This window comes from Pinus tabuliformis, chromosome 3_2 (genome assembly GCF_031772625.1).
Source record: "Pinus tabuliformis cultivar Carrire ecotype Pingquan chromosome 3_2, CPIR1, whole genome shotgun sequence".
In the NCBI taxonomy this organism is placed as follows: Eukaryota; Viridiplantae; Streptophyta; class Pinopsida; order Pinales; family Pinaceae; genus Pinus; species Pinus tabuliformis.
In genome coordinates this window covers 899110685-899254863 of record NC_142302.1, presented here as the reverse complement: position 1 = coordinate 899254863, position 144179 = coordinate 899110685, and the positions used below count along the sequence as shown (strand labels likewise).

At 38.9% G+C, this 144179-nt stretch overlaps 1 protein-coding gene across 1 annotated transcript; it reads left to right on the top strand.

The window, feature by feature from the left end:
• The first annotated feature begins 29350 nt into the window (after positions 1 to 29350).
• Positions 29351 to 141502, top strand: LOC149183518 (P-loop containing nucleoside triphosphate hydrolases superfamily protein). The gene is made up of 11 exons (XM_089417164.1): positions 29351 to 29513; positions 44218 to 44312; positions 73603 to 73832; positions 74102 to 74210; positions 74532 to 74613; positions 115373 to 115458; positions 115654 to 115757; positions 115859 to 115989; positions 116152 to 116245; positions 140948 to 141003; positions 141179 to 141502. The coding sequence occupies exons 3-11, from the start codon at positions 73788 to 73790 to the stop codon at positions 141279 to 141281; spliced, it is 810 nt and encodes a 269-aa protein (XP_089273290.1). The 5' UTR covers positions 29351 to 29513; positions 44218 to 44312; positions 73603 to 73787; the 3' UTR covers positions 141282 to 141502.
• Positions 141503 to 144179: the final 2677 nt, after the last annotated feature.

The window sequence follows — 144179 nt, the reverse complement described above, 5'->3', positions numbered from 1 at the left end:
AGTGGAGATAGCATCAACATTGGCATTCCAAGTTTTAAACAATCCCCTTTAAATCCAAGGAACAAAAACATAGTCTTTTAGAATAGGAGAGAGAACTTCCACTAGTTGAACCTCTACACATAATTTCCTAAAGGATGATTATTTTATCTTTGTATAGAGAGAACAAATTCCTTAGGGCTAGCAACTTGGGATGCCCCTGACCCCTCTAACATTTAAGGATAGGATCAACATCTAAGGCATGAAATTCAAGAACTTCCTTGCATTAAGGGCTCCTACAATTTTCAAATGCTCGCCTTGTCTCACTTATATGGACACTTTGGGCTTGGTTAAGGAAATATGGGGTTTCTACCCACCCCAAAAACATGGCATGTGTCAAGAGTTATGTCTCCTTCCACAACTCCTTTCTCCTCTGAGATTTCATCTTTACATGGTTTTAACTTATAGATAAACTTGACCTTCTAGGTAAAGGTCTTTGGTTTCCCCTTGGTAGACTTTTGCTTAGGTTTGAAGCACCCTACCAAAACCTCTAGGGTGAATCTAAAATGGGAGAAGGAATAGGGACATCACCAAGAAGGGGGGAGCCTTAGAAGGAAGAGGGAACTTTGGGTCTGAATCTAACCAACCTTTCACTCCTAACATAGGCTTAAAAATATACATTTTAGATTCATATTAAATATAATACCTTTCAATTTGTCTACTTTAAGTGGTGGGGGATTCACTTCTTGAAGTAGTGAGGGGATCTTGTTGCTAACAATGGTATAGAGATGAGTTGTAATGGGATCCAAAGCTTAAGGATATATGCCTAATGTTAGAATTAATGGATCTTCCATCATCACCATTAAATCTCAACCCGATGAATAGAAAGAAAGATGTTAAGAAGAAAAATCTCATGGCCACTGATTTTAGCAACTATGTGGAAAGAAATTCAGACATGGATGAGAATATTTTCTATACATCGGTGTAGAAGGGGGTGAATCTAAGTAGCCTTCAACAACAAGAAGAGAATGAAATGACTAGACTCTTCCATGTAAAGACGAAGGTCAATAAGACAAAAATTGATGCTCTATTTGACTCAAGAAGGAAAATCTCGTAGCTGGAGATTTGGTCAAGAAACTGGGACTAGAGACTAATGACCATCGTAGCCCATATCCATTAGGATAGGTATACAAGGAGGAAAGGATAAATGTAACCAAATAGTGTAGAATCAAATTTGCTATCAATGTTGACTTTATTGATGAAGTAGAATTGGATGTAGTTCCACAAGATGTATGTGGTGTTATGTCTGGGAGTCCCTATATGCACATGCAAGATATGATATTCATGCGGAGATACAACTATTACCACCTCATTAAGGAAGAAATATCCTTCATCATCAATGCACACAAGGGTAAGTCAAATATTTCACTAGTAAGTCCCAACCATGTCAAAAGGTTGATCAATTGTAACAAGAAATATGTTTTGACATTTTAAAGAGAAAATCAATATGTAGAAAAGTCCATGAGAGTTATGTCATCCCTAGAGGGGTGCACAAGGGAATAGAAACAACAACTAGAAGAGCTTATACAAGAATACAAGGATGTCTTCTAAGAAATTAAAGGGCTACAACCCTAGAGGGAAGTGGAGCATAAGATCAAATTGTTGTCTGACTCTTTGTTGCCAAAGATTAGGATGTATATGCAAATGGGGTGAAGAAGCATTTGCAGTAACTACTCAAACAAGGTGGAATTTGACCAAGTACCTTACCATGTGGCTCACCCATCATGATTATGCCAAAGAAGGATGACGCTTAGAAAATGTGTATTGATTACGACGTGTTAAAAAAAAATTACAGTCAAGAATAGGTACCCCTGCCCAGGACAGATGAACTATTAAATCGGTGGAAACAACCCAAATACTTTACCAAGATGGATTTAAAATCAGGATATCACTAGGTTTGAGTCAAAGAAGAAGATACCTCGAAGACTGCTTTAAAAACTAGGCAAGGTTTGTATGAGTGGCTAGTCATGTCATTTGTCATATGCAATGTACTATCTATGGTTATGAGGTTAATGAATAATATATTATGCCTTTTTATAGATTGAATTATTATTGTTTATTTGGATGATATATTGGTACATAGAGCTACCTGGGAAGAACACCTCTCACATTTGATGCAGGTGCCGAAGACATTAAAGAAGCACCAGCTGTTAGAAAATCTCAAGAAGTGTGATTTTTCACAACAATCTTTGGTGTACATGGGATATATGATAGGTGGAGGAGAGTTGAAAATAGATCATGCTAATATGGAGGGCATCATGAAGTGGTTGATGCCTACTACTATTTCTAAGGTTGGGAGTTTTGTTGGTGCAACACAATGCCTGAGGAAACTCATTTTCAACAATAACAACATCGCTCCATGCCATAACAATGAGTGGTAAGAGTTTCCAGTGAGGAAAGGGTTAGCAAAGGGCCTTTGAGGAGTTAAAGAAGAAGATTAATCAAACATTGGTTTTAGCATTATCAAACTTGCAACAACCCTTCGAAGTGGAGACATATATGAGGAATGATCCACGTGGATGTTGGTGGCCACCCACCTATCCCATCTGGACCCCCACAATTGTCTCTTTCAGTTTTTCAGTTTCCGTAATTGTAGCACAATTTACTATTTTTAGCAGTTTTTCGGGTCCTGAACTTCTGGAGCCGTTTTGAGGCCCTGAACGACGTTTTTTGGGAAATTTGGGAGCAACAGGTCCACGGACCAATGTTGCTCTTCCCAAAGTTATAGTTCTTGGATAAATCTTTCTAATGAGCTGTTGTATGCGTCAAACGAAGATCGAGTGCCAAAGTTACAACCCCGGGAAATTGATGTACCAATTTACCCAAACAGGGCCCACAATTTTTCGTTTCATCTTCTAGGGTTAGTTTTTGGGATGTTAAGGGTTTTCCATTATTTCTCAACAATAAATAGGCCTTCGAGCCTCATTGTAACACAGTTTAGAGGCATGTAGCCGCCACATCTCTTCTTAGAGATAAGCTACCATCGCCCTAGCTGGTCTATTTCCTAGGAGCAGTACTACCCTGTCAAAAGCTATGAGGAAAAATACGTCAAATGGACCACACTGCAGTAGGGAAGGGACTAAGATGTGCTGAAGTTCACAAACATTTTTCATACCCTTTATACACAGTTGGGTATCAAGGACTCTGAGCTACATTTGGTACTCAAATACCACGGCTGCCTACGCAAATACATCCAGGAAGAGATGGAGTTCCTGAACATCTCCTCGCTCAGCACAGCTTACCGATACGCTATTAAAATCGAGCAAAAGTTCAAACAAAATAAGCGAGACTTTGGATCTGCAAATCCGAAGACCAAAGGACAAAGCCAAGGCGGGATGACCCAAGACAACCCGTCGAAGCTGCAAGAAAAGAACAACACCCCGAAGTCGAAGAAGGACACATGAAAGTGGTGTGAGTTCCACAAGAGTCTCATTCATAACACAAGTGAGTGTCGGACCAAGCAGTCGCTAGTGGCCGAGTTGAAGGCTTCAGAATCAGATGCATGTTCTGACCCTGAGTCAGAACCTGACAAGGGGAATGGCAAAGGGAAGCAGATCATTGATGCAGAGCCTAGCGCTACTATTGCCACCACAAAGATCCAGAAGAATGAGCCCGAAGACCCAGAGGAGGGGGAGCGTCTTTTCCACTCACAGATGTGGGTGAAGGGTTCGCCGCTGCAATTCATTGTCAATAGTGGAACCCAAAAGAACCTCATTTTAGCAGAGCCCGTGAAGCGGTTGGGCCTACCGACTACACCACACTCGCAGTCATACAGTATCGGGTGGCTTCATGAAAGACAAGATCTCAAAGTTCCCCAACAGTTTTGCCTTCCCTATAGCATCAAGCCCTTCACAGACGAGATATTGTGTGATGTTACACCTCTATATGTTTGTGATGTATTATTAGGCCAACCATACTTGTGAAGGCGACATGCTGTGTATGAGTCAAGGCCTCGCGCTGTCAATATTTCTTTGGATAATTCATTATACAAGATACCGAAGGTAGCCCCACCTACCACCGCCTCTTTGATTGCTGCTAAGAAAGGCATCAAGCTCAACTCACAGACTAGGAAATTTATTTTCTGTCTGGTTCGCTCCCAAAGTAAGGGGAGGATCGTTGCTACATCCACGACCCCCACGAAGGGTTCCTCCACGCAGCGGCAACAATAAAGGGATACGGTCATGGCAGGACACAGGAACAACTTCTCCTCACCCACAGGGGTACCACACAAGTTTCAGATGGGCAACAAAGTCTGGTTGCATCTGTAGAAATAACGCCTCACAAGAGCCCATCAGAAGCTCAGACCACGCCGACATGGTCCTTACACCATTACCAAGGTTGTGGGAAACAATTCTTTGGAGCACAACATTCCTTCATCCCTTCGCCTGCACAAAGTGTTCAATGTGTACTGCCCTCGACCATGCTTCCCACCATTACTGGACACATTAGAGATTGCAGAACAGTTCACCAAGGACCAAGTTTAGCAGATGGAGGAACTCAACGCAATGGGGACCATTGCTTCCTAAGGGGGGAGGAATGATCCATGTGGATGTTGGTGGCCACCCACCTATCCCATCTGGACCCCCACAACTGTCTCTTTCAATTTTTCAGTTTCCGTAATTGTAGCACAATTTACTATTTTTTGCAGTTTTTCGAGTCTAGAACTTCCGGAGTCATTTTGAGGCCCTAAACGACGTTTTTTGGGAAATTTGGGAGCAACATGTGTCTATGGACCAATGTTGCTCTTCCCAAAGTTATAGTTCTCGAATAGATCTTTCTAACGAGCTATTGTATGCGTCAAATGAAGATCGGGTGCCAAAGTTACGACCCCAGGAAATTGATGTAGCAATTTACCCGAACAAGGCCCACAATTTGGCATTTCATCTTCTAGGGTTAGGTTTTGGGATGTTAAGGGTTTTCCATTGTTTCTCAACAATAAATAGGCCTTTGAGCCTCATTGTAACACAATTCAGAGGCATGTAGCTGCCACATATCTTCTTAGAGATAAGCTACCATCACCCTAGCTGGTCTATTTCCATTTCTGTTTGTAAGCATATTTCAGTATTTTACATTAATGAAATGAAGTATTATTTCCGCTGCATCTTTGTGTATATGGTTATCTCTGTATTTTGTTGCGTTCCTGTTTAAATCTAGATCACTTTGAGGAGTTAAAGAAGAAGATTAATCAAACATTGGTTTTAGTATTATCAAACTTGCTACAACCCTTCGAAGTCGAGACATATATGAGTGGGTATGTTATGGAATGATATTGATGCAGGAAGGAAGACCCGTATTCTACCATTCTAAGGTATTTCATGCAGTGGCTTTCAACTACCCTACCTACGTCAAGGAGCTCTATGCCCTAGTGCAAGCTGTGAAAAAGTAGAAACACTATCTGATGGGAAAGGAGATATTAATCCACACAGATCAACAACCACTATTATACCTACAAGCCTATAGTAAGCTACAACAGAACAAGCATTAAAAGTGGATGGGGTTTACATAGTTGTTTTGTTTAGTGATCAAATACAAGAAGGGAAACACAAACAAGTTGGTTGAACTCTTATGCACATGGAACCTTTCACCCTTGATGGATATAGAGAGGCACACATAGAGGATAAGGAATTCAAGAAGGTGTTTCAATAGTTGCAAAGCCAAAGTCATTTGCATGATAGTGATAGCACAATTAACTACCATCTCTATAATGGGTTACTCTGTGGGTTAGATACATTGTTTGTTCCTAAAGATGAGCGACTATAGTTGATTAGAGAGGCTCACAACTCTAAGGTTGCATGGTATTTTGGTGTATGGATGATAGTGGCCAACATGTAGAGGTATGTGTATTTCTAGGATGCAAGAAGAGGTATCTAGGTTCATAAGAGGATGCATGATTGGTTATACTAGCAAGCCTAGGAACATGAAACATGGTTCGTACCATCTCTTACATATGACCACTCATCCTTGGGAAATAATTTCCATTGATTTTTTGAGAGGTATACCAACAACCAAGAAAGGATAAGAATACCTATTCATGGCAGTTGACAGGTTCAACTAGATGTGTCTTTCAATGCCATATAAAAAGACCATTAGTAGGCAAGAAGCAACGAACTTATTCTTTGTACAAGTTTGGGTGCACTTTAAATACCAAGGAGCATCATTTCATATAGGGACATAAGATTTCTAGATGCATTTTGGACTAGATTATGGGAGATGGACACAAAGTTAGAGAGGTCTACAACATTCCATCCATAGATGGATGAACAAATAAAAGTAGTCAAAAGGACTTTGGTGCAATTTTTTAGGGGATGCAATCAAAATCATCCAAAGACGTGGGATGAAAATTTGGTATATGTACAACACTCTTATAACAAATCAATCTGTTAGAGTCGGTATTTTCATCCCTTCGTCAGAGATCAAATCCTCTTATTGCATTTCATATTAGGTGTCCCGCCCAGTCATTTACATTCCATTAGGTGCATTGATCATCTGACGGTAGTGGCATTCCTACAGTTTACCTCATGTTATCTACCTGCTGGCTCGTGTTTGTTCATTTAAAAAAAAAAGCATCTGCAGTCTTCTTTTTATCTTAAGATTGCAAAGATTGTCTTTAGGGTTTCATTGTCAATTAGGTTTAGGGTTTCATTAGGGTTTCGTCAAAAAATGTTTCAAAGTGTCCAATAATTACCAGCAGGCCATGAGGAGGTTTCAATATCAATAAATTTCATCGTCAAAGTGTTCGAAAATGTGTTTTTCCTTAAAAAAAGAGTATTTTTCTTTTATTGTACAAAAAATCATGAAATTTTGTTTTCTTCATCGTATATCACTCCATCTGTAATCCTCGTTTCTTTCCTTAGCCCCAGAAGCTCCAACACCTGCAAAACAAGCAAAGCACGAATCATTTAGTCATCACAAAACTCAAATGAAGTGAAAAAGTCGAAAAAAATAGAGTTTGAAATAAAGTCATTTGTAAAACATTATGAAAGTGGGTTTGGCAAAATTAAATTTGAAAAGCTCCATGTATAAATCATTTCTCCAAATGTTTGAAGTTCATTTGCACTCCAAGAGGAAAGAGAAGCAAGGCAAAGCGATTGTGGTGAGTAAGAGGGAAGTTTGGGTGAAAATTGTTGCAAGTTACCAGCGTGGCGCACTGGGCAGGAGGCGCAACGCACTCACCACGCGCGGCGCATTGGGCCTCATTTTACAGTGTAAAAAATCACGGGCACGACACATTGGGCTGGATGCGCGGCGCACACAGCCAAAGAGCCCGAAAACTTCCAGAATTCGCTCAAATCGCCAAAAACACATGAATTTGTCTTGTGACAAGTAGGTAGAGCCTCCATTATTGTTTTTTATCCAAGTTTGGTGCTTATATCATGGTGGTTGATGAATGGTAATTGTTTAAAGAAATCAAACCCTACCATTTGAAATTCCTCAAAGAAAGTTGTTGCCTAGGGTTTTGATTGACTGTTTTGCCACCAAGTTCACTCCCTTACCCCTTTTTTTCATTGATTCCCTTATTCCCTAAGTTCCCCTACCCCCTAAATTCACTAATCCCCTATCCCAAATTCCCTTTTCCAAACTCCCAAATGTAAATCCCCAAACCCTAATCCTATACAAAAACTCCCAAAACATCCCATATTTCCCTAACTAAAATCTATCCCAACAATCCCCAAACCCTAATCCTATACAAAAACTCCCAAAACATCCCATATTTCCCTAACTAAAATCTATCCCAACAATCCCCAAACCCTAATCCTATACAAAAACTCCCAAAACATCCCATATTTCCCTAACTAAAATCTATCCCAACAGTCCCTAAATTCCCCACTATTTTTCCCTCCCCTTACAGTCCCTCATTTCACTGTTTTCCCTTGGTGGCAAAGGTCAAACACATCATCAAAGGCAGTTCAAGACAGTTTGACATATCAACACCTATTTCTCCAAGACAGTTTACCTACCAGCAGACATGGCATCTGATCCTTCATATGATTATGAAGAGGAGACCCAAAGTGACTCACCCACAGAGGGACATGCACCCAGGAGGCCTCATAGAGGTGGCAAACATATCAGAGAAGAACCAACCACTCTTGTTGAGTTACAGACCTGCCCTCTTGCCATCTTTTGTTTCCAGCATCAGTCATGTTATGAATTTTGTGAGAATGTTGCTAATATTCAGTTTCATCATGAGTTGGCTCGCTTATTTGTGTTGCATTTACATGGTGATCAAGCCACTCTAGCTGGTGTCACTTTCACATTAACACCAGAATCCATTTCATTAGCAACCGGCATACCTAACATTGGAGAGCCATGGAACAAGAGGCAGAAAATTGACCGGCAGCATTATGAACCGTACATCAAGCCCAACTTTTTGAGGCAGCTCAAGATAGTGTTTCCTTTTCGATACCTCAAGGATGAATATGCTCCTTTAATGAAATTGATCATGAAGTATTTCAGCTGTGAGGGCTGGTTCTCTCGTTTATATGCTTATCACATCAGGCTGTTGATGCATTTTACCTGGGTACGGATGGTGAACATACCTTACTTCATGTGCCAAAACATAGAGAAGATGACCACCCTTGTGCAACATAAGACTCCTCAGCAGCAGTTCAACAATGTTTATCATTTTGCTCTCGTCAAAATTGTGGTCGTTCATCAGCTTGGTTTACAGGGCATCACTTGGGATGACTTCATCTCCCGTGAGTTTTTCAGAGTTCAACAGGGACCTTCAGAGGCTTTATATGAGACAGGTGGTCCTTCTTATCAACATGAGGGCCATGAGACCGCTAATGTGCCGGTGTTCATCACCTATCAGAGAGGCACTAGACGGTTGTTTGTAGCAGCAAAGCGAGTGTTATCTCCACTCGGGGTGGAAGGGGCCTCTCTTCCATCATTAGCACAGTAGGTTCACGATCGAGGCAAGAGGCCACTATAGGAGGAAGGACCATCAGGTGAGCGGGAGACTGATTTCATCCTCATTGAGGGTGATCATACCGATATGGGCCCAAAAGCACAAATCTTAGAGAAATCATTAAGGAGCAGCAGGTAGACATTGATGCCTTGTCTACCAACTTGGATAGAGCCCAATGGACTATACAATACCTGGAACAGAGGAATAAGCAGCTTGAGGACCAACAGGTGATTATGGAGTTGCAAAACATTCGGGAGAATCGCCAAGCTGCCCAAAGGAGGAGGGTGGAATTCACTTCATTGGAGCAAGAGATCAATGCCGATAGGGAGTCATGGCTTGAAAGAGTCAATGTCCACTTGGAGAGGAAGCTGGAGAAGGCCATCAATGAAAAGAATATGCTTAGAAACCTGTCATATCATTACTTGTCCCGGAACTTGGTGTGCCAAGCGAGAATCAGGAGTTTGAAAGCAAAGTTGAAGAGAGCATCAAGGAGACAAAAAGAGGATGAAGGACTTCAAATCTTGGCTGAGGCTTCCTTGGTCCAACATCATCCTTGATAGAGAAGACTCAGCCCAAATTTCAAGAAATTTGGGGCAATTTTTGCATTTTGGAAATTTTTGGCACAAAAAACAGGTTTTGCTGCCCTATGTGCTGCGCCACGTGGCACTCGCTTTTGCTAGAGGCCTCCAAATCACAAAAACTCAACATTTTTAGATTTGACATGCAAAATTACACTTTCCTACCTATGGCCAAGAAATTTGGGCAAGTTTTGATCCCTCAAAAAGGTAAAAAACACTCAAAAAATGACCTCACTGCCCCTATTTTGACACACGGGAAGCAGTGTTGGGAGAATAGACTTTTGGAGGGGAAAATGGAGGCAAAATTGAAAAATTCCACTTGGGTTGGAAAGTAGACAGGCAGACCCTTCCAGCAAGCACACCTGGAGCTCATTTAGACATCTGAAAGGCCTCCAAAAGTGGGTCCAAACAGGCACGACGCATAGAGAATCAGGTGCAGTGCATAGAGGAAAAATTGCCAATTTGACCAAGTTTTGCTCTGTTTTTTGCCCAGTTTTGCCTAGTTTGACTTTTTCACTTTCCTAATGGAAAATTTATGGTGTAATTTGATGAAAATTGATGGATCATGATGTGAATATGTTAGATTTTCACTTGTATAGGTATATTCATCAGTTTAAAGGTTGTTTGAAACTGAATGAATCAGTTCCCTTGTTTTTAGAGGCATGTTGTTATGTTGCCTAGTTTCTAGTTCTCAGTTTAGAATCAGTTGGATTAGCTCCTAAAAATGTGAGCTTGACCCCTAGAGGCAAGGATGAGCTATTTTTGTCTATATTATGTTGCTTTTCAGTCATTAGCATGGTTGGACTCTTGAGAAAGTATTGAGCTTCATTGTACACTCAGATTTTCATTTTGGCTAAGGAATTGAGACCAGGATTTGCAGCACTCTTTGGGATTCATGTGGCAATTTGTCTTGGTACAGTTCTTCTCTTTGTAAATTGTGAATTTGCTTATGTGATTGCATGCCATTATCTATCTTATTTCTTCTGAACTAAACAAACAAGAGTGTAAGTAGAATTCATTGAAAGTGCAGTGTTCTACTTGAAGTTTGCTTTAGTTATTTGATGTTTTGAGCTATTTGGGGAGGATCCATGATTGCTCTTGCCCTCTTCAACACCTCACCTGTCTATTCCTTCCATCTCACTAAAATTTCAATGCCAAAACGATTGCCTACCTTGCCCCATTGAGATCTCTGCAGAACTGAGCCTCAATCCCCACACCCAAAATCTATCTTTCCACCTGAGCCAAAAAATCATCTTTTTATTCAATCAAACTTTCCCACACATATACCTAGCCTAAGATCAGTATTTCTATCAGTCATCTCAAGCCCTCATCGATCATAATTTGCTAAGATTGACCCGGAGAGAGCCCTCTCCTGACCTGGTAGGGCTAGCTACCAGGCTGAGCGTGGTTTGATGTTGGCCCTGGATCCTACCTTTTTAGCTTGAGGTAAATCTAGGCACTAACATAGTGGCGACCATACTGGGGAATAGTTTATTTGTTTGTTGGTAGTCTTCGTTTTATAAACTACAGACAGAGCCTGAAGATTATCCAGGTAGCCTTCGAAACATTTTTGCTTTGCATTAGCGCGAGTAGATAAACGCTACTTCAGTCAATCTCCGGTCTAGTCTTATAAACGGAGTATCTAACTTGCAAATCACCCCAGTACATCTGACAATTCTAAGCTTTTGGATGATAAGTTTAGGATTTGATAGGTTGAACAAGTTGTTAATGTGCATTTGATTTCTTGGAAATAATAGCACACTAGCTTCTAGAAGACATACCAGAGCAAATCCGGATCCTGATCTCCCTCCTGTTTACGAAAATCCTAATGTCCAATCTACAGAGACAATTCTTAGACTACTGGGAAGTGAAGAAAAATCCCCTTCAGATTCTTTCTGAGTATGAGCACATCAAGCAGAATGCTGGTGAGTCAATTCAATATTACTGTATTAGATTCAATTCAGTTTACAATGCAATCCCTGATCATATAAAGCCACCCATGGGGCTAGCATTGGTTAAGTTCCCGGACGGTTTTGATATTGATATGGCTTATCAATTAAGAGAGAGAGATCCGACTACTTTGGAAGACATGTAGAAGATTGTCGTCAGCGTTGAAGCAAATCTGCTTGCCGAGAGAGCTAGAGCAAGAGCTAAAAAGAAAGTCACAATAAAAGAAGAGTCTTCCTTGTCAGATCAAGTGCTTCAAAAGGTGGAGCAGATGCTTGATAGGATGAAACTTGACAAGTCTGAACCACAAGTTAGAAATCCTAACTTCCGTGGCCAGTAGCAGCCCCAATATAGGATCAAACAAAGAGAGCAGCGAGCCCAAGATCAAGCAGTGCAGCAGCAAGTGCAGACACCTCTACAACAGAATGTTGTACTTGGTCCGGAATCAAAAGAGGAGGAGAGTGTGATTGGAGAAGAAAACCATTTATTTACGCCCGATGACATGCCAATTTACATCACTGAAGATGAGGAGTACTCTGAGAATCCAGTTGAACGAGGGGATGAAAATTTTATTTTGGCAAATGAGACAGTTCTTGAGGAAGAGTCCGATGATTACCAAAGAGGATACATGAATGCTTTGTCAGCTTATCAGCGACAATATTCACTTCGAAATAGAAATGTGCCTATAAATCCAATTCATAAAAGGAAGGAGGCAGCAACGTCAAAGAATGATCCTCCTAATGTGCAGAAAAAGGCAAAAGAGACCGTTGATCCTAGCACCAGCAAAACGACATCAGCAAGTTAAAGACCAAATCAGCCAAATGTGTCAAAGGAGAAAACAGAAAGGAAGGATGTTCCAACAAAAGAGGTAGAAAAAGTTTCAGTTTTTAATTTAGAAAATGAAATTGCTAAGTTGAAAATATCCATTCCTTTAACCGAGTTGATGAAGAACAACAATTATAAAAGTCAGGTGCCTTAAATTTTGAGCTTAGTTCCATCATCCGACATGGTAAATGTGGAGGATGACAGTCCCGAGCTGATATTTGGGCCAACATTGGAAGGTCAGTCCCAAGATAGTGATGTCGCTCCTTTCTATATCAGTCTCAAGGTGCATGACTTTGTTTTACATAATGCTATGTTTGATTCCGAAGCTTCTCATAATCTCATGCTGAAAGCCATCATGGAGAAATTGGGATTGGATATCACTAGGAAATACCATGACCTTTACTCTTTCGGTTCCGGTAGAGTAAGGTGCATTGGGCTTATCAAAGATTTGGTGGTCAGTTTGGATCATATTCCGGCTAAAAATGTTTTGGTGGATGTGGTGGTGGCAGATATACCTCCTAGATTTGGCATGCTTCTTTCCAGATCTTGGGGAGCAAAGATTAAAGGGACCATGCAACTTGATTTCTCCTATGCTACAATTCTCGTGTTTGGTCTGATGAGGAAACTATACCGAGAATAGAAAATGAAGTACATGATCACTAGCAAGGAGAAACCAGTAAGTCATCCAATCAACTATGTACATACTGATCTAGAGTCATTTGTTTTGTATTCAGATAGTTTTAATGATGAAAATAGCCAAATAGTGGAAGTAGAAGACATTCCCAGGATTACTGAAAATTTCAGAGAAGTTTTGAAGCAAGAAAGGCAAATACTTGATGCCACCGTTGAACAATCAACAGTTCAATAACAGCAACATATTGATGGACAACAAGGAAAAGGAAAAGAATTTCAGCATTTGGAAGAGGATGAAACAGGCCTATGGAGCATGGACTTTGATGGCACGGTAGGAAGGGAAGGTGTTGGAATTGGTATTTGGATATGCAGCCCGATTTTTGCCCCAAACAAAGTGCCAACAATGTAAGGGTTTGCTCTTATAAACTAGCTTTTGATTGTTCAAACAATGAGGTTGAATATGAAGCTTTGATTGTTGGTTTAAAAGTTCTTAGAAAATTGAATGCTAAAAGGATTTCAATGTATGGCGACTCCTAGTTAGTTATCAAGCAGGTGAAAGGTGAATACCAAGCTAAGCATCCTCGAATGCGGGCCTACCGCAATGCGGTGTTGGATATCTTGAAGGTATTTTCTAATTATACTATAACTTGTGTGCCCCGTGCTCAGAATGTCATTGCAGATTCACTTGCAACAGCAGCAAGCAATTTGAAAATTCCAATGAATTCAAACAAAAAAATGAGATTCATGTGAAGCATCGCTCAGCTGTCCCCGACAATCAAAGGTATTGGCAAGTGTTCCAAGATGATGATGAGATCGATGAATTTCTGCAAAATAAAGGTAAATTCAAAGACATTTCTATTGATATGGAGTATGATGATGGTGATGAGAATATGGAAGTTAATCAGATGGAAGTTTTGCAGCTCAAAGATAACATCATTCCTAAAGGTCTAATACCTTTAGAGGAGCTCTTCGATCAGGACGATGTGGCTAAAAAACCGACCTTGCTGCCAACTGAAAAAGGAGTTGAGGACGTGAACATTGGATCAGCTGAAAATCCCAAGATGGTGAAATTATCAAAAGCATTGCCCCCACAGGTAAAAGCAAAGTATATCAGTTTGTTATCATCTTTTACTGATGTATTTGCTTGGGATTATTCAGATTTGAAGGCATGTGACACAAGCATAATTCAGCATGTGATCCTGATTAAACCAAATCAAAAGCCTTTTCGCCAAAAGCTAAGAAGAATAAATCCAAAGTTGTTGCCCTCAATCGAGAAGGAAGTGAACAAGTTGTAAAGCTGGTATCATAGTCCCCATAAGATTTTTAGATTGGATTTCAAACTTGGTGCCCGTCCGCAAGAAAACAAGTGAGATCTAGTTATGCATTGATTTTAAAAATCTGAACAAAGTTTCCTTGAAAGACAACTATCCATTGCCCAAGATGGATCACATACTTCAGTGAGTAGTTGGAGCATCTCGGATGTCACTACTCGATGGTTATTCGGGTTATAACCAAATTCTGGTCCATGAGGATGATTGTGACAAAACAACGTTCACCACTCCATGGGGAACTTTTCATTATGCAAAGATGTCGTTTGGATTGAAAAATGTTGGTGCAACCTTTCAGCGGGCGATGGATATAGCATTTTCCAATGAAAAAGATGTTTTTCTAGTTGTTTATCTTGATGACTTAACAATTTTCTCTAATACAAATGAAGAGCACCTCTATCATTTGAAGATTGTTTTTTAGCGGTGTAGGAAGTATGGCATCTCGCTCAATCCAAAGAAAAGATTGTTTGGCATGGATGAAGGCAAGCTTCTCGGGCATATTATCTCAAACGAGGGCATCCGCATCGATCTAACTCGGGTGGAGGCCATTCAAAAGATTGACTTCCCATGAAGTAAGAAAGAAATTCAATCCTTCAATGGTAAGATCAGTTTCTTACGTCGTTTTGTGCCCAATCTTGTAGAACACTTAAGAGAAATCACAAACATGCTGAAAAAGGATAGTGCAGTAAGGTGGACTGAGGAAGCAATTAAGTCTTTTAATTTGGTGAAATTAGCTCTTTCTTCAACTCCGGTTTTGATCAGCCTGGGCTATACTCGGGATTTTATTTTGGTTTCTTTTGCCTCAGATCATACTATGGCAACGGTCTTGATGCAGAAAAGAGACCAGCTCGAGAAACCAATTGCATTCTTCAGCAGAACCATAAGGGATGCGGCATTGAAGTATAATATTATTGAAAAACAGGCCCTTGCAATTGTAAAAGCATTGAAAGATTTTCGGGTTTATATTTTGCATTCTCACATCCTTGCTTTTGTTCCTAATGCTGCTGTCAAAGATGTCCTAGTGCAAACAGATCCGAATGGAAGAAGAGGCAAATGGATTGCTGCCTTGCTGGAATATGATGTGGAAATCAAACCGACGAAGCTCATTAAAGGACAGGGGCTGGCTAAACTCATGGCTGAGTCAAATCTGCACGCCTTGGACATTAATCTAATTGCTGCTATGTCTGAGGAAGATGAAGAAAATCTGCCCACTCAGGTATCAGAAATTTTCCTCCTTTCTCCTTGGTATTCGGACATTGTTTATGTACTCCAAAATCTGTCAGCACCTCCTGGAATGGCTAAGAATAAAAGTAGGACACTGAAATTGAAGGCTGCAAAATTTTGTATCATGAATGGTGCACTTTATTGGAAAGATCCCGGTGGTGTCCTGCTGAATTGTTTAGTAGAAGAAGAGGCGAAACAAGTTATGGAAGATTTTCACAAAGGAGATTGCGGAGGCCATCTTTTCTGGAAGACAACAACCAATAAAATCTTGAGAGTGGGGTATTACTGGCCAAATCTATTTGTTGATGTGTACAAAACAGTGCCCAACTGTCACGAATGTCAAATTTTTCAAGGTAAGCGGAAGTTGCAGCCTTTACCACTCAAGCCCATTGAAGTAAGCGCTCCATTTCAGCAGTGGGGTTTGGATTTTATTGGTGAGATTCATCCTTCTTCTTCAGCAAAACATAAATGGATCCTCACAGTGACGGATTATTTCACCAAATGGATTGAGGCAATTCCTACAAGGCAGGCCACCGATTCGGTAATTATCTCATTTCTTGAAAACAACATTTTGTCTCGTTTTAGATGTCCAAATAAGTTGATCCCTGACAATGTAGCAGCCTTTAAATCGAAAAGAATGATTGACTTTTGTCATAAGTATCAAATCACTTTGGGGCATTCGACTGCCTATTACCCACAAGGCAATGGTTTGGCGGAATCCTCGAACAAATCTCTTGTCAACATCATCAAAAAGCTATTAGAAACTAACAAGAAGAGTTGGCACAAAAAGCTGGTCAAATTGGGCAGACAGGGTAAGTCAAAACAAATCTATCAACATGTCTCCTTTTGAGCTTGTGTATGGTGTGGACACAATGTTCCCGACCTCTTTGGCTGTCTCGGTGGTTAAACTATTGCAAGAAGCTGGCAGCGAGGATGATAGTTTGCAGCGGAGGATCAATCAAATGATACATTTGCAGCAAACTAGAGAGGAGGTATTTCAAAACACTTCCAAGCTGCAAGAAAGAATTAAGAGGATATATGACCGGAAAGCAAAGGCGGACAGGTTTGAAATCGGAGACATAGTATTGAAATGGGATGCAAGGAATGAAGAGAAGGGTAAGCACGACAAATTTGAAAATCTTTGGAAAGGACCATACAAGATTGCTGCACATTGGGGCCAGAATGCTTTCCTTTTGCAAGAGCTGAATGGCGAAGACTATCCTGGCGGGCTGGTCAATGGTCGACTCCTCAAACGGTATATTGTGTGAACTATTTTCTGTTGTCCTATTCATCATTGTATATACTGGTTTGTTTAAATTCCATTGCAAGAGTGTGCTATTTTCATTCTTCAGTTTGGGGCCCGAGGTGAAGGCTATAAAGCTGAGGATTGATTTCAGTTTTGATTTGATTTGTTAGAGTCAAGTCTTTCAGTCAATTTCAATCTTGAAAATGAGTCAATTTGAGTCACTTTCAGTCCTGAAATTGAGTCTTTAAGTCAAGAGTTCAGTTTTGTTTTGTCGAAATTATTGACTCCATAGCCTAATAGACGAAGGCACTGCCTACTTTCCCAGAGACCTGTAGTTCTTGGCACCTCCAAGGAGCTACCATCCCCATTGGAGCCAATGTTAGAGTCAGTATTTTCATCTCTCCGTCAGAGATCAAATACTCTTGTTGCATTTCATATTAGGGGTCCCGCCCAGTCATTTGCATTCCATTAGGTGCATGGATCATCTAACGGTAGTGGCATTCCTACAGTTTACCTCATGTTATCTACCTGCTGGCTCATGTTTGTTCATTTAAAAAAAAAAAAAAAGCATCTACAGTCTTCTTTTTATCTTAAGATTGTAAAGGTTGTCTTTAGGGTTTCATTGTCAATTAGGTCTAGGGTTTCATTAGGGTTTCGTCAAAAAATGTTTCAAAGTGTCCAATAATTACCAGCAGGCCATGAGGAGGTTTCAATATCAATAAATTTCATCATCAAAGTGTTCAAAAATGTGTTTTTAACAGAGTATTTTGCTTTTATTGTACAAAAAATCATGAAATTTTGTTTTCTTCATTGTATATCACTCCATCTGTAATCCTGGTTTCTTTCCTTAGCCCCAGAAGCTCCAACACCTGCAAAACAAGCAAAGCTCAGGTCATTTAGTCATCACAAAACTCAAATGAAGTGAAAAAGTCCAAAAAAAACAGAGTTTGAAATAAAGTCATTTGTAAAACATTATGAAAGTGGGTTTGGCAAAATTAAATTTGAAAAGCTCCATGTATAAATCATTTCTCCAAATGTTTGAAGTTCATTTGCACTCCAAGAGCAAAGAGAAGCAAGGCAAAGTGATTGTGGTGAGTAAGAGGGAAGTTTGGGTGAAAATCGTTGCAAGTTACCGGCGCGGCGCACTGGGCAGGAGGTGCAGCGCACTCACCAGGCGCGGCACATTGGGCCTCATTTTACAGTGTAAAAAAGCACGGGCGCGTCGCATACACTGGGCGCGGTGCATTGGGCCTCATTTTACAGTGTAAAAAAGCACGGGCGCGGCGCATACACTGGGCGCGGCGCATTGGGCTGGATGTGCGGCGCACATAGCCAGAGAGCCCGAAAACTTCCAGAATTCGCTCAAATCGCCAAAAACACATGAATTTGTCTTGTGACAAGTAGGTAGAGCCTCCATTATTATTTTTTATCCAAGTTTGGTGCTTATATCATGGTGGTTGATGAATGGTAGTTGTTTAAAGAAATCAAACCCTACCATTTGAAATTCCTCAAAGAAAGTTGTCGCCTAGGGTTTTGATTGACTGTTTTTCCACCAAGTTCAGTCCCTTACCCCCTTTTTTCATTGATTCCCTTATTCCCTAAGTTCCCCTACCCCCTAAATTCACTAATCCCCTGTCCCAAATTCCCTTTTCCAAACTCCCAAATGTAAATCCCCAAACCCTAATCCTATACAAAAACTCCCAAAACATCCCATATTTCCCTAACTAAAATCTATCCCAACAGTCCCTAAATTCCCCACTATTTTTCCCTCCCCTTACAGTCCCTCATTTCACTGTTTTCTCTTGGTGGAAAAGGTCAAACACATCATCAAAGGCAGTTCAAGACAGTTTGACATATCAACACCTATTTCTCCAAGATAGTTTACCTACCAGTAGACATGCCATTTGATCCTTCATATGATTATGAAGAGCATACCCAAAGCAACTCACCCATAGACGGACATGCACCCAGGAGGCCTCATATAGGTGGCAAACATATCAGAGAAGAACCAACCACTCTTGCTGAGTTACAGACCTGCCCTCTTGCCATCTTTTGTTTTCAGCATTAGTCATGTTATGAATTTTTTGAGAAGGTTGCTAATATTCAGTTTCATCATGAGTTGGCTCGCTTATTTGTGTTGCATTTACATGGTGATCAAGCCACTCTAGCTGGTGTCACTTTCACATTAACACCAGAATCCATTTCATTAGCAACCGACATACCTAACATTGGAGAGCCATGGAACAAGAGGCAGAAAATTGACCGGTAGCATTATGAACCGTACATCAAGCCCGACTTTTTGAGGCAGCTCAAGAGAGTGTTTCCTTTTCGGTACCTCAAGGATGAATATGCTCCTTTAATGAAATTGATCATGAAGTATTTCAGTTGTGAGGGTCGGTTCTCCCGTTTGTATGCTTATCACATCAGGCTGCTGATGCATTTTACCCGGGTATGGATGATGAACATCCCTTACTTCATGTGCCAAAACATAGAGAAGATGACCACCCTTGTGCAACACAAGACTCCTCAACAGCAGTTCAATAGTATTTATCATTTTGCTCTCATCAAAATTGTGGTCTTTCATAAGCTTGGTTTACAGGGCATCACTTGAGATAACTTCATCTCCCGTGAGTTTTTCAGAGCTCAACAGGGACCTTCAGAGGCTTTATATGAGAGAGGTGGACCTTCTTATCAGCATGAGGGCCATGAGACTGCTAATGTGTAGGTGTCCATCACCTATCAGAGGGGCACTAGATGGCTGTTTGCAGCAGCAAAGCGAGTGTTATCTCCACCTGGGTTGGAAGGGGCCTCGCTTCCATCATTAGCACAACAGGTTCAGGACCCAGGCAAGAGGCCACTACATGAGGAAGGACCATAAGGTGAGCGGGAGACTGATTTCATCCTCATTGAGGGTGATGATACCGATATGGGCCTGCAAAGCACAAATCTTAGAGAAATCATTAAGGAGCAACAGGCGGACATTGATGCCTTGTCTACCAACTTGTATATAGCCCAATGGACTATACAGTACCTGGAATAGAGGAATAAGCAGCTTGAGGTCCAGTAGGTGATTATGGAGTTGCAAAACATTCGGGAGAATCGCCAAGTTGCCCAAAGGAGGAGGGTGGAATTCACTTCATTGGAGCAAGAGATCAATGTCGATAGGGAGTCATGGCTTGAAAGAGTCAATTTCCACTTGGAGAGGAAGATGGAGAAGGCCATCAATGAAAAGAATATGCTTAGAAACCTGTCATATCATTACTTGTCCCGGAACTTGGTGTGCCAAGCAAGAACCAGGAGTTTGAAAGCAAAGTTGAAGAGAGCATCAAGGAGACAAAAAGAGGATGAAGGACTTCAGATCTTGGATGAGGCTTCCTTGGCCCAACATCATCCTTGATAGAGAAGTCTCAGCCCAAATTTCAAGAAATTTGGGGCAATTTTTGCATTTTGGAAATTTTTGGCACAAAAAACAGGGTTTTCTGCCCTATGCACCGCGCCACGTGGCGCTCGCTTTTGCTAGAGGCCTCCAAATCACAAAAACTCAACATTTTTGGATTTTGCATGCAAAATTACACTTGCCTACCTATGTCCAAGAAATTTGGGCAAGTGTTGAGCCCTCAAAAAGGTCAAAAACACTCAAAAAATGACCTCTCTGTCCCTATTTTGACACACAGGAAGTAGTGTTGGGAGAATGGACTTTTGGAGGGGCAAATGGAGGCCAAATTGAAACATTCCACTTGATTTGGAAAGTAGATAGGCAGACCTTTCTATCAAACACACCTGGAGCGCATTTGGACATCGGGAAGGCCTCCAAAAGTGGGTCCAAACAGGCGCAATGCATAGAGAATCATTCGCGGCGCATAGAGGAAAAATTGCCAATTTGACCAAGTTTTGCTATGTTTTTCCCCAGTTTTGCCTAGTTTGACTTTTTCACTTTCCTAATGGCAAATTTATGATGTAATTTGATGAACATTGATGGATCATGATGTAAATATGTTAGATTTTCACTTGTATAGATAGATTCATCATTTTAAAGGTTGTTTGAAACTGAATGAATCAGTTCCCTTGTTTCTAGAGGCATGTTGTTATGTTGCCTAGTTTATAGTTCCCAGTTCATAATCAATTGGATCAGCTCCTAAACATGTGATCTCGACCCCTAGAGGCAAGGATGAGCTATGTTTGTCTATATTATGTTGTTTTTCAGTCATTAGCATGGTTAGACTCTTGAGAAAGTATTGAGCTTCATTGTACACTCATATTTTCATTTTGGCTAAGGAATTGAGACCAGGATTTGCAAAACTCTCTGGGATTCATGTGGAAATTTGTCTTGGTACAGTGCTTCTCTTTGTAAATTGTGAATTTGCTTATGTGATTGCATGCCATTATCTATCTTATTTCTTCTGAACTAAACAAACAAGAGTGTAAGTAGAATTCATTAAAAGTGCAGTGCTCTACTTGAATTTTGCTTTATTTATTTGATGTTTTCAGCTATTTGGGGAGGATCCATGATTACTCTTGCCCTCTTCAACACCTCACCTGTCCATTCCTTCCATCTCACTAAAATTTCAGTGCCAAAATGATTGCCTACCTTGCCCCATTGAGATCTCTGCAGAACTGAGCCTCAATCCCCGCACCCAAAATCTATCTTCCACCTGAGCCAACAAATCACCTTTTTATTCAATCAAACTTTTCCACACATATACCTAGCCTAAGATCAGTATTTCTATCAGTCATCTCAAGCCCTCATCGATCATAATTTGCTGAGATTGTCTCGAAGAGAGCCCTCTCCTGACCTGGTAGGGCTAGCTACTAGGCGGAGCGTGGTTTGATGTTGGCCCTGGATCCTACCTTTTTAGCCTGAGGTAAATCTAGGCACTAACACAATCCACACTTCTATTGGCAAGCCCCCATTTAAAACTTGTTTTGGATATTTGTCACCTTAACCTTTGGATATTTCATATGGGAAAAAAGGAGTTACGATGAAGGATATTATAAGGGATGCCTTGAGGGTAAAAAATGGTTCAGAAGATAAGGAAAATCCATCTACATGTACAAAAGACACTTTAAAAGTCACAAGAAAAATACAAGGCTAGGCATGATTAACACAAAACAAAGAAGTCATTCAAGGCAAGAGATAGAGTATGGTAATAGGGTCCTAGTAAGAAAATCAAGGCTTTGCAATGGTCCATTTCAGATATTGGAGAAGGTGGAAGATAATGCCTATAGACTCAATTTACCTCCATACATGTGCATTTACTTAGTGGTGAATGTAGAGAATATGAAACTTTATGAGCCTTCCATACTATATCAGGAAAAGGAATGGGTCCTACATTTTGTAGAGGATTTGGCACCAGATGCTCAGACAAAGTTAATAAAGGACACAATTTTATAAAAGAGGCACAAAACTACAAGATATGGGTATAGCACGACCTTTAGCAATTTGGGTTGAAAGGACAATTTTCAGCCAAGGCTAAATGATACACCTGAGAGAAGGTGGAGAAAATATTCATCACCTCATTCAATAAAAACATTTTAAAACCAAAAGCCTCCCAAAATGGGGAGGTATGATCTAGATTGGATCATTATATTATTTGTAATCCATCTTGATGCTTTCATAGTGGAAAAAAGTGTAGGAATTGTCTTAAGGGATCACTTTTACCAGGGGTCCCAGTTTGGCAAATTTGGTCTAAAACCTTTTGGAAGTAGTTTGAGGCATCAAATGATGTTTTTTGGGAGTAACACTTTGTTGCTTAAGTAGTGCACTCCAAGAATTATTATACACATATGTACCTTTTCAGTGACATAAGAATTGCCTCAATCAGAGTCTACATGCAAAAGTTATGCCATATGGAAGTTGAGCTTCCTGATTTGACCACTATGATTTGAGAGGATGCCATGTTAGCCTTCATTACTCATGGAAAATGGGCTAGCCATGTGATCATGATGAAGAAGACTCTAGAAGAGTACACATTGTAGCTCTAGTTAATAGTTAAAGGAGTCAAACTTAACCACTATTAAGCTATCGAGTTATGTTAAACTGAGCCATTAGGAGGAAAAGGGGTTCCATTCTATTTGAGTGCATTTTGTTCCAAAAATGAGCAGAGTAGCTAAGAGTGGATAGGAGAGAGAAAATAGAGATGGTTCATGTATTGTAGTAGCCCATGGGCCATAGTTCTCGGTTCTTTGTAGCCGCATCCATTTCCATTTAGAGAAAGAGAGAGCAAAGTAACTTCAACGTCCAACTGAGTTTTCTTCTGAAAGGGTTTTCTAAGTCATTTCTCGTGTTATTGTGGTTTACGAGTGATTATTCTATTTGTTCTCTATTCTTTGCATAATTATAATTTCGTGCATGTGCAATAAAAACTATTAACAAATCCAAAAATCTAGGGAGAAATTATATCTCATGGTGTAAATTTCGATTTTTCTATTATATTTTAGTAGATTTGTTGTGACAAATTATCTAGTGGAATATCCATGACAGTTTATGGATAAAAAATGGACCCAACAAGTTAACCAAAAGATCATAATCACACTCTTCTTCCAAATCTTTCTTCTTACCCTCTTTGAACACGATTTCGTAATTCCATAAACCCTTATTTAGTTTTGGAGATGGAGCTAGGGTTGGGGATATCCTCTCCAAAGTTTATTAGGTCCAAGTCTTCATCCATCCTTTACCTATTCTCTTGCTTAACCAACCTATGTGTGTGTGTGTCATAACTTCTTCCTACATATATATTTTGTAACTTCCTCCTAACATTGTTCCGTAATTCAAATGCTCTTATTTAATTTTGAAGATGGAGTTAAGACTGAGAATATCCTCCCCAAAGTCCATTACGTCCAAGTCCACATTGATCCTTTACCTATTTCTTTGCCCAACCATCCTTCGAAAAATATCTTAATTTCTCATTCATAATAAGAAAATAAGGCTACATTTTGTAGAGGCTACATGGCCATTTCATGAGATACAAGAAGACATTCCTCTCAACAATTGATGAGATGCCATAAGAATAGTGATACAAGCACCAACTAATTTTGGGACAAAAAATAAGAAGGAGAGTTTGACAAAAAACTAAGAATGTAAGGAATGTTCGATATCATCTTTCTTCTTGTTGACCTCAACCCACCTTGTTGAAGTTGGTTTCACATGGAGTAACTAGAAGTCTCATTCTTCTCCCAAAACCAAGGACCCTCCTCAAACACTTTATGATAATAATATTATAAAACATAACATCCAAAAACCTGTGAAACCTATAGACACCTCACAATTATTTGTCCAAGTCAAGTGGATCACCTTGTACAAAGCCAAAGAACAAGGGCAATAACCATTAAATTTTCATATGGCTACTTTTGATTTAAATATTGAGTGGATTCTTGTGACCTTTGGCACTAAGACCTCCACTACCAACATTTCTTATGATTTCTTCATGGCATATAAACTATGTAATACCCTAGGTTTTGATCTATAATTTAGTAACATCTATTTGCACATGATCAAAGGCTATAAAACTTAACTATGTAAATGGTTTCAAATATTATTAAAAAAATACATCACCATCTATAAACATACAAAGACAAGAGTTAGGGTGAAATTATACCACGAGAGGAGGGTAGGTAGAGACATTGAACCTTTTTATTCATATTTTGTCACAACCATAGTCGAAAAAGTTGAGAAAAAGGTGGTTATGTGAGCTTCTTGGGGAATCCATGTGTCATTTGGAGAGCATGCATATTTAACCTTGACATTTTAGTGGTTTTGAGGGTTCCTCATTTATTAGTCTCACTCATTATTTTAGGGGGTTCCTCCTTCATTAGTCTCACTCACTATTTTAGGGGTTCCTCCTTCATTAGTCTCACTCATTATTGGTGTTCTTACTTTCGAGCAACAAAGAACAATTATATTACTGAGAGCCTTTTTTGGTGGTCATGTGAGTTAATACTTGTTATTATAGCATGCGAAGATGATTGAGTACATGTATGCATTGCCATTGTTGGTGAATCTATCCATGGTTGAGAGTCTTTGGAGCTTTTAGCATTGATATTTCCTGATGAGTAGCACTGGAGCCCTAGAGGGAAATAGATTAGCTTAAGGATTGCATTACAATGAAAGGGATTCCTTTCCTTGGGTTGTGCAAGTTGAAGGGAAAAGAGAGTTGGAAGTTGAGATTATCATGATAATAGTTGAGTAACCTTGGTAGTTTTAACTGTTGTAGATTTGTGTGAGTAGAGAGAGGTTGTCAGTTATAGAGTTGGCCTAGGCACCCATCCCTCAACTCAAAGGTGAACTATTTTAAAGATTGAATATGAAATCGAGCCTATGGTTGGGTCGAACATCTGATGTCTATAGTCAGTGGATGAATCTTTATGAAGTTAAATGATTTCTATGTTCATCGTATTTATATTTTTTATTGTGTTCTTTAATGGTCATATATCTTTTATATGTTGTGTATGATAAATATTATTTGCACTACATATTTAATTACATTTCTTGGCATTTGCATGAGCTTGTGTATGTCATTCTTGTTTTCTTGATTTTCTTGCAAAATAAAGAATTGCTTCAGAAGTTTGAATTTTGTCGAGCAACAAATTTTTGAGTGCCTATGCATGGGTATGTTGTAGTTATGTGATAGGGGGTAACATGACACACTAGGCATGAAAGGTTATCAATGCAGATGGAGTAGGTGGATTATTTCAAACTACATCATTAAAATAAGGTTTAGAGGATGCTGACACACCTTTGTTTGCCACGCTTCCATGCATGAGTGAAACTATAAAGATAGTTAAATCCTTGCATATGTTATAGTAAGGTAAACAATTCCAATCCACTAATTATTTACCTTCAAATAAAATCCACTATTATTTTCCCATAATTTGCATCATGTGTTATGGATTTAGCTTTATATCAAACATAATATCTCTAGAATGCACCCACATCATCAGAGTTTCCCTAAGAGTGATTTGATCATGATTTTTAAGTATGTTTGGTGGGTTGGTATTTCTTCAAACACTTTCCATACACTCAAGTCATCATATACTTGACACATAACATCATGTAAGCACAAAGGCTTGATCGTAATATGCATGAGAATTACATTAAACACTTTGTGAGCAATCCTTTCAACAAACACTTGTTGTACAAGCTTCACTACCATGGATTTTTCAATAACCCAACTAGAACAATCTAATGCTTCAAATAACAGAGCCATAGACATAAGGTGGACCAAGACAAAAGTTCTAATCACCTTATGATCTTTGGTGTTTGATCTCCCTAACTTCTTCATAATGATTTGTATTGCCTTTGTACTATTACCCCCTAAAGGTGTAAGTTGTCATTTTTTAAAAGGGCCAAGAAAAGAGAAAAGCACGAGAAAAAGATAAAAATAGGGCCTAGAGTTTTAGCATTAAATACCAAGATTACAATTCAACATTGCAATTCAAGGAAAATGCAATGTCCAAGCCCACCAAACTATCACCAACCTGTGATATCTGCTTAGGACATATACAAGTCATAGGTGACTCCAAACCACCTTTAACGTTATGAGCTTGACTAGGATGCTAAAACTTTTATATGAACAACAAACCCATTGTTTAGGGTTTTGAGCTTGACCTAACCAATTGGTTCTTCATTGTCATCGAGGCAACGAAAAAATAAACAACCAAACCCATTCCTCTCCTTGTTGTTAGACTGATTTTGTTTCACACCCTCAACATGAAATCTATATCTTCAATTGATTTATGCTGCAAGGGAAGTGATTGCTACATTGGTATCCATAGCCTTTGTTCCCAATTTTAAAAAGTTATAAATCATGTTAATTAATCTATCTCTCTCTCTCTCTCACACACACACACCATGATATATGTATGTATGCATAATTTAGCTAATCATTTGAACCATCCACTTAAGGCATGTTGTTGATGAAGAAGTTCCAAATGTGGTCAAGTCCCTTGGGGTTATCAATGACTAAGGGTTAACTGAATTAATTAAGCCATCCACCCAAAGAAAATGTGATGGGATCCTTACTCTTTTATAGAACGTTTGGATGGAGGGTGGCTCAATTGTTAACCACCATAATGGTTGGTAACCTCAAGGGACTTGACCAAATAATATAACACTTGGTGGAGGGTAAACTCAAAAGGAATATAGTTATATTTGAAACTTGTGATTAATGGCTTCTCCATCAACAACATGCCTTGGGTGGATGGTTTGATTACTTAGCTATATTGGTTGAATCATCTGCTAAAGATATGTTATCAATGAGGAGACCGTAGTTCATTGGTTCAAATATGATAGATTTCCTTAGGGTTATCAATTTCCAACATGGTTGGCAGTGGAGCTACTCTCCATTAAGATATTTTAGGGAAATGTTGGGGGTGGGGCGGGGGGGGGGGGGGGGGGGGTGTGTGTGGCACAGGGGATCCTATAATGCTTTCCTTCAAAATAAATAAGTATATTTTGAAGAAAACGACACACACAAAAGTTTGACTAATGGCTGAAAATGAATGTTGACTTGAAACGAGTTTGCACTCACCTCATTAATAAACCAACTCTGAATTAAGGTATTTTTCATACCACACTTGTTGAGGTTATAAGTACCTTCAACTCACTATGACTAGTAAAATTGCTTTCAATAATATATAGGCTTTTCCTATATACATAGTTCCATGTAATTCATGCATATAAAACCCTTAGAAGCTTCACTATTGTTTATAGGCCGTAATGAAGGTAAAAAATTAGCATAGATTATATAACACCCTATCCAATCTAAATGGGTAAGGTTTTCTCTCTCTCGGGTCACAGTAAGGGCACAAAGATCAATAAATTAGTCTGATTTTACTACATTGGTGGTGACAACACTATTATGACACATGACTTTCATGTTTGTGTCCATACTACATCAAGAGGTCACAATCGGTCGACCACCATGTAAGTTGTGGACGAAGTCCATTATGATTTGAATTTGGGTCATCTTCACAACAATTACAATCACTTCACCACAACCCATGGTTTGCATGACATTTGGTTGGGTCCTACCTATTAGCAAGGGCCAATGTGTTGGTTTGGTGTTCTCATTTGCATGTTTGTGATTAATATAACAACATGTCAAACCAATAACAACAACAACCTAGTCCAATCTAAGATGAACATTGAAGGAGATGGTGATAATCTTCTTCGATTTGTGGTCCAATTGAGCTATTTCCATTTAAAAAAATGTATATGTATATACACATATACACTAGGGCTAAGGTAATGGGTAGTGAGGATAAATATCATTGAATGCACCCTTGTAGTTGCAAGTATTGTCGCCGCATCGTATCGTTGTCTTGCTAGGTGATGGTGTGCTTGTTACAAGCCTAGAAAATCCTTAACTATTTTTCTACTTCTCTTGTCTAACTTCGTGTTGAAGTTGCTTGCCAAGTCCTTGTGAGTGGCTCAACAATGGATCAAACCACTAGACTACACCTAACCAGGGAACTAAGAACACTTAACTAACCAATTTGTTTACACCAAGTCACAACAACAATCATTGACCTAATTTACCATCCTAATAATTCATTGTTCCATTAACAAAACATAACATGTAGCCATATATCTCTTTCATTACTCATTCACCAATACTGACTTAGCCATGCATCACACCATGCATCATAAACCACAACATCACAAAATATAACCATTTATAGTGCAAAACTTGTTTCATTATAGGAGAATAACTAACTTGAAAAATTAATAGTGAAGTCCATAAAACAATGACAATAACTAAAGTGTTGAGCTTTGTTAAAGGTGATGAACCTCAAGGTTTATTTACAACAATTAAGAAACAACCTTTTCACTAACCAAATTGTCTTCCACGAGATGGTCTATTATGTAATCCTGTAACTTGCACTAGCATTTACACCAATAAACTCAATTTGTCTCACAAGAGTAATCAAAATTGTCACACCCAAAACCCATTCTTAAGTCCGAATCAATTAACCAATCTTATGAAAAATGTGTCAAACAATTCAACAAATCGTTCAACCTCTAGTCATCTTCAAAATGAACTATACAATCTTGTTTTAATGCCAAACTTGCTTGTTCATTCATTTTTCCTTAAAACAAGTTAACACCTATTTTCATTAAAATCTAATTAACTCGATTCCTCTTTAGCTCATTGAGTGATCTTGGTCCATTTTTGAGTAAACCATTTCCTTATGCCAAAACTCATTTCAAAATAACTACAAATTAGAAGTTATCTAATTTCCATCTCCAAAAAATGTAACACCCTTCTTAATAAGCTATGTCATTTATCATATCTATTAATAACCTATATCATTTATCATATCTAACAAGGTTCTTGCACCATGGGGATAACTCCATCGTCAATCTCCTTGATAATGAGGAATTATGTCCCATAGTTCTTGCACCATGGAAATAGCTCCATCATCAATCTCCTTGATAACGAAGAATTATGTCCCATAAGATTCTCGATTCAAACCTCATTAAAAAAAACTGTTCATTACAGATTAGTAAAAAAACATGGCAAGAATAAAAACGTCTCAAAGCCCATGAACAACCAACTTGTGCCAACAAATACACACAAAATTCGTGAGTGTGGTCACACGAGGACCACTTTTGAATACCTCTCATTAATCATTTGTGCCTCAAGGATTAAAAACCACAACGACACTTGTTAGTTCCTGCGCATCCGTTCAGGCCCATTCCATGCTCATCTAACCAGGCCGCACAATCACTCGGGCTGTAATTCTGCTTCGCTCAATTGGACTCTCCAAGTTTCTGTTAACTTTCCAAGGTACTCATCTCTCTTTTTTCTTCTATAGGATTACACTGCTTCTGTGCATTTAAAGGCAGTAGTATATTTTTCTAAAATTTTCATCTGAAATAACTGCCCGGGAAAAACCGAATCCATTTATCACGATGGTTTGAAAGCAAATGCAACATCTTTAATATTATTACACGACGTTCTTCGACTTATTGCTAGAATGGTAAAGATGTTATTGGCTTTGAAAACCACTGTCGGTTCAGCCACTGCTGCGCTTTGTAAACTGTGAGGAGGAAGGCGCGCCCCTGTTCAGAGCCCCGTGGAGCTGTTGCTGACTTGGAGGGCTGCGCGCTGGAGAATCTGCCTCTGCGTGCCAGAGCCGTGGTCGACCTGCGTGGTGATCGTGCGTGGACTGGCGAGGAACCTGCCTCCGTCGTTGCTGGAAACCCTGTGCTGTTTTTATCTGAGAAAAAAGGAAGAGCCCTGAATCCGCTGCCACCGCTTATCAGAGAGAGAAGCTGCCAAGTGAAAAGCTGAATGAGGTATGGAGCGTCCCACCGCTGGTTGAAAGAATCACGCTGCCACTGTTGAAAGAACCACGCTGCGTGCCAGTTTGATTAGCAGAAAGCCTGTCTGAGTCAGCTGAAGCCCAGAGCGTCCAAAACAAAAGAACCGCTGGTTTCAAGAAAGTCGGGAAATTTTTTCTTTTGTTTTGTTTTGTTGTTGAAGGGTTTCTCTGGTTAAGGAAAAGGGGAAATTTTTCGATTCTGGAATAGTAACAGAAAATTTGAACAAAGTTTTTTGAAGGGGATCAGATTCAATTTTTTTTTTTTTTTTTTTAAACAAGCTCAAATTTTTTAAGGTTTAAAATTGTAGAAAGGAGTTTCTTTATTAAAAAAAAGGGCTCAGATTTTTTGAAGAGGAAACCAGAAATTGAAGAAACCTCTATAACAGGGTGGACAAACAATTCCTAGATGGTCAATCAAGCCTTTATTCCTTTCATGAATAGGCGTGTTTAGAAGTGCGATAATGGCATGCCCTTGGGTTTTTGGGTAAATTGAGGACAGCTTCACCAATGGAGGGTTCAAGTCTAGGTTTTTGCAATGAAAATCCTGTTATTTGCATTTCTCTTTGTAAGCAATCAATGCTCTGCAGCAACTTTTTGCACATCTAACTCTTGGTTAGAGATATTTGTTACATGAGCTAGATTACATAAAGATGAAACCCTAAATAGGGTAGAGCCACACTACTGAGCACAAACAAGGGATGAGCACAAACAAGGGATTACACACATTAATGCATTATTATATGATGAAAATACTTCAGACAATTACAGTGGGATTCACCTCTCTTAGATAGAGTTTGAGAGGTGATACTTGCCCAAAATCCTAAAAGCTAATAATGATTGAACAACTTATTGTTTAACGCAAGTCTCTACAATGACTTTATTACACATGTAAGCTTTATATTCTATCACTCTCTCAAGGCTTACAATGCTAAAAAACTCACTGAAAGCAAACACATCCTGACTACAAACACATTACTTAAAAACTAAAAACAATCTAATTAAACATTCTCCAGATGCTTCTTTGAACTAGTAAGACCTTCAATTTTCTCCCTAATTTCTTAGCTATTGTCCAAGTTTGTAGCATCATTGGATATTATTTTCACAGGATATGTCTTGTAATTCTCGTAAAGTTATGATATTGAACTTCTAAATCTTGCATCTCCCCTGAGTGATGGAGCAACAATCCCCACATGCATGTCTCATAATCCCAATGAAATATGGTTTTTTCAATCCCAGCCATCTCAACGTATTGAGCAACTATCTATCCTCCTCTACATCACTCCATTTCTTCAAAGTGCGGGCTGCTTAAAATGCAAAACTCTATTCTTCTTTAGTGAAGATACTACCATTGTCAATTTCCAGTGGATGTTTAGCGATGGCTACATCTCCTTTGATAACTACAAAGGCATGAGTTGTGTGACCTATCATCATAGATCTCTGATTAAAGTCGTCTTCAACGTTGGAACTTGCATCGATACTATTTGCAATATGATAATCTTTCCCTTTTCCATTAATCAAATTATTAGTTTTTATACCCTTAAACTCCAGCCAATAACTGATAGGCTTTTTCTCCAACAATATATTTTTCTAAAACTTCATAAATCTCTCCTTTCTTAGCTTGAAGCATAGCACATGATATCTTTATTATTGTTTGAAACAACTAGAAATCAGATCACTTTTGAAAATCAAATGAAACAATTGGAAAATTTCACCATATTATGTGTACATGCTTCGTCTCTTTGGATTTAGAGCTGAGTTTTGTTTGATGCCACAACCATTGATTCAACAATTGCTATACTTCCATTGGCTTGTGCAGAAGCTTAATTGTTATCCACAATGGTGAAATAGTAAGACCATGAGCATGTACATAATGTATAACAAGTGGAACACCCTTGATCAGATTTCTCTGAGAGATGAATTAAAGACCCACAACCAAAGAGATCCTTTTTCTATTTGATAAGACTGCGGTAGCTAAACATTTTGTTGTAGCATTTCAAACAATATGCTTGGTCAATATTTTGTGGCGGTGACTTATTTTGTGGTACTGACTCAAATAACACAGTCGCTTAGCGTTTCCTATATAGCAGTTGGCTTCCTTGGGAAGTGAATATTGACCCTATCAATCAATGGTTAAATGATGACCTCTTAAGCTTGAAACAATGGTTGTTTTCTTTCACGTGGGCTCTTCTACATGATGGTGTGGAGCTAAGGGCGCACTCTTGCGATTGGCATCTCCTTTAGATTGAACATTTGCTACAAATCTGTGGGCATGAGGTAGGTCGAGATGAGTGTGTGGGCTTTAGAGAATCAGTGGTTCCATTAACCTTCTTGCCGTGATAACATATTACATGAGCTAGGTTATGTAATGATGAAATCCTAGATAGGGTTGTGCCACATTTGAGCATTATTTTATTACAAAAATATTTTAGATGATTACAATAGTATTTACCTCTCTTGTATAGAGTTCAATATGTGATATTTGTCCAAAACCATACCATAAAAGCTATTAATCACTGAAAAACCTATATTTTAGCTTAAGTCATTGTGATGACTTTGTTGCACATGTAACTCGTATATTCTAACAAAATTTTGAACCAAAACCTCTATACTTACTTTTTCTCCGAAAAAAAGCAAAAATATGAACTTTAATTGAGATTGTTTGACTCCGCATTGGTTTTCTTGTTAACTCAACCTTGTTGGTTCACACCACAGGGCAATCAAGCTTTGATAATTTGGTGTTAGTGTCAAGTGATGCAAACTTGTTGAGTCTTGGGTCAAGTTTTATGTTCTCAATTCCACTATTTTTGAATGCATGATTAATCGCTCATAGGTTTGCAAAAAAAATAATTTGGTTATTTGGGTATAGCAATTTAAAATAACTTTTAACTTCAGGAGAAACATGGAAGGGTAGATCATGATCTTTCATATATTTCATTAGATCCACTGAAATTGGACAAATGTAGTCATCATAATAGTAGGAAAGTTGATCTTCCTTGATGGGTACCCAGACAAATCAAAATTTTCAAAACGTAGGAAAGTTGATCTTCCTTGATGGTTACCTAGACAAATCAAAATTTTCAAAACCAATCCTTTTGTGCTTTAAAGTTTTCATTTGTAGCATGCCTCGTAGTGTGTTCGAGAGATATATGATCTGCTTAGAAATATCACCTATTTCTTTTCGTTTTCCTTTAATGACTTTTTTCATCGCCCTTTAATCCATTATCAATTGTAAAATGGTTCCAAGTTGCAATTTATCTATTAGCCTACGCCAATGTTAGTGATTTCGCCTCCTGTTTGCGAAATTGCTATCAGAAAGAAAAAAAAGAAAAAAGAAAAAAGAGAAAATTCTTTTAACTTCCACAAGGCTAAAGATAGCCTATGGGATAGATTGCTTCCTTATAATGTCCCTATCCCCTTCGGCCCAAAGGGGCTATTTTGTTAGTCTAGAAGTTTCCCTAAGCTAGAGTGGGAAATTAAAAGGGCTTAAATTTAGAAAAAAGGGTGACATGGGTCCCTAGTGATAAAAAGGGGATAAAAGTCAATTTAAAATTATAAAGTAGTACCCACTCAAGTGAATTTTATAAAGTGAGAGGGAAAAAAGGAAGAAAATAGGGTGACATGGATCCTTAGTGATAAAAAGGGGTAAAAGTCACTTTAAAATTATAAAGTAAGACCCACTTAAATGGTTTTTATAAAGTGAGAGGGAAAAAAAAGAAAATAATAATAAAATAAATGGCCAAAATATAACAGAAGAGGGAAAAAAAGGAAAATAATAATAAAATAAATGGCCAAAAATGAAAATTAAGTTATAAAAGAAGGAAACGAGGGCTTTCCTCATTCATTCTAAGTGATTTTCATTTTTGAAGAAGAAACTCTTAGAGAGTTTGGAATCCTTTGAGGCTAGGGTTTGGAGAAAACCCTCATTGGGAAACTAGTTACGGTGGTGAGAAGCCCACCCTAGTTGGATTGGAGCGGGATCATCCAGGTTCAGCCATTGGGTGCATTGCTGTGGAAGAAAAAATGACATAGATGCAGATTTGTGAGACTTTGGAACTCACTGAGGTACTAATCTCTTGAATTTTCCATAAATAATTGTGCCATGAGATAAATTTGTAATTGCAGATCTGAAGAGTGAAGTTCCAGAGATATTGGGGTGCACTTCTCCTTCTATTGGTGTCTGAAATTCCCTTCGGTGAAATAAGGGTCGAATTGCATTGTGGAAAGGGCTATTGGAGGCTAAATTGAGGGTGTATAGTCCACAACAATTGCTGAACGAAAGCCTGAGAAGAATAATTAAGTGTGTGCAGATTCTCCTTTATTAGAATAATGCTATTTACTGTTTAATGCTCATTCTTAGAATAATTAAGTGTGTGCAGATTCTCCTTTATTAGAATAATGCTATTTAGTGTTTAATGCTCATTCTTATTAATTGTTTCTATTTTTATCTTTTTTAGCAGTTTTTTAGAAGAAAATGGTTCTTTCTATTTCCTAATAGAAACTTGATGTTTCTATTTCTGTAAATATCTCTGTATTATTTATTGAGCTTCATTTGCTCATGTAAATCAATTCAATTCATTCATTGATTATGGTATCGGAGCTTAGGTATTTTTCGGGCGTCACAATCTGCCATCACCATTTGCTTTTGTTGTAGCCCGTTGATCTGTTTGTAGACACCGAACAACTCTTTTGTTTTTTTGTGGATTGGGTCTGGATGCTGTACGTCAACGCGTTTTGGTGTAATCTGCGTAATTACGACTAGCGAGTTGCTCTGTAATCTGTGTAATTACGACTTCCTTTGTGTTTAAAAGTTCTGGTTTCGACTATTAGACTGACGTGGCTGCATCTCGTCGGCCATTGCTGCGTGCTTGGGTTTCTTAAGCACATTCGAAAACATCACGTCGCTGTTCTCTACATAATAATTCCTTATCCAGCCGGGAGTCAACGTCGTAGAAGAAATCTTCCCCTTTTTTTTCGGCAGTTCAGGCACGGGGGATCCATGTTTTTTTTTAGCGAGGAAATAAGTGGCGCAGGTGTTGAGAGGTCAAGCACTCGAGCCACTGAGAGGAAATATTAATATTGTTTGTTGCTGGTTTGATTAAGATCGAGATGCAGAGGGTAAACTCGGAATTTTTTTCCCGGGACGATTTTCTGAATCCCGCGGTATTTGTTATGGGTAGTATTCGAGCTAACTGAGGCTGACGATCAACGACGAAATCGCCAGCAAAGTTGTCGCCTACAAATCGCAGAACGCAGGCATCTATTATGTGTGAATTTATCAGTCCAAATATGATTTCCAGGGGACTCATTCGGCTCTGTTAACCACCTCGCAAATGGGTATTCGATGTCCTTGCCTCGTCATTTATTTGTGAACGATCAATGTCCGCCAGCCAAGAGCCAGGTGCCATTGTTAACATTCGGCTGAGTGCGTTTGCAGGTGTTTTAGGTGGGCCGTATTACTTTGACCGGGTGCAATCCGAAATTTCTCCAGGCACAGTGACAAATTTGTGGGAAAATCGTGTGTCGCTAGGCATGAAAGCGAATGTGTGAAAGAGACTGTTGTGTGGTGGAGTTTTTTTTACGGCAGACACAATCAGGTTTGAGTATCTTCGTTTGTTGTGGGTACTCACTTTTGGTAAAATATCGTGCTCTATATATATATATATTTTGAAACCGCTTTCAGCACGATTTTTGGTTCTTTTTTATATTAAACTAGTACCGGTCAGATTTTGTCCGGATTAGTCGGCATTTGCATTGAAATCTGTGCCGGATCCCTTTGGTGTTTTATGTGTCTTGGAAAACGTGCAGATGGCCTCGCTAACCAATTTGATGTTGGAAGGCAGTCAACGCTTTAATGGCACAAATTATAACCTCTGGAAACAGAGAATGTTGACCATTTTTAAATATAGGCATCTTGACCAGCTTGTTTTGAACAAAGAGCTCCGTCCTGGTACAGCTGGTACCGATCAAGATAAGTTTGATGATCGAAATCGAGAGGCTATTATGCTTCTCAAACTTTCTGTGATTGATGATCAGTTACTGCAGATTCCTTCCGGCAAGACAGCTGCCGAAATCTGGCAACATTTGAAGGAATTGCACAAGACATCCGACAAGAGCAGAGCTTTCTTTCTCAAGAATCAGTTGTTCTCCATCATGATGGACGAACATATGTCTTTACAGGAACATCTTAACAAGATTAAAGACATTCGAGATCAGCTCGAAGCCATTGGTTGGACCATGGAGGAAGAAGATATGGTAGTCATCACTCTGAAAAGTCTACCAAAATCTTATGAGCACTTCATAGAAACACTCAACATTACCTCCACTAATGTTGATCTGAAGTTTCCGAAGTTATGCACCAAACTCATGCAGCAGGATCGTTGGAAACAACAGTTTGGTAGTGGTGCCTCATCAGCCTCCTCAGAAAATGCTTTTGCTGCCAAATATCAGTCCTCTCAGTCCTTTCAGCAGAAAGGTTCTTCTCAGTTTTTTGATCCTGCTAGGAAGAAAAATGTGCAGTGTAATTACTATCACAAATTCGGCCACATGAAGAAAGATTGTCGACAGAGGATTGCTTCTGAACAGAAGAAACAGGGAGGGCCCCATCAAACAGTGAATGTTGCAGAACATTCCAAGTAGACAGAATCTACCTTTTATGCCTTTATGGCTAAAAGGTCTTCAGATCATGTCCCGTCTTCGGCCTGGTACATTGACTCTGGTGCATCACGTCGTTTCTCTCACAAGCGTGACTGGTTTATTGACTTCTCACCTTTCAGTGATTCAGTAGTATTTGACGGAGGTGAAGAGTACACAGTGGTTGGCAAAGGTACAATTTAGATCCAGTTTGGTGGGCGCACACTCATCTTCCTAAATGTGTACTATGTTCTTGGTATGGAAATTAATCTGTTAACCAGATTATGAGGAAATCTCCTTAGCTTGATGTAGTGTTCAGTGCGCACAAGTGCTCCATTATCGACAGGGACACTAGTCTTATGGTTGCTGTTGGCGTAGAGGATCATGGTCTATACAGGCTTCTTGACACTAGAGATTCTCCAGAAGTCAGGCTTCTTGACACTAGAGATTCTCCAGAAGTAGCTCTAGCAGCTTGTGTTTCTCCCATCAGCACTCTATGGCATCAGCAATATGGGCAACTAAACTTGCAGTATCTCTCTCAACTCTCTCGGGAGGGACTTGTGTTAGGGTTACCTGATATTCAGACTTAGCAGTTGGGAGTATGCGATGCTTGTCAAGCTGGCAAGCAACATCGGTCTTCATTCAAGGATGGAGAATCTTGGCGCGCATCTAAGGTACTCCAGTTAATTCATGCTGATATTTGTGGTCCTATGCATACATCTTCTATTACTGGTTGCAAATATTTTTTGCTTATTGTAGATGATTTCAGTAGAAAGATGTGGGTGTATTTTCTAAAAAATAAATTTGATGTATTTAGTATCTTTCAGAAGTTTAAATCCTTAGTTGAAAAAGAGTCTCGCTGTAATATCATAACTCTTAGGACAGATAACCAGGGGGGGGGGGATTTTGTTCTTCTGCTTTCTCCAACTTCTGTGATACTCATGGCATCAAACGTCAGTTAACTACACCCTACACTCCTCAGCAGAACAGTGTTGTCGAACGCCGCAACCATACAGTTGTTGAAATGACTTGTTCCATGTTACAACACTGGAACATTCCGAACAAATTTTGGGCTGAAGCAGTATTTACTGCTGTCTATCTTCTTAACTGGTCACCTACTCATGCTGTTAAGGGGAAGACTCTCGAAGAGGTTTGGTCTGACCGTAAGCCTAAGATCAATCACCTCAAAGTATTTGTCTTAGTTGCATATGTTTGGATTCTAGTTGCTAAGCGCTCTAAGTTGGATTCCAAAAGCCAGAAACTCATGATGACAGGGTACAGTGATCATCAAAAGGCCTATAGATTGATAGATATAGTCACTGGTCGTCTTAGCTTCAGTCGTGATGTAATATTTGATGAAGACAAAGGATTCTTTCAGTCTCCTCCTTCTTCGCAGTGTTCTGAGGATTAGCCTCGCAGTGTTCTTCTTCTAGTAGGTCCACCTGATGGGAGGGATGATGCAACATTAGTATTTGATGATGCACTACCTAAGCTTCCTCCAGAAAATAACCCCCTCTTGTTGCTTCTATTGTTCCTGAGCCTTCTCCATTTCCTCCTGATATTGGTTCCTTTACTCTCTGACCTAAATGGTGGGCTAAAACCATTGGTGATCTTCGGGATAATGAGCTCCTTGAAGGTAGAACTTCTAGACATAAGAGCAAACAACAATCTATAGTAAATTTTGCTCTTATGGCTTACCTGCACAGTATTTTTGAGCCTCAAACCTATTCAGAGGCTAAGGGTACACTTGAGTGGGAACAGGGTATGGAAGCTGAATTCCAGAGTCTTCAGAAGAATCACACTTGGACCCTTTCTGATCTTCTTGTAGGAAAAAAGCACATTAGCTACAAACGGGTGTATAAAGTGAAATACAAAGCAGATGGAACTCTAGACAAGTATAAAGCTCGCCTTGTTGCTCGAGGGTTCTCACAGAAGGAAGGCATTGACTATGAGGACCTTTGCTCCTACAGCCAAGATGAGTACCATACTGCTTGTCCTTGCCTTAACAGCTCAGTTCAATTAGAAAGTCAATCAGATGGATGTAAAGAGTGCTTTTCTGAATGGTGACTTATAGGAAGAAGTCTACATGACGCAGCCTCTAGGATTCAAGGTTGCCGGTCAAGAACAGAAAGTCTATAGATTAGTCAAAGCACTCTATGGTCTGAAACAAGCTCCTCGGGCTTGGTACATGAAAATTGACCAGTACCTCACAGATCATGGTTTTCAGTGGAGTCCATCTGATGCAAACCTGTATATCAAGCATACTGGTGATGATATTCTGTTTGTGGTTGTCTATGTGGATGACCTTATCATTACTAGCAATTCAACACATTTGATCCATGGGATCAAATAGGATTTGTGCAACACTTTTGATATGACAGATTTAGGACTTCTTCATTACTGTTTGGGGGTTGAAGTCTTGCAGATTGAGAACAACATCTTTCTCTCTCAGTGCAAGTATGCTAGAAATCTTGTGGACAGATTCAGAATGCAGGATTGCAAACTTGCCACGACTCCTATGGAACCAGGGCTCAAACTTTCAGCTCAGTCATCCTCACCTCTTGTGGATGAAACTTTATTTAGGCAATTAGTGGGAAGCCTCATCTACCTTACTGCCACTAGACCTGACATCAGTTTTGCAGTGAGCTACATTTTTCGCTTCATGTTAGCTCCTAAGGTTGATCATTGGATAGCAGCAAAGTGTGTGCTGCGTTATGTGCGTGGCACTCTTGATTATGGACTTCTGTACACTCGAAGTTCCGATCCTATACTTAGTGGTTACACAGATTCTGACTGGGCTGGTTTGGTTGATGACCATAAATCTACAGTTGGGTATGTGTTTAATCTAGGATCTGGTGCTGTCACCTGGACCAGTGAGGAGCAGCTGGCAGTGGCTCTCTCCTCAACAGAAGCAGAGTTTCGAGGAGCAGTTAAGGCATCTTGTTAGGCAGTGTGGCTTCGACGTATGCTTGCGGATATGCATGTTTTCCAGACAGGCCCTACTCCCTTGTTCTGTGATAATCAGGGAGTGCTCAAACTTGCCAAGAATCCAGTCTTTCATGAACGAACAAAGCATGTAGAAACCCATTGTCACTACATTCGCCAGCTTGTTGAAGACGGATCCGTTCAGTTGCGATATGTTCCCACAATAGAGCAGCCTGCCGACATCTTCACTAAGCCTCTTGGTCCTGATAAGTTTGTAAAATTTAGCGGGTCTATTGGTGTTGTAAATAGATCGAGCATTAAGGGAGGGTATTAGAATAATGCTATTTAGTGTTTAATGCTCATTCTTATTAGCAGTTTCTATTTTTATCTTTTTAGCAGTTTCTTAGAAGAAACTGCTTGTTTCTATTTCCTAATAGAAACTTGATGTTTCTATTTCTGTAAATATCTCTGTATTACTTATTGGGCTTCATTTGCTCATGGAAATCAATTCAATTCATTCATTGATTATCCTTGGCTTAGAGGGTGCAATTCTCTAAGAAATATCCAGGATTCATTGCAGAGGTTTAACAAAGGTAAAATCCCATTAGTAATGGCACACGCGTTCATTAAAGGACGCACATTCTCTTGGATGTATTGACTGCTGTTTCTAAGAAGAAATTGGGGGTCGAGTTTACCCTCTAAGAGAGGCGTATTAGTCAAGTTTTAGAGGGCGAATCTCTGTGTGTTATTTGCTGAGTGCTTACTTGGTTAATACCTCTTATATGGGTCGAGTTGTTATGGCAGGAAGGGGGCACTTACAGGCTGTAGCTGTCCCTAATTAATAATAACCAGTTAGAGGGGTCCCCTTAGCACAAAAAGAGGAGCACTTTGAAGAAGCAACAGGGGGTCACCAACTGGTATCATTCATATTCCATGAGCTGAGGGTTAGAGCAGGTTTTAGAGGGTCGTGGCAGTCTGAAATAGAGTGAAATCAGCCTATACTCCTCGCTGTTTACAAACAGAACTAAGGTACCTGTTGTGGGAGGTTCATACTTGTGTTTTAGAGCTGGAAAGTGGCAGAGAATAGAGGAACACGACTTTAGTTTAAGTTTGGGTGTGATTTGGACCATCAACAGTCATCTACAGCCACCCATATTTCCAGATTCATACAAACAAAAAGAGGACAGCTTGTAATACACTGGATTATAACAAAGACTTGGCCATTTTCTTTGCGCAAATCTTTGTTGTGTGATGTATTATTGTTGGCTTTTATTTATCATGTATTTGCAATGCCATTACATGTCAAAAACACCACAAATATAAGTTGAAGCCCACAAACAAACAAAAACCAGCAGACAGTCATTCTTTGACAAAATCCCCAAACCAACAATTTTGCAAAAACAATGAGAAGTTGCCAAACCTTGGAGGGATAAGGGATTGGTACACTATATAATATATATTCACGGAGAGCTTAACACCTTGAGTATTAATGCTTCCCTTTGTTCTCTTTAACTGTTTGTACATCAATTGTACCTTTTCTTTTTCCATGTAACCAAGCATCTCAACCTCCAACCTATTGGTAAGGATAGGATATTCTTCAGGGCTCAAGGCCATTCAACATTACAGCAATATACTCTATATGAGCTCAACATGTCACTCGTGGCAAACTTGGGTGGGGAGTATAACAGTCATTGCTCCCAATAATTGACATACATCAATGGTTCTTGTATAAAGGTTAATTACAAAAAACGTGTCCTTTCAAATGAGCTGCTTGGATGTCAAGAAGCTTGCTTGTTTAGAGAAAATTTGAGAACTTTTATAAACAATGCACACGGGAGTTGCTAGCAACATGAGGGAGATTTTTTAGCTTAAATGAGAACCGTTATTGTTATTGTGGCAAAGAAAGAGGGATAATCTTTGTAGTGGAAACGTTCAAGTATAAAAAGAGAATGCCATGATGATAGTAGACACCGAGCAAATTTGTCGTCACTAAGAACACCTATGTCTTCAGGAAAAAAGTGTTAGATAATCACTTATTGCCCCTTCATTTAGTGCCTTGGATGTCTGGTTTGCATGAGTTGAGCATGTTGGTACCATTGTGATCAATAGGTAAGAAGGGAAGATTTTGTAAAGAAATGTTTTAGTTTTCATTAAAAAAGATCATGTTCCAAAGCATATAATTTTATTGATTTAAAGCCGTTTTCTTAAAATTACATGTAGGCTGATTCATAGGCTTTATTAAAGGGTTTTTTAATAAAGCCCAAAAGGTTACACCTTTTTCAGTGAAAAAATTGAATATTTTATTTTACAAAGTGAGGTTCTTGTCAAGTTTTGCCAAGTCATCGATTTAACTCTTAATTTGGGGTTTGTTGAATTGTTATTGAGTTTGAGAAGAGTGAATTTAGTGTTACTTTATTGTCTAATGATCAAGCATACATTTTTCTGTAAATAGGCCATGAGTTGAATCCCAAGGGGTGAGTGCCAGTAGGTGCCTGGTTCGAATACTAGGGTGAGTGCCAGTTGAGGAGTTTACTAGGGTGCATCCATAAATGTGAGGAAACATCCCTTTGGATTCTTTCAAGGTTTTCCTTGGAAATATATATGCCAGAAGTTAAATAGAGAACTTCATGCTATTGCCTATGTTCACTTGTACAAGTCATTTCAGTGAAGTCTTTGAAATGAGGATTTTCATCTATCCATTTAACCACTAGAAAATTTTCAAACCATAAAACAAAAACCAATAGAATGTGATTATATTTTTCTGCTGAATAAGATTAATCATTGTTTAATTTGGGGTTTTGGACCATCCTTGCAAAAGTTTTGGACTTTGTTAAGCTAACTAACAGACCTAGTTTGTAACACTGGTGCTTATATGGTACACAAGTGTGCTTGGTTGTTGGTGAGTCATGCTAGTTCTCATACAACTTGTTTTGGTCTGTACATTGAAAGGTGCTGATGAGATAAGTTTGTGGGGGTTGCTTCCTCTTGATTTGGGAGTTTGGATTTTGTATTGGCGATGTCTCATTGGCTTTGGTAGATGTTCAAGACATCTATGCTTTCGTCCACAGAAATTTGGCATAGGCTGTTGTTTGATATTTGGATTTTGGGGCTTTATATTTGCTTCCAACTGAACAATTTTCCAATTTGTGTTAATGTTTTCTTTAACCATTTCCTCAAGTAGTTTTTAGATTCAGCTTCAAATCTTGGATGATCTTAAATGCCTAATGCAATTTTTACAGTTTAGCCCCAAATCATCTTTAATAGCATCCTTGCATTCTCTGACTGCCTTTCTGGCAACATCCAACCTTGACTTGACATCTCCTAACATCACATGACTCTCCACCATCAACTTTTCCATGATGTGTGTGGATTCTCCCTATACTGAGGTTTGGCTTCCATTGATTGCATAGATCTCATACTTGGTCAGCTCAATGAAGGTGTGATAGAAGCTTTCAGGAGATAAGGTGCATTGCTTATTGGCTGTTACAATAAATGTTGGACCTTGTGAGTATGTAGGGTGGTGACAAGATCTTGACTTGAAAGCTTCCTTGATCTTGTTACGTATGTTGCATTAATACTTCAAGGGACATTAATCTGTTGATTATTTCAATGGCTGCCACCATTCCTAAGGTTTATAGAATTAGGCAGAATGGGTGGCGATGAGATACCATAGATTAAGATGAGTTGGATAGAAGGTGGACCAACTTGCTGTCCCATGCCATGGTCTTCCTAATGACCATATCAACATTTACAATTTTAAGCTTCTTCTTGTTGATGGCTTTGCTGGCCATCCGGTGGACAATTTAGTTGGCTGTGTTTTGGTATCATTATAGATAATATTGAAATATTAATCATAGCTGTTTCTTGTTCGTCAAAATTCAACTATATAGATTTCACAGACTTGATGCAATTCCTTTGGACAATTTAGTTGGCTGTGTTTTGGTATCATTATAGATAATATTGAAATATTAATCATAGCTGTTGATTGTTCGTCAAAATTCAACTATATAGATTTCACAGACTTTGGCAATTCCTTTTTTTTTTTGCTGCTTTTAACAAGAGTTTTAGTTTCAGTTACCTCATAGTTTTACATTTCAAGGAATTGTCTGTGTATCAATAAATATTAAATTCATAAAATGTGATCCTATTTTTTACCCTATCCAGAGAGTTTATGTTAGATTGACATGTTCTGAATTTCAAAGTTTTCATCATAACATTGTATTAGAAAGAGGTTTTTATATGATTTTTTAGTCAAGCTTTCAAGGATTGGTATGTACTGATAACACAAAATTCTTATGTTTGTATTTATTTTATATAGTTGTTGATATGTCTGTTCTTTCTCGACCTTTTTCAAGTTTAAATGAATTGCATTTAAAACTTTTAAAATAAAATTATTCTGTATTCATAAGCAAGATTTGAACTTTCACTTAATTGACTTGTATGTCTTCCATTCATGGTGTTGTCCTATAAGTTTTGTGTGCAATGGACATGCCATGCCTGGTGTTAAATGCTTTTGTTTTTATTTTGTACGATTGACGTGTTTGAAAATTGAATTACTTCCCAAAATTAGCATTGCAAGGCTAAATTTTTCCTTCTTCTTTTGGCTGGCAGGTCCACATAATTGAAAAGTTCAGTGAGGATGATTTTGCACAAAGCTATACTTAATAGTTTTAAATGAAAAGTCACTTGGGTGACAATGGGGAAAGGTCAGTTAGAACTTAGAAGTACTTATGAAAGTTTGAAATGGAGAAAAGATCTTATCATTTTGTCTTCTGTTTTGGATTTGTTTCACCATGCAAGCTTTAGTTAGAACTTGCAGATCAGGGAAAGTATAATGTCTTCCAAGGAAACTGTAGATGCTCATCACAACATACTTGTATTGTACTATTTAGCCAAAGTAATTGTCATGTTTGATAAAGTAGACATTTAACTATGGTAATGCTATGTAACTTTGTAGATTAAATAAGAACTTTCTTAAGTTGCTGTCATTTAATATTCATTAAGTCGTACTTAATACTTTGGTTTAGGGGAATATGAAACAAATAGTAACTCATTGAGGCTTGATTCTTATGTATTTTGGAATATACGTCAAATTCAAATGCCTGTCTCTCAATTATTGGTTAAAGATTCATGGAGGACAATTCAAAAGTCATGGTGAAGAAGCTGAAATGAGGCAGAATTCCAAGGAGAAAATTTGAAGTTCTAGTAGAGATGTTGAGATAAATGCACATCGAATTCTCGGAGAGTTTAATATAGAATTTAAGGTATTGAAGCATGAACTGAGGAAGCTAGCAGGTGCAATTTCTGCAACAAAATCTATTCTTACATCTCAAGGGCAATGGAATTTGGGTACACATGCCTTGGTAGAAGATTTTGAACAACAACAGATATTGGGTGCACATCTAGAAGTATAAATTTTTAGAGTGGTAGAATCTTTTCACACATCTTGAGGTCAGAGTCTAGGCGAGGAAACAAATTCTCAACACCAATATATGGGTGTCTATGTTGAGACAACAAATTATCCACAATAGAATCTGGGAATTCACATCGAGGTATCAAATTTTAAAGCCACAAAATCTAGGCATGATTTTTGAGGTGTGAATAATTGAGTTGTTATGAATTCGTTAACATATGTGTGAGTCTTGAGGCAACAAAAATTTGCACAAATTTTGCTACAGGCATGAACAAAAATTCTGCTACAGACATGAGCCCTGAAATTGGTTTTCAATAATTAATTTTAATTTACAACAAAAACTTCACAAAAACTTGTACTTTTTGTGTTCAATTTGTTTGTCACCTAGAAATCTTAGCACAAAATTCAAGATGTTGAATGACAAATTTTGTAGAAGTTATTAGGGCAAGTATGAATACAATGTGGGAGTGCAATTGCAATTCTTAGAGAATGTTGAAAATAGCTTAATGAAAGAAAGAAACCTACAGTGGTAGAGAATTTTGAGCAATGAAATTTGAACATCTCGTGGGAGGATATTTTGAGCGATAGAATTTGGCCATGTGTCTTGAGGTAGAAGATTTTGAGCAACAAAACTTGGGCATTTGTCATGAAGTAGCAGATTCAACATTATAGAATATATGCACATCTCAAGGAAACAAATTCTCCATGATAGAATTTGTGTGTGCATCTTGAGGCAACAAATTGTCAACAAAATATGGACATGATTAAGAGGTGTCAAATTAACAACATAACTGGTATGATTTTTCTAGTCATGCTTTATTAACAAACATGTTGACAAATCTATGGAAATTGAGGCAATGAAATCTTGTACAAATCCCAAATATGAGCTGCAGAAGAATTCAATGAGTACAATTTTTCTTTCTATTGGTGAGAATCTTCAGATTGGGTTGATACCAGGTATATATTCTAACACACCCCCCTCCTAAGCCACCACATGACAAGTTAGAAGGAGGTGGTTACTATGCTGACCCAGTGTTTTAAAAAACAGCCTGTTTAACCGGTAACCGGTCAAACCGGCTTAAAAACCCAGTTTACCTCCTCATGTCACCTTTTTTTTGCCCTAACTGGTCAAACCGGCCGGTTTATTGCTAGGGCAACTATATAACCCCCACAAAATGCATTTTTGTGAGTTTTGTAGCTGGTTTAAGGGAAATTTGGGGTTGTTTTCCTCCAAAAATAGTCCCTCCAAGAAAAACATGCCTACCCTCTCATTTTCTTGACACATCTCAACCTTAACAATGTTGGCAATTAATGGTAACTTTAAATTCTTAAAGTAGAAGGATGAAAATTAAAAGAAATGCCACTTTTACTTAAATTTTTAACATTACCATGAAATGACTCAGGATGTTTGAGAGTGGTTTCAACCTCGTTGGATTTCATATGCAGAAACTAGAATTTTAGATTTCACTCAAAATTCAGCAGACTTAATGGTTTTCAGGATTTCATGGTTTGGGGGTTTGCAATGTTTCCATTTGATTCTATCATGCGTGAGGGTATGAGATTGGCATTTGATCAAGAGCATGAATCCTTTTAAGAACCTTGATCGTGGTGGCATTGATTGTTGAACTTTGTTGATGTTGGTGGTACTGATTGTTGAACTCCTCTACCATGGCCTTGGTAAAAATAATATAAATAATAATAGACATGAACAATGATTAGTTAACTAATAATTAGTAGTGAAGAGGCATGTCTCTACTGACATGACCGTTCGTGAAAGGGTACTTGCTTGGCTATACATACATGACCCTCACTTTCAATTGTAACATCATTCTCATTCATATATTTGTATCTCAATGGAGATCTACATATTCTAAGTCTTCTGGAGTATTTGACGTAAGGTACGAACTTTGTTCGTTCCAAAGACTCAAAAGTTTGTTCTATTACGTATGCAGTTTTTAGTAATACGTGTGCAATTAATGATTGACTGTTTATATCCGAGGAAAAAAATGATTGATTGTTTATATCATAACCTGTTATTTGTGTTGGTCTAAAAACCTCAAATCAGACCTGTGGCTTTGTTGCATTGTTCTAGATTAATTTGGAACTTGAAAAAGGGATATTTTGGAGTAGGGTTAAAGTAGATTTGAAGGACTTATTTCTTTGAGGCCACCTGTAGCAGACTTAAGTTGATTTGGAGGCAGTCACTTTTGGAGACTTTGAAAGCAGTTCTTTTAGCAGACCTTGACCTGATTTGAAAACAGATATTGAACTAATTCTTGATGAGGCTCGAAAGTAATCTAGTAAAAGTAGACCTTGAAGTATTTTTGTAACTGATGTTGACATCATTCTTGGAGTTGATCATTGAAGTCATTCTTGAAGCTATGTAGAAATATTTTTGGAGCATCCTGAGAAGAGTTATTTGGAACAACCCTTGAAGACCCTTTAAGCAGCCCTATTGAAGACTTTTGGAGGAAGTTTTTGAAGCATTCTTAAAGCCTTTTGAAGCAGATCTGGAACAAAGCATGGAGAGTAGTTTGAGCAGATCTTGAAGGCTTTGTAAGCAACATTTGAAGCAATCATTGAAGAAGCTTTGAGCAGATTCTTGATCAGATTTTGAAGAGTGAAGAAATGTCTTTTTGAACCAGACCTTGAAGAAGTGAAGAAATGTTTTTGGGTAGATCTTTGACTTGATCTTGAAGAGTGAAGAAGTGTCCTTGCAACTATTAAAAAGATCTTAGAACACATTTGAGATACCTTAAAGAAAAAACTTTGAAAGGCTGGAGCGTGATAGAGGATTGGAATCCTTATACAAGGTTGGAGACTTGTGAGAGACCAGGGTGGGCACTGGATTATAGTTGAGGATTGGAGTCCTCATACAAGGTTGGAGCCTTGTGAGAGACTAGGTCAGAGCTTGGATTGATATTTGAGGATTGGAGTTCTTACTCAAGGTTGGAGCCTTGAAGAAGTTAGATTTTTGTTGTACAGGTTGAAGCCTAATTGTTTGTAAGAGGATTGGAATCCTCACTATTTTGTATTAATATTTTTTTTCTTCTTATTCTACATTTTGTGTTCTAGTTTAACTAGTGATCTTAACTGGCATAATATAACAATTGTAAAGACATACTGATTCACCCCCCCCTTCCAGTATTTCCAACATTGGCTAAGTCTTTTATAGATTAGGAAAATCACCTCTGAACCCCACTTCACGGACTGAACAACAATTTAATCAATTTTTTAATGATGGGAAAAACCCTCCCTAAACTTTTAACATCTTGCTATAAAAGCAACCAATCTAAAATTTGCATTTTTCTCAAACAATATGTCGTAATATAGAGTGCCTTGGATATATTGAAGCATATGGTTTGCTGCATTCCGATGTAACATGTGTTTGGGTTGGTATTGTTAAATGTATTATGTTCTACGCGTGCTGCCTATAATACAAAACATCTATAGAGAGTTCTATTGTCCTTTGTGGGGTTTTGTCTATAGAGAGTTCCATCATCTACCTTTGATTCAATCACATTGGATACCAAACTTACCTCCATTGGAGTTGCACATGGGTTTCAATCAATGTTGCACGACTCATACTTGGAAAATACTTGGCTAGCATATCACTCGTTGGTTCGGTTAAAACTCGGGAGAGACTTGACAAATAGCAAAAAACTAAAAAATATCTCATTTTTTGCATGAACGATAAATTAATTGCATTTCCAACAGATATAAGTTATGGCCTGGACAGGGGCTTGTTGCAGCTCTTTGTGGCCATAATGTTGGCAATATTGTCATTGATGGCAAATGAGCAACAAGCAAAGGAGCAACAAGCACAAGGAGCAACAAGCAAAGGATCAACTTGCACAAGGAGCAACACAAGAGCAGTAGCAAGGGAATTGTGATATGCTTGGATAATGTTGCAGAAATTGCTATATTGAAGAATTTGTTGTGATGTGAAATTGTTGATTAAATTGAATTGTTGTGATGCAAAGGCATTTACTGATGATGATGTAGATTGTATATGTTTGGTTAGAGAAGAATTAGGTGGAGAGCATACAGGCAAAGAATCATGTTTAGAGCCACGTTCATCTGAGTTCACCATACTGAAAATCAGAACTCCAACCCGCACAATCATTCGAAGAATGAGGAGACATAAATCATTAGAATCGGCAAGAGGAATCGAAAAAATTGGCTCCACAAGCTCTTGTTATTTAAGATCTCCTTTTGTAAACAACCTTTAATTTATCCTTGTGCCTTCTTTATAAAACAAAGAGAGTAGAAGCTAATGAGCATTTTTTTGACCTGGTTGAACGCATTTTTGTTCAATGGGGAGCTCTGAATGCGTTGATAATATTCAGATTATGCATTACAAATATTGAACCTGTCTACAGAAGCAACAGATACTTTGGAAACGTTATAATATTGGCAATAATGATGCATTGGTGGTTGGGTTAATTCAATGGCAGTAGGCGTTACACAGTTCGAATAAGTGACAAGCGTTATGTTGTGGAAACTTTGGCATGTACTATTAAATATTGGCAGGTCGACAAGAGGATACAATGGCAGAATATGGGCATTACATTTACAATCATGTGATTTTCATATTGGTAACGGTCCTTTGAATACCAATGTGGCAACATTCATTCATTTCATATTACGATATCTTTATGCAACATATTACGGGAATGTTAAATTCATGAAATAAAAACATTGGGAGATCATTAACAGACGTTATATGCCAGCGAGGATATGCCAACAAACCTTAAATTCCTGCAAAGAGATGCTAGAGGCTTGCCCAGAAAATGATGATAGACATTGAGCGTTGAAATTAGGGTTCTATGCCCTAATTTCATATTCATGCAGAAATGGCAGTGGTGGCAGCGTTAAACAATGATAATGGATTATGTTCATGCAGAGAGGTTATGCCGTTGAAAGAGAAGCTGGCCTACTGCTGCTCAACATCATAATTGGACGCGAATTATTGGGCTTGACTGATAATTGAATTGGACACCAACTGTGTCTTCCTTTTATGTCAAAGTTGGTAGGGTTTTGATCAACGTTCATTTTTTTTCTTTTACTGTTGCTATGACAATTGGACCGGTCAAGTTGGATATAGGGCTCTTGTCACACCAACCTACTAGTCATAAATTAAACACTCTCCATGTCACCATGAAAAAAATGTCAAATGTTCCTTACATCTACCCATGGGAGTATGTAAATCATCATGGCATATGTTGAAAAAACAGTGCAAATCCACATTCACAAATTCATGCCACAATATCATTTCATCAACATCCGATTTGAAGTCATAATTTGGCAGTCAAAACAGAATATAGTTGTACGTTCAACCGACGAACAAAGTTTGTGAAGGTTGATGTGGAGGGTATATATACTTGTAGGCGAATTCAAAGCAATCTTTACAGCGAAAAGGAAATGTTATCATTTGGCGACAATATTGATACATAAATGAATATGTTGGCATATCAAATTCCGCATGGCTTCCATACAAACCTCCTAGTTCTCACGCCTGTTGTTTACAAAGCAAAGTGTGTAAATTATGGGATCTATCATCACAATAAGCACATCAAATTGTGATCTTAGAGATTTAGATAGTGGTTACCGACTCTTTATCCATCGATATAGAAATCGTGCTGAATGGAAGCCCGAATCCGTTAATGAAAAGAGGTGGAGGAGGCTGGTTTAAGTTCACAGGATGAGAGTTCATTTTCTCATAAGATTCTTTACAAATGGAAGTCGAACTATTTTGTAAATGATAAAGAATGTTATATAGCAAAACTGGGTGTATTTGTCTTTTTTTTCTTACAATTTTGGGACAGGTGAACCGAAATTGTTGTTGAAAATAGCAACAAGAAATGCTAAATATAGAAGTGCTAAAAATAGCATGCTATAAATAGCATTTCGGGATACATTCCAATTTTAGTTAGTCCCTGAACTAAAATTGAGAGTTAAAATTTGAATTTGATCTTAGCAGTTGTTTGAAAAATAATTAATTAATTCATCTTGAGTTAATTAGTTGGAGAGAATCAAACATGAAGTCTATGTGAAGACATGCAACAATTATCCCTTTGATTGAGGAAGTTATCCCTTAATTAAGGAGATCAGGATGAGTTGTACTTTGAGTTGTAATTAGTTAGCTCAATTAACTGAGTTAAGTCTAGTTAGATTAGTTCCAACAGTTTGTGGAACTGATTGTGAGTTCAGTTAATTAATGCATGCATGCATGTAACTAGTGTATTTTAGATAACTGAATATTCTCTCATAAATAACTCATGCATGTTAGTTCAGTCAGAGACCCAATTGAGATCAGAGGATGGGACAGTGTACTATCAGTTGTAGGAATATTCCCTTGAAGATATCTCTTGCATGCAGAAAGAATTCATTCTTTGAGGATTGCGCAGTTATTTCTGAGTTTGGTGAGTTGTGTGAGAGGTGAATTCACACAGGTGGCAGCCAGAGGACCCAGGAGAAACTGTGCAAGGAAATAGGAGGCTTGGAGGATTGAAGGAAGGCATATGTTGTGTCTATTCAATCTATGAGCAACATTGAGGGATTGTACTGAGAGCTGGATAGCTTGAGAGCTAAAGCTTTGTGTAATCCTGATATATTTCCACTTGTATGATAATACAGATAACGGGTTTTTTAGCTGAGGCTTTCCCTAGAGTATTCTTCTGTGTTCATGTGTGATTGTTTCTTCTTCATCTGTTATATGTGTTCTATTTGATCTTGCTCAAAATCGATTAAGCTTCCGCAAGTTTGTTTGTAGAAGTAGATCAAGTATTTTGCTTTAGTATATTGCATTATCAAGTGATGTACAGTGAGAATTTCTACATGGTATCGGATCAAAGGTGATCAAAGCGGAGAACAGTATACAAAGAAGGGAGAAGTTCGAAGTTCTTGTTTAAATTAATCAAATTCTTATCACATCTCAAATTTCACCAATAGCGTTCAACGGTTTGAGACTCGAGTATGCCCTGGATGGCAGCTCGAATTATATAGCCTAGAAGGATTGCATGGAAGCGGTATTAGAGGACAACGGTTTGAAGGACTTCATTGATCAAGAAGTCCCCAAGCCAGCAGCTGCTAATGCCCAAGAATTGGCGGAATGGAAGAAATGTGTGGCTAGAGCGAGGAGGATTCTTCTAGAGGGAGTTTGAGACCACATTGTCTTGAGTCTCCATGGGAAGGAGACATCGTTTTCAATGTGAAAAACATTGAAGGATCTATATCAGAACAACAACGATTAGAGGACGCTGGCGCTGAAAGACAAGCTTCGGAAAATCAAGTGTGAAAAGGGCGACACGATCTCTACATATCTGAACAAGCTCACCACTTGCAGGGATGAGCTTGGAAGTGTAGGAATCACGACAGTCGATGATGACATGGTGAGTCTTACTCTTCTCGGTCTTCTTAAGAGCTAGCATAGCTACCAAGACTCAGTAAATGGAAGAGAGAAATTGCCAGATTGGGAACCACTGTGGTCGGATCTAATGCAGGAGGAGATAAGGAGAAGCACCAGGGATGGATCTTCATCAAAGCATGATGATGAAGCAAATGTAGCCTTAGTGAGTAAGGCGAGGAAAGGGAAAGGGAAGGCTTCCCATTCCAAATCGAGTTCTTTCCATGGTGGGAAGAAGATTGACAAATCGAAAGTGTGATGCTTTCATTGTCATGAGGTGGGCCATTATGCTACGAATTGTCCACAAAACAAATGCAAGAAGGGATCCTCAAAAGGATCAGAGGGTGAGACACTGGCCTCACAGTTCGAATTGGATTTCACCCTCATCGCATGCATGGTTTCATCGATGGTGGGTTGTGTTTGGTACCTGGACAGTGGAGCCTCATTCCACATGATTGGCGACAAGAGTTTATTCAGTACCTTGGAGGAGAAGGACCTCTAGATGCACATAGAGATGGGCGATGATGGAAAGTACCGTGTTTCAGGTGAAGGCACGGTTGTGTTTCAGAGGGATCATGGAGCTCCTCTCACCCTGACTGATGTAAATTATGTGCCTAGACTGAAGAAGAATTTGGTCTCTGTTGCTATGTTGGAAGACAAAGGCCATGATGTAGTCTTTAGTAAAGGAAAGGCATTCTTGAGGCACATCGGCACTAGACAGACCAAGAGGAATGGGATTTGAGTAAAGACTCTCTACAAGCTGGAGGTAGATGATTGTGTTGCATTGAGTTCCAAAGCATAGTTGGTGCAAAGCCAAGATATTGGCGAGCTATGGCATAGAAGATTGGGCCACTTGCACCATGGGGTCTTGAAGATCATGCAACATATTTCTACTGGACTTCCCAAGGGTAAACTGGAGCAAGTGGATACATGCAAAGGTTGTACCTTGGGTAAGTATGCAAAATCTTCCTTTCAGGATCGAGACAGTCGAGCTAGAGCAATCCTGAAGCGAGTTCATATAGATGTGTGTGGACCATTCTCGATAGCCTCCACCGCTAAACAAAGGTACTATGTTATTTTTATTGATGATTTTTTTCGTAGATATTGGATCTACTTCATGCAGAAGAAGGATCAAACCTTCTCAAGGTTTTGTGAGTTCAAAGCCTTGGTTGAGAAAGAATCTGGAAAGAAAATAAGGGCCTTGCGAAGCGACAATGGTGGAGAGTATGTCTCTCAACAGTTTAAGGACTTCTGTGCAGCAGAAGGAATTAAATGGGAGTTGACGACACCCCATAACCCATAGCAGAATGGGGTGGCTGAAAGGAAGAACATAACGATTGTGGGAGTAGCTCGAGTGATGCTGCATGACCAAGGCCTACCACTTCATTTGTGGGTTGAGGCATGCAATACAACAATATACTTGCAGAATAGAAGCCCGCATCGTATACTGGGGATGAAGACACCAGTGGAGGCCTTCTCTGGGAAGAGACCAGATGTGAGTCACTTCAGGATCTTTGGATCATCGGTTTATTGCCATGTGACCAAAGATGCCCGGAAGAAGCTAGAGCCAACAACTGAGTTGGGGATACTTGTGGGGTACACTGATACACCCCACAACTATCAGGTGTTCTTGCCTACCAGTCAGAGGACAGTGGTACACAGAGATCTGAAGTTCGATGAGCAGAAAGCCATGCGAGTATCCCTTGAGAGGGAGCTCAAGTTACATGCAGAGGAGAAACTTTTAGTTCCTAAGGAGGAGGAGCCTCAAACTGATGCAGAGTAGCCGCATGCAGAGGATCCAGGAGTGGAGACATCCACTCATGCAGAGTCTTCTAGAGATGGGCGGAAACGCTCAAGGGAAGCTGACAGATTGATGATGGATGCAAGAGAGAATGTGGGACAACTATCTTTTTAGCGCAGACAGAGGAGGTCACCCGAGCGGTACATTGGTTACATGGCCCTGGTTGGGGAGTGTATAGAGACCGAACCATCTTCCTTCGAGGAAGCAGTGCAACAGCCAATCTGGGTTGATGCTATGGTGGAGGAGTATGACTCCATAGTTCGGAACAGTGTTTGGGATGTTGTTCCAAGACCGGAGGACAAGTCAGTGGTGAGTTCCCGATGGCTTTACAAGGTAAAGCAAGCAACTGATGGGAGTGTGGAGAAACATAAGGCAAGGTTTGTTGCCCGTGGTTTCTCACAGGTCGAGGGGATCGACTATGATGAGACTTTTGCTCCTGTAGCAAGGTACTCATCTATCAGATCGATGTTGGCACTATCAGCACAGATGGGTTGGAAGATCCATCAGATGGATGTGAAGACTGCGTTCCTCAATGGAAAGATTGAGGAAGAGGTGTACATAGAGCAACTGGAAGGATTTGAGACCTTCGATCGTGAGTCGCATGTGTGTCGACTCAAGAGAGCTTTGTACGGGCTGAAGCAAGCACCTCGTGCTTGGTACACCAGGATTGACAACTATTTCACCGAGTTGGGCTTCACAAAGAGTGAAGCAGATGCGAACCTTTACCACATCATGGTAGAAGGTAAGCCATTGATCATTGTTCTTTATGTTGATGATTTGATATTGACAAGTGATGATCAGTTGATCAAGTCTTGCAAGGAGGACCTTGCAAGAGAGTTTGAGATGAAAGACATAGGTCTTATGCATTACTTTCTAGGCATGGAACTGTGGCATAAGGATGGGGAAGTGTTTGTCTCAAGGCAAGTGTGCCAATGAGATACTCAAGAGATTCCACATGGAGAAGTGCAAGCCCATGTAGACTCCTCTAGCAGGTAACTGGAGGAAGGAGGATGCTACTTCAGGTGAGGTAGTAGCTGCTATTGTTTATCAGTAGCTTGTGGGTTCATTGATGTATTTAGTGAACACACGACCAGATTTGTGCTTTGCGGTGAACTAGCTGAGTCAAGCTATGGTTCAGCCTACCAAGCTGTTTTGGAAGGCAACGAAGCATGTGCTGAGATACCTCAGAAGTACATCTTAGTATGGATTATGGTACAAACGGACAAAGGGAGTGAAGCTTCACGGCTCACAGATGCAGATTGGGCAGGGAGTCCATCAGATCGGAAGAGCACTTTAGTAGGAATTTTCAACCTTGGTTCAACTGCAGTTTCTTGGTACGGCAGGAAACAGAGGTCAGTTGCACTTAGCTCAGTAGAGGCTGAATACATGCCTACAAGCCAGGCAACATGTGAGGCCATTTGAATGCGGAAAATTCTAGTTGGATTGTTTGATCAGAGGATGGATCCAACTGTGATCTATTGCGATAATCAGAGTTGTATCAAACTCTCTGAGAATCCAGTATTTCATGACAGGTCCAAGCACATCGGTATCCGCTATCATCATCTTCGAGAGTGTGTGGTGAAGAGGATCATGTTATTGTTGCATGTTTTGACCGAGAAGTAGGATGCAGATATTTTGACTAAGGCATTGTCAAAATGCAAATTCGAGTTCCACAGAGACAGGATTGGGGTGATAGATAATCCCTTTCTTGTTGAGAGGGAGTGTTGAAAATAACAAGAAGAAATGATAAATATAGAAGTGCTAAAAATAACATTGCTATAAATAGTATTTTAGGATACATTCCAATTTTAGTTAGTCCCTGAACTAATATTGAGAATTAAAATTCGAATTTGATCTTAGCAGCTGTTTGAAAAATAATTAATTAATTCATCTTGAGTTAATTAGTTGGAGAAAATCAAATATGAAGTTTATGTGAAGACATGCAACAGTTATCCCTTTGATTGAGGAAATTATCCCTTAATTAAGGAGATCAAGATGAGTTGTAATTAGTTAGCTCAGTTAACTGAGTTAAGTCCAGTTAGATTAGTTCCAACAGTTTGTGGAACTGATTGTGGGTTCAGTTAGTTAATGCATGCATGCATGTAACTAGTGTACTTCATATAACTGAATATTCTATCATAAATAACTGATGCATGTCAGTTCAATCAGAGACCCAGTTGAGATCAGAGGATGGGACAATGTACTATCAGTTTTTGGAATATTCCCTTGAGGATATCTCTTGCATGCAGAAGGAATTCATTCCTTGAGGATTGCGCAGTTATTTCTGAGTTTGGTGAGTTGTGTGAGAGGTGAATTCACACAAGTGGGAGCCAGAGGACCCAGGAGAAACTGCACAAGGAAATAGGAGGCTTGGAGGATTGAAGGAAGGCATATGTTGTGTCTATTCAGTCTATGAGTAGCATTGAGGGATTGTACTGAGGGCTGGATAGCTTGAGAGTTAAAGCTTTGTGTAATCTTGAGATATTTCCACTTGTATGATAATACAGATAGCGGGGTTTTTAGTTGAGGCTTTCCCCAGAGTATTCTTCTGTGTTCATGTGTGATTGTTTCTTCTTCATCTGTTATATGTGTTCTATTTGATCTTGCTCAAAATCGATTAAGCTTCTGCAAGTTTCTCCCTTTATGGGTTTCCACATATATCTGGTGTCAATGTGTGCTGTTATTACGTGTTCATGTGATGGTTTGGTTTGCTTATTACTTGCTGATCACACATATTCAATATGTTGGTTATTATTTGTTATGCTGCTCATGTAATGTTTTAATTAATGAGTTTTAAGAAAAGAATATTAATATCCATGAGTATACTAAACTGATTTATCCCCCTCTCAGTTTATTCAAGTTTTCATCACATAAGACAGACACATAGAGGCTTGTAATAGCCACAATGTGGCTACTACACAAATTTAAACAAAATAAAAAAAATAAAAATAAAAATTTAATTTAAAATTTTAATATATCGCTATTTAAAATGGCCTCAAGGGGCGTGTTGTAGGCCTCTGTGGCCCTGGGACAAGCCCACTGAGGCCTGTAACAACCACAATGTGGCTACTGTGGCTATTACAGGCCTTTGTGGGTCTGTCTCAAGGCCGCAGAGGCTTGTAACAGGCCCTGTGAGGCCATTTTAAATAGTGAGTGATATATTGAAATTTTAATTTATTATTATTTTCTTAAAATTTGTTATTTAACCTATTACAAGCTCCCTCATGGCTGTCTCAGGGCCGCAAAAGGCTTTTGCGGCTCTGAGACAGGCTTGCGAGAATTGTAACAAGCCAAATCGAAATAATAGATTAAAAAAATAAAAATAAAAATTTGATTTAACGAATGGAAATTGAAATCTAATTTAATTTAAATTTAAATTTCTAGTTTAATGCATAAATTTTTTATTTTTTTTTTGTTTCTATTTTAATTTGTAATTTCAGCGCTCGCGGGCCTGTCTTAGGGCCGTAGAAGGACGATCTGGAAGAGTGAGGTAGGCATCAAATCTGTTCATCTTGAATTTTTCTTTAATTTAAAAAAAAATTTATTTGGTGTCACTGCAGTCGGGTTGTTACAAGCCCTCGTTGGCTTGTCTCAGGGTTGCAGAATGCTTCAGCTGCGATAAGACAGGGTTGCCAAGGCCTATAACAGCCCGAGTGCAGCGGCTCGAAATAACAAATATTTTTTTTTAAGAAAAGTTCAAGATGAATGGATTCGATTCCCCTACCTCGCTCTATCGGATCGTTGCTGGATGCTGAGTAGAGTGAAGTGAAGTCCTTGTTGGATTGTCGCTGCAAGATGGTGACTCCGCAGAAAGTAGAGGCCCTGTTTAACAAAAAGAGGGTGAGACATTGAGAAATTGATGGTGGGAATGGGGAGTTTGATTGAGTTGCGCTGAGTTCTATGAGTTCTACAACTTACGAGTATGAGGGGTTGAGTATGGCTGAGTGGCTCATTTGGTAGCTGACTTGGCCATACTCGGCCCACTAGGTGAGTAATCGCCGAGTTGTGCTATATTGGTTTCAATAGTTCATTTTGAGCTTCTTCGATAGCTCTTTGCATATTTTCCCCATGAAATAAAGTTGTTGTTTTGATCTTGTTACACCTTGATCCCATGACAATGGTGTAGCAAATCCAGATCAATCATATCATAAGCCTTGCTAGGACTTGCTTTTTTTGATACAAATGGATATTTTAAAGAAATCAAAATGTCCAAGTATTTAATCATTAAATCTCTAAAGAAATAGATTAGGTTATGAGCTTGTTTTCTAGCTCATAACATTGGAAGAATTCTGTTCTTCAATGCCTTAAAAGTTTGTGAAGACCTTTGAAAGTTTGTTTTTTTGGGGTTTTTTCTTTTTTCTTTATGCAGGGATATGGGGAGTGCTATCTTTTTGATTGGCAACAAAGATTGGACATAATCTTGAAATTGTCTAAGGTAGAGAGAATTTGATGAGTTGAAGGGGAGTCAAATTATGGCCTCTGTAAAGAAGTAATGGGCTAAAACTTGAAATAGGCTGAGGCAAAGGGATATGTGGAGCTTTTGGGCACACAAAGGTGTAAGGTAGGATAAGGTAAGATACCTTTATTAATGTCCAACGAATGAATATAAACAAGTCAATGGGACTAAGGATACAATCAGTACGAGTACAATGTGGGAGTGCAAACACAACTCTTAGAAAATGCCAAAGCTAAATCTAGGATTAAATGAAGTAAACAAGGATATAATAATAGGACAACCTCATAAATGTAAAGTTCCCTTTTCGAGAACATGAGAGAAGTAACAATTAATATAGTTATTTAATGTCATCTTAAAGGTGATAATGAGTAATTAAATTAAAAAGGGGATTATAAGTGACTTTTGATTTAATTAAGAAATAAAACTTATAAAAAACACTTTATTATTAAAGGTGAAACATGGTATTTTGCGCATAGTATTTGGAGGAAATTTTTTATAAAAAGGAAGATGAGAATTCATTTGGGGCATGAATGAGTATGGATATTTGGTTAATAGTCTCAAGAGCTCTTGTGGCTTAAGGTGGGAGGGAGAAACCCTCATTGTATTTCTCAGTTTCAGTGTTGAAATACACACCCTAGCTGGTGGTGGTTGGTTTTGGTGTTGAAAGACACACCCTAGTTGGTGGTGGTTGGTTTTGGTGTTGAAAGACACACCCTAGCTAATGATTGTGTTGCAGGTTGTTATTTATGCTTTGGAGGGTCAAATTATTGTATCTTAGAAGGTTTGAGTAGGAGCACTGAGTTGCTGGATATTAGATTGCAAAAGTCCAAGAACTAGAAACCTAGTATATCTTCTAGGCTTTTGATGTAATACTTTTTAGGATATTATTATTAAATAAAATAAAATTGGGTTTCTTTCATATTGTTTGCAATTTTTGTGGATTTGTGTTGCACTTTATCAATATTTATGACAAATAATTATTCTCTAATAATTTCTGGGAATTTTTAACAAAATGATAGAAATGAATATTACAATAAACGTGTATAACAGTATCATGTAGAAGGCTAAGTGAATAAGTCCAGGGTTGGAGGTCAATGATGTGAAGAATGCACGAGTTTGATAGTCGATGGTGAGGGTGGTGGCAGTGGCATTGGCTTGCTATCAGAGTCCTTTGGATTCGAGGGGTTTGATTGCATGATCCTGGGGGGATGAAGGAGCGAGGGATACTCCTAACATTCGAGGCCAAAGGAAAGAAGCTCTAGATAAGTTTTTGGCTACTCCGCTGGGGATTAGGAGGAACTCATGTGGGGCGAGGGTTGTTTGGGAACTGTGTTGTACTAAATCCTTTGATTCTTTGGGTGCGATTGAACTGATGTGCTGTTCGACACCTCCAGAACAGTCTTGAGGGGTATAGATTGGCCTCCCAAAGAGGGGGGGGGGTTGAGGGGAGACTCGAGGTGTCATTGCTCTACTATTTGAAATACCCAAGAACTCAGCTCGTCATTTGTTCCTTCAATCAACCAAATCATCCTAAAAGTATGATGTGATCATACGAATAGTTCCCAAGTGTTATATCGAGTCTTTTGTAAAAGTATGTTTGGGAATAATTTAAGCACATTTGGCTAAATTATTTTATTACAAAAGCACTTGGTCTATACTAGCTCATATTGTGTTGGAAAATTGGGTAAATTATTAAGGATCTATGTCTAAAGGTGTTTTCCCTTTCAAGGGTTGAATTAATTGGAATATCTTGATGTAAAAATATTTTGGTGCATGGTCCCTCTTATTTAGACAGACTGGCTAAAATATTTAAGGGTGGAAAGAATTATTAATCCCCTCTAGTGTCAATTAATTAATTTTCTGGCTAAATTAAATTAAAATCCTAAGCCAAAAAATTAATTAATTTGAGTAAAAAGATAATTATTTTTAATTTTGGTTTTCTGTAAAAAAAGACAAAAAATTAGCTAAAAAATTAAAATTGATGAAAATAAAATTCTCTCCAAGTGGAAAAACAAATTTTGGAGAAAGGAGTCATTTCCAAGGAAGAATTAAATATACAAAAATCCAATTTCAAGGCAAAAAAATCACAAAAGATTCTTTGGGACTATTATTTTTCAAGAAAATTATATTTTATGGCTCCACTTAGTTGAAGAAAATTCGTGGGTCCAAAAGAAGTGCAATTTCCAAGGCCTTTTATCAAGGGAAAAATCAAATTTTTAACAAAAATAGAGTTTATGGACCAAGGTGATTTAAGTCAAAAATGATTTTGAGAAAAAATAGTCAAAATAATATTTTTTGGAGTAGGAGAAAAGGGAGATATTATGGATATCGAATTTCTTCATCAAGATCAAGGGTCGAGATTTATTTTTGGCATGGATCAAGCACCAAGTAGCTGTTATTATCTAGGATAAAGTAAAAAATGTGCAACTTCTTGGACCTAGCCATTTTCCACTTTGAGAGGGGGGGGATTTAGATCTCTCTATTTTCTATATAAGGAAGCTATTTGCTCCTCATTTGACACTGAAATTTTGTAAAGAAGCTCTGAGTCAAGCTTTGCTGGTTGTAATACTTTTTTGATCAATAAAGCAAAAAGTCTTTGGGGTTTACTCGTTAATGGTGTTACTTCTCAGTTTTCTTATGGTAATGTTTTCTGGATCATGTGCTTAATATTCTACTAAATAAATTTTATAAATTATTATTTCTTTAGCCATTTGTTGGATCAACTATTTACATAGGTATCTTGTATTTTGATGGGTTTTAGAGAAACATTTTAATTTGATTTATCTAGGAGGTATCATTAGATTTTGAAAGTTATTTTGTCAGCTATGCCTCTATTGATCTAATAATTTGATTTCAAGTGTGTAGAAACTTTAGGTATTCATATCTTGGGCGTGATGGGAAGTCTTCGGTTAGACCAACCCACTCTCAAATCAAGAAAATTCAAGACCCCATTTGCAGGGATTTGACTATTGCTTACCATAAAAAATTTATTTTCATCATCTATTTGAATTTATTTGTGGATTAAAGAAAAGATCTGCTTATAAGAGCTTCAATTGTTATATGTTTGTAAATTAATTTTGTAATTAATTTTTATCTTACCCTTGTACATTTATTTTTTCTTTTTGTTTTTGGTATATAGTACTTGCGGTTTGTTTAATTTTTGTAGATACGAAGGGGAAATCTTTTCAAGAGGGTTTTAGCCCTCACCTGACCTAGACAACTAGGGTTTGGACCTGGTATTTCATCTTCTGAAGGTCGTCTCACAAATCAGCCAAGGCCGTAGGGGTTTAAGGCCTGATTTAGCATCTCAAGATGATTTTGTTCTTCAAGTCTTTTGGTTGTTAAAGCTCATTCTTGTTGTGAGACTCCTTGAAGAAGAGCTCTCTCTTTGTGTCTGTCTAAAAGGCTCTTACATCTTGTAATTTTCATGGATAAAAATTAATTTTTTTCTCTTGGGGAGCTTGGGCCTTAGATCCTTTGGCATCCTACAACTCCTTATTTAAAAAGGAGAACTAACACACCAATTTATTTCTACCTACTAACTTGCATTTGCATTGTAACTTTATTTGTGTTGCATAGTTTAATCTTTTTGTTGCATTTCATCATTTTGAAAATCACTATTAACAATCTCTGTCTTTTATTTATTTGTGTTGATATCATTAAGTTTCACTTGCTCCTATTCTCTATATCTCATAAGTGAAGAACACTTTAATAAACGTTATAACTAAATATTTTTGATATTGTTATCATTGTTTCATTAAGAGATCCTAAGTTTGCTTCATTGACTTGTTATTGGAAATTTTGTAGCCTTGTGATCTAAGTTGGTATCTCAATAAAGTTTTGTTATAAGTGATTTACATCTTTACATTAAAGTATATTGTTATTGTCTCATCTCTTTGAAGCTATCTAACTTGGTCATCAATTTGCATTTGCATCCTAGTTTAGATTGCATCCTTAAAATTTACCTCCAAGCCTAAGCTTGGTTGAAAGAAAATTAGGACCACCTTTCTTTTATAGCTTGCGAAGGATAGACCCTCTTTAGTGGTTAACACGGTGACCTTGCAGTCGTCAAAGCCATAGTCTTTGCAGTGCGGGAGGCAACAGGTGGTTAGATCTCAAGTCACAAAGGGAGGGATTGTTAACCAATCCATAGCTTGCTTTCCCTTGCTTTCCCTCCACAACTTATACTAGAGACTAGCATCAAAACAACTAGGAGGAAGGATTCATCTAGATTAGGCATCTTAATTAAAATAAACCAAGATTTTGCATTTTACATTAGCTTAGATCTGGGATTCATTCCTTGTTGATCATTGGTGATTGGAATTATGGGCTAAATATATAATTTGCAAGTTTATTGTATCTGGAGATATCATCTTTTCTTGCATTTGTCTTTCTTGAAGGTTCACTGCTCATATATTTAATTATCTTGGTCTTTAAATTTCTGTGCTAATTCTTCTTGCAACATTATTGTTATTATAACCTTGATTATATATTTCTTGCAAGTTTTTAAATTTCCATTGAGCATTGTAAGGGCATAGGCTCGCTACATTTATATTTCATATTTGCCCTATTGATCCCAATTGCATTTATCTTAATATACATTGCTCATAAACTCTCACACTTGATTTAATTAATAATCAAGTTACACTAATAATAATTTCCTTGCCCTTAATCTCCTAGACTTGTTGTTCCAACAAGTTTTCCTTCATTGTCATCCCTAGGGAATATCCCCTTGACTTAACTAGGAGAGAGTCTAAACAGAGTGAATAGGGATTTAGAGTGACAACCCCTGTTCTGAGCATTGTGCCTTAGGTGACAACAATATCCAAACGTTTCCCTGATGAAGAGGGCTAGGCATCTTTGGTTTGGATACTAGAAGAAGGTAGAGAGGGATACTCTAGACCCCTCATATAGGCAATGATATTGTCCTCTAATCTCATAGTATATGGGGCATCGAAAAATGAGGTGCATCTCAGTCTTCGACTCCTGTAGGTGGCACAATTGGCAAACCCTATCACATCATGGTATATGGTGATCTGTCTCTACCCAAAGTCGATGGGACCCAACTCGAAGTTGACCTAGTGGGATCCAAAGTGAATGCATCTAGTGCCTGCGAGTATAAGGGGGAAGACGATGAAGCCACCTTGCGTGTCCAAAAAATGCTCTGGGTAGAAGAACATCTTTGAGCCAAGGCTTATTGAGGGGGCTGTCCAAGTGACCTGAATGTTTAATCTATAGATATCCTCTCTAATGCCTTGATTCAATATTTGTCAAGTCACTAAGAGATGTGTTGGTCCGTCAGTGGAGAAACTAAACGGAGGAAGGTGCTCTAGGGAGATGGTCATTAACTGAAGGAGTCGAGATGCCCCTATAAACCATCCACGAGCATGAGTTGAGGTACTATCTGAAGTGACAGACCTTCAAAGAACAAAGTGCAAGAGAGGGGTATCTCTCTCTCTCTCTCTGTAGCAGAGTCTCTGTAAGCCTTGAATCTATGGAGGAAATAGACCAAACGAAAAAGGACCTCAGGGCGAAATGGGTGGACCTCGATCTCTGCCTGAATAATGGGCTGTTGAACTGTGCATTTGCAGCGGATGGTACGCTGGAGAAGCAAGGTTTGGACTCTCTCCATCATGGTCCAATTTGATTGTAGTAAATGGGGTCCCCAAATCTCGAAACCATAGAGGACCGTGGGTTTGATAATGGCCTCCATGAGGTGGAGCTTGGACAAGATGTCCTGGAACTATGCTTGGAAGCATTATTACTTGATGAGGGCTAGGGAGTCGTAGTCTTAACTGAGCTGAGGCTGGAGTGCTTGCCGCATACCAAATTTGAGCCTTGTGAACTATTCCCCCAAGTAGATGTAAGATGTGGTGATCTCAATCTTTGTCTTGCGATAGTAGAAGTATAGGTCTGCAATAGAGTTTTTTGATGCATCGAAGATCAATGGTTTTACCTAAGTTGAGCTTTAACTGTTGAAGGTCATAGAAATTGGCAAATGCGTCAAAATTGTCTCTCTAATCCCTCAAGAGTAGAGGCCAACATGACCAAGTCATTAGCGAAAAGGAGCGAGGAGATCAAAACATGGTGCTGTAGGCAGCCGTCACCATCCTGTATGTACTTATGGAGGAAAGACTTGAGCTCATCAATATAAATCTCAAAGAGAGTTGGAGAGAGGGTACACCCTTGCTTCACCCCAATGGTACTCCGAATGAAGTCTGAAAGACCATGGGCCATCTTGAGACGCCCCAACACTAACTCAAGATGGAGGGAGGTGTTTTTTCATGCTCTGTGACAAAAGGCTAAAACTATATGGAGCTGGTAGGCAGTATGAGCTATGTGGAGTTGGGAAGTGGTGCAAGGACTGTGGAGTGGGTGACTTAGGCAGGGAGGCAACGAAAGAGAGGTCTTCTCTCCACACTTTGGTCTTCGCAGTCTGCACTTTGGATAAGCATTAATGTGGAGTGGGTACATAATAGCTTTGGGACTGTGATGCTATAGCTCTGCCTTCAACATTACCACACGATCCTTGAAAGTTGAGGCCACCCTTGATTGGAATAGCATAGATGACGCTAATAGGATGACATGTGGGCAACTCTTTGAATTATAGGGTACAAGGTATTAGCCTTGAAAATGCTTGTTCCTCTTCTAGGTCATGTTGCCCACATATAAATGGGGACAAACAATCATAGAAAGAACTGTGAGTTTGTATTTATTTTGAAAGTGTCCTCTTTTCCCAAAATTAAAATTAATTTTTTGGAATTATTCTTTACTGTTGAAGTTCTGTATTAAAACACGAATTTTGACCGAGTGCAGAATTGTTGGAACACTTGACAAGACTGCAATAGCAAGGTTGTCATAGCGTTATACTATTATAGTAGTGAATTCATATCTATTTTATTTGTTTAACCATCACTTTAACCTATTTAATAGTATTTTATATATCCTATATTATGTTGGAAGGCTATATGAGTCTACCTATAGCAAAGGGAGTCGATTCACAGAAAAATAAAGACTTACTATAAGTTCTATGTTAAAACATAATTTTTGACTGAGTGAAGAATTATTTGTACCTATGTTGCACGGATTAGCGAACCCGGGGGTGGGGTTCTCGAACCTGTCCTGGGTTCTCTTCCCCAAGAACCGGGTGTTGGAACAGGTACCTCTCAAAAGAACACAATACTTCCCATAAGAACTTGATACTTAGTATCTTTGGGCTGGGTTCTTTTGCATAAATGGGTTCACCAAACCCCCAGAATGGGGGCATGAACCCCAAAAATGGGTGCGTGAGGGGTTCTTGACGAATTTTTTCCTTTTTCCAGAAATCCTTTTCTTCTCACATTCCACGTAATGGCTTGTTGCTAGGTTGAATAAGTTCATGGTAGTTCAAAATTCCAGTGTCAAACAAATGATAGAGAAATGATTTGGGTATCGGATATCCATATGCTATATCAGATGGAACATAATCTCCTCTTGCCCAAGAGTAGCTTACAAATAACTTAATTAGTTTAATGCATCTTTAATTAACCAGTTCACCATAATGACATTTTTACAGTTCAAGTTGGATTTTAAAGATTAACACGGTAATGCAGGTAGATTGTTGTATCGTACTTTTATCTGAATATGGTAGAATCATATTGGAAGGGCATGTTATTTTCAGTGCAAACCCTATTCTCAACCTTCATAGTTTACTGGGATATAGTTAGTAGGTCCACTAAATATATAAGCTAAAGTGTTGGTCATGAAAGGATTGGTAGAAGGATGGCATTATTCTATTTGAAAACATTCTCTGAAGGACTGATAATAATGAATTTCCTGGAGGTCATCTTCATCTATAGGTATTCTTTGATTAATAGGAATCAAATAATATTTTCTAGCATTATTATGTCATCCCCGTTGTTAACTTTATTATAGACCTTAACAACATTGTGTTTAAACATAATAACAAAGTGTATGTGTATTTTAAAAGGATTTTAGTCTGCCAACAAGTGTCATAGATGAGTATCAGATTGTTAGGTTTCAAGTTTCAACTTAAACAATTGTTAACATGCATATTGTTAGGTTTCAACTTAAACAAATGTTAACATGTAAGTTGGAAGATTTCCTACGTACCCTGTTTCAAAAAGTGACGCCCCTGCCCCTGCACCCTTCCCCGAATCCACGTTGCTTGGCAACATAGATTTGTACACTTGACAAAACTACAACAACAGGGTTGTCATTGAGTTATAGTAGCAAATTCATATATGTTTAGTTTGTTAAAACTTTTTAAAAATAGTTTGTCTATCCCATGTTATGTTGGAAGGTGATTCAATATATAATGGTAAAATTTTTGCTACCTGGAAACAGAGAAAGCTTGCAGTTTTTGCATGCATTTTGTTTAGAGAAAACTATCATGGGAAAGGAATTGCAAAGTACCACAAATGAAAATGCTAAAGCTAAGTTTGATTCTAGATCTAGAGGTTGTGATGTTAATCATGCTCTCTAGGATCAACGACATGGTGTCTAAAGTGCATAATGATGATGCTTTCAAGATTTGGAGGCATTTGAAAAACATGCTAGAGACACTAGATATAAAGATAGAGTTATTTTCTTTAAAAAAATGTTGATTCTAGTAAAGATGTGGGAATATTAGTCTTCTCAAGTCCTCTTATTGAAAATAATAGATATTAGAGATTATTTGAAAGCCATAGATAAAAAAGTTGAAGAAAAGGACATTTGAGTCTTCTCAAGTCCTCTTATTGAAAATAATAGATATTAGAGATTATTTGAAAGGCATAGATAGAAAAGTTGAAGAAAAGGACATGGCAATAATTACATTAAAAGGCATATAAACTTTGTATGAAAATTCTATTGAAACCTTGAATATAACCTTCTAGAGATGTTGATTTGACATTTGAGCAATTAAGTAATAAACTTTTACAAAAGGATATGTAGAAGCAGTGTTTTTTAAATTCGCCAAGTGGACTCGGATTCGGCGGAGCCATACCCCTGGCTGGTTCGGCTCGACCGAAAAATGGTCTGGTGGCCGGTTTGTTACCGAACTGGCCAAGAAGGTCACTGACTCGGCCGGTTTGGTAACAAACTGACTGGCTCGATTGAGTCCATATTAAATTGGTCAAACTGGTTAAAGACACCCAACGACTTTTTTTGGAGGGAATTCAGACCCCAAACAAAATTATATTTTGGTTTTAGGTTTTCTTGAAGTGCAACTACCTCTCCCAAGCTTATAAAAGCTACCCAACCCCCTCACATTTCCTCACAACTATCTCATTGCATTTGTGTGAGAATTTGTGAGGAGTTTGTGAAGAGTTGTGGAGTTTGCTTGTTTTTTTTTGTTGCAAATTTGGAAATTGAAAAGAGTAATTTTCGTAAAAGAAATGAACATTGAAGCATTGTTTTTTGTTTTTGTTTTCATTTTCAGATTTTTTTTACTTTCATTTCCAAGTCCAAATATCAAAAAATGGCTCCTAGAATGAAAGATGCTGCTTGGGCATATGCTGATATGATTGATAATCAAATGCATTGCAAATTTTGTCAAAGAAAAATGAGGGATGGTGGAGGGGGCATTCATATGTTGAAACAACACTTGGATGGTGTTAGAGGCCAAATTACTCCATGTGAAGCACCATCTGAACAAATTGGGGAGATTAGGAAAGAGTTGCTAGATAAGTTCGAGATGTTAGAGGAAGAAAAAGTTAGGCAAAAAGAAATAGAGGCTAAAATTGGGAGGAAGAGGAGTATAAAACATGTGATGGCTGCCAACCCCAATTTTGATTATGAGGGCTCTTCATCTATCCCTTGCACTGATGCATCCAATCCCTTTCACTATGTTCCTCCCTTTGAAAAATAAGGTTGATATCAAAAGTTATTTCACAGCCTCCTCTCCCTTTGATAATGCACATGGTCCTCAAGCTAATAGAGATCAAATGTGGCCCACTTTAGATGACCATTGGAAGAAAGAATTGAGAGAGACTGCCTGTGGTTACATAGCTAGATGGTGGTATGATGCTGATATCCCCTTCTATGCTTATCGTTCACCATATTATGAACCTATGTTTGATGCCATGTTTGTTGCTGGAAAGGGCTTCAAAGGCCCTACTATGCATGAGTTAAGGGATCTCTTTTGCAAAAAGAAGTTTCGTCGATTGATGAATATTTGAAAGATTTCAAAAGATCATGGGCAAAAACAGGTTGTACCATTATGTCAGATGGATGGACTCATCAAAGGAATCGTACCATCATAAACTTTCTTATCTTTTGCCCACAGGGAACCATGTTTCTAAAATCAGTTGATGCATTTGATAGGGTGAAAGATGCACACTTGTTTTAGCTTTTGGATGAGGTTGTTGAAGAGGTGGGGGTGGCTAATGTTGTTCAAGTCATCACAAATAATGCCTCTAACTATGTTCTTGCTACTAAAATGTTAGAGGAAAAACACAAAACCATCTTTTGGACCCCATGTGCTGCACATTGTATAGACCTCATGCTTGAGGATATTGGCAAAATAGATTGGGTCAAGAACATTGTAGAGCATGCCAAAAGCATAACAAAATATATCTACAACCACTCATGGATTTTGAGCTTGATGAGGAAACACACATGGGGCAGGGATATTATTAGGCCTGCCATCACTAGATTTGCAACTCATTTTTTGACATTACAATCAATGTTTTCCCAACATAGAAACTTGCAAAGGGTGTTTTCCAATGATGAAGGGAATGAATGTCAATGGTCTCGCAAACAGGATGGACAAGATGTGAGAAAGAAAGTTAATGAAGAAATATTTTGGAAAAGGGTAGCAGAGATTGTGAAGGTTGTTGAGCCACTGGTTAAGGTGTTGCGGTTGGTGGATGGGGAAATACTGTCTATGGGCTTCATTTATGAGGCAATGGATCAAACAAATGAGCAAATAAAGGCAATATACAAGGATAGAGTGGTTAAGTATGGGCCCATTTGGGAAATCATTTATCAAAGATGGAACAATCAACTCCATTGCCTTATACATGCAGCTTGGTTCTTTCTGAACCCAATGTATCATTATAAAGCTCTGGGAGTAGAATCTATGACTGGGGAGGTTAGAGATGGATTGATTGACTGCATTGATTGCATGGTCCCTAAGGAGAGTGATCAACTGGAGATATACCAATAGATCACTTGTTTCAGCAGAGCCATAGGTACCTTTGGCAAGAACCTAGCAAGGATTGCAAGGGAAGTAGATAAGCCTGGTAAACAAACAATTTCAATTTTCAAATTCTTATTTTGTTAAATCGTTTATAATTTGAAAGTTGGATATAATTTGTTGAGCTAACACATTACACAACTATGTTTTTTGCAGCACAATGGTGGGAGACATTTGGTAGCCATTGTCCTCAATTGCAGAAGTTTGCAATCCGTATTTTGAGTCAAACTTGCAGTGCTATTGGATGTGAGCGCAATTGTTCTGTCTTTGAGAGGATTCACACGAAGAAGAGAAACCGTTTGGAACAAAAACGGTTAAATGTTCTAACCTATGTCCTATACAACCTCTGGCTAAGACACAACCAATTGCTGAACAAAAGACCTGATACAAATCCCATTATGTTGGAAGATATTGATCCAATATCAGATTGGGTAGTGGAGAGTCATCCAACAGAGTGTAATTCTGATGAGGATATTAGTATTGATTTGGATTTACAGGCGGAGGCATTAGTTGAACATAATGTTCAGTTGAATGTAGATCCACTTGTATCAGGCCCAACCCCAAGTCCTCCAGATGCAGGCACTTCCTCTACTCAGCCACGACGGAAGCGCATATCTCGTCTATCTCAACGTGCAGCTGTTGTGCTTGCTAGTGCTACTACTTCTACAATTGCGGTTGGAGATGGTGATGAGGAGGAGGAAGAGCCATGGGTTTCAGAGTTTGAGCCAGATGATGTTGGCTTCTCTAGTAGTAGCTAGTAGTATTGGTAACTAGTGACGTTTTACAATTTACTTTTGTTGTAGAGGCCATTTAGAGCCTCCTTGGTTATGTGTTTTTGTTTTGATCTCTATGTCATTTATGTATTGGATAGTGCACTAGGTGCCATTTTGATATAATGGATATATTCATGAGCCTACTTTGATCATATGTTGTCTTCTCTATATATTCTAATGCTTTGTGTTTGGAAACATTAATGAAAATCTTTAAAATTATGTTTTTTCATAAAAAAATAAATATTTAATGTATTTTTTACAATGATCCGAGTCGATACCGAGTCGGAGTCGGAGTCAGAGTCGACCCTCGGTCGGTTCTGAACCCGAGTCGGAGTTTTAAAACATTCTGTAGAAGTAGTTCATTAGCAACAATGTGAATGAAGAATTTGAATTCACCTTAAAAGCACGATTCAAGGGAAAAGGCAAGCATGAAGATGGCAGCAAGAGTTTTGATTCATATACTGGAAAGCCTAGGAAAAGTATTAAGTGCTTTTATTGGGCAAGCTAGGACATAAGGCCTATTATAGAAGTAAATAAAGGCCTTTTAAAGATTAGTGTGAGAATAAACAAGATAATGTAGTTGAATGCAAAGAGGAAGACTAATTTAATGTATTTGTGAATGGCAATTAGGGAGTCATTGGGGATAAAACAAATTGGTAGATTGATTCACAATGTCATAACTTTTTTCTACCTAGAAAGCTTGGTATATTGATTTTGTTGACACATCCAACTTTATCTTGTTGTCTTGTGTGGTGAAGAAGAATACAGAGTTGAAGGTAGAGAGAGTGCAAATTTAGTTGATAGGTGAGATGTTACTAATTAGGGATGTCTGCTAGTATATCCTTGGTTTGCAGAAAAAACTACTTTCCATTAGTTGGATTATGAGGCATAGGCTATAGCCCACATTAGATGTTCTTTTTAGTAAAAGTAGATGGTTTATTATTGACAAGAAGAGCAAAAATATGATTTCCATGGGTGTGGAAGAATAGGGTTTGTTTTGACTAGTGGATGGTGAAGAGAAGTTGATGGCTATAGGAGAGAATCTGCAGAATGCTTTGACTAGTGGATTGCGAAGAGGAGTTGATGGCTACTAGAGAGAACTTGGAGAAACGAGAAGGTAAGCAATGGATTCAATATGTGTTATTTGTTAAATTCCATGAAGAAAGGAAAACACCTATCAAGGGTGAAGCTGAAGCATTAAAGAAGGTGCTTCCTTATGGAAGCAAAATAAAAACTTTAATATGTTGAACTGCGAATGTGGAGGGGGTGAGTCAATCTGTGTATGAGTTTGGTGCTAGTTTGTATGTCAATGATGGATGTGTTGACTATTCAACCAATGTTGCCTCTCATCTGTTTGGTGAGTCAATGGTTAGACAAAAGGAGGGTGACTCAAGTTGTACTTAGTTAACCTTGTGAAATGTAGTTCACCTTAGTGGGCTATTGAAGATCTTAATTTTTAGTGGGTCACAAGTGTCTTGCTTGTTGAAATTTGTTTTGGAACAGGCAGTTTTATGTGATATGACCATTATTGGAGGGTGTCAGATAAATTTGTCTTCCTTACGACTTAGGCATACATTAGACATATAATTAATTCGTAGTATCTTTAGATTGAAGTGTTGTAATAATGAGTTAATTATTTTAGGCATTAAAAGATTAGATATTTGGGAGTTATGTAACTACTGCTTTCTCCTCTACTATGTAAAGGGATTTTGCATCACTCAAGGGTTAATATGTAATCAATATATTGTTTCTTATTGTTATGTGTATTCCTGTTTATGCGTGTGTAAAAATTGACACCCTCAAGATGCGAACCAATGATTATTACAAGCACTTCCCTTTGGCTAAGCGATGACAGTGTATGGTTCTAACGAATTCATCCCAGGCTTGCACCTGGCTGTGATCACTTATTCATTTTTTTGAGGGAATTGAACCTGGGTAGTCATCTGGATAAGCCACCAATTTCGTGGTTGAACCTTTACTCACCATACATGTCTAATATTTAGAATTTTGATATACAACAATATAATGTTACAAAGTGTTGATTCTGTAAATAAACATTAAATATCCTAAATATATATAAGATAAGATAAGATAATAGATAAAAATAATTTTATTAATGTCCAGCTGTCAGCAAATGACCATTAAAGTAGGTCAATGGGACTAGTGGGTACAATGATTTCAAGACAAAGTGGGAGCACTAAAACAACTCGTATAAACAGCAAAATGAAGAAAGTAAGGTACATATATAATCTAAACTCTGAGAAACGTAGCTCTGAAAAGTTAAAACAGAAACCTGATGAGGGAGAAAGATGTACAAAATGGATGGATCCAGAATTTGGAATGCAAATAAAATTACAGGGATATCATGATCCACTGGATCTCTCTCTCCTGACATCTGAGGCCATATGGAGAAAGCTCAAGAGAGAGGGCTGTGTGGAGGAGGAGCAGGACTGTGTACTGTGCTGGTGCCCATAGCTGGTGTCTCATCACTGGATCCTGGATGATCTTGTGTGATTGCTGGTATGGAATGTGGGCTGGCCATGCCGCTGAGGTCTCTGGGAAATAGCGATGGTCCTCCATGTCTGCACTGATCTGGAGTTGGAATCTGGTCTGCTATTAGTATGTTTCTTGGTTCCCCTAGCAGATGGGAACCTGAAAAAAGCTATCCTTTGACGTGATCTACAGCTTTTATCATGTTATGTATGCCTGAAAAAGTCTACTGCCTTTCTCATTACTAAGGAAATTCTTTGTCAACACAATATTTATTACCTTTTTGGCCAGATTGCTTTGCTTATGTGTTCTTGAAAGGCTTGTTTTATAAGCTGCCAAGGCATATTTTATTGATTTTGCTTTAGCAAACTGCATATATATTTCCTTTGTGCCTTTCAATGAAATTTAGGTTTGTGACGTGTTGTATTGTTGTGTATGTTCTTGGTTTGCCGCTAATATATGTCTTTATGTTGCAGATTCATACTGGCATCTGTGGGGTCTCAGTAAATATGAAGCGTTCTAGTATTTTTAGTATATTGTTGGCTGGTCTTGTGTGGTTTGCAGTTTATGGTGCAGTGGCCATTCTTTGTCCAGTTCCTTTCTTCCTTGGTACTTTTTCTTTTGGTCTCTGAAACTGAGAAGAATTTGTAACATCATAACAATGGGCTATGCACAACTTGTCATTGGGCCTGCGGGCAGTGGTAAGGTAAGGTGCTTCTTGTATGTTTACTCTCGTATGTTGATATTTGCTTTTATCAGCATTAAAATTCTTGTCTGGAATTATTTTACCTGTTATTAGCTATGCTTGTATATGTAGCTTGAATAGATACTTCTATTAGTAGTTATAGAGTGGTAAGGAAATAAAAAGCATACCATCTTCAATCCAACCAACTGCAATCAAATTCCTGTGGGTGTCATCCTTCATTTTTTACTTTCTAAAATCTTTCCTTTTATTTCTCCTGTACATGTGATTAGTCGACCTACTGCTACAACTTGCAACAACACTGTGAGAGTGTTGGTCGTTCCGTTCATATTGTGAACCTTGATCCAGCTGCAGAGAATTTTAAGTATTCGGTAGCTATCGGTAAGAACAATGATTTTGCAACAAGCTTCCATCTAAATTCATTACATTTACTGGTTGAAATTGTGGGTTTGAATTTTAGTAATAGCAAGAGGTGCATTAGTTGAATGCTTACTGAAATGGTGAATATTCTGTATATTTATTACCATGGAATCTAATATGGTTATCCACATATATTTTATTTTTTATTAGATACTAGATTTTTTCAGTCATATTTACAAGCAGAGTGGAACTTGCAACATAATATAATTTCAGACTGACATGTACAATGCTTGGAGTTAATATTTTGGTTGTGTTACTGAAACTGTGGTTTTGTTGCTGCAGATATTAGGGAACTTATTTCTTTGGAAGATGTCATGGAGGAGCTGAATCTGGGTCCAAATGGAGGACTGATATATTGTATGGAGTATCCTTCAAATCTCTTCAATACATTTTTTCTTGGTCTGTTTATCTATTTCAATAATGTATTACCATTTAGTTGCCTATAATCTGCAGAAACTGAAGCACCAAAAATTTATCACTGTTAGCATGGTATGTCAATTTTACATATGTTGCAGCAAAAGGGATTGAGCACAAGGGTGATCTCAAATATAGAGTGATATGAGAGATACTTACAACGGGATTGCAGATGGTTTAAAATTTATAGATGGTATGATGCAGGAAAATCCCGCTATACCCACAGTATGCATCTAAAAATGCATAATCTCATTCGTCCCAGGAATTACAATGACCTTCTTGGTCAAACCTTCATAAGCTAAAGTTAATGCCCCTTCATTTAACTAAATGCGGAAACATTTCATTAGACTTTCTATAGTCTAAACCTTCATCTATCTCTCTATCGACGCTTTATTTCTATTATAATGGTTACATAATAGAAATATTCCACAACACACGTAAACCAACCCTTTTTGCCTTTTATGGTAACCTTGGTTAATCCTTTCACGAAACCTTATAACTCAATAGATTATGCCTTCGGAACTCTTGACTTGCGATATGCGACTGCCTTCCCCACCGTTGATTTCATTCATCAGATCAAAGGCTATTGTAATATTGCATCAAACCATCCTGTGCCTCCATCGCCTCTAGCATGCGATATGCGATCACAACCGGACTTCAAATAAAATGAAACCGCGCCTATAACCTCTTTGGGTCCACCTATTTCAATTTCTTTTCGTTTCAATATCCACCGTCGATCTCACCCTCGATCCAACGGCTGTACTTCTTTCCGATCAACAGACTTGCCCGATGCTTTATAACCGTTAATCAAGATCTGCTTGATCCGACGGTCTACAATGATATCGGGTGGATAACTTATGCGACGTTTATCTGCTTTATGGACTCGATGGGAATTATAAACCCTCAATTTATAAAAGTTTGGGTCTGCCCTTGCACTTAACATTCGATCTCTTTACAGCCCGATATCCGTTGGATGATGAAGCCTTTGAATCCTACGATCTGCGGCCCTTCAACTACCACACGGGTTATCAACCTCTCAACCCCCGTAGTTGACTATGACTTAAGTGTTGATTTCTATGATCGACGTCTTAGATCAATTGGGGGACTTCAACCACGATCAAGGGAATTTGTCCTCTTCTACCCCTGCAGCTCTTTACTTCGGTTTTACACCGTTTCTTCAATGTCCTTTGTGGACTCGACCTTCTTCAGGGTTCTGGTCTTTCATTGTTCTGCCACAACTCTCTCCTTAACTTGACTTCACTCGCTCCTTTATGCTTCTCCGCCTTCTCCGCCTTCACTGTAACACTAAAGGTTTCCTTCTGTATTGTCCATGTGTACAAAACCGTAACACAAGTTCTATGGTTCTCTCCTCGAACTTCTCGCTGACTAAAAATTCTACCCAACACTCCTTTTGCTGGAATTGTTATCTTTAAGACAACTCTACCCACAATCGCAACTATGGAGCTGCCTCAACAACTTCTACCCAACCGCAACTGGAAGTTGTTCTGTTACTCTTCTCTATATTTCGCCTCCCTTTTGGTTCTGTACCTGCAACCTATGTTACACTGAATTACTCTAGCCACGCAAAGATTATAATTCAGTTACACAGTACACATTACACAAACTTTGAATCGAGTTGTTTGTATTAATAAACAAGTATTTACACAAGTGCCTCTCTCTCTGGCCTGATTTTCTGATCGATGGCCTTTCTTCTCCTGCCCGTAGGCTTACAATCCGACTCTTGACTCACTAGCTTCTCTCTAGCTCCTTCCCTAGCTACTGACTAACTATGCCTTTTAGGCTTACTTTTATACAAAAAGGTTCTGTTGAACTAATTCTAGTTCAGATCCTTAATCTGTTGAACTAATTCCTAAATATCCTCTAAGTCCACTTTTGACTCCTACTTATCCCTAAGAATCCAATCATTAGACCAATTAGCGTTACAATTGATTTCTAACTCTATCATCATCATTAATCACTCATGTTCTCCTACATTCGATAGCATTTACAATTATCCTCACAATATCTAATTAATTCCTATTCTAATCACTCAAAATATTAATGATTACATACATAGGAATCCAACTTCCTTGAAAACACAAGACCCCTAAGTTAACTAGACTATGATGAAATTGTTGAGCTGAATGCTCCTGCATCAGACTCCCAAGGTTAAAATAATCATGATCTCCTGATCATGTGCTTTTGTCCTTTGTCTCCCTGGATCCCATACTTTGTTCTGTAGTTTGCCTTTGGTTGTTGATGTTGTTTGTTGTTGTCCTCCAAGTTTCCACACTTTATGTTGCTTTGCCCCATTAGTTATGCTTTCACAGTCTGATGCTGTCTTTCTCTTTCTGTTGCTCCTTGGTCTTTTTATCGCTGTTTTCTTCTAAGGCACCGTCATAATCAATTTTATTATTCTTTCAATCTCTATGTCCAATTTATCCTTTGATTGATAATTACTTTGCCAATTGTTGTTGTACTCTGTCCACTCATTTTCAAACTGCTGTTTACTGTCTTCTCTTTGAAGTTGTTGGATCCTTACTATCGCCCTTTCATCCTTATCCTCTTGTTGCTGTCCAAACAACCTCTGTTCCATATCTGTAAATTTACCTTCAAAAAGTAAATTGTCCTCCAATTTCTTTTGTACTTGATTCTCTTCAAATACATCACTAAGTTGTTCATCAGTTCCAACATATTTTCCTTCTTTTTCCTTGACAGCCCTCAGTAATTGTCCTTCACTTTCTTGACTGATTTTAACAATCAATTTAACTTCTTCAAGCATAATATCTTCATGCTTTTCTTTTTCCTCATCAGCATGTCTGTCCTGGCAACTTCCAGACTTCTTTAGTTCTAAAACTGACTCTTCAATTTGAAACATGTTTGTCTCATTTTTAACAAATCCTGTAATCATAAAACGATTATCAGAATTAAAAATATAAGGCCTCATTACCTTTTCCTTCTCTGGAAACACATCAGTATGTTGCTCTGATTTCTCCTCCTCTATCAGCACATCAATATGTTGATTTGAATTCTCAAAAGAATTCATGAGACTGTCAGCTAGTCTCTCCTCCATACCATCTTCTTCAATGTTATCTCTATGCTCTGGTTCACAATAATGAATTCCTCCTTCTGTAATGTCGATTTGTTGAACCTTTGTTATCTCTGTTATGACTATCAAGTCATCTTCTTCTCCCTCTCTATGAGTTTCTCTCTCATTTACTATGAGTTGCATTAAAGCCTCTGCAACAGCAAGTCCTCCCTGCTGCCACTTACCTCACCAAGCTTTCCTTTGTACTTGGTCTTTTGGCAAGCACTTGGTTCTCTATTCTTTGGAACCTCTTTTGAGCACTTCTCTCTGCTCCTTCTAGGCTTCAACTCATCTGCACAACTGTCCTCTTGTACTTCAATCACAAATGAAATGCTAGGTTCTGACCACCTCTTCTTTCACTTATAAAGTCTTACCAACTTTCTTCATCCCTTAGCAATTCTACCGACATCCTTTGTGGAGTTACCTTTGGGAGCTGCAACAATACCTTTGCGTTAACAAGTCTCCTTCTTGTTACATATGCCTCACTAAGCTTCTCTCCTTTGAGCTCAGTCTTTTAGCATTTCTCTGGTTCTTTCCTCTGGAACCAATTGAGCACTCCTTGCTCTAGGTTGCTGCAATCTCCTCACCTTCCTTTGTTGTCACCTGCATATCAATGTTATTTAAACCAAGATCATTCCCAAGCTTTCAAAAGCTTGCTTCTCAGCTTCTTTCTGAGAACACTCTTATCCTCTCTATCCACACTTGAATTGGATTCTTCAGGTTCACTGTCACTGCATGGCTTCACAAGCAGTGTCCATCCATTCTTAACATTTGAGTGAACCTCCACAAACATCACTGTGTTTTTTTTATGCTTCTGCAATCTTTTCTTAAGAATATCACTTACTTTCATCTTATCTAATGCCTTCTACTTATCAGATTCAAATAACCTAATCTCCTCTTTCTTTTGCAATCACACTTGTATTCTGCACAATTCTGCTTTAATCAAAAAGAGCTTTAATTAGCTCTGATACCACTCTGACATAGGAAAATCCCACTATACCCATAGTATGCATGTAAAAATGCATAATCTCATTCGTCTCAGGGATTACAATGACATTCTTGGTCAAACCTTCATAAGCTAAGGTTAATGCCCCTTCATTTAACTAAATGCATAAACATTTCATTAGACTTTCTATAGTCTAAACCTTCATCTATCTCTTTATCGGGGCTTTATTTCTATTATAATGGTTACATAATAGAAATATTCCAGAACACATGTAAACCAACACTTTTTGCCTTTTATGGTAACCTTGGTTAATCCTTTCACGAAACCTTATAACTCAATAGAGTATGCCTTCGAAACTCTTGACTTGCGATATGCGACTGCCTTCCCCACTGTTGGTTTCATTCACCAAATCAACAGCTGTCGCAATATCGCATCAAACCATCCTGTGCTTCCATTGCCTCTAGCATGCGATATGTGATCACAACCGAACTTCAAATAAAATGAAACCACGCCTATAACCTCTTCGGGTCTGCCTTTTTCAATTTCTTTTCGTTTCAATATCCACCGTCGATCTCACCCTCGATTCGACGGCTGTACTTCTTTCCGATCAACAGACTTGCCTAACGCTTTATAACCGTTGATCAAGATCTGCTTGATCTGACGGTCCACAATGATATCGGGCGGATAACTTACGCGACGTTTATCCGCTTTACGGACCCGATGGGAATTATAAACCCTCAATTTATAAAAGTTCGGGTCCGCCCTTGCAGTTAACGTTCGATCTCTTTACGGCCCGATATCCGTTGGATGACGAGGCCTTTAAATCCTACGATCTGCGACCCTTCAACTAGCACGCGGGTTATCAACCTCTCAACCCCCGTAGTTGACTATGACGTAAGTGTTGACTTCTACGATCGACGACTGAGATCAATTGCGGGACTTCAACCACGATCAAGGGAATTTGTCCTCTTCTACCCCCGCAACTCTTTACTTTGGTTTTATGCCGTTTCTTCAATGTCCTCTGTGGACTCGGCCTTCTTCAGGGTTTTGGTCTTTCGTTGTTCCGCCACAACTCTCTCCTTAACTTGACTCCACTCGTGCCTTCACTATAACACTAAAGGTTTCCTTCTGTAATGTCCATGTGTAGAAAACCGTATCGCAAGTTCTATGGTTCTCTCCTCGAACCTCTTGTTGACTAACAATTCTACCCAACACTCCTTTTGCTGGAATTGTTATCTCAAAGACAACTCTACCCACAATCGCAACTGTGGAGCTGCCTCAGCAACTTCTGCCCAACTGCAACTGGAAGTTGTTCTGTTACTCTTCTCTGTATTTTGCCTCCCTTCTGGCTTTGTACCTGTAACCTATGTTACACTGAATTACTCTAGCCACACACAAATTATAATTCAGTTACACAATACACATTACACAAACTCTGAATCGAGTTGTCTGTATTAATAAACAAGTATTTACACAAGTGTCTCTCTCTCTGGCCTGATTTTCTGATCAATGGCCTTTCTTTTCCTACCCGTAGGCTTACAATCCGACTCTTGACTCACTAGCTTCTCTCTAGCTCCTTCTCTAACTACTGACTAACTATGCCTTTTAGGCTTATATTTATACAAAAAGGCTCTGTTGAACTAATTCTAGTTCAGATCCTTAATCTGCTGAACTAATTCCTAAATATCCTCTAAGTCCACTTTTGATTCCTATTTATCCCTAAGAATCATCTCTAGCTTCTCGAATCATGAGACCAATAAGAGTTACAATTGATTTCTAACTCTCTCATCATCATTAATCACTCATGTTCTCTTACATTCGAGATGATTTACAATTATTCTCACAATATCTAATTAATTCCTATTCTAATCACTCAAAACATTAATGATTACATACATAGGAATCCAACTTCCTTGAAAACACAAGACCCCTAAGTTAACTAGACTATGATGAAATTGTTGAGCTGAATGCTCCTGCATCATGGTATATACCTAATATCTCCTTCTAGGGTTAATATGGTATTATATAAAAGCTTTATTGCAATAAGATACGCAACGCTGATGAGGTCAGCAATAGAACGTCAAGATTGACTTATTGCCATCCTTGTCCCCAAAAGGTTTTAGTATATTTTACTATCATGATCATTTACAATCTATACCTATCGATAATTAGGTTTAAATAGACACTTTCGAAGGATGGGTTCAAGAATTTCAGTTATTTTTTGGTCAGTCATCCATCCCAGTCGAGTTAACTCTTGTTACAACTGTCAAATACTATTGCATCCTCAATCGAGCATATATTATAAATATTATTAGGTGCGATACTTGATAACTCAAAAATTAATTGTCTTCTATTTGTTTTATGTGCATGGCGAAGCCCTCAAACCAGTCATACCCTCAAAGAGTGTACATGCGTGCAGCTAAAACCCTCCATCCACGCTCATGAGCTTGCGTGCTTGCGGTTGCAATCGAAAAATGCGTGTGTCATCCTTGCGGTTGGAAACCAAAATCCTAGGTCTCACGTTCGAGCTTCAGACCCTGTAATTTCGGACTTGTATGAACCAATCTCTGCGAACCACCTTAGATGTGTGAGGGAAATCAAAGAAAGAAGAATGATCATGATGATGTCCAAATGAGGGCCACATGACTTGTATTTATAGCCATGCGAGGGGTGTTCAATTTATCTTTTGGGTTGAGGTGTCTTTTTGTGCACATGTGGGCTTCAATTAAAAAATACGCTTTCCCTTGTCCAAATCAAGAGCTTCAAAAGTCAAAATTGGTTCTCTCAAAAAGAGGAATCTAGTCCCATGATTGGAATTTGTCATTGAGCTGCCAAATTAACACTCCCTCTTAGCTAGGGAGAAATTCCAATTGTATCATGTAATCATCACAAGTATCCTGTCATCAAATCATATCCTATCTCAATTATCTCGTCATCAAATGTCGTCATGGCTTGTCTCGGCTCATCTTTGCTTATCCCTGCTTATCTCTTGCTTGTCTCTACTCAGATGCTGAACACTCAAGTCTAAAAGAAGAAGAATTTGACATCGGAGGTGAGCTTAAGCTACCACCCTCAATTCACATCAACATGGAAGAACTTATCTCAATTCAGAACGACATCAGGGAGCACATCTCAACCTGAAACCACATCAGGGGACTCAATCTCAACCCGGAATCCAATGACTATGAGGAAGGTCCTATGAGACACACACCCCAAGTCATATCATAGGGGAGCAAACATCTTCCACCCTATATTGAGCAATAAGAGTCATCGCATAGGGGAGCAAACATCTTCCACCCTATATCGAGCAATAGGAGTCATCACATAGGGGAGAAAACATTTTCCACCCTATGTTAATCAATATCTCATCCATCCTATTGCCCATTGATCTTCCTAACAATGACCCTCAAGAGTCATGTGGTAGAAAACCTGCATCATAATCGACTTGGGTGAGATATTTGACTTACCAAAGGCAAGGATCACACACCTCCAAGCTCTCTCCCAATTCGTTGGCTAGACGAGGAGTGACAATCCCAACAAGCCCGACTTGTAGGTATGATGCCAATTGGGGCATACTTTGCATAAACCAAGATAGGGGAGCAACCTTGTGGGTAACAGATAGGGGTGATACACTATTGTTTAGAGATCCCTCAACCCCAAGAGCCCTCCATCCAAATTCCACACCTTGGGAACTCAGACAGGGGGGAAGAGTTGGCTTAGTGTCCTCGATTTGCCTTGCTTTTTGTAGATCAGAAACATATCAACATGCTCATATCCGTTACTTGCTTACTAAAAAGGTCAATCAAAATGCCTCATACATTACCGAAAGCTATAGTCTTTTGTTTTCCTATTCATGCAGGACATCAAATCAAATATTATATTAGAACAAATGTATATCACAAAAGGATACCTTATTCATCCTCCCTCTCAGGAAGGTAGCAACCACAAGCCTAAGCTTGTCAAGTAAAGCAAGATTGTCTCAATATATGAAAATATCTCAGTCCCAGCTATATACGGGATTCTCTACCATCGGATCCTACTCTTTATTATCGCAATTTGTGGCATCCAAAACCTGTTCAAAATAGTTTTCCAAAGAGTTTCTTCAACTGGCCTCACAACTAGCCATGCTAGCAACATCATACTCAACCTCGACTATGCTTAAAGCTACAGACTTCTCATCCAAAATATCATGGAAAATCTCATACTAAAGCAACAACCAGATGTGCTTATCTCATCAATAACGATCCCAAACAACGTCAATACATCCATGCCGTGGGCTAATTTTAGGGGCTAATATTTGCAGGTGGGCTAATGTTCCATGATTTTTCCACAAAATATTCGCTAATTTCCATTTTTTATTAAAATGATTCGCCCAAATTTTATAATATAAAATTATTTTACCTTAAATACTGCTAACATTATATAGAGACTATATATAAAATCACTATAAATTTGAATAATTTTACAAATATATCAATAAACATTTTGTAGTTTGCATATCAGGGACTAGTGAGATTCACCAATGTTCTTTAACTTCAAGATAATTTTCCATCCTTGAAATTTTCTGTGCCAGTCAGATATCATTAGGAAAAATATCTCAGACCAAAAATTGATCGTCCCATGCAAATATCTCGAAAAGTGCTTGCTGGCAATCCAGTGTGTATGAAACGACTTAGTCATGAGTTGACTTAGGTTGTTCTCTGCAAAACATATATGTAGATGGATGTGACAAGGAACATCAATGCTTCAGTCAACTGTCGTTTGCCAAGTCAGGTCTAGCAATATCTCTGCATAAATTCTTGAAATTAAATTCCATTGAGGTGTCCAAGGATTTACATTGCCACTTACCAAAATTTCTTTAGTAGCTTCACGATATATTTCCCTTTTCCAAACTTCATCATGCCAAGTTCCTCATTTCAAAGTTCAGAGGCCATCTCCCTCGAGAATAGATCGTCAACATATAAAACCAAAAATCAAAGGCATACCTTTGGCCACTTTGAAGTAGAGGTTTGGATCGACACATCATTTGGGCTTTATTAGGTAACTATCAATGAGGGCATATGAGGCTTGGGGAGCTTGCTTCATACAATGCTTTTTGCAAACATAATACTTGACCAAACCAATTTGCTTAACCTTAAACAAATCAATACTGTGCAATCAAATCAACAAAGTCTACTTATCAAACCAAGAAACAAATATCAAAGCTATGAAAGTCTTTGCCAATATCACTTACAAACTCTTAGGACCAAGTGCCAGGAGGAGCTCATAACCAAATACTAGGTTACAACCTTATCTATTCTCATATCAAGGACCTTTTGTTTACCAAGCAATATTCAACCAAATTTTATCGAGCCATCCTCATGATCATAATAAAAATCATTTCTCTCACTAGATGCAAATGCATACACCAAGGATAAGCCATATATGTTTCATCCATTCATTGTGAGATCATTGCATATTGAATTAACCAGTATTTATACCTCAAATGCCAAAGGTGCCAATACAAAATCAATTCTAAATGTTGAGAGTCATTTACCCACCAAGTCAAAAAAGTCATAGCATCGTCATATCAAGGCGAATTTCCATTATCACTGTGAATTCAATTGATCCATAGGCTAAAACATCTTTATCAATTATTATGCATCATGTCAAAAATTCAATATTGCTCATCTATATTAAACCAATAAGTCAAATCTTATCAAACCCTCGCAACTGTTATCAAATACTGACATATACTAACTTCAATGATTGAGTCAAAATTGTCGAAGAAAGTGTAACTAGGTTCGGTCTTCATAAATATAAGTTTGACTTTTGTATTTATTCAAGAAAAGAGAAATTATTTTATGATATTTGTCAATGAATTTCTTGCTCATTGAATTGGTCAATCACATGTTTAAGTGCTTCTAGGAAGTCAAGAGTCGATGTATTTATGTAAGACCCTTTGAGGGCATGTTACATTGTATAAAATAGTATAAAGGTCAAAGGAATACCTCCAAGACAGGTACAAGTCCTCTCCATGCAGCAACGTCCTCCTCAAGAAGCAAAACAAAGAAAATAACGAAGAAATAGTCAAGTTGGCCTAAAGACAGAATGTCAGCCTAATGTCGGCCTAGAGGAGGGACAATCCTTTATATATAGAGGTTGTCCACTCCCTCATAAAAGAAATAACGCAAGATCTGAAATCAGTGAAAAGATAAGAAGGTGAAGCAAGTCTAAAGGGTCTCCAAAAGTGCAACGAAGGAAGGAGGAAACTCAGCGAAGGTAGGTGACTGTTTCTAGGGCTAGAAACAGTCACACGTGCGAAGAGGAGGGCAAATTGCGGATATAACAACAGTAACATTTCAGTGCAAGATTCATTGGTGTTTGGGCTAGATATTAGGCCTACAAGGCCTCCCAAGACAAGTGAGGAAGTCTCTCTCTCTAGCGAAGGTGAAAGGACCCTAATTCACTAAGTGTACCCTTCACATGTGGGAAAACTAGGGCAACAGAACAACAGTACAGTCATACACCCATATCTCAAGAAGGATCTCATTTGGTCAAAGAAGAAGTCTACTTGAGCAAAGGATAGAAGAGGAACATCTCATCTAGAAGGGTCACTCAAGGAAGGACTATCTCTAGACTAGAAACAAAGAGGGAGGACGAAGTGCTGGGGAGCAAAGTGCCGGGAGGAGGAAGTCTATGTGCCGAGGAACCAAGTGCAGAAAAAAGGAAGGACTTGACTTTTGCTTGGAGGACATCCTAGTCAAGGGTCTAGGGTTTTCCTCTCAAGAGAAGAGAGGTTTTGGCCCTGGCAGAGAGCCAACATTTGTGTTCTTGTCTTTATGTTTTGGTAGCAGTTTGATGAAACACACACACTAATAATAAGAAGAAGATCAAGCTAAGATAATTGTAAAAGTACCTCACAAATTGTTATCAAGTCAAGAAGAATCACACTACACCTAATTGCCCTAGATTCTTCAACATGGTATCAGAGCTAAGGTGACACATCAAGGAAAGGGCAACTCAAGGACACTCATCAAGGAAAGTCATTTACAAGGTTGAAGCATCAAGCCAAATATACTCAAGGAAAACAAGGCCTATCACCTATCATTCACCAAGGAAGACTACATAGCAAGAAGAAGAGATTTTTATCTACTTTTCCTTCCTCTTTACATCACCATGATTGCCACATGAACCTCTACATGGTGATGATTGAGCCGAAGTAAAAGGTAACTATGTAGAAGTAGATGCAAGTGGAATTGAACATGAAGTCCCTACAGTTGTAGTTGGAGTCCTAGTCAGGGGGACCATGGTAGTGGATGGGGTGGCATCTCAACATGATGATGATCATCAATAACAATATTCTCCAATTTTTCCAAACCAATACTCCAACCTCCAAGTTATTCTCCTCTAGATTTTTGTCCCAAGTCTTATATGTTTCCATCTTTTACTCGTAATGGGACAACACTCACGACTTGTAATGCACATGAACCAAAATCTGACTAGTTTACATTCAACCTGCTTCGTTTGGCACTGTAGATGAAACTATGGGTGCTCCAACACGTCTATGTGGAAGAAGTGTTCACCACCTATGAAAGCACCTATGTTGCCAAATGTTGTAGTTGCAGGACAACACCACCATGCATGTTCCACCTTCTGAGAGAAGTTAGATTCCCTTGATTTCTAATTGCATGGTTGGTCCCAAAGGCACCATTGCTACTGATGTAGTGATTCAGTTGTCTCTGTATAGTATTTCACTGCTTATTAGGGAACAATTAGTCCAATACTTGCATATAACCAACTTGAACCTATGAACCTTGGTGTGGTTTTGTTTGCCCCCACTACTACGTACTGGTGCTAAAAGATATGATATATGATAGGATTTTGGTGTAAGCATGTGTCCTAATGCATGTAGTGAAATATTTAGTTTTTTCCCATAGTTTTTCCATCTCTATACGATTATGATTATATAAGTTCACTTCTTTATGTTGAACAATGTCCTTAATCTGCCATAGCAAGGTGTCCGTTGCTCACACACCTCTATAATGACCAGCCAATATGAATTTGCAAATCAAATCATGCTATAAGTTGGCTTGGAGAATTGCAAAACATACGTAACCAATGACCAAAAATAGTTGCCAAGAATAGACTCCATTGCATTAGAACCATCTCTACCACTTAACTCATCCCAATCATCACTCATCACCACGGCACCCAAAGATTGTCTCACCCTCAATAGGAGCTTAAATGTGAGGTAATAGCCACCAAATCTAGTCCTTGTAATCTTAAGTATAGCTGCAACGTAGAGTGATTGCCATAAAAGTAATTGACCCTTGTATGTTTGGTGAACAATTTGATGAGCTCCTTCCCTTTCTTGTACAAGTCATCAATCCATCCACAATCTTTATGCTTGACAATATCATGCATCAAAGGTTTAATTTGTACACAAACACCTAGATCAAAAGAGGATGAATCCATTCAATGTTTTTTTTTTCCTCTGTATAATTTTCTTTATGGTTTTTTTGTCCCTTAAAATTTCCTATTGATCTTTTCTTTTACCATACAATTTCCTGCATGATATGTGATTCCTTCAATCACATTAGAAGGTCCAACATCATTAATCTATTTAATAGGAGATTTGGAGTGTTTTGAGCAGATGAGGTGAATGATGAAGAGCCGTGTTTTACAATAAAGTTTAAACACTGTACCACTAGAAAAAACACTAAGAATCTATCAAATATTGGTTACTAACATTTGTCCAAATGTTGTTTACTAACATTTGTCCAAATGTTAGATGCAATGGATTCCCCATGGTCCACCCATTCATCTAAAAACTATGTTAAATATTTTTGAATGTCTACCCTTTCCTTTTCTAGTAACACTGTTTGGATTTCTCATACTTGGGGGGCCCTTGTATCCTTTGGGGGCTTTGTTGGTGGCCTAAACCATATCATGCCAATAAGGGGAGCATAGAAAATTGAATGGTATGCCACAAGCATAGTGAAATTGCACCAATTTTGCATCCACCTCATCCCTACCACCAATATCAAGGAAATCTACCATTGTTCTTTTAGACCCATACCTTGCCTGCCCCGAGGTTCCATCAACATGAGGGCATGCAGATGTATCGTCACCAAATCGAGATGATGCATTAAATTGAACATTTGTCACAAACATCCATTGGGTTGGCAATGAAGTTTTGCCATTTTCATCCCCTTCCAAACCTTTCTTATATTGATATAATATTTCACTATGAGAATGACCACTATCCTCTTCTTCTCTCTCCTGCCCAATTCCCCCATCATCATGATAATAAAAAATGGAAATGGAAACGACATGATCATTTTTCTGAAGTCTTAGGTGAACAACGTACAATAAAAGAGGTAGAAGGAATGAGAAGGTGTTAAAATTGGAAACTAGTGCCAAATTCCACCTTAGGACAACTCATATGATGTAGATGATTATTGCATTAGATTCCTCTTTTCAATAGGTCCAATTTTGATATAAAGATCATCTCATTCTGATAAGTAGAAGTGGAATTTTGAATTTATTCTCTCTCATGTACAAATTGTCCAAGTCGGCCTTAGTCAAATGTGTTAGGATATTCCGACACAGAAAATAATTAAGTACAACTTGGTCTAGTGTATAGTTAGGTAAGGTCTGTTTTTTTAGTATGTAATTTTTGTAACTTACAATCCGATGATCACGATATGTTCTAGACATGAAGTGATTCGACGGTTCATTCTCTCCTTAGTATTACTGACACTTGATCCGTGGCTTAACACTCGATTGGTCCACAATCTCTATTTAAAGAGCATGGAGAGTCATTTGTTAGGTGACCGTTCATGATCTCTTATGTAATTTTTCGTTCTTTTACATTAATAAATTGATTGAAGTGGCTGCGTTGGCTCAGGCTGTGGACTATTTCCCTCTTTGAGGGTTTTAACCACGTCAAGAATACTGGTGTACTGATATGTGATCTGTTTGTGAGCGGTGTCCTTTGTTGCTCTATCTAAGGAACTTACCCCGTAAATTCCTACAAAATGTAGGCTCATAAGCCCAACAAATGTGTCTCCTCACCCTCAACGAAGTTTATAAATAGGAGTGACCTCTCTCCTCATTTGGAGATCACTCATCTCATCACATATCTCTCTCTCTATCCTCTCTTGATTGGTTCATAGAACTTGGAGGCAACCTTCTCTACTTCTCACGTGTGAAAGGAGGACGAATTTTTGGGTTTGCTTGCTGGCAAAAAATTTCAAGAAAACATAACAGTGTTGACCAAGGTGCTTTTGACTAGCATTGATTTCGTTTTTGTGTGAAGAAATCTGATTTTTGAAGGCTGTATTTATTGGCACAATTTTCAAGTAGTTTGCGACTGTTTGACTAGGGTTGACTTCAACATTGACTTCAGATTTGACCGCAAAATTTACAACAGTGTTTTCTCTCTCCTTTGATTGGTTTCACTGAACTGTTTTGGGCAGGCTTTGACCCTCTTGGAAGGCCAAATTTATCTGGTGTTGATCGAGCTACTTGGAGGACATTTTGGAGATGCTTTGACCATCGTTGACATTCTAGTTAGCGTTGCAGTTGACTGTTGTTGACTCCTGATTTGTCAGGACTGTTTTGGGCAAGTTAATTTGATATTTGTACTCTCTCTCTCTGTGCTAAACTATTGAAGAATAATAAGAAGATTTGATCAAAGGGTTTCCCCACATTGGGGTTTTTCCCTGGCATTCGCTACATCTTGTGTCCTCTTGTCTTGGCTTGTCTTCTGCACATGTTTTTATGTTCTATCTGCATTTACTATCAATGTGTTTAAGTTAATGTGATTTCTACTGGAAATAATTGGAAATTGTCATTGGGCTGATAGGGAACATTGAATTAATATGTGCTAAAGCATAGAACATACCATTGTTATCTAAAATTAACATGGTATCAGAGCTCAGGTAAAGACAAAGCCTAAGCAAGAGTGAGGAAAAACAATCACTAAGGGAAGCTATTCGACAAGCACTTGGAACTAGTCCCAGTGATGACTACATCTTACTTCAATTCTAAGGACAAGCTTAAGGACAAATCTGACTATCATGCATGGAAGATGTCTCTAGATATGACATTGGAAGAAAATGATGCCATGGACTATGTCAAAGGAAGAGTAGTGGAGCCTCCTTCAAATGCATCCACCGCTGCACAAACAAAGTACATGAAAGGTGAGGTTAAAACTAAGAAAATTATTGTTGATACTATACACAAGCCTTTGGTTGCCTATATTTTTGATTTGGAAACATCTAAGGAGATGTATGACAAGCTGGTTGGGATGTTCAAAGTAAATATGCAAATCAAGTTCTCTTTCTCAAGAACTAGTTGAAAGACATCAAGATGGATAAAGAGAATCCATCCAATCCTACTTCATGAGGATTATCGAGATCAAGAATGATATCCTATCTAGTGTAGAAGTCATTGGTGACAGGGAGCTTATTCTTATCGCACTTGGAGGTCTTACAAGAGAATGGGATGTGTTCAACACTGCCATCCTCAACAATGACATGATTCCGGGGTTTGATGAATTATTGGCTAGATGCACTCAAGAAGAAATAAGGATGATGGAAAGAGACAAGCTCTCAAATGGAAACAATCCTATTGCCTTGTCCGCTCATTCTAAAAGGAAGAACAATGCTGGTCCAAGAAATCAAGGTCAAGGGTTCAAGCCGAGATTCAAAGAAGGAAGAAAGGGAAGATGCTTCAATTGTAATAGGTTTGGCCACTTGTCTAGAGAGTGTCCTCACAAGAAGGATACTCCAAGAGATGATGACAACAATAACAACAACTTCAAGGGCAATGGAAATCAGATGAACAACATGTTCAATAACAAAGGAAAGAGGAATGCTCTCGCTGCTCGAAATGGAAATGGTCGTCCTCCTAAGAAGTCGAGAAACTCCAGCTATGAAGAAGTTAATGTTGTAAAGCAAAAAGAATTTTGTCTTATTTTTGCCCTCACCACTGCCTCTCCTCCGGATGCATTGGATCATTGGTTGATTGATAGTGGTGCCTCAAGGCACTTCACTTGGTACAAAGAGGCTCTCCCAAACTTGATCGAAAATAAGATGAATATGGAGATTATACTTGGGTATAATGCCACTTATCTTGTGAAAGGAATTGGGACTGTTACTCTCCACTTAAATCTAGGTCTAACTCTTCATTTACAAGAAGTGCTATATGTATTTGATCTGAAAAAGAACTTTGTCTCTATTTTTGCGATGGAAGATAAAGGTTTCAAGGTCCCATTTATTGATGGGAAGGTTCATGTTTGGAAAAGGAACCCAAGAGATGCATTCACTCTTGGATTTAGGGTTGAAGGTCTCTATCAAGTTTGGCGAAGTCTGTTGGGAGCATTGACTTGCGATACGTCTCTTCAATCCGAATTATGGAATCGAAGATTTGCTCACCTTCATTTCAAAGCGCTACCTGATGCAAGGAAGATGGTCACAGTTATGCCCGAATTCAACTTAGATCATGAAGGTGTTTGTCAAGGTTGTAACGCTGGAAAAAATACAAGGGGATCATTCCCCTCAAGTGAAACACAAACCACCGATATTCTTCAATTGGTCCATTCTGATCTATCAGGGGTGTTGCCCGCGACATCTTTGGGTGTATATTTGTGTTGATTTTGGGTAGCATCGGATGTGCTCTAGCTCTGAAATTTTGTGGAGGGGATAAAACACATGAGATTTCCAAGACCCAGAAATCGTTTGGAGAAATTCCACCCGGATGGAAGATAAGGGTCTCTATGTTGTCAGAATTTCTCATAGCTGAGGAGGAAAATTATCTCAGGTGTTTTTTTGAAGGTTTCTCTATGTACTTCAAAAAATCATTCCTTGTAAAGAGATTGTTGCTGAAGAATAATAAATAAACCCTCATCTGCTGCACTGATTTTCCCGCATTGGGTTTTTCTGGGGACAATTGTCCAAAAATAACTGTGTTGATGTGATTGGTTCTTGTGCTTGTTTATCATTATTATTTTTCTCTATGTTATTATGTGATAACTGCAATAGAATTTATTTTAATGTTTACTGAAGGGTTTTTTGTAAGCAACTTATTGTGAGAAATAAGTAGGAGAAATAAATCAGTTATTGCAATAGAATTTCGTGTTAGAAATTTTCACATGGTATCGGAACAGAGATTGGGCAACAAAGAAACTGCTACGAGTCAGGAGCATGATGCCAGGGCAGCAACTTAAAAGGACTCATGCAGATCTTTAGAGGAAGAGGAGAGCACAAGGAAAATGGATCATGATTATTCTATGTTAGCTTCCACACTGGAAGAAGAAGTTGCTCGCTTGGCGAGTTCTGCCTCCTCTGAGGTTTGGTATATAGATAGTGGAGCTTCCTGGCACATGACAGGAATATGAGAATGTTTTTCGAATTATCACGAAGAAAGGATGAACTTCTAGATCACCATGGGAAATAAGTCAAAATGTACCCCCGTAGGAAGAGGTACTGTAGTCTTTCAAACAGAAGCATAGGATCGGCTTCGAGCAACCAATGTGCTGCATGTGTCGGGATTGGGGATGAACTTACTCTCTGTATCTTAGTTTCAAAACAAGGGCTATGATGTTTTCTTCATTAAGGAGAAAGTATATGTCAAACACTCGAGTTGGAAAAAGAAGCCCCAGATTGGAGTCAGAAGTAATAGGCTGTGTAGATTACAGCTAGAATCTCCAATGACATTGATAGGCAACGGTGGGGAAAAAGATTTGAATGAACTATGGCATAGAAGGATGGGACACTTGCACCATGGGGCTCTAAAAATTCTCGAGAGAACAGTATCGGGAGTTCCAAAATTGAGTACCAAACGAGATGATGTATGCAGAGGATGCGCACTAGGCAAGTACATCAAAGCAACATTTTCTAGAAGCAACAATAGGGCTAAGAGTGTTTTGGGATTGATACACACAGATATCTGCGGACCCATGTCCATGAAAGCTCTTAGTGGTGCCAAATACTTCGTCACCTTCATTGATGACCATTTTAGAAAGACTTGGATCTACGTTCTAAAAACCAAGGATGAGGTTTTTGGTCGATTTGAAGAGTTCAAGGCTCTAGTTGAGGATATGACAGGAAATAAGATAAAGATATTGCGCTTAGACAATGGTGTTGAATACATCGACAAGGACTCCATTGATTTTTGCGCAAGGGAATGCATCAGAAGAGAGTGGACAACACCTATAATCCAGAGCAGAATGGAGTAGCAAAAAGGAAGAATAGGACTATTGTTGAAGTAGCCAGGGCGATGTTGTATGATTAAGATATGCCCAAGTTTCTACGGGTAGATGCATGCAACGCGACAGTGTATGTCCAAAACAGGACTCTTCACAGGGCATTAAGTAAGATTACTTCGGAGAGTGTCTTCACCGGTAAGAAGCCTGAGGTGAGTCATTTCAGGATATTTGGGAGTTTGGCATATTGCCATGTACTTGAAGAAATTGGATCAGGCTGCGGAGAAAGGATATCTTGCAGAGAATAGGAAGATCATTATTCGACGGGATGTAAAGTTCATGGAGGATAGAGCTTTCAGGAAATCCCGAGAAATGCCTTCCGAAGAGCAGTCAAAGGATGATCCGTTGGTCCAGCCACTTTGTCCAGCAGAAACTAGCGCCAGTATTTCTCCTTAAGGAAAAACTCCAGAGGTATCACAACAGGTGGAGTCTCAGGAAGAAGAGGAGCAGATAGATATACCCACTACCCGTGGTAGAACGAGCCGAGAACTTCGACAGATAATACGAGATGCAGAGAATTTTATCGGTGCACCTAGGAACGAGAAAAGGGAGCATAGATAGCCAGACAGATATCGAGCCTTGGTGGCTCAGGTTGGAGAACCCTCTAGTTTTCAGTAGGCCGTTCAACATCAAGTATGGGTAGATGCTATGGTGGAGGAATACAGTTCCATAATGGTCAATGATGTCTGGGAAGTGGTACCTAGGCCTCAGGACAAGTCAGTTGTAGGTTCGAGATGGCTCTACAAAGTCAAATACGCTGCAGATGGTAGTGTGGAAAAATACAAAGCCAGGTTTGTGGCTAAGGGGTATGCTCAGAAGGAAGGGATAGACTACAAACAAACCCTCTCCCCAGCAGCCAGATATACTTCTATCAGATCCGTGATATCCCTTGCAACAAAGATGGGGTAGGAGATTCACCAGATGGCTGTCAAGATGATGTTCTTGAACGGGGTGATAGAAGAAGAAGTATAAATTGAACAACCAAAGGGTTTTGAGACACATGAGAAGAAATCTCATGTATGCAGGTTGAAGAAAGCCTTGTATGGGCTTAAACAAGCACTTAGAGCATGGTATGGTCGAATTGATGGCTACTTGCAGAAGATGGGATTCGTCAAGAGTGATGCAGATCCTAATCTCTACTATCTTGTTGTAGAGAATGAGCCTCTAATCTTGGTGTTATATGTTGATGATCATTTTCTGGCAGGCTCATCCAGGCTCATCAAAGATTGCAAGGAGAACCTAGCCACAGAATTCGACATGAAGGATTTGGGACGGATGCATTATTTCCTGGGCTTGGAAGTTTGGCAGCAGAAGGGTGAAATTTTCCTTGGACAAGGGAGATATGCTACAGAGATTTTGAGAAGGTTCAGAATGCAGGACTGTAGGCCTATGGCTACTCCAATGATCACCAACTGGAAGAAGATTGATGCATCCAAAGATAAAGAAGTCAATCCCACCTTGTACAGGCAGCTCATAAGGTCCCTGATGTATTTGGTCAATACCATGCGAGACATTTGTTACACTGTCAACACCCTCAGTAAGTTCATGGTGGAACCAAAGAGCGCACATTGGGCAACAAGCAAAGCATGTTCTCAGATATATACGAGGAACAATCGAGCATGGACTAATGTACACCAAAGGTAGTGACATCAGGCTGAATGGGTTCACTAACGCAGACTGGGATGGAAGTTCAGTAGATCGGAAAAGTATAAATGGGTACTGTTTCAACATTGGATCAGGAATGACCTCCTGGTGTAGTAGGAAACAAAAATCTGTGGCTATGAGCTCAGCTGAAGTTGAATATATGGCAGCGAGCACAACTTCGTGCGAAGCCATATGGCTTAGGAAATTGCTTGTGAATCTATTCAGGAGAATGATGGAAGCGATTAGTATTTTGTGTGATAATCAGAGTTGCATCAAGCTCTCTGAGAATCTAGTCTGCCATGATTGATTGAAGCACATTAATATTAGTTGTCACTTCGTCAGAGACTGTGTCCAATGAGGGGTAGTACAGTTGAGGTACACCCCAACAGGAGAACAAGTGGTAGGCATTCTCACCAAGGCTCTAGGAAGAAGAAAGTTTGTTTATTTCAGGGAGAAGATGGGGATGGTGGAGAAGCGGATAATATAGGGAGTTGCAGTGCAACAGTTAGCAATGGCAGTGCTATGGGCAACATGATGCAACATATTCAGGGGGAGCTGCAGTACAGGTGTAGCAGTGACAGTTGCAATGTTATGGGCAACATTACAGGTTGCAATAGCGCAATAGATGAGGGGCAGTAGGCCGAGTATCAACAACGCATGGGACCGATGCCGTGGATGAGTGTGATGCTTCTATTGGAAAGTATTGCTAGAGCACATTCCTCGCTAAGAGGGAGTGTTGATTTTGGGTAGCATCAGATGTGCTCTAGTTCCGAAATTTTGTGGAGGGGCTAGAACACATGAGATCTCCAAGACCTAGAAATCCTTTGGAGAAATTCCACCTGGATGAGGAGTTATTAGAATATTTAATATTTTAAATGGGTTCCTAAGTCTAAACTTAGGAAAATAAAAATATTAATGAGTATTAATAAAGATATGGGTGAGAAGCTTCTAAGAGACGAGGATCAAGTCTGTTTTAATCTTAGCCGTTGATTAGGGACTTAACATTGATTCATTAACAAGAAAAGTATAAGAGAAGACTTGAGAGTCATTTGGAGACACACCGGGAAAATACTCAGTAACCCAAGGGAAATTGATTCTCAAGGGGAAGGAGTTCGATTTTAGAGGGAGAGTTGCAGGGTGAAGGAAGAGGAGGGTTTCAACATTAGTCAAAGACTGAGGAGGAGGTGACGCAGTGCATCAGAGAGACAGCGCAAAAGGAGAGCTTTGAGAGACAGTGTAGGTAGGGATGAGATCTCACGCACTCCTCACCCAGATGATGCAGGGATGACGCAATCCTCACGCAAATGATGCAGGGGTGATGCAATGAAGGATAAAGGGTCTCTCTGGGGTCAGAATTTCTCCTAGCTATGGAGGAAAATTATCTCAAGTGTTTTCTTGAAGGTTTCTCTATGTACTGCAAAAAATTATTCATTGGAAAGAGATTGTTGCTGAAGAATAATAAATAAACCCTCATCTGCTGCATTGGTTTTCCCGCATTGGGTTTTTCGTGGGACAATTGTCCAAAAATAATTGTGTTGATGTGATTGGTTCTTGTGCTTGTTTATCATTATTATTTTTCTCTATGCTATTATGTGATCACTGCAGTAGAATTTATTTTAATGTTTACTGAAGGGTTTTTTGTAAGCAACTTATTGTGAGAAATAAGTAGGAGAAATAAATCAGTTACTACAGTAGAATTTCATGTTAGAAATTTTCACAATTTGTACTTTGCTATTTTTGTGGATGACTTCTCTCGCAAAACATGGATTTATTTCTTAAAGAATAAGGATGAAGTGTTCAAATGGTTTTGCTGTTTCAAAGCCTTGGTCGAGAATCAAATTGGGAAGAAGATCAAAATATTGAGGACCATTCAAGGACTATTGTAGAGAAGTTGACATTAAGAGGGAGACCACTATTGCATATACTCTTGAACAAAATGATGTTGTTGAAAGGAAGAATCGTACTATCATAGAAGCCACTCGTGCCACGCTTCATGACTAAGGTCTACTGGAGTTCTTATGGGGAGAAGTTGCTAACACCACTGTATATGTTCAAAATAGATGCCCACATCAAGCATTGGACTTCAAAACACCCGAAGAAGATTTGACCGATAAGAACCTTGATGTTTCTCATTTTAGAATTTTAAAATTTTTGGTTGCCCCGTATATTTTCATGTGCCGAAAGAGAAAAGAAACAAATTAGATGCATCTGGGAAGAAAAGAACGTTTGTGGGCTATAGTGAAACCTCTAAGGCATATATAATCTATGTGCTTGGTAAAAGGAAAGTGGAATTAAGTCACGATGTCACTTTTGATGAAGATTCTGCTTGTAGGAAAGTCTGAGAACTTCCTATCTCTAGGAAGGAAAATGATGTGATGTTGATGAAGAAAAGTAGGATGAACCTCTGTTTGATGAACCTGTTATCACTCTAAAATTTCCCTAGAGTTGTTATCTTGTGTCAAAAGAAATATTAGAGGTAACCACAAACCTACTTTTGAGATCAAGATCTAGCCTTCCTAATGCTCAGAGAGGGCTCTCTCTTTATGATTTAACTTTGTTGAGTTAATTGATTTTAGGCTAGTTATTTAAGCTTTGATTGGGTTTTGATTTTGATTTGGTGGTGGAATCACTGACTTAGATGGATAGAGGGATGTCCTTTACCATTGGGCTATGGGGTCAAGTGTCAAGAAAACAGGACTGAATCAAGTTCTAAAGATAGTGTTTACAGGGCAAGGTAGCTGAGTAAATTCAGATCTTTTAGGCTAGATGGTGAAGTGGTTTTCAATCGGGGTCAAGGAGCAGTTAAGGATTCCTCAAACCGAATAATGAGGGAAATGATAGAGGTCAATCGAAACTAGGGAGCAATGAACTCTGGATATCAAAAGAAAACATTAAAATGAATAATTGTTCAAGACAGAGTGTACTTAAACAAATTATGTAATAATATTACAGTTATTTCATTCAATTTAGATAACATGCAAGTATGTGAAACACTTGAGAAGATAACAATTTGACAAACAGAAAATACTTTACTGAAGTGGCCCAACACATGAATCCTGTAATGCAATGCCTTTATTACTCAGTGAATCCTGCTGACTTGAAAAAAATGTTACACTTCCCTTAGGTTTCAGATCAATACAACTATAGAAATGTTTAGCAATCCACACTCTATGCTTTGAATTATGAAGTATTTATGCAAAAAACTATTACAAAATATCCTAAATTGATTTTAGGAATTATTCAAGGAAAAAGAAAAATCTTCATGCAAGAAGATAGAGACAGATATGTAGTTGCTGCAAGCTGTCCTTGTTTATTTGGCTCTACTGTCAGATCTTTTTCTGCTTTTTCTCCTTTGTTGTTGCTTTACGCTGGTTGTCCTTTTACTTTGCCTTTTGACTGATACTCTTTCATCTGATACTCTTTGACTTAGTTGACCTGTTGCTTTTCTTTCACTGCTTTGTATCCACTATTTACCTTGCATTTTCACAGTAAATCATTTAATTTTTTCCAAGTCTTTGTATCTGGTAATTTAATATTTGCCATTATTCTGTAGACTTCATCAGCTTCTGTGTATTTTGCAAAGGTGGGCTTATTACAAAAAGATGTTTTACCTCATGCTGGAGGTAAAAGAGGTTCTCAAAAGTCTGGTAAAGAACTTTTCCTGTAGGCATCCCTTTCATAGAAGAACTATTGGCTTGCTCCCTTGCCAGTTCTCTGATTTTCTTGTTATAGTCTTCATGTGGCATTAACCTGTCATTTATTACCAATGGATTTGGCAGACCTTTCTGCCTCAAAGTATCAAATTTGACCATGAACCTGCCTATAGCTAGCTCCATGGTTTGGCATTTGTCCTCAAGCTGCATCATCAAGTTCCTCTTGGTGATTACCTTCTTCACCTCTAGTATAGTGTCGGTTCTGTTAGCTATGTCAAGCTCTTGCAATTCATATTTATTTTTTGAATTAAGGAATTGGATTATTCTTGAGGTTTCTTCTGGCATATTTCCAAGTTCACCCTTAACCCTTTGAATTGCTTCACCAATCTCTTTGACTAAATCATTTTGTTCAAAGATAACTTGTATAGATGGCCAAATATCATTGATAGAGTCAATGATATTGGCCCATAGCTACTCTTTTGCTTGGGCAAGTGGCTCCTTCAATGTTAATTCCTTTTCCAAGTTCGTTATCCTCTCAGTCAACTTGGTTGACTTTTGTACTTCATTTTTATGCATAATTTGAGCCAGTTTCTTCTCATCCTCTAGACTTCTTATCTGTTCTTTAAGTCTATTTATTTTAGTGGTCTGAATGGACATGTCCTCCATGGCTTTGACCAATTTTCCTTCTTCATCACTTGGATGCGCTGCTGCTGTTGTTGAACCTGTTGCCGATGTAGTTGGAAGTGCTGTAGCTACTGGAGCTGTTGGGGCTAATGAAGCTCCTAAAGTTGAAGGAATTGTTGTAGTGACTGTAGGGATAGCAGTGGCAGTAGTTGTCTCAATGCTAGCTTGTTTCAGCTGTATTAAACTGTCCAATTCATTCTCCATTTCTTTCAATTGAGCATTTAGTTGAAGAATGAGATCCATCATTTCATCCTGTTGGGTTTGGCTCTCTAGGACCTCCTTGGTCTGTGGATGTTTAGAAGGAGGAAACTTCAGTTGTTTCTTCAAAGCAACAATGTCTTCATTTTTCTTCTTTATCAACTTTTCTGCTGCCTTGATGTCGTTTGGATTATATCCAATCTGAATCACCAAGTCCTCCAGTGACTTGATTCTGTTATCCTTGGCCTGTGAAGATGCCTTTTCTAGCTTAAACTGTGCTGTGTTGTTGTCCAGAGAGCTTTGAAGCTTCAACACATTTATTGCTTTGTTAGTCATTGTGGTGTAAATCATTTCAACTGTCTGCTTATGAAATTAAATTTGATCAATAGGGTGAACATCCCTGGCCAAAACTTCAAACTCTGTCTTCCTATAATTCGCTGATGTTTTAGGCTGCAGGACTAGAAGCTACAAAAAGGTCATTTTCATTTTACCAGTTTTAATGTCAAAAGCTGACATCAACCTCTTTTGATTGCTAGGAGTCTGTTTGAAGTACTAGGCATATGTTTCAGCCTTCAATGCCTCATTCCTAAACTTGATTTCTTTGTGCTTCTCTTTTATATCTTTCTCTTTATCCACTGGTTTGCTGGATGAAGAGACTTCAATACTAAGTTATTTTTCAATAATCTGAGTATTTGAGGTGGAAGGTTGATGAGTTTCCTCTGAAACTGTTGGACCTTTACTCTTTTCAACCATTGTGTCAGTATCAATGATTTCAACTGTCTCAATGGTGTCTTCTTGCTCAGTTATAAGATTAAGCTTGGGCTTCTTCTTGTAACTGATTTCAAACCTGTCATCTGTGGTATGCATTTTAGAGCTAGAACCTTCTTCCCTGGTTCTTTTTACATTTCTGTCTTGCATGGATGGAGTCTATAGAATGGGATTAATACCCATCTGTTCCTGTAGGGTTGGAACCTGCAGAAAGGAACTAGTATCTATCTGCTTTTCCACATCTATTAAGGTATTTTCCAACCATTCTGACTAGTTGGCATATCTTTCAATATCTGGCCTGGACTCATGCATAAAAGGGCTTAATTTGAACTTGAGCCTTAATTTGTTTATGACTCCATTAGGGTCATACTGCCACATGAAACTACTACTGAACTTCATTTGCTGTAAAATTTTCTCTGCTTCTTGTCCAACTTCCCTATTATTACAAATAAAAGGGCCCAATTGGTTTTTGATCTTGAACTGTGTTTTCTTCCTAGCTGACAGAAAATTGACCTCATCTGAGTTTATGATCTGCCTGAAATACTCTAATGCAAATATACTCATGGGGAGTTATTTAGGCGGCTTACAAGGAGTGAGTTGGCATCCATATATCCTGATTTCAGTGTGGTCTTGGTATAGATACCAGTCTCCTACTCTACTGTTTTTAGACAATTGCAAAACTCTTTTTATCTCATCATTGATTCTGGGTTGATTGCTACTAGTTAGCATGTTTACAACTGGATGAACAAAGGAATCAATGAACTCTTTATAACTGAAAACAATGGAATATTTTTGGATTAAGGGTGTCCAAAAGATGACAGATCTTGGATGGCCCTTAGTGTCCAACTTTTGGATGCTGACTGGAAACTTGTCTGATTGGAAATACAGGAACATGTGGAACAATATTGAAGAGTATTTGAATACTCTTTCATTTGGCAGTCTGATCAATTGATCATGGATTCTATCTGCCAAGAACTAGGCAAAATTGAAAATTGCAGCTGGAGGCTTGCCTGGGAAAAAAATAGAGAGGAAAGCAAGTACAGGCTCATCTACAAATTCATCAGTGGTATACCCTAGGATACAAGACAACATGGTTACAATTTGTCTGGCCCTTTCAGAGAAAATGGTGGCAGAGTATGGAGGACTGTCTGTAGGAGTATGAGACTCTTCTAGGATGAATGTTTGAAAGATTTGAGCCCTCTTGGGAAGGTCCAACTTTATGTAAAGTTCAAGCAAGGCTTCAATGGAAAATGGGGTCTCATTTGGGTTTGGCTGGATCTGCAGCATTTGATTGATGGATTCAGCAGTGATTGTAAACAAAATCTGTTGGTCAGGAGAAACTATGGCTATTTGACTTGGGATATAGCAAGCTTGGCAAAAGTGGATGATTTCTGGGAATAGGTATACCTGTGGGAACAAGTATTTGGGCAAATTTTATTTCCATAGATGAATGTCATAATTTTGGTTTAGGAATTTATCTTTACTCTGGCAGTGGAGCTTTAATAGGTGGCTAGAGGTAGATGTGTCTTTAATTTGGAAATCTCTGTCTGCCAATGGGAGGTGGTCAATGTCCAGGTGAGGTGTTTGTAGGGGTTTTTCACTCAAAATGCTTTGTGAAGCCATAATTTGGTTTATTCTATTGAATTATTCTTTCTGTGGCTTAGGAGTAAGCTTAGGGGCTCTAGAACAGTAGGAAGGGCAGATATAATTTGCAGAAAAAGGGCCTTTGGATGCATAGTGGGTTTATTCTAGTTTGGCAGGGTCTTTTAATTAATTTAATTAATTAACCTTTCATTAATTACTGTGCAAAGCTTTAAACAGAGGGTTGTTCTGGTTCTTTCAAGAATACCTGGAAAACAGAGATTTGGTGCGCAATCAGGGTTGTATGGTAGTAGTAGAGGTTTCTAAAGCTTGAATTGTCTGTGTGTTGCTTCAATTTGGAATCTGCAAGGTCTTCATGTTGTAAATGGGTTGAAAACAGTTGAAGAGGGTTTCCGGGCATTTGAATTGGTCAACAGAGGCGTTTGCAACGAAAAATCATTGAAAAGAGTGAAAAGAGGTCTTTTTCAGCTTTTAACTAACAATGGTTAAATTTTGGCGCGGGACTAATAAATGAACAGTGAGCGGTTTGATTTTACGCGGGGAGGCAGTTTTATGCCATATCGCACCGCTTTTGGGTGGAGGGCGGTATTTTTCGAGAGCACGCGATACAACGTGGTGCTGCCACGTAGCGAAACAGTGATCGACCAAAACTGCGAATCTCACGTGCTTTTGGGATTTTAAGTGTCGGACGATGGGAGCACGCGATATGGATATGGGCTGTCAGATCTGGAGGTGGGAGATTGGAGGGCTATCGTGTGGTGGAGTTGCGAGGGCGGAGTTGGGGAGTGGGGTCGGGTTTAATTACAATGAAATGTAATTAATTAGAAAGTAATTAGGGGATTTTGATATATGAGATGGGTTAATAGGGTATCGGGGAATTATAAAAATGGGGGGTTAAATATATACAGCGGGACTATGGGTTAGAAAATAACATAGGGGTTAAGTTTAAAGGGTATCGGGGAGGGTTTTTAATGGGGCCCGACACATTTAACCTTTCAAACTTAGGATAAAGGGGTTTTAGTGGGTTTTTAAGGGAAAAAGGGAAATTAATAAGGGGGGGGGGTATTATTTGTGATGGGAATGGGTTTCACACTAGGGAAAGGGGTTTTGGGAAGGGGAAACTGGAATGAGGGGGGGGGATATTTTTACAGGGGAAAAATACCTCTTTTTGAAAATGAAAAATAATGAAGGGGAAAATGAAGGGAAATTAATAACGGGGGGTGGGGGGGGGTATCATGAGGGGAAATTAGTGAATAAGCTTTAGTGAATTGGCCTTTGCTTTTAATAATTCCTCCTGCACATGAAATGTGCAACATAGGATCAAGTATGATGAAGGTGCATTTGAGCTAGCAACCTTGTGCATTTCCAAAACTTCTTCTACCTACCCTTTATTTGCCCTAGCATTTTCTCTTCATTCATTGGGTGCATTTGAGCTCGCTGACCCTTTATTTCTTTTTCTTTGACAAACAAACTATCTAATTATAACCTTAGAACTTCCAATGGCTCAGATTAAATTGATGAGCTCATTATTATTTTCTACCTAACTATTGATTTGCCAAGATTAAACAGTTTGGCTAGATCTTCATTCTCTATGTATCAACATGAAATTTAAAACATGAATGAATCAAGATTAAACTATTTGACCATCATGGATTGTGGCATTTTTGACAAGCTGCACACAATGTTATTTTGCAAAGTAAAGTAAAAAGGAGTGGCATTTGAATTTGCAACACTTTCATGATCTATTCTTATCTCTTTTTGGGGTTCATATTTTATATCTTTTTGATCTTTTTTTTTTCTTTTGGTCCTTTGATTATTCTTTTAGGACTTCACCCTCATTACATTTTTTTAACATTTTCCAGAAAGCAAACGTATGTACAATATTACAAGACTAATCATAGTCAATTCAAAATTATGAATCCTATTATTATAGGACCCTAACAGAACCGATGCCCGATGTGGAAGTTTCGATGGATCTCATTGATCCACCTGTTAGTGAGCCCTCTACTTCAAGAAAAAGACGTTTGTGGCTCAAAGATACTCTTGAATATGCTGAAAAACATATTGCATTGAGGGGGACATTTCGTGAAAGCAAGAAGCCGACATTGCTCAAAGTGTACTTAACTGCCATGGTAGCTGCCATGAGTACCATTATACAATTTGAGCCTTGCACATTCGAGGAAGCGGCGAAACACAAAGTTTGGAAGGATGCGATGAATGAGGAAAATGAGTCAACCATGAAGAATGATGTTTGGGATGTGGTTCCTAGACCCAAGGATAAGTCAATGGTCACTTCAAAATGGCTCTACAAGATCAAACATGGCGCTAATGGGAGTGCTAAGAAGTTCAAGGCCAGAGTTGTTGCTCGAGGCTTCTTTCAAAACGAAGGAGTAGACTATGATGAGATATTTGCACCGATTGCGTGATATACCACCATCCGTTCGATCATAGCCCTTGTTGCCTCGCAAGGATGGAGCCTACACCAGATGGATTTAAAAACTGCCTTCTTGCATGGTTCGCTTAAAGAGGAAGTCTATGTGGAATGACCGGAGGGGTTCGAAGTTCAAGATCGTGAGACACATGTATGCCGGTTGAAGGAAGCCCTCTATGGATTGAAGCAAACCCCTAGGGCTTGGTATGAGAGGATTGATAGTTGTCTTATGAAGCTTGGATTTACAAGGAGTGATGCTGACCCGAACCTATACTTCAAGGTTGAAAAGGACAAGCCCTTCATTCTAGTCCTTTATGTGGATGATTTCTTGCTGACAGGTGATGACCCTCTCATTCATTAATGCAAGTGGGAGTTGGTTTCCAAATTCGAGATGAAGGACCTAGGATTGATGCATTACTTCCTAGGGTTGGAGGTCTAGCAAAATCCAGGTGACATTTTCCTTTCTCAAGGAAAATACATTGTGAAGCTACTTGAGAGATGTGGGATGGTGGATTGCAAGTTCGTGACTACTCCGATGGAACTCAACTTTAAGAAGCTATATGGAAGTGTTGTTGGGCCCGAATTAGCAAACCCTTTCGAGTATCGTCAACTTGTGGGGGCCCTGATGTTCTTGGTAAACTCTTGTCCTGACATGTGCTTCGTTGTGAACATGTTGAGTCAATTTATGGTCGAGCCTCATCACATTCATTAGATTGCTGCCAAGAATCTCTTGAGATATCTTAAGGGCACAATCCAATAGGGACTGAGATACATTATTGGTAACTTGAGACTACATGGATATTCAGATGCTAATTAGGCTGGAAGTGTGGTGGATCGTAAGAGCACGTCTGGGTGTTGCTTCTCTTTGGGGTCTGCTTCAATATCTTGGATGAGCAGGAAGAAGAAATCGGTTGCACTAAGCACTGCCGAGGCCGAATACATTGCTGCAAGTATGGCCTATTGTGAAGCTGTTTGGTTGAGGAAGCTCTTCAGTGAGCTATTTGAGCATGTGCTAGATACCACCGTGATCTTCTGCGACAACCAGAGTGGGATTCACCTATTAGAGAATCTCGTGTTCCACGACTGCTCCAAGCACATTGATATCAAGTACCACTATATCCGTGATATGGTACAACGGGGAACAATAAGGCTCCAACACATTAGAACAAATGAGCAGGTTGCAGACATTCTCACGAAGACTTTGGGGAAGGTCAGATTCTTAACCTTCCGAGAGAGACTTGGAGTCGTGGAATGACCCTCCTATGAGGATCTCATAAGAGTTGGACACTGAGCTCTGGGAGCTCCTGGGGGCTTGGGGTACTTCTTGGAGCTACGAGCGACCATAGGGTGAGTGGTTCACCTTCCCTTAGTGGTGCGCTAGATACAGGGTGAGTGGTTCACCTTCCCTTGTGATACCCCACTGTTGTTGACATGTGTGTAGGGTGAGTGGTTCACCTTCCCCTACCTGGACACATGCATGTAGGGTTAGTGCTTCACCTTCCCCTACAGTTGACATATGCATGGGATGAGTGGTTTGACCTTCTCCTATGGCATATGAGCACGATGAATGGTTCACCTTCTCCTGTCGATGCCCCAAAACACATCCCACCCATGGAGTCTGGGACTCATGGGAAGTACCTCTCATCTGGCCAATGAGTTGGGAAAAGATGGTTAGGGACCATAGTACTACCGATGGATGGATTGTGTATTGCTGTACTCCCTATGATTAGGATGCATGGTGTTCAACAACTTGATTTGGGATCAAGGACTGACTTTTGTCAGTGGAGAGTGGTATAATCATATGACTCACTCTCGATCACTTCTTCATTATTACTTCATTGTTTCGCAGAGCAGGGAAATGATGACATGGATGGTACAGGATGACAGGATGGCATGATGATGACAGATGGATTGGTAGGTGGAATTTTCCCTAGTTGAGAGGGAGTGTTAAAATTGGCAACTAGGGTCAAATTCCACCTTAGCACAACTCATATGATGGAGATGATTATTGCATTGGATTCCTCTTTTCAATATGTCCAATTTTGATATAACGATCATCTCATTTTGACAAGCAGAAGTGGAATTCTGAATTTATTCTCTTTCATACACAAATTGTCAAGGATGGGCTCAGTCAAATGTAGGCTCATAAGCCTGACAGATGTGTCTCCTCACCCTCAACGAAGTGTATAAATAGGAGTGACCCCTCTCCTCATTTGGACATCACTCATCTCATTACATATTTCTCTCTCTCCTCTCTTGATTGGTTCGTACAACTTGGAGACAACTTTCTCTACTTCGCACGTGTGAAAGGAGGACGAATTTCTGGGTTTGTTTGCTGGCAGAAAATTTCAGGAAAACAAAACAACATTGACCAGCATTGACCATGGTGCTTTTGACCAGCGTTGACTTCGTTTTTGTGGGCAGAAATCTGATTTTTGAAGGCCGCATTTATTGGCACAGTTTTCGAGTAGTTTGGGACTGTTTGACTAGGGTTGACTTCAGCGTTGACTGCATAATTTACAGTAGTGTTTTCTCTCCTTTGACTAGTTTGACCGAACTATTTTGGGTTGACTTTGACCCTCTTGGAAGGCCGAATTTATTTGCTGTTGACCGAGCTGCTTGGAGGACATTTTGGAATTGCTTTGACCATCGTTGACTTTTTGGTTAGGGTTGTAGTTGAGTGTTGTTCACTGCTGATTTGTCAGGACCCATGTTGCTTGGGAGCGGGAGTGGGGAGCGGGAGCGACCATTTTCAGAAGCTCCCGGTTTGGGAGCGAATTCGGGAGCGATTTTTTAAAAATATATATATATATATATATATATATATATATATATATATATATATTTATATTTTTTAATTTTTGATACATATATGTCAACAAAAACATGTAGAATGATGAATTAGACATAAAAAACATAAAAAAACATAGATTGATCATTGAACCATATCACATCAATCATCTAGAAATTATAATCGTCATCAACCATGTCCACAAGTTAGTAAAATACATATTACAACTGCAACATATTGAGTCTCATGAATCATGATTCATCAAATTCAATCTTAAAGTTTCAACTTCAAGCTTTCAAAATTAAAAATTCAATAACATTTATCATCATTGATCACCAAAGTTGTACTTGTAAGCTAAGTTTAACCATTACAAGAAGTAATATCTTAGATATTTCTAAGTCCTAACTTCTAACTGTTAACATGATATGAAATGTTATAAATTTATAAAATGAAACATGAATAATGAAATGAAATGAAACAACTTTAGTCTTTCACGAAGCATCATATTCATAATTCACAATCATTACCAATGAGTTATAATTGCCAAGGCCCAACTTCAAACTTCAAATTTTCATTGTCACAGTGATATATTGTTTACAAAAAATATCATTATGATATGAAAGAGTCAAGAGTCAAGAGTCAAGGACTCAAAACTCAACAATTATGAAAACTAAAGTCTAATAGAAACTAAAAAAGACAAGTAAACTGTAAATCTACATGTGGCCCTTGCCACGTGAGTCTCCAGGAGTATAAGCAGGTCGTGGTGGTCTTCTAGGAGTCTCCTGCACAGACCGACGACCAGAACTAGAACCTCCACGTGAGGGTGTAGATGGAGGTGGCGACAGCAAAGGAACAAGACTCAGACCTCGAGCACTGCTACTGGATGGTGGAGGTGGAGGTGGCATGGCTGCTGCAGCTGCTTCATCTTCATCCCTTACAAGTTCCTCTTCCAGTTCTTCAATATGTACAATGCCATCCTCCAAATTGTCATCCTCTAGGTGATTGTCCCAAATTTTATATGTGGGATCCTCATAAGCCCGATCTCAGTAATGACTCAACAACCTCAAGTTGTAGTGCACATAAACCAAGCTTTCTGCTTAGTTTTCATTGAGTCTGTTTCTTTTCACATTATGTATGTAGCTGTAGGTGCTCCAACACCTCTCTGCAGAAGAAATATTTACAACCTGTGAAAGAACTTTTTTTGCCAATTTTGGCAAAAGTCCCTGGCCGCCATATGTTTCCCACCATGTGAGAGTATCAAATCTATCTCTGTCGTCCATTGCATGGAAGTTACCATACAAACCAGTGCCATTGAAGTATCTGCCTATTTCAAGGTGCAAAGCTGCACATTCCTCCCTGTCAGGTACCAACTTTTCTAATGCTTCCAAATATCCTCTAGTTACCTCTGGATCTAAATGGGGTTTGGTCCTAACCCCACCCCCTGCTGCAGGTTGGGCCAACCAAGATGTAGAGTAGTATTTTGGCATAAGGATATACGCCAAGCAATGTAGTGGAAGATTAAGTCTATTCCACTGTTCACACACACAATCGTGAATTAGTTTGTACAAGTCGGGATCTTTGTTATGAACAATATCTTTTATTTCCCCCAACATGGTATCCATTTGCTCATACACCTCGCCAATCACTGGTTTGTCTGTATCTGCAAACTGAATCATGTGATAAATGGGCTTGGCGAAATCCAATACTTGCCTCACACTTGTCCAAAACTGACCATCAAGAGTGGCCTCCACCATTTCAAAACCTCCCCTGTCAGCTGCATTTGTAGCCCTTTCCTTTAATACTTGCCAATGTGGACTTGATACCATGCTAGCCAATGACTCTCTTACCATCAAAAGGCGCCTGAAGGTGAGGTAATAGCTACCAAATCTGGTCTTCGCAATCTTCAACAACTCCAATCTCGAGTGACTGCGGAAAAGCACATGGGTATTGCTATGATTTGTAATAAATTTTATCATTTGTTTGCCTTTCTAGTACAAATCACCAATCCATTGGTATTGTTCATTTTTGTTCTTGACAATATCATGCAACAGAAGGTTCAATGTGTGAACCAAACATCCAGACCAAAATATGTTGGGGTATTTATCCTCAATAATTGCTCCCGCTGCCTTACAATTAGGAGCATTATCAGTGATGACTTGGATGACATTGTATGGCCCAATACGCTCAATTGTTTCAAGTAATGCTTCTGCAATGTTGATGGCGGTCTTGAACTTGTCTGAGTAATCATGTGCAGTTAGAAAGATGGGACCACTAACAGACACAACAAGAACACTTATCAATGGCTTGCCTTTTACATTTGTCCATCCATCAGATACAATGGACACCCCATGGTCAGTCCAAGAACTTGTCATTCTATTCAAAGAATGTGATATTTTTGCTTTTTCATGATCAAGGCCAACGGTTCTTGCCTTGTCATACCCAGGGCTCTTGTATCCTTTAGGGGCATCATTTATGGCAGAAACCATTTCGTGCCAATAAGGTGAGCGAAGAACATTGAATGGTATCCCACATGCATAGAGAAACCTGTGAACCTTTGAATCCACATCATTCCTACACCCCTCATCAAGGAAATATGATATGGTTCTATGCCTTAAAGATGATGACCCTGTGCCTCCATATCCACTGCCTTGGGAGGATGCTGAAGGAGTTCTTTGTGATTGTGAGCTTGGTTCAAAGAAACCCCTTGGTCATTTTGATCTGTATTGGGCTTCCTCCTCTTCCCTTATGTATTTGGCTCTATTGGCTGCTGACACCGCTGTACAAGTTTTGATTCCTATTTGTTTGTCTCCATCCCATGGCCTTTTCCCGTAGAGGTGTCTTCTAGCACGGGTGTATGAACCTGTGTAATCAGTGTTGCAATGGGGGCAATGAAATTTAGTGGTTCCACCCCCTCTCCCTGTTTCAGCCCTGTTAACATATTTCCACAATGGGGTTTGGTCTTGTTTAGTTTTTTGAGGGTCATGTTCACCCTCCTCCAGCTCCTCCTCACGGGGTTTTCATCAATTCGACTTTCTCCAGCTTCTTCATCCCCCTCTTCAGTTTGGCCCCTCCGTTTCCTACTCTCCAGCACCATAATAACCATAAAAGGGACCAAGAAGAGGAAAATGCCAAGAAATATAGCCAGGTCCATGGTGTTTGATGTTTGTAGGGTTTTGAATCTGCAAATTAATTTAATTTATTGGGATTAATTAATTTAATTTAAATTCATGATTTTTAAACTAAATAAACTAAATTAAATTAACTAAATTACTACCTAACTAAATTAAACTAACTAAACTAACTAAATTACTAAGTTACTTACCTCTGCAGGCTTGCTCCTCGCTCCTTGGCGCTTGCTCCTCGCTTCTCCTTGCTCCTTTGCTCTTGCTCTCCAACAAACTCAACTCAATGAAGTGATAATGAAGTTTTTTTAGGCCCATTGGGCTTTTAAATTATTATTATTATTATTTTTTTTAGGTCCGCGGAATTTTTTCCCGCCGGATCGCTCCCGGCACCGCCCGAAACGCTCCCGGAGCGATCACTCCCCGATCGCTCCCGGGCTTAAAATTTCGCTCCGGGAGTGACCGCTCCCTACAACGCTCCCGAAAATGGCAGGGAGCGCAAATTTTTTTCCGGGAGTGCGATTCGGGAGCGAGTTCGAGGGGGGGGGGGGGCGCTCCCCGCAACTATGGTCAGGACTGTGAGCGATTTTCGAGAGCGCGCTCCCGCCCGGAGCGCGATTTGGGAGCGGGTTCGAGGGGGGGGGGGGCGCTCCCCCGCAACTATGGTCAGGACTGTTTTGGTCACGTTAATTTGATATTTGTACTTTCTCTCTGCTGAAAAATTGAAGAATAATAAGAAGATTTGATCAAAGGGTTTCCCCACATTGGGTTTTTTCCCTGGCATCCACTACATCTTGTGTCCTCTTGTCTTGGCTTGTCTTTTGCACATGTTTTTATTTCTTTCTGCATTTACTGTCAATGTGTTTAACTTAATGTGATTGCTACTGGAAATAATTGGAAATTGTCATTGGTTAAGGAACATTGAAGTAATTTGTGCTAAAGCATAGAACATACCATTGTTATCTAAAATTAACAGGAGGAGTAGGAGAAGAGTAAAAATTTACAAATAAACAACAAAGATATACAAAAAGAACTACAAAGAATTGGCATTGGGCTTACCTCTTTAGTGATCTAACTATTTTCAGAAGTAGATGGCAACCTTTCTTCTCTCCTTTAGTCTCTTGTAGATTTGCCTTACTAAAGAACCAACAAGAAGACCAAGCCACCCACTCCAAGCTGAAGCACAATAGATGAATAAAATGAGAAAAATAGTTGAGGAGAAGTGCTTTTATTTCTCCCTTTTGTTTGCCCTAAACGTAAACCTCCCCTAGGTCCCACCTTTTAGAGAAAAATAAAAAAATGTTTTCCGCATGTTAGATGGAGTGTCTAGGTGACCTAGGGATCACATAGGGCATCCTTGCATATTCATAACGTCAAGCGAGCGATAAATCCCTTGCTCCACTAATATAAGGTTCAAGCAGAGGATACTCTTAGATATGGGGTATACCTAATAGGAATCATATTAGTACGCCTTTGTGCTTCTTTTTCTCTCTTGAGCAAAGAGCCATAAAACTGTTACATTCACTTTGTGCGAGAGACCTCTTTGGGCTTGAACATTCTGCAAACAAATGAATTTCTCAAGGGCATAAAGCTTGATAATTTTAAGGAGATTCAACATTGCCTTGGGCTCGAACTTGAAGTTAAATGGTAAAAATTTCAGATCGATTTTTCCTTTGGAGGTCGCTTTCATCTCTGGGCCGTTATCTCGCTGGCCGGAAGTCCAATTCGAGAACCAAAAATTTTTAGATGCTCATAGCTGTGAGTGTTTAATTTCTTCCTAAGCTTTGATGTCAAATTTCTCTGAGCGAATTTATTTTGAGGAAAGTGGAGCATTTCTAAAGTTTAAAAATCTGGAAATTGAATTTTTGGAAGGCTTGATATTTTTAAGATTTTAATTTTTGGTGGCCTTCATCCGTTTACCGCAAACATTAGAAAGGTTCCTCAATTTAACCCTTGTGCAGTTAACTCTACCTGGGATGTATGGCAATTTAGAATGAAATTAATTGGAATAATCATTTGAAGAGGGTTTTGTTTAACTAGTTACAATAATCAATTATAAATCTCTCATTTATATATTAATATCTCAAGGGAAGGTGAAATTTCAATTTTGGGAGAAATAAAATCATTATAAGTTTTGTAAAATCATTTTGTATCTTGAGGAAAGACATTTAAAAAAAATCCATTTTATAAATCCCCCTTGGGATTATTCGAACCCTCACCTTGTCAAAGGGAGTCATTTTTCTAATCTTAATAATAGAGAAGTTTTTTCCTCGAGGGAGCTTGGGGTCCTTTCCCCCTGGTATCCCATTTTTGAGGGTCCCTTTTATTTTATTACTAACTTACCAACCTCATTACTAACTTTTTCTTCTTGCATTTGCTCATCTTGCATTCATTCATCATTGGTAATTGGAATTGTGGGCTCAATATTATAATTGCAAGCTTATTGTACTTTTGAATGTCATAATTTATTGAAAGCATAAGTTTCTTTCTTGCAATTGTTCTTAATTCACTTTACTGTTCATACTTCTAGTTATCTTGATCTGTGGTACTAACATTCATCTTGCAGCACTGCTTATCTTGCAACTTGAAGCTCTTCATATTTTTGCAAGTGATATAATCTACTTTGAGCATGTTTCATTAGGCAGTGGTCTATATTTGTTGATCTCATTGTTGCCTCATTGTTCTTAATTGCTTCATCTTGTTAAGATATATTTTTCTCATTTAATAAACACTTGCTAGTTCATTATAATTCAAGTTGCCTAGAGAGGTAGTGATCTTGCCTTTGGTCTCCTAGGACTTGTTGCTTCAACAAGTTTTCCTTAGATTAATCATCCTTAGGGACTACCCCCCTTGACTAAGCTAGGAGGGAGTGTAAACAAAGTGAATAGGGATCAGAGTGGCAGCCCCTACTCTGAGCGTAGCACCTTAGGTGTACACTTCAGGTGACAACAGGTCCTACAGAAGGACCCAGAAATCCGTTGCAATCAAAAAACATTTGCTGGAGGGGGGAGGGGAAACCACCATTATCATTAGTTGTCCCTGCAGTCTCCATTGGAGGAGGCTCCAGCACAGGGGCATTGAGGTCTGGAAGGCCAGACTGTTCTTCTGCAGCTTGCCTTGCTTTTAGAATTGCTTGAATTACAGAGGGACCAGCTATGTTGTTCTGCGACAACCTGCTGGGGATTGAACGGAGCGCAGAACATTCCGCTTCGATTTTCTGACCTGTCTCTTGTGGCTGACCACTATAGCCATAACTACTATATCGATGTCCTGTTGATGCATGAGAGCCCGCCACTATTCACTGGTGTCTGTAACAGTGGTCCAGGATGGCCCGCAGAATAAGACAAGCAAACTGTGGTGGAAAGCGAACCAAGACTGAGCACAAACACAGGAATTCTAGTGGTGAGGTTGAAGGGATCCTGCTTGGAGCAGGCACATGAACAGAACTTCTCCAGGATAGAAAACCCTAAGAGCACGACAAACCTACAAGAAGGTGAACAGAAGCAAGCCTCAAATCTTTGGGCAGACATAAGTCAGATAACCACTGTAGAGGTAACCGTGAACAGACCTGCACTCAGCGATAGGGTATGGAAATAACATAGGAACAAACAATCTGAGAGTTGAGGGTACCTGCAACTTGAAGTAGAATGATCAGGCAGGCAGGCTTCAGTCCACCCTAACATTCAAAATTGAGCAAAATTGATTGCTGTTTTTTTTATATTTTTTTTAAAACAGTAAGACCTAATGAGTAAGCAAGAGCTGAGACATCCCGTATTGACCGCGGACAGAGTGAAAACTCCCCCCTTGAGCTTAATCAATACAGTTTCAGTTTTATTCATTCCACCTCGATTGTGTAGAGTAGGGGGTGTCTTCTTCATAATTGAAGCCCTGGCTTTGCAGGAGCACGAAAATGTGAGGCTGTCGCATCCCTGGGGTGAATGACTTGCCATTCATGACCTTGGAAGGGAGCCAAGTGCTCCCTAAATTGCGATTTGACGCAAATTGGTGAGCCAGTTGTCATCATGGTATTGGCAGTTGATGACGATTACCGTTATGCCTAATGTAACCCTCTATCTCTCTGATGGTGAGATTCGCATAGCATAAAAACTTGCCTCCAGGATGCTCTGCAACACCTGTCTGATCCTAGTAAAAATCACTACTGTTCAATTTTCGACTAGTTTAGTGTCTAGCACTACATGTCGGATAATGTTGAGTGAATCCCCCACAATGATCAGCTTGGAGATATGTATAGAGGTGGCAACTCATACCCTTTGGAGGAGTGAATATGTTTCTGCTAGATTGTTTGATACAATTCCTAGACTCCAAGCATAGGTGCTCTTATTGTTTCCTCCTGGGTCTATGAGGACCCCCCCCCTTTCCTGCCACCCCTGTCCTAGATGTTTTTTTTTCACATAGGAAAATCTGGGCAGATCAACCCCAAAGGGAATCAAATCCCGCTGGCCAGACTATCAGGGCCTAACCCCAAGGGCGTTGAGGAGAATTGACCCTGTGACCTCCCGATCGGCGAGGCACTTAACAACAGAGACTCGACCGGTTGAGCTAACCCTTGGGGCTCCCTGCCCCAGATGTTATCCTACAGTCCTATCTTAATAACAATTAAAACATCAGTATGTCTGACATTTCAGCCAATAAATAGAAGCACCAAAAGACAGACATTCACGCTATTGGATAATTACCTTGGAGGAAGAACCCCATTGTGGATAAATTTCAGCATGAAAGAAATTTCTTCCATTAATCCTCTAGATAGAGCAGATTACAAAGTGGAGGTTCCCTTGGAGCTTTGAAGCTTACTATCCCTAATTGCAGAAGTTACCGTAAATCCTTCCATCAAAGATACTGCAATTCCTTGTTTCTGGAAGACACTGCAATTTGTAGTTCACCACACCATTCTCTTTCTTCTCTCTGACTAGAGGTTTGGTACTGCTAGTCTAAGAACAGATCCATTGATGACATTTCTGGGATACTCATGGTTACTGTTCTCCATGAGGGGATCCCCTTTCTCCTGAATTGGTATTGTTCATTGTGGTCACTCTGAAGGGGGAGAAAAAGGTAAAGTAGATGAAATGAGTACAAAGTGGTTAGAGTTGCACATTAAGAACTGAAATCATAAAAAAGTTCACAAACAATACCTAGTGTCATATCTCTCGTAATACAGTATTAGAACATTGCCGCATATAATTGATGTTTGGCATGTGTAGTTTGGGGGATTTCTATATTGATTTGTATATCCACTGCTGTAGTTTTTGAATACTGTTGATATTGTTTGAAGCTTGGCGTCCAGCAATTTCAGTCGGATATTTGAAAGTCTCAAAACAGATGCAAGATTATATGAAAGTTTTATCACATGTGAAAGAGTGAAGTGACATGTTCTAGTTATATAAACAAATACAAAGTTGTACAGAAAGAAGGCTTCCTTCTATGTTCTCATGTTTGGGAATTTCACGTCAGTTGTATGCTTATTTCTTATGCTTTTCTGGTTTACCTTATGTTGCTTAACTTTTTGGAAGACACTTGGAGGAGAATTTGGAGGATTGGCTTGCAGAACAATTGGAGGATTATTTAGATGATGACTATCTTGTTTTTGATTGCCCAGGTGAGTCTGCATGATATTTCTTTTATTTGAAATTACCATAAATATTCTGTGCCATTATGGCGTTGTTTTGCTGGACTATGCAAGATGGAAACTATCGGAGCTCTTAGATGCTTTCCATCTCAGTAGTACTTGGTTTGGTTATAAAGCTTTTGAAATCGTAATTTTAGCTTAAAAAATGTTCTTTTTCTGATCCAGGTCAGATAGAGCTTTACTCCCATATACCTGTATTCCGAACATTTGTTGACCAACTCCGGCGTTGGAATTATAATGTTTGTGCTGTGTATTTGCTTGATTCCCAGGTTTGCCATAGTAGATTTTGATTAAACTCGTTTGAATCTTGTTTTGCTGACAAATCTCTCTTCATTTATTTATGTATAAGCTGATCAACATCATCTCGCAGTTTGTGTCAGATATAACAAAGTATCTAAGTGGTTGTATGGCATCTCTTTCTGCAATGGTGCAACTTGAACTGCCCCATGTAAATGTTTTGACTAAGATGGATCTTGTTACAAACAAGAAAGAAATCGAGAAGTATGGATGATTGACCTTCTGATGGCTATTTGATCTTGTTTTATGAAATCCTTGAAGAACAGCTATTCGTTGAATATATATATAGGGTTTATCTATTATTTCAGCAACCTTTGGATGATTATTATTTCTAATTACTCCTTACGATCCTTGGTTGTCTGGTAGGTTTCTTGATCCAGATACAAGATTATTGTTGGCAGATTTGAATATTCGAATGGCCCCACGGTTCGCAAAACTAAACAAAGCATTGGCAGAGCTGGTGAGTGTTTTATCATTGCATTAATAGTTATGAAAGATGTCATAAGTGTTTACTCATAGTTTGCTCCAGTTTCCTCTCTTCATATGCAAACCAAATGAAGAATTATATTGTCATATATTTCATTTGATGCTCAGTTTTAAGTTCTGTTATCATTTTATCAACACTGTCATGCATAGCTTTTATTCACTAATTCTGCTAATAGCTGGTGGCCATTGTTAAATGAATCTTCCAAAACATTCTGCCATAAAGTCAAGTATCTATGCCACTCATTTAGGCCTTCTAAGTATGTGCATTCACACCCTCCTGCGAAGACTAGATGACCCTCAGGGTCATCGTTTATCCTTTTCTCATACTACAAATGGGTATATATCTAAGTTACCAGGATTCGGATCCGGATTTGAATACGGATCCGTCAGTTTTTTGGAAATCCAGGATCTGGATATGGCAAGGAAACGGTGAGTACAAACAAATATAAAATAATTTATAATTTTTAAAAATTAATTTTTTAGGCCCATGGGGGGCAGCTCAATTGGCAATAACCATGTTATGAAGTATTATGTAAACCATGAAATCAAGGTTCAAATTCCCCGTGGGTCAACCAAAAAAAATTCTTATAAAAATAAAATAAAAAGATATATTAATTTTTAATATGAAACTTATAAAAATAATTATTGGATGAATAATTATTAATATCGGAAGTAATGTATCATTTATAAATATTAATTAAATTTATATAAAAATAAAAAATATTTGTATTTTTGTTTGTTTATAAATTAATACTTTCTATTATAAAAAAATAGAATTACATCGCTGTAGTAGCTGATTATTAGAGGAATTTCTTGTTTCTCATTGACACTATCATGGATTTGACAGACTAGATATAATCACCTTACTTGGGGACGATACAATGATGTCATATGAAAAATCCTGCTCTTCCCTTATACTAGATATAATCACCTTACTTAGGGATTTGGGTGATCTTTAGGTTGATTTTGGTCCCCTCGAAATGAGCAATTCAATGCAATAAATATCTCCATCAAATGAGCTGTCCAAAATGGAATTTGGCCCTAGTTGCCATTTTTGACACTTCCTCTCAACGAGGGAGAATTCCACCTTCCAATATCTGATCATCAATCATCATGCCATCTTGTTAATGATGTACCATCTCTACATCTTGTCTCAACTCTGCTAAAAGCTGATATAGATAATGAAGAAGATAAAACAGTGCGAACAACGCATATGGATTACCCAATGAATTTCTTTATCATGAGCAAGCTGAAGCTCAATAATAATACAGAGATATTTACAATAATAGAAACATCAAGTTTCTATGTAGAATATGGAAACAATCAGTTTCATCTAAGGAACTGCTAAAAGAATAAAAATAGCAACAGCTAAAAGAATGAGCATTAAATACTAAATAGGAATAGGAATATTCTAATACCCTCCCTTAATGCTCAATCTATTTACAGCTCCAATAGACCCTCTGAATTTTACAAATTTATCAGGACCAAGAGGCTTGGTGAAAATATCGGCGGGCTGCTCTGTTGTGGGAACATATTGCAACTGAACTGAGCCATCTTCAACAAGCTGGCGAATGTAGTGGCAATGAGTTTCCACATGCTTTGTTCGTTCATGAAAGACTGGATTCTTGGCAAGTTTGAGCACTCCCTGATTATCACAAAACAAAGAAGTAGGCCCTGTCTGGGAAACATGCATATCTGCCAGCATACGTCGAAGCCAAACTGCCTCACAGGATGCCTTAACTGCTCCCCGATACTCTGCTTCTATTGAGGAGAGAGCCACTGCCTGCTGCTTCTTACTAGTCCAAGTAACAGCACCGGATCCTAGACTAAACACATACCCAGCTGTAGATTTACGGTCATCAACCGAACCGGCCCAGTCAGAATCAGTGTAACCACTGAGTATAGGATTGGAACTTCGAGTGTATAGGAGGCCATAATCAGAAGTGCCACGCACATATCGTAGCACACGCTTTGCTGCTTTCCAATGATCAGCTTTAGGAGCTGACATGAAGCGGGAAATGTAGCTTACTTCAAAACTGATGTCAGGTCTGGTAGCAGTAAGATAGATGAGACTGCCCACTAATTGCCTGAATAAAGTTTCATCCACAAGGGGAGAGGATGACTGTGCTGAAAGTTTGAGCCCTGGTTCCATAGGAGTCGTGGCCGGTTTGCAATCCTGCATTCTGAACCTGTCCATAATATTTTTGGCATACTTGGACTGAGAGAGAAAGATCTGATTTTCAGTCTGCCAAACTTCAACCCCCAGACAGTAATGAAGAAGTCCCAAGTCTGTCATCTCAAAAGTTCTGCATAAATCTTGTTTGATCCCATGGATCAAATGTGCAAAGCTGCTAGTAATGATAAGGCCATCCACATAGACAACCACAAACAAGATATCATCACCAGTATGCTTGATATACAGGTTTGCATCAGATGGACTCCGCTGAAAACCCTGATCTGTCAGGTACTGATCAATTTTCATGTACCAAGCCCGAGGAGCTTGTTTCAATCCATAGATTGCTTTAGCTAACCGACACACTTTCTGTTCTTGACCAGCGACCTTGAATCCTGGAGGCTGCGTCATGTAGACTTCTTCTTGGAGATCACCATTTAGGAAAGCACTTTTTACATCCATCTGATGAACTTTCCAATTGAACTGAGCTGCTAGGGCAAGGACAAGCCTTATGGTACTCATCTTGGCTGTAGGAGCAAAAGTCTCCTCATAGTCGATGCCTTCCTTCTGTGAGAACCCTCGAGCCACAAGCCGAGCTTTATACTTGTCTATGGTTCCATCAGCTTTGTATTTCACTTTATACACCCATTTGCAGCCTATGGGCTTTTTCCCTGTAGGAAGATCAGAAAGTGTCCATGTGTGATTCTTCTGAAGACTCTGGAATTCGGCTTCCATAGCCTGTTCCCACTCAGATGTACCCTTAGCCTCTGAATAGGTTTGAGGCTCAAAAATACTGTGTAGGTTAGACATAAGAGCAAAATTGACTGTAGACTGTTGTCTTTTCTTATGTCTAGAAGTTCTACCTTCAAGGAGCTCATCATCCCGGAGATCACCAATGGTTTTAGCCCACCATTTTGGCCGAAGAGTAGAAGAACCAATATCAGGAGTAGAGGAACCAATATCAGGAGGAGGTGGAGAAGACTCAAGAGCAATAGGGGCCGCAAGAGGAGGGTTATTTTCTGGAGGAAGCTCAGATAGAGTATTATCAAATACTGATGCTACATCATCCCTCCCATCAGGTGGACTGACCGGAAGAAGAACACTGTGAGGCTGATCCTTAGAACACTGCTCAGAAGAAGAAGACTGAAAGAATCCTCTGTCTTCATCAAATACTACATCCCGACTGAAGCTAAGACGACCAGTGGCTATATCTATCAGCCTATAGGCCTTGTGATGATCATTGTACCCTGTCATCATGAGTTTCTGGCTTTTGGAATCCAACTTAGAGCACTTAGCAGCTGGAATCCAAACATATGCAACTGAGCCAAATACTTTGAGATGACTGATCTTAGGCTTACGGCCAGACCAAACCTCTTCAGGAGTCTTCCCTGTAACACCCTGAGTGGGTGATCGGTTAAGAAGGTAAACAGCAGTAAACACTGCTTCAGCCCAGAATCTGTTTGGAACACTCCTGTGTTGTAACATGGAACGAGCCATTTCAACAACCGTGCGGTTGCGACGCTCGACAACACTGTTCTGCTGAGGAGTGTAGGGTGTGGTTAACTAACGTTTGATGCCATGAATATCACAAAAGTTGGCAAAAGCTGAAGAACAAAATTCCCCCCCATTGTCGGTCCTAAGAGTCATGATGTTACAGCCAGACTCTTTTTCAACTAAGGTTTTAAACTTCTGAAAGGTACTAAGTGCATCAGATTTATTTTTTAGAAAATACACCCACATCTTTCTACTGAAATCATCTACAATAAGTAAAAAATATTTGCAAGCAGTGATATAAGCTGTATTCATAGGACCACAAATATCAGCATGAAGTAACTGGAGTACCTTAGATGCGCGCCAAGATTCTCCATCCTTGAATGGAGACCGATGTTGTTTTCCCGCTTGACAGGCGCCGCATACCCCCAATTGCTGAGTCTGAATATCAGGTAATCCTGACACAAGTCCCTCCCGAGAGAGCTGAGAGAGATACTGCATATTTAGATGCCCATATCGCTGATGCCATAGAGTACTGATGGGAGAGACACGTGCTGCTAGAGCCACTTCTGGAGAGTCACCGGTGTCAAGTAACCTATATAGACCATGGTCCTCTAGGCCAACAGCAATTGTTAGACTAGTCTCCCTGTCAATAATGGAGCACTTGTGCGCACTGAACACTACATCAAGCTGAGGAGAATTCCTCATAATCTGGCTGACAGACAGCAGAGTAATTTCCATACCAGGAACATAGTACACATTCAAGAAGATGAGTGTGCGCCCACCAGACTGGATCTGAACGGTACCTCTGCCAACCACTGTGTACTTTTCACCTCCACCAAATACCACGGAATCACTGAAAGGTGAGAAGTCAATAAACCAGTCACGCCTGTGAGAGAAATGGCGTGATGCACCAGAGTCAATGTACCAAGCAGAAGACGGTACATGATCTGACGACCTTTTAGCCATAAAGGCGTAAAAGGCAGATTCTGTTTGCTCGGAATGTTCCTGACTGCCTTCCAACATGAGATTGGTGAACGAAGCCATTTGCACGTTTCCCAAGATATGGAAAAATACAAAAAATCCTGCACGGATTTTAATGCGGATGCTGGCTGATCCAGACAAAAATTGACAGATGCTGATTTACTTGAATGAACTTCTTCCCAAACTCTGCTGCTTAAGATAGTGCTGCTGCCGTAAACAATGGAAAACCACTGCCGCTACTATACGGGAAATTCAAATATCAGTTCTAAAAAAAAACGCTGATAGTTATGACTGCCGCTGAGTCCAAGCCGACAGTGCCAGACAATTCTGTTCAAAAACTTCCAACACGCAGAATCACTGAAATCTGCGGTGATCCGAGAGCTTTCGGACTGGAATCAGGTTGATTTTGCGCTAAAAATCGATCGATTGACCCTTGGGAAAACAGAACTCCGCAGAGCGAAACCCACAAAGAAACGATGATATGAGGGCAAGATCGATATATAAAAAAAAAATTAATGCCCGACACGCCATAAAGATTGGAAACCACTGATAAATCCGGTAGCAACGATGCAATTCTTTTTCATCGTCATTACTAGAGACCGGCCACTTCTCGCTTCTCCGCAGAAAACAAACAAATCGAGACGTCTTTCTGGGTTCGAAATCAGAGGTCTTCAAGAAATGATGAGAAGCAATCGAACGCTGCTGCCGCAAAAGCCAAAAAGACGCAGCGGCCACAAGTACAGTCGACAGGCCCTTATTATCTTTCCACAGTTAACTCATAGCCATCGCATGCGAGAGATGCACATTAAATAAAATACAGTAGCGCTTTAACACGGTCGCTACGAATGCATACTCGGCTGCATCGCACGCTATAGTTGCCAATAATGGAACTCTTTCACACCTTCCGCATTAAATGCTTAAGATCCTCTTCAAGATTTTTAAAAAAACGATTATACGTGGGCGAGAGAATAATACTCGACACGCTTACGCCAATCAGAAGTCGTAAGTGCCCTTTTCAACACACAGGTGCCACGGCAAAAATTCTACGTTTGACCACTTGAGCAACTAGGGTTCACCGCAGTTGCCGCCTGCAACAGATCTCCGCTCACTGATCTTTTGCTGCAGCCGAAATCTGTGTTGGATGCCGCGGACAACACTTGCTGGTCGCAGAAGCCTTCAGATGGACGAATGCTTCAGGGTTTCTTGCTCTCGTCGGCTCTGCGCTTTACTTGCTCTGAACGAAGCGGATAAAGCGAAAGGCTCTGCGGAATTTCTTGATACCAGCCACCGTTTGATCGAAGAGAAGGAGAATATGGCTGCACGCCCTGTCTCTTTTTTTAAAAAAAACTGTGGAGATCTCACAAGACAGAGAACCGACTGCGATTTATCCAAACAGAATCGGCAATTTTGTTCTAAACCAGATCCAAGAGTTTCTCAAAAAAAATGCTTAGACATGAAGAAATGATAATGCAGGGGAAGAATCCATTTCTGTATCGAGATAGACGACTGTAAGCTTTTATCACAGTGAGCAAAGTCGAGGCTAAGACTCAGTGAAGGCTACCTGGCTTACAGAGGGCTTGACCTTAGAAAGGAATGAAAGAACTCAAGAGATTAGGATGCGAAGAGGATAACTGATCAAGAAATCTCTTTTTCTGGCTCTGTTTCGCCAGCTTGAAAACAAAAAAAAACAGAGCCTGAGAGCAGTTTCGAAATGAACTACTGAATTTTTCAAACTATGAAAAATTATTTCGAAAAAAATCCTGTGCTCTGATACCATAAAACAGTGCGAACAACGCATATGGATTACCCAATGAATTTCTTTATCATGAGCAAGCTGAAGCTCAATAATAATACAGAGATATTTACAATAATAGAAACATCAAGTTTCTATGTAGAATATGGAAACAATCAGTTTCATCTAAGGAACTGCTAAAAGAATAAAAATAGCAACAGCTAAAAGAATGAGCATTAAATACTAAATAGGAATAGGAATATTCTAATAGAAGAATTGATCGAGAGTGAGTCACAAGTCCTTGCCACTCTCCACTGACAAAAGTCTGTCCAGAAAAGTAGGGGTCGAACCCCAATCAGACTTGATCCCAGATCGAGTTGTTGAACACCATGTATCCTAGACATAGGGAGTACGACAATACACGATGCGTCCATCTGTAGTGCTATGGTCCCTATCCACTTTTCCCAACTCATTGGCCAGATGAGAGGTACTTCCCATGAGTCTTGGATTACATGGGTAGGATTTATGATAGGGCATTCACAGGAGAAGGTGAACCACTCATTTTGCTCATATGCCATAGGAGAAGGTGAACCACTCACCCTATGCTCTCATATATCAACATGGGGTATCACAAGGTAAGGTGAACCACTCATCCTCTACACAATGTACCTACAGGGGAAGGTGAACCACTCACCCTGTACACAACGTACCTATAGGGGAAGTTGAACCACTCACCCTATGGTCGCTCATAGCTCCAAGAAGTACCCCAAGCCTCTCGAAGCTCCTAGAGCTCAATGTCCATCTCAAGCGCGATCCTCATGGGGGTGTCCTTCCACAAATCCAAGTCTCTCTCGGAAGGTTAAGAATTTGACTTTCCCTAAGGGCTTCGTGAGGATGTCAGCAACTAGCTCATTAGTCCTGATGTGTTGCAGCCTTATTGCTCCTTGTTGTACCATATCCCAAATAAAGTAGTACCTGATATCAATGTGCTTGGAGCAGTCATGGAACACATGATTCTCTGATAGGCGAATCCCACTCTGGTTATTGCAATAAATAATGGTGGTATCCAACACATGCTCAAACAACTCACTGAAGAGCTTCCTCAACCAAATAACTTCACAATAGGCCATACTAGCTGCAGTGTATTCAACCTCAGTGGTGCCTAGAGCAACTGATTGTTGCTTCCTGCTCATCCAAGAAATCAAAGCAGATCCCAATGAGAAACAACATCTTAACATGCTCTTTCTATCTGTTACCGCTCAAACTAGCGGGGGGTCCTAGAGGGGTACTTGCTAGGTTAAGAGCAACAATGAAGCTAAAGCCCATTGTCACCACAACTAAAGCTTCCTACTCTTACGGACTTTCACCGATGGGAGGAGGTCCGATATATAGAGAGTCACTTATGAAGGATAGATCAACTAAGATGGGTGTGTAGTGATCTCAAGGACCCTTTCCTAGGGGAGGCTCAAGAATGGAACTTGCTTGCTTCTTAAGCAAGGTACAAGATTCTCTAGGATAAGGGAATGAGGATTGGAGGGCTAGGTTTAAGTAGTGTGAATTGTAAAGGAGATTCCAAAACCCTAAAGTCCTTGTTGGACTTGGATTCCCAAGTGGTTTTTGAAGAGTTGACTTTGACAAGGTAAGGGACCACACGGGACCAAGTGGACTCATGTTAGGTCAAGAGAAAGGAGTTGAGCAACCAATGATAAGTTTGAGCTAAATAAAGAGGAGAAGGGGGTCAAAGAAGTAATTTTCACTCAAAGGTGCAAAATGATTCCTATGAGGCTCAAGAATGGGACTTGCTTGCTTCTTAAGCAAGGTACAAGGCTCTCTAGGAGAAGGGGATGAGGATTGGAGGGCTCGGTTTAAGGAGTGTGAATTGTAAAGGAGCTTCAAAAACCCTAAAATCCTTTTTGAACATGGATTCCCAAGTGGTTTTTGAAGAGTTGACTTTGACAAGGTAGGGGACCACATTGGACCAAGTGGACGCAGGTTAGGTCAAGAGGAAGGAGTTGAGCAACCAATGATAGATTTGACCTAAACAAGGAGGAGAATGGGATCAAAAAGTAATTTTCACTCAAAGGTGCAAAATGATCCCTATGAGGAACTAGCCTAGGGAAACTTAGGGCAAAAACCAATCTCAGGGCTAGGGATTTGGATATCTCACAACCCCACCATCAAAATTCCCTCAAAGTTGGAGGAGGCCTAGGAGAGACACCAGTGCAGTAGAGGCCATGCGATCAAAGTTTTTCTATGGGTGGCTTGTCGAGAAAATGATGCCTTAGGAGCCCTAATGTGGTTAGACCTAGAATAAAGAAGGAGAGGTGAAGAAAAATAATTTTTTAAGTGATCACCTTATGGTATACTGGTGCCTAATCCTTTGGGGAGATTGGAGTCAATACGAATATGAAAATGGACTTCGTTTCTAGGTCAAGGAGGCCCTAAGATCAACTTTGCTTGTCATTAGGGCAAAGGAGAGTGACCTCAAAGCTTTTATAGTGCACTTTGCAAAGTAAGGGGGCTTGTCAAGATAAATTCAACCATAGAATTATCGCTAGGAGAATTTGTTCAACATACATGGCCCATACATAGAGATATGCTATATAGAAACATAATTCCACAATTTCATAGTAAATGCATGTACAACTAGCCCTAGTATAGGGAAAATCTCATCATCAATGCATGTGACGAAGTAAAAGAATAAATAGCATTAAATTTGTACTTACATGTAAGAGAATATATCCAACCACCAATGAACTTGCCAATCATGAAGCTCCAAGATAAGAAAAGACAATCCATACATCAAAATTCATCCATGCTCCAAAATTTCGTCCACCAAGAAGGAATATTGAAAATGTCAAGAGAAATACAAGTCCAAACCAAGTGATGATGAGAAATGAACTCTCATCATTTGTATTTATAGACTCCCAATGAGTTCGATTTAGCTATTTGAGCTTACATTAGCCCCTAAAATAAAAATAATGTGCAAGTAACTAACTTTTGGTGACAAGCCCACCAAACTAGCTCATATACAAAATAAAAAGGTTCTCATGAGGTTGAATGATCAATAATACATATCGTTGGGCTCTCTAAGAGGCCTGATGAAGTCCATAAGTGCCAAAATGATGAATAAGACTTCCAGAAGTAATAGACAAGGGGTTGGCCCCTTGTTCTCCACATAATAAACTTGTGGTGCTCCCAATGGGTGGGAGGGCACACAAGTGACCTCACGGGTCTCCAAGTAAATCGAAGATGCTTGTAGACCATCTGTAAGGGCTTAGATGATGGTGTAAGTGATGCCACATCAACATACAAGTCCTGGGTCATCTGCTAAGTGCATGGTACAACTGTGGGGTTGGTTGGGTAAAGGTGAACCAGGTGCATCTTCCTCATCCAATAGGTGAATCTCGAGCACTATTTGAACATGTCTGGGGATCCATGGAGTGTTGTCTACTGCTGTGGAGGCCCATGGCTCTCGACACACACCTTACATCTGCCAATGTAGCCCACCCAATGTTAGGACCCTGTATAGGGAGACCAAACCCAAGATGGAGACCACCTGCAATCTTGCATAGATCCAATGCATCCCCTAGCCAGTACAACAATTCATCAAGGAAATCGAGTAAAAGAGATTAAAAACTCTGGACAACAGGTGGGGACTTCCTAATGGCATGTCTTTACATATTGGGCTTTGGCATGTGCTAATGTCTCCAAGCTACAAACTGGGTTAACCAAGTATCTTATTAGATTGTTTCTAGGTACATCCTTTAAAAGGTGGTGGCGTGCGATAAAGAGATGAATAGAGTAGGGAGTGAAAAGGGGCAGCCTCGGGCCACATGTTGGGGTACAAGGGTAGCTGGTAAAAGGGAAGCCCACACTTGGGTATGCAATGTATAGGAGGGAGCAATCATGGTACATGAGGTGCCTCGACCTTGATTTTTCTACCCTTTTATGATTTTTGTTTATTAATTTCTTGGGGCTCAAGTGGTAAGAGCATGATGTGTGAGATATAGCAATGGATACCCCCTTTAAGGTAGGGTGATTCATTACCCACCAGGGGTTGGGACAATCATGGGTTCGTAAATGATAAAGGAGCCACATCTAGGGCTTCTAGGAACTAGGGTGATGGCCATGATGATTGGGTAGAGCTCATGTATTGGTTTTTGCCCACTTGTTAAACATGTTTGTCTTGACCATTTTTTTGCATTTTGTGGTACATTTTCCTGTTGAATGTCCCCAATTATCTTTTCAGCTGCATCAACCCCTGGGTCATCATTATAAGGTTGAGTTAATTATAATATCTTGATGCAAAAATATTTTGGTGCATGGTCCCTCATATTTAGACACCATGGCCTAAATATTTAATGGTGGAAAAATTATTAATACCCTTAGTATCAATTAATTATTTTTTCCGGCCAAAATAAATTAAAATCCTAAGCTAGAAAATTAATTAATCTTTATTTTTGGTTTTCCGACGAAAAAGTGGTTAAATAATTAGCCGGGACTTAGTTAGAAAATGAAAATGAGAGAAAAATAAATTCTCTCCGAGTGAAAAATATTAAAAAAGGGAATGTGCACTTTCCAAGAAAGGAATCTCCACAAATCAAGCAAGAAAAAATTCAAGAAAATATTTTTGGCCTAGAAAAAGGGAATTAATTCCTAGAAAAATCGATTTTTTAATGAAAGTCGAATTTATGGTCCATGTTGGTTAAGAGAATGGGGGTTTTTCGACGAGAAAAAGTCAAAAACAACTATTTTGACATGGATCAAGCATTTAATCAACCACCTTCATGGATCAAGCATTTAAGAAATTTGAAGGAATACAGGTAGGGTCCAAAGCCTAACATTGCAGCTGCAGTCACCACAAGACTATTCTAGCCTCATTCGAAGGGCTGATCCCACAACGTTTTCAGGACCAGGAGGATTTTGGAGAAGCCGTTAGTTTGGAGATTTTCTCTCATTGGATTTGTGGCATGATAATTTTAATTTGCATATTTTATGAGGTCCACAACTTGATTCTTTGTTTTGCCTTCCATATCTTTATCAATATTTTTTATAGAAATTTTGAAGACTGTCAAACATTTTTCTGAAAGAGAACGTCTAGGGTTTCTTCATAAATTTGTTTTTCAGGTCGGACAATTTTTAGAAGTTTTCAGCCCCTAAAAACCCTAGATGTCTAGGGTTTTAGGGCCATTGTTTGCATTATAAGGAGGCTATAGAAGATTTGAGGCCAATATGGCGCTGCAGTCATCATTTGTTGCTATAGCCTTAAACGCAATCCTTGGAGGGCCAATAAAATTTCGCTGCAACTAATCATTAACGTCATTCACCTTTGTTCTAGCCTCAAGCAGATTTTTACCAGGGTTTTGGTGTTATTTCTCCATTCAAACAAAATCCATTGGAATGCTTATAAGATATGTCTTGTAGGCTCAGCGAATTTTTTTAAATAATTTAAGATCTGATATATTAAGTTTTGCTAGCTAACATTTGTTTTGCAGGCCCATACTTCTAAATTGCAGGTGGGCATGCATCAAGATTAAGGATTTCTGAAGGATTTAGCTAGTGCAAACCCTAGACGGCTAGGGTTTTTGGCCTAAAAAATTACCATCTTGAGAGGATTTGATTTATCATTTAACAAGGGTTTCTTCAGGGGCTTGTCATGTTGAAGAATGTGTAACTAGGTTCGGTCTTCATAAATGTAATTTTGATATTTGTATTTAGAAAATAAAAGAAATATTATATTTGTTATATTTATCAATGAGTTTCGTGCTCATGAAATAGGTCTAGCACATGTCAAAGTGCTATAGGTAAGTCAAAGAGTCAAAAGAAAATGTTGAAGACCCTTAAGGGCATGTTACACCATGTATATATTTGTATAAGAGTCAAAGATATCCCTCCAAGCAAAGTCACAAGTCCTTCCATGCAAAGACACCACCAAAAGAAGCAAAAACGAAGTGGAAAAGTCAAGTTGGCCTTAAGTCGACCTAAAGGAGGGACAAACCTCTATATATAGAGGTTGTCCACTCCTCCAATGACAAGCAATCAAGCCTCTAAAACAAGCGAGATAAGAAGCTGAGAAAAGGGTGAAGAAAGACTAGCATAAGGAGCCACTAGTGCAACGAAGAAGGAGGAGACAAAACCGAAGTGTAAAGGGCTGTTCTAAGGGTAGATTAACGTCACACGTGCAAGGAAATGAGGGTTGTTTGCGGTCACTACAACAACAATATCACAGTTGCATATTTATCTTTGTTTGGGCTAGAAACTTAGGCCTATAAGGCCTCCTGCTAGAGCTAAGAAGAGGCTCTCCCAAGCGAAGGAAAAAGGAGTCAAATATAAAAGGAAACCTCCCACATGTGAGAGAAACTAGGGTTGCAGTGCTATCATATCAAGTTTGCAACTACACATCAAGAAGAAGCTCGGTTGGACAAGAGAAGGAAGGTATCTTCATAGGTGAATGATCTCACTAAGTATCAAAGATAAATATCTCTTCTAGAGCTCACATAAATAAGGTCTATCACTAGTTTCCAAACGAAGAAGGAGGACGAAGTGCCGGGGAACGAAGTGCAAGAAGAAGGAGGACGAAGTGTCGGGAAACAAAGTGCCGGAAGAAGGAAGGCCTTGACTTGTGCTTGGAGGATATTCTTGTCAAGGGTATAGGGTTTGGAATTGACCAATAAGAAGCTTCAATAAGAGAAATTTACGAAAGGTTTCTCCTCTCTAAGAGAGAGAGGTTTTGCCCTAGCAGAGTGCCAATATCTTGTGTTCTTGTTTCTTGTGTTTTGGTAGCAGTTTGATGAAGTAAACACACCTACAATAATAAGAGAAGAAGATCAACCTAACAAGTTAAATTGAAGAAGTGCTTCACAAATTGTTATCAAGTATAGAAGAATGCCCTAGATTCTTCAACATTGTATCGAAGCTAAGGTGACACATCAAGGAAAGGGCATCTCAAGAACACTCATAAGGTGACACATCAAGGAAAGGGCATCTCAATAACACTCATAAGGTGACACATCAAGGAAAGGGCATCTCAAGAACAACTACAAGATTGAAGCATCAAGCCAAGAAGTCTCAAATACATCAAGGACAAGAAGGTATACCATCTACTATCCATCAAAGAAGACTACTAAGCAAGAAGAAAAACCTTTCATGTTAAAGGCACTTACAGGAAGATCAAGTAAAAAAAGGACCTACATCAAGCTACACCATCTTCAAGGGAAGAAGATCTACAGGTCAAGTCATCACTCTCCAAGAAAATCTTATCATCAAGCATGTCTATTTGAAGAAATCATTTTGAAGAACATCAAGATCCAAGAAGGCAAGCCATCAAGTCTTCAAGAAGAAAGCAAGTCCACTACATCACAAACTTTATCAAGTAAGTATATATGGCCCCTCCTGAACATGTTGAAGAATCTAGGGAAAATGTAGTTAATGTGATTCTTCTTAGCATGATAACTATTTGTGAGGTGTTTTCAATTTTCTTCTTATTCCAATCTTCACTTATTATTATTAGAGTGTGTCTTCTTTAGTTCATCAAATAGCTATCAAAACAAAGAGACAAGAACACAAGATGTTGGCATTCTGCCAGGGCCAAAACCTCTCCCTCTTGGAGAGGAAAACCTGCACAAAATTCTTCTTATAGAGATTCCAATTGATGAATACCAAGACCATGACCCTTGACCTATTAGGCCACTCCAAGACCAAGACACCAATCCTCTTCTTTGTCACTGCTGAGATCATCATCATCATTGCTATACCATGACTGCTCCTTCATCTAGATCACTGTTGCACCATCGTTGTTCCTTCATCTAGACCTTCATCTTTGCTGTGCCAATGCTACACCTTCATTGAGAACTTGATGTGCCATTGCTTCACCTTCACCGAGAATCTTATAACATCAGTGAGATCTCCACTTAGATATATCTATATATATATATATATATATATATATATATATATATATATATGTAGCAAAATCTTCATCTTCATTAGGATCATGACCGTTATCATGCTCACAGTAATGCCGATGACATGCTGTATCTAGGATATATATACTACACCGAGATCCTTTCTCTATCAGGAATGTCGAGATTATGATTGTATCTTTGTCTGTACTGTGATCTTCACCAAGATTGTAGCCTTGTTCTCCTTTCACTAAGGTCAACTGTAACTATATCGACACTGTATTACAGTGACTTTGTAACTAGGCTGAGATTGCAGTGAGATCACTGCACTTGTCATCGAGATTCTGTACCTTCATGCAACCATTCGAGATTGCAGACTTGTCCGAGATTCTTGATTGTAAGCATCATTGAGATTGTACCTTCCTGCATCTTCGAAGTTTCAGAGGAATTCGAGATTTTCCGTGTCTTTTGCGGATACCCCAGCTGGGTATATATGGTTGTTATGTCTCCAGTTTGAGCCGACTTATCCAGGTGAACTGACATGTCATTATTTAATATATTTTTGCAGGTCAACATGATGTCTTTTCATCGCTTTGTTTGCAGGCTTCTTCTTTGAAGGATGGTGCTTGTCTTGGAGGGCTGCTTGACACTAGGTTGACTCATGTTCATTACATAAATGCTCAAGAAGAGCTCTTCAATATAATTTTGACTCTTTGACTTTCCTAGACCTATAGAATGAGCAAGAAACTCATTCATATAATTTATAAAAATAATAATTCTTTTTCTTGACAAGTACAAAGATCAAAATTACATTGACAAATACCGAACCTAGTTACCCTTTTCTTCGAAACTCCCTCTTAACTAGGGAGGTATTTATAATGGTACTTGGTTATTCTCATTCTAAAGAATTTCGCATAAGAAGAATCAGATTGGTAATCCCATCTATATAGCATCATATCAATCAACATTGTCATAGTGTAAGTTCTTGACTAACAACTCCATCTCTCCATGAGACCATGAGTTACAATGCTAGCGAGACCAATGATTTATAGACACCTTCATCATTGTCTCTCAAGGTACATACCCACCCAGGTGTTCACTGAGTATGACCTAGGATTATTCTTATCTTGGGTTCCCAGCCCTCAAAGAATATTGGTCCTCTTACCTACTCTTATCTTGGATGCCCTACATATCCTCAAAGAGTATCAGATGCCAGATGATTACCCAATTCTCCCATTCTTTCTTCCCAAGTGAAGACAAGAATGTTGTGTCTATCATGTGTCTACATTTCCATTCATGGCCTTCATCTAGATTTACGGTTGTTAGTCCTGTTCTAGTGCATGACGCATGAAATGGAAAAACACAATTGTCACTCCTTTGTAATCAGGGGTGATGTAATTCAAACTTCTTCTTGATTAGGGACCTTTCAGAGCTCCCTCTTAACTAGGGACTCTTTTATACATCAACAACTTCTTCTTCATGGGTTCTTCAGCTGCTTGATCAACTTCTCTCCTTGATGTCATGAAATTTAGTTGAGCTTCTTCCTTTTAGGGAAACAACCGTTGATCACTTTCCTTCTTATTTTGTCATGTCATTCCTCTTTGCATGGAAAGTGGGCTTCTTGGCATACATCTGGAACTTTCTTCATATGGCTACTCCTTTTTTCTCCATGCTTCTTTCAAGAGTTTCCATCCATCACATGAATGCTGGTTGTACTTGTACTTACAAGTCTTGTTCTAGTAGCCCTACATGAACTCATCTAGATATTATTAAAGAAATCAAAACATCATATTAAATTAAATCATACCCTACGAGATGGCTCTTCATCATGACATTATCGTGTAGGTGTCAGCGTCCTGCACACTTGTTGACATATCTCCCAAACATATCCATTGTCAAGGGTCTTCATCTTTTTCAGACTTTCATCAGAGTCTTTATATCTTTATGGGAGATTTCCTAGTCAAATTTTCTTGGTCTTTTGGATGTTGATTGCCTTCATCATAGTTGCATATCTCACGATCTCTTCCTTCCTCACCCATTCCATTTCCCGGAGCTTTTAATTAGAGTTTCTTAGTCAACTACCTCATACTTCATATAAGGACATATTATGTTGATTTCATCTAGTGTGACTTATGCCTTCTGCATTCTTTCAGAGGAGAAGATCCTTTTTCTCTTGATCATGCTTTTCAGGATAGAAGTAATGATCCTCGTTACCTACAACCATACGACATGACATTATAATATTAAACACAAGCATACATACTTTATTTTACCTTCAGGTCATCTAGGCTTCTTCTAGCAACTTCCTTGATTGAAAAGATCTTCAATCCCTTGATTTGCTTCATGTCATCATACCATCATCCTATGAATTCTATAAGTTGGAGTTTTTGATGAAACACTTACTTCTTCTCTAGATTAGTGAACCCTCCAATGAGGATTCCATCAGAGAATCTTGAGGATCTTGCATATCCTCATCTGGCAGATGTTTCCTTTTTTACTTGATGTATGATGAGCCTTGTCTTGGATGAATCCTTCCTTTCCTTCAATGATCACTAAAGTTCCCAAGAGCTATATCCTTCATGTTTGTCTGCCATGAATTTTGTCCTTCATGATTCCCATGGTGATGCTACGAGCTCTTGTTTCTAATGCTTCCATGATGCCACGATGCATCTTATTATCATTGTCATATCTTATATTAGAAGTTTATGAGAGGACCCTTTTGTGAGGGATACTATCCCAATCATAGTAGAGAGATCTGTTACTCCCTCTTTCCATGGCCCTTTTCTTCAACTTCCTCCATCTATTCGGTGACATGAGCTTCCATAATTTTAGCTATACCTATTCTGCCTTGTTTGAGGACCAAACTTCCGTTACATGATTTAGTCCTTTACCCTTCAATACTTTTGCCATCACCTTGTCTTTGCTTGAGGACCAACCTTGCCTTTCCTTTCTGCACATGGTTGAATTCTTTTATCCTTTAATACTATAGACTGCAACTTGTCTTTCTCTATCTAGCATAGAGACCACAAATTGCCGGGTGAGGTAACCTTCTTTGTTCATTGATATTTGTTACCTTGCTCATCAATGATGACTACCTTCTTATCATCATTCCTAGATCTTCATGAAGTTATTCCTTCATTCTTTGATACCTTTACTATTGTGTAGGTCTATGTGACCTTCTTTACTTCAATTTCCGAGAGTATATCTAGCATTTCATATATCTCTCTTTATGTCTCCTCCTATGCTATTTAATAAGTATGGGAGGACTTTTGAGGAATCCTATGAATCTCTTGATGGATTCAACCAATGCTTGACCTTCATAGACCTTTTCATAGATATCAATGATTTCTATTTTCTATGAGGATTATGACAATCCTCCTTATTCTATGCAAGGACTTTCGATTATCTAACCGATTTATAAATCCCCTTGCAATCATGAAATCATTTAACCAAATTTGATTATAAAATTGAAAGATACTTACTTGGTGTGTGAAGAGGAGATCTTCACCTTGATGCTTCTTTTGCTTGAGCTGCCCATCATTAGTATCCTTTCATCACGACTTCCTTGGAGACCTTCTAGCACCATGACATTAGTGGTCTTGACATCACCGAAACTGCTTCATGACCTTCCCAATTCATCTTTAAGGTATTTTTGACTTCAACATATTGTTGACATGCTAGTGATACTATGTTCTGATCTGAGCATCATGCTATTGAGATCATATTCATAGACATAATTTGAGACTGTGACAAGTATATTGATATGGTACTGCACTGAGACAATGATGTCTATGTGCATAGATTTGTGTAGAGATGCAATGTATAGAGAACTCAAACTTGTCATTGAATAACATAACTAAACTGTGGGTGGCACTGTATAGAGAGACTATCTCATCAATGAAACTGCCTTGATGTAATAACTATATTGAGACAGTGATGTAACATGGATTGTGAGAGGTATTCCTTGGATTACTTCTGCTTTGATGTCCTTGAAGACAGATACTTGTATGTCTCTTTTGCTGCCCTTCCTTTGACTTTAGCACCTTAGCTCCAATACCATGTTGAAGAATCTAAGGCAAATGTAGTTAATGTGATTCTTCTTAGCATGATAACTATTTATGAGGTGTTTTCAATTTTATTCTTATTCCAATCTTCACTTATTATTATTAGAGTGTGTCTTCTTTAGTTCATCAAATAGCTATCAAAACAAAGAGACAAGAACACAAGATGTTGGCATTCTGCTAGGGCGAAAACCTCTCCCTCTTGCAGAGGAAAATGTTAAAATTTGGGTACTAGAGGACAAGTGGTTCCCTAAGGCTTTGATCTTTGGCCTAGGGAAAAGTGTCCAAATTTATTTTTACGTTTCTCCTAAAGTGACCTTATAAGTGGTAAAGTCAATTTAATTTAAAAGTGAATTTATAAGTGGTAAAGTTACATTCTAATTTAAAAGTGACTTTATAAGTGGTAAAGTTACATTCTAATTGAAAGGTGACTTTATTAAAGTCAATGAAGAATTAGAAAGTGAAAAAGTGGCTATGGAAATAAAAGGCTAAGTGGGTTAGTTAAAAAATAGAAAGTGAGAATTAAATGCACATTTATTCTCATCCCTAGATCTAAATGAATCTCAGCCATTAGATGTTAGGGTAACTCAAAAGGCCATTTAGAGAATAAAAGGAGAAGAGGAGGAAAATATAAATTCATTCTTTCACGAGCATTTGAGAGAAGAGAAGAGAGAGCAAGGAGAAAATTTTTGAGCAGTGAGGAAGTAAAGGAGAGCAGCAAGAAGACATTTCAGCGAATTTGGACAGCAGCATTTATTGGCACGCATCCCAAGGCAAATTGTATAGTAGGAGGAAGGCACAAAAATCGAGGAAGAGGGATAGTAGCAAGGGCACAAATTTCGAGCCAGCTGTAACGCTGATACAGTTTGTACAGTCTAGACAACAAATTATGGGCATGTTTTTCGAGGTTGGCCGTACAACATTTAATGTTGTTTTATTGCTAGAAAATTTTTTGTTTTGGTTGTTTGCTGATTGGTGTGATTTTCGAGGCGGAGTTCAAGCACGAAAATCGAGATAAGTTGTAATTTGTGGTTGCTGGAATTTTTACTTTGTATTTCAGTTTCTCTGTAAAAGCATTTTCAGAATCAAAGAAGAGCTCTCAAACTGGTTTTCCCCAAGAGTTGCAGGGGGTTTTCCCAGGGTCACATTGACCAAAAATCACTGTGTTATTTTCTATGTGTGGCTGTCATAATTTTGTTGTGTTTTATTTCTGCAAATTTCAACAGTTGTGAAATCTCTAAATTTGTGTTTTTAGAAAAATATTGTCATTTTCAGATTTTAGAATTTTTATCATGCTTGTATTTAAAACTAAATGCATGGGAAAACTGATAACCGGAGTGGGGGCTGAAATTTCTTCAGAAAACCTGCACAAAATTCTTCTTATAGAGATTCCAATTGATGAATACCAAGATCATGACCCTGACCTAGTAGGCCACTCCAAGACCAAGACACCAATCCTCTTCTTTGTCACTGCTGAGATCATCATCATCATTGCTATACCATGACTGCTCCTTCATCTAGATCGGTGCTGCATGATGATTACTCCTTCATCTAGATCACTGCTGCACCATGACTGTTCCTTCATCTAGACCTTCATCTTTGTTGTGCCAATGCTACACCTTCATTGAGAACTTGATGTGCCACTGCTTCACCGTCACCGAGAATCTTCACATTCACCTGTACAATAAGGATGAGACAAGAGCTCAAAGGATTCTAATAGAATTAATCAAGGACTCTCTCATTCCTTAATGTCTCCAAATTTGAAACATCAAAAGAAATTTATGATAAACTAATAAAGCTATTCTCGGTAAGCACAGTGGGAGAAGTGATATTTCTCGAAATGATTTGTACAAAATGAAGATATCAAAGGAAGGAATATCTCCCTACTTCATTAAGATCTCTGAGATGAGAGATCAACTTCAAGAACTAGGAGAAGTCATGTCTGACAGAGAAATGACAACTGTAGTACTTGATGCTCTACCTGAGGATTGGGGCAACTTCACATCAAGCATATATGTCAAGAAGGAAGCTACCCCAGTAAATGAACTATGGTCTCTATGCAAGATAGAGGAAACTAGACTCAAAGCGAAAGATGATGTGGGATCAAAGGAGCAAGCATTTGCTACCATGGCCAAAAGAAAGGGAAGATTTGGCAAATTTGGTCCATGAAGAACAAGCAATAGAGATATGTCCAAAGTCCAATGCTTTGGATGCCAAGAATATGGACACTACAAAAGGGATTATCCCAAAACTTAAGAAGGACAACAACAACAAGAGAAAAAGGGAAGAAGCTCACATAACTCAAGAAGTGAAAGAAGATGAGAAGCAAAAGAAGGAAGATCATCCAGATCTCTGCTATGACTAAGTCAACCTTTTTACTTATGTCTTCTTTCAAAGTTTTGAGTAGCATCGGAGCATATAGAGATAGGATAGAATGCAAACATAAATCTTTATACATAATTTTGTATATGGAAATGGTAGATTGAAATCAATCTCCACACTATAATAGCTCAGCTAATGGTGATGAAAACATTGGATTTATGCTCATTGGCTTGATAAAAGATGGTGAGAAAGGAGTAGGCTTTCGAAGATGGCATATGAGGTGATCAGGCTATGATGGCAGAAGGGTTTGGGGCTCTGTTGTGCAATGCCCACTCTCTGTCATCCAATTCTTGAGGCAGGAGCGAAGGTCAAGTTAGGTGGGCAAGAAAAGGAGGTTGGTGGCTTTGATTTTGGGAGCACAAGGGTGTTGTGTCTCTTTGGTGGCCCATGTTTTGGGGAGATCTCCTTATCTTTTCCCTGCAAAACGCTCGTTTCAGATTGGTTATTGCGTTGATGGAAAGAGGGCAGCGAAGACATACAGCTCAAAGCGAATAGGTTTCAGATCTCGGTCAGAACTCTTAACAGGCATTCCATCCAGATTTGGGTGCAAAAGGAACAAAATGTGGGGCTTACAAAGCAGATTCTTGAACAGTGTCAGGATCATCTACAATTGAAGTTTTATGGCATATCTTAGGACTCTACACTGTTTCTAGTGCTGAGATTGCGTGGGGGTATCATAGGCTCCAGAGCCCCAGCCGCTACAACATCATATAAGGACGTAACACGTGGAAAGGGGCCAGTTCAAATGGAACAACCATCCTCCATCCCAAGGCCATACATTGTGGAGAAGGTGGATGATATGCCATCCTTGGATATTAAAAACCAACAGGTAAACCATCTCTTTTCTTTCCTTCATTCAAGGGCTATCATCTGTAGATTTAATGGGTTTTGGCCAAAAACAGATGCATTGCATCAATGGATTTTCACAGCCTGGACAAAAAACCATGACATCTATCTTTGCTGCAAGGGCTTTTTCATTATCCAGTTTGATATCCGGGAGGATCTTGACAAAGTTCTGAATGAAAGACCTTGGTTCTGGGGAAGAGCAGGGCTTTTCATAACTCCATGGTTTCTGGAATTTGACCCCACAAAAATGTTGGTCAGAAAGATGCCAGTATGCGTTTTACCTCTCCCTTTCTGGCATCACAATGTTTTGGAAGATATCGGGAATACTCTGAGCATTAAAAAAATAGATAATGAGCGAATTCAACAAGGACTAGTTACTTTTGCTTGAATCTATGTTGAAATGGACCCAAGCAAAGGTCTTCCATTCACATAATGCTGAAAAATGGAACATTTCAATGGATCCAAAGTCTAGACTATGAAAACACAGCGTCCAGATGTCACACATCCATTGAAACAGGACACCTGTAGGATTCTTGTCCACAGGCCAAAACCCCAAGGAAGAAAAAGGGCCAAGCCCGCAATACGAAAAGTTGGCAGCCTTTTGATCCCACATGTTTAGTAGGATGAAGACTAACAGACCACACCTACTCGAGACAATAAGAATGCCCAGAATACTGAAGGCACATATCAGCAGGCACAGAATGAACAAGATGGTGAGTTGAAACACGAATCTGGTTCTACTGATCTGCTGGTATGCCAAAAGGATGGGATAGGGGGCACAAAGAGAGTACATGAACCAGGAAGTTCTGATTCTGAAAAAGAACAACCCCCTGAGGTGACGGGGGTAGAATTGGCAGTAGTTCATGTTCACTCATCTGGAGGGAGTTAGCAGAAGGTTCAAAAAAAGGAGGTCAAGAAAGAGAAAATAAATGATTATTATTATTCTTGATCCTTATTTTTCCAGTGCTGATAGGCTGGAATTCTCATGTAATTTTTTCAGTTTTTTTCCTTTGCACATAAGCAGAGTCGGCTTATCTTACTGAATGATTTCAACATCTACAGAATGCAATTTTGTTCCTTGTTGATTAAAATTATGGATTTTTTTCCCTTTGGAAAAACAAAAGATGGTGAGAAAGTCTTTTGCTGTCAAACCCCTACCTCTGTTTTTCAAAATGAGGGTTAGAAAGCCAAAAGTTGGGTATTAAGATGTAATTGGTGCAGTCACAGCAATATATTTTCCATTGAATTACGATAATATCACTGATAAGAAATTATTTGATATTTATGGGTGATAAGATCATTTCCTTGAAAATTGTATGATATGTGGTGATATTTACAATATTATTGCCATAATGATAACATTTGTTGTAACTACAGTGCAAGAGGGATGAATTAGTATGGTGCCAAACTGGTTGCCTCACCTCCATGACCCAAGGTGTATATTAATGTTCTTTGAACTATACATTCTGTCGTTTTCAGATGGACAATCCATGTCTTCCAACATATCATTTATGTTGGATATTTAGATTGTTTGCGAGATGATGGGTGGATTTAAGGAATTGTGGCAATATGTTTCATTTTGACAATGGATGACATTCTAGATTTTCTATTTTCTGTCGAATGTACATCTTAAAAAGTTTTAAGCACTAGTTAGACCACATGTGGTGGCTATTGATACCAATCTTCTAGGACACTGCCTCATCTTCAAAGCTTAATAGTCGTGAGAACATAGATTGTCACGGACATTGAAGATCTGGGGTAATTAAGGCCCTGAGATTAATACACAAGGATAATGCTGCTTGGATATTGGTTCTCAGTGTTATAGGTCCAGAGGTCAACTCAACTTGCTGCCGAAGTGAGAAAAGCTTAGTGCTAGAGTCAAAACTTGCTCAAACTTACAATGACTCTATGAGTTTAGAAATACTTTCCCAAATCCATACTAAAAACGTGGTTGGTCAGGAATGATAATGCAAAATGTGGAAAGGAATAATGCCGTGGCATTTTTTTTTTCCCATTATTCACGCGATTTCATCATCCATTGAGTTTGGGGTGTGATATAAAATTTGGTACTTTGGTGCGACAAACTATTTGAAATAGAATGTAATCGTACCTTTGCCTATATAAAACTAATTGCTTTTTCATGCCTTTTATGTCTTTTTATCAAATGAAAAATTTCAAGCTTTCATGTTTTATGATGGGGTCTTCTGTAATTTTAATTTGAGCAATATGCTCCTTGCTCTTTGGCTTTGCCTATTTAAAACTAATTGCTTTTTCATGCTTTTATGTCTTTTTATCAAATGAAAAATTCAAGCTTTCATGTTTTATGTTGGGGTCTTCTGTAATTTTAATTTGAGCAATATACTCCTTGCTCTTTGGCTTTACCTATTTATTTCTGAGTCTTGATCGTGTGATTTTAGTTAGACGTCCATCTGTACTGATCAAATGTATATAATATAAATAGTCTGTTGCATTGAATAAGAGTTTCATGACTTTCGGTGTGTTTTGATAAATTTTGCTGTGATTGTCCTCCCTCCTATTTATTTAAGTTGTGCACATTCTTATTTTTGACTTTATCTTATTGTCATTATTTTAAGCCTACCATCTCGAGAGAAATCCACGTTGACAGTAGTCAGCTCATTTTTCAAGGTTTAAGGAAATTGTTGGTTATCTTGTTGAAGTGACTAATTTCCACTTATACGCACACTTGTGTTTATATCCAAAGGCTGGAAATCATACGAGGGTGATGCACATCAGGAGAACTGTTGGTCACAGAAAATTAACAAGGGCACACGGTGTATTTATATGTTATCACTGTGTCTGAATGATGATCAATGGTTTGCCTTTTCTATACTGCCTGGTTGCATTTCATGTGCATGAAAATTAGACATAAAACTTGTTTTCTCTGTCAATTTAGAAAATTCTTGACATATAATTAGGGTTTCTTTTTGTTCACTACGAGCTTTCCTGCTCCTATATTTAAGAGTATTCTAAGGCTTACACAAGTATCATGAAATGATTACAACAAATGGCAGAAAACTAGGTCGGGTTTTGAATGTTTTTTTAAAATAATTTTCAGCTTATCTAATACTGAAGTGTTTTTCAGCTTGATGACTATAATATGGTCAACTTCCTACCTCTTGATAACAGAAAAGAAAAAAGGTATGTCCTTTTTTTATGATCACTATCCATATGGTTTCCATATATATATATATATATATTTCATTCTATTTGGAGATTGAATTCTCTCTGCCAGATAGCGAAAGCAGTCTAATTTCAATTTTTATTTTTATTTTTTTTATTCGGTTCTCCCTAACAACACTTTTCTATTTGGCAGCATGCAATATATTTTGTCCCATATTGATAATGCCATTCAGTTTGGGGAGGATGCTGATGTCAAGGTTAAGGATTTTGATCCTGAAAATGAAGATAGTGAGTGAGACTTCCTATGGAGATACTGAATGAAAATTTTGCTTATTGTATTGAATCTTTCTGGATGTATATTGATCTAACCACCAAGGAGCCTTGCAAGATACGTTACAAGACATATGTTACGTGCCTTTAAATTTGAGATCATTTAAGATGGATTTTGTATCTGTGCATTCATGAATGTTTAATACCAGCTTGCGTTTTGTATTTATGAAAAATATGTTACAAGACATGTGTTACGTGCCTTTAAATCTGTGAGATCATTCAAGATGGATTTTGTATCTGTGCATTCATGAATGTTTAATACCAGCTTGCGTTTTGTATTTATGAAAAATATGTTCTTCGTATGAGCGTAGCCAGTTTCAAAGATGTGCACATTTATTTGATATATAAACTTTCCTTTGTTACTGGATCCATCTATGGAGGATCTGGGAACCATGTGTCCACAGGTCTGGACAACTAAAGTAAACTGTAAAAAGCAATGTTTGGAGCCATGGAATCTTAATTTTTCTCTATAAAATAATCTCTCCCCCATTCAGAGATGTGAGTTTTCTGTGTTTCTGGTTCATGTTGGTTTTGGTGAAATACAAATTTACTATTCTTCCAAAACACAAAAAACATAAAATAGGAAATACAGAAACGTAACGTTTGTGCCCTGAAGCCTTGTGCCTTTAAAACATCCCCTCGTCCCCATCGTAAAACACAAATCTGAATTTTTCATAGCACTCTGCATTTCCGAATTTGTCTTGCGATTTAGAGTGAAATATACTAAAGTGAATTTTCTATGTTTCTGGTTTATTTTTTAATATACATATTTGTGTTTTTATACAATTTATTTTTTATTTTTTTATACATGCAGTTTCTCTCTTTCCGCACCCCGAGCTTTCAAAACACCTAGATCGGTGTCTGGATCCACATCTGTTTCCATGCAACTTGGAAACGTTCCAATAACTAGTTACAGAATAGTGACCAAGAAACCAAACCATAGAGGGTTTTCTAATCCTTCGGTTATATATCTATTAAAAATGTATTTTATTTTGAGAAGTTTAATATGGGCATTGCAAAAATTAAGAGCGTTCGATGAAAGCGTTCCACGTCATTTGCAGAATAACTCGTGTTTGGAGGATATTTCATAGCAGTTGGGTGATGATTGTTACATTTGTTTCCCTAAACAAGGCATATATTTATCGTTGTTCTCCATTGGTTCCCCACTTTGTCACTGTGTTGCTCTGTATCTGCAAAATAATACTTATAAGTAAACATGATAGTTCCATTGATCTGAAAATGAGATCTTAGACAATTATTAAAGTATTACAGACTCATGTGCATGGATTTCCCTATGTTACTTTGTGCAATGGATCGATAAAATTGTGAAATACATAGACAATGAAGCAGTTAAGAAGCATAATAGACAACACACATAAACACAACAAATTTAATAAAGAGTTCACCCAACACTCATGGACTACATCTCCTGGTCTAGCCTTCAGTGGTGACCTCTCTATTATGTCTTCAGAAGTAGAGTTTTTACAAAAGTGAGCTCAATTTGAGTTGCACACAATAGATACAAAACAACAAGGCTTTACTTAGATTTCCCAAGTCTTTCTGAGTACACAGACTCTCCTCACCGACTCTCTGTCTCTGTTTGCTCTCTGTCTTAGCACTGCTTGTCTCTGTTTCTGTCAGTCTGTGGCTTTAAAGCCAATCGATGTTGTCTGTTCGTTTTTCTTTCTTGGGTTCTCTAGCTTCTCGACCTCTGTCCGCTCAGATCCCCCCATGAGCGTTAGCAATAATTGCTAAACACATTCAGGGATGGTGGCCACCTGTTCTGTAACAGAACAGGTCATTGAGTCTTTGAAATCCCTAGAAACAATGTTCTCTGTGTTCACAAAGAAATACACTAAAAACACAGAAAATTTGCCAAATTGCCGTTTATCAGATTTGAAATAATAAATTCCCCTTATAACTCCTGTCCGCCTTTATGTCGCTTATCGCATCTCCACTGTTGATCTGGAAGGTCTAGATCCAACGGTGGTGGTTCATTTCGGGCGCCCCATGCGTACGAGAGTTAACTGCTCGAAAAGAGTGTTTTTCTCTTTCCAGGGCCTAGACACATGGCAGCCAATGTATGGGCTTCGACGGAGCCCGGCCAAAACCTCTTACCGCCTTCGACCCCCACCTGAAATCTCACTTGTGTCGTGATTTCCCTTTGTATTTAAAAATACATTAAAACATGAAAATCCCGCTTATATCGGACTTAAAATAATATACATATGCATTCATAAACCCTTTCGGGTCCAGTTTCATCGCATCGGTGCTTTATCCTTTGTATTTCATTTATTTAACGAAAATGCGATTTACATTGAAAAACCATTTTTTCCAGACTGGAAAATATATCAAATATCGTTTATAATCTTATCGGGTCCGATTATCGCATCGCATATCTCTCTCTCTCTCTCTCTCTCTCTCTCTCTCTATATATATAGATATATATAGCCCCGCTTCTCTGTGGTTTACCGATGAGATATTGCGATGCAACGTGGGCCGTCGATTTGCGTGCTTGATCGACGGTCCTCGTTGACCCCGCTAATCGCTGTCGCATATACCATGTGGTTTTCGTCGATAGTCTCTGCTTGCCATTGCCGATTGCAATTTGTCGATCGGATCTGGATCGTTGATCGGCCAGATCCGACGGCTTCTATGCGCTGCTCCTTTGACCGCTGATAAGTTTGTTTTTCAATGTTTTCTTTGTGTTTTTGCCTCTCGATAGTGTAATTTGATTTTTCCAAAAATTCTTCTCATGCGATAGTTTTGAATATTTGAAGACTTAGAGGGTTTTCTATGATCCGTTTGGATCACACCTTCCCATTGAAAAGGCTTTTGGACCACCAAAAGTTGGTTTTCAAGCA

Bases quoted from the DNA above. Each gene is read 5' to 3' on its own strand.
- LOC149183518 (XM_089417164.1), top strand. From the start codon at position 73,788: ATGGGCTATGCACAACTTGTCATTGGGCCTGCGGGCAGTGGTAAG. The intron at 74,211-74,531 runs GTAAGAACAATG...TTGTTGCTGCAG, and splicing joins TAAGTATTCGGTAGCTATCG to ATATTAGGGAACTTATTTCT. The intron at 141,004-141,178 runs GTATGTCCTTTT...TCTATTTGGCAG, and splicing joins GATAACAGAAAAGAAAAAAG to CATGCAATATATTTTGTCCC.